The 144179-nt window shown below is 42.6% G+C and overlaps 4 protein-coding genes, 1 non-coding gene and 4 pseudogenes across 7 annotated transcripts; 7 read left to right on the forward strand and 2 right to left on the reverse strand.

The window, feature by feature from the left end:
- Positions 1-457: 457 nt before the first annotated feature.
- On the forward strand, positions 458-53247 carry EEF1AKMT1 (EEF1A lysine methyltransferase 1). Of its 2 annotated transcripts, none has more exons than XM_064373542.1 (5): positions 458-511; positions 30859-31020; positions 48558-48640; positions 49486-49766; positions 52243-53247. In XM_064373542.1, the coding sequence occupies exons 2-5, from the start codon at positions 30877-30879 to the stop codon at positions 52278-52280; spliced, it is 546 nt and encodes a 181-aa protein (XP_064229612.1). In that variant the 5' UTR covers positions 458-511; positions 30859-30876; the 3' UTR covers positions 52281-53247. The 2 variants fall into 2 exon arrangements, with proteins under 2 accessions (XP_064229612.1, XP_021520586.1); XM_021664911.2 differs by lacking the exon at positions 52243-53247 and adding an exon at positions 51945-52227.
- LOC105710025 (GTP-binding nuclear protein Ran-like) lies at positions 31027-48640 on the forward strand (annotated as a pseudogene).
- Positions 53248-60004: 6757 nt separating the features above from the next.
- Positions 60005-67781, reverse strand: IL17D (interleukin 17D). Its single transcript, XM_064373469.1, has 2 exons — positions 67601-67781; positions 60005-60421 (listed from the first exon to the last, which is right to left on the reverse strand). The coding sequence occupies exons 1-2, from the start codon at positions 67624-67626 to the stop codon at positions 60106-60108; spliced, it is 342 nt and encodes a 113-aa protein (XP_064229539.1). The 5' UTR covers positions 67627-67781; the 3' UTR covers positions 60005-60105.
- A 5375-nt stretch (positions 67782-73156) lies between these two features.
- LOC135273839 (uncharacterized) lies at positions 73157-74266 on the reverse strand (annotated as a pseudogene).
- Positions 74267-76341: 2075 nt separating this feature from the next.
- On the forward strand, positions 76342-77723 carry LOC105710271 (tubulin beta-3 chain-like; annotated as a pseudogene).
- A 23416-nt stretch (positions 77724-101139) lies between these two features.
- On the forward strand, positions 101140-102472 carry LOC105710038 (Krueppel-like factor 5; annotated as a pseudogene).
- Positions 102473-108753: 6281 nt separating this feature from the next.
- LOC105710047 (transmembrane protein 250-like) lies at positions 108754-109252 on the forward strand. The gene has a single exon (XM_012442284.2). The coding sequence runs from the start codon at positions 108754-108756 to the stop codon at positions 109171-109173; it is 420 nt and encodes a 139-aa protein (XP_012297707.2). The 3' UTR covers positions 109174-109252.
- Positions 109253-113758: 4506 nt separating this feature from the next.
- On the forward strand, positions 113759-120767 carry LOC135273850 (uncharacterized). Of its 2 annotated transcripts, none has more exons than XM_064373543.1 (2): positions 113759-114192; positions 115489-120767. In XM_064373543.1, exon 2 carries the CDS (start codon positions 117149-117151, stop codon positions 118166-118168), a length of 1020 nt encoding a protein of 339 aa, XP_064229613.1. In that variant the 5' UTR covers positions 113759-114192; positions 115489-117148; the 3' UTR covers positions 118169-120767. The 2 variants fall into 2 exon arrangements, with proteins under 2 accessions (XP_064229613.1, XP_064229614.1); XM_064373544.1 differs by lacking the exon at positions 113759-114192 and adding an exon at positions 114343-114581.
- A 2843-nt stretch (positions 120768-123610) lies between these two features.
- Positions 123611-123717, forward strand: LOC135273877 (U6 spliceosomal RNA). Its single transcript, XR_010341666.1, has one exon. It is a non-coding gene; the product is annotated as a U6 spliceosomal RNA (small nuclear RNA).
- Positions 123718-144179: the final 20462 nt, after the last annotated feature.

The raw sequence follows: 144179 nt of genomic DNA on the forward strand, positions 1-144179 counted from the left end.
GTGGAGTTTAGTGGCCCGATGTCGGCTCACTGCACCCTCCGCCTCCCGGATTCTCCTTCCTCAGCCCCCTGAGTAGTTGGGATTACAGGCACACGCCACTACACCCGGCTAATTTTTGTATTTTTAGTACGGACGAGGTTTCACCATGTTGGCCAGGCTGGTCTCGAACTTCCTGACCTCAGGTGATTTCCGCCCCCGACCTCGACCTCCCAAAGTGCGGGGATTACAGGTGTGAGCCACCGCGCCCGGCCAGGACTTTAAATTTTTATTACCACCATTCTTGGAGGCAACTGATGAGACACGTGAGGGAACGACTCCGGGCTGGACACAACGCCCAGGCTTGTAAGCGCGGGATTGAGACGCTGCCAGCATACTGTCTGGCTTGCCCAAGCACCCAGACGTGTGCGCCTGCGCCTGTGTCGGCGCCGGCGCCTGCGCCTGCGCGAGCGCGACTGTGGCCAGCCCCTCCCACTGCTCAGGGCTGGTCAGAGTGACTGCGGACGCGTGGCTGGTGAGTGGCGGGTTCGGGCGCGGACGTGGGGTTGACTGCGCGCCGCCGAGGGGTTTTAGACTCGTTTAGTTTCCTTTTGCGTGTTAGTTTCTCACCTTTTCCAGCACTGTAGTGGTGGAAAGCTTTAATTAGCAGTGGCTGGCGGATGCCTGAGGGAAGGAGCTGGCGCCGGCCTGAGAGGGGACCCTGGTTGCTGATTGGGCGCGGCCGGGCCTCGTGTCCTGGTTGCCGGAACGGGCCGCGTCCTGTGCCGCGCACGTCGGCGCCCGGGCCTTAGGCAGCCTTGATGCTGAGGGGGAAATTAACCCCCAGACTATGGCAGCGCGTGGAGGCCTCCTTTCCGAGCAGAAACTGGGCTGGGCTTCTGTCCTTTCCATCTTTGCCCTCAGAAGTTTGCTGATAAGAGTTTTCAAAATACCCGGCCAGGCTTTACTGTCCGCTCCTGGAGGGCGGGTATCCGCAGCGCCGGTCGCTGGGGCTTCTGAGGCGGGTCCCCTGCCGGGTTCCGGGGCTTGGGAGGTGGAATAGACTAGGACTCGGGCAGCTTTACTGGAAAAAGGGCAGTAGCTGCGGAGGTGCGGGAGAAATGCTGGGATGTTCTTGGGTCTCTACCCCGAGGAAGCCACATGTCAGACAGGAAGGTCTTCCTGATAGGGGTTGTGATGGGGTGTACGTTACAACGTCGCACTGCACACCTACGACCTGCATTTAACTGTAAGCATTACCTCCTTTTAAAAGTTAATTTTGAAACAACAGAAATAAATAGAATTTCGAAAAGCAAGAGAGAACTGTTTGAGGCAGGGGGATTGAAACATGCAAAGAGAATGAAAAACTTTGGCCCTTTTCTAGACGTAAATTGGATTAAGGGTACAATCATGCAGCAATCTACAAAAAGTATTTGGAGAATATCTAGGCCTTCCCCATTCCTAGAGGGAGCGTTGCTCTCCTGCGGTTTCCTGGAGTCTGGAGTGGCTCCTAGGTTAATCCTCTCTCTGCTAGATCACACTGTCTTAACCTAATTTCACACGAGAATGATTGTGGAAATTACAGTATGGTGGTTTTGCCTTAAGTAAATTTGATAACATGGAAATTGAGTAATTGTATACAAAAAGAGACTAATAGCCCATCAGAAGCTGGCTCATCCCTGCTTATGCTGCAATCCAACATGTCTGCCCCTTTGCTCATGCTGTTCCATCTTCTGGAATTCTCACTCTTCATCCTTACTTTTTCCTCAGGCCGAGTTGAAGCTCCACCTGCTCTTTCACGCCTCTCCCCACTCGCCCTCTACTCTGATCCCATGGTGTGAATGGTGCTGCCCTGTAGAGGGCCTCCACCTTACCGCTGGTGTTCGCCATGTGTCTGCCTAACCTAGAGTTTCTCAACCTTAGCTTGTAGGGCAGGATACTTCTTTGATGTGGAGAGCTGTCCTGTGAATTTTAAGTTCAGCAGCCTCTATGCCAGTAGCAACCTCCTTTCCATTTATGGCAACCAAAACTGTCTCCAGGCATTGCCAGATGTCAAAAGGGCTCCTGGTTCTGTGAGAACTGCTGATCTAGAGTGTGAGCCATGTAAGGTCCAGGATCAGTTTAATAATAATAAAATTACAATATAATCCATAGGTAAAAATTTTTAAAGAAAAAAAAAATTTTTTTAAACTGCCACTTGTGGTGCAGGGCTACCCCATAGACAGTATGCCCAGAGTAGCCATAAAAAATTTTAAAAATAATAGTAATATAACAGAACTTTACAGCACTTTTGGATTTGAAAAAATCTTGCAACCCCCCTTAGAAATTCTAAAAATAATAAAGATGATAAAAATAGTAACTTAAAACATAGCTAAAAATAGGTTCATTTCATTTAAGTTTTTTTTTTTTTTGAGATGGACTCTCACTCTTGTGGCTCAGGCTGGAGTGCAATGGTAAGATCTCTGTTCACTGGAACCTCCACCTCCCCAGTTCAAGTGATTCTCCTGCCTCAGCCTCCCGAATAGCTGGCACTACGGGCATCCGCCACCATGCCTGGCTAATTTTTGTATTTTTAGTAGAGACGGGGTTTCACTATGTTGGCCAGGCTGATCCCAAACTCCTGACCTCAGGTCAGCTGCCCCCCTCGGCCTCCCAAAGTGCTGAGATTACAGATGTGAGCCACCACTCTCGGCCATTTCATTTAATCTTTAATGTTTATTTTGCTAACAGATTTCATTTACTTCATTAGAAGAAGTGATGCACTTTTGAACTCACTTTAACAATGTAGGAAACATTCTATGATTCCTAAAATTGCCACCTATGCTGTCCATGTGTTCTTCCATTAATCTTATTGTCATTTAACATTTATTTCATATGTATTGTTTTAGTCTATCTCTGCCTCTCTAGAATGTAAGCTCCAATAGAATAAGGACTTGGAGACTCAGCACCAAAAACAGTGCTTCCTACATGGTAGAAAATGATTATCAAAGGAATGGATTTGATACACTTTAAACTTTTATTTTGGGATCAAATTCTTATATAGGTTGGAACTTAATCGCCTTTTACAGCTGTGAAGGTAGACAATTTTAGGCCAGGCACGGTAGCTCATGCCTGTAATCCCAGCACTTTGGGAGGCCGAGGCAGGCAGATCACAAGGTCAGGAGGTCAAGACCATTCTGGCTAACACGGTGAAACCCCATCTCTACTAAAAATACAAAAAATTGGCCCGGCATGGTGGCTCATGCCTGTAATCTCAGCACTTTGGGAAGCTGAGGTGGGCGGATCACGAGGTCAGGAGATCAAGACCATCCTGGGCAACATGGTGAAACCCCATCTCTACTAAAAATACAAAAATTAGCTGGGCGTGGTGTTGCGAGCCTGTATTCCCAGCTACTCGGGGGGCGAGACAGGAGAATCGCTTGAACCAGGCAGTCGGAGATTGTGGTGAGCCAAGATCATGCCACTGCACTCCAGCCTTGTGACAGAGTGCACACACCTGTAGTCCAGCTACCTGGGAGGCTGAGGCAGGATAATCACTTGAACCTGGGAGGCGGAGGTTGCAGTGAGCTAAGATCATGCCACTGCACTCCAGCCTGGGTGACAGCGAGACTCGGTCTCAAAAAAAAAAAAAAAAAGACAATTTTATTAAATTGCTCTTTGGAATTCCTTGTTTGAAGTCAACTGGTTCTTTGCTGGTTTTCATGTTTTATTTCTAAGTGACGAGCTAACAAGTTACAGGCTGTTACTTAAAAACCCTTCTTCAGAGATGCAGCTGTAGAAAGTACTAATAAAAATGAAATTGGCTGAGCATGATGGCTCATGCTTGTAATCCTGGCACTTTGGGAGAACAAGGTGGGTGGATCACTTGAGTCCAGGAGTTTGGGACCAGCCTGGGCAACGTGACGAGACCTCCATCTCTACAAAAATTAGCTGGGCATTGTTGGGTGCACCTGCTACTCAGGAGGCTGAGGTGGGAGAATCGCTTGAGCCAGGGAATTTGAAGCTGCAGTGAGCCACGATCGCACCACTGCACTCCAGCCTGGGCAACAGAGTGAAACCTTCTCTCAAAAAAAGAGTTACTTCTATGTCAAGGATAAATACATATGCATATGTGTGCATGTATTATGTGTCTGCGTATGTATATGGACACACTCATGTATATACACACAAACACACTTTAATTTTTCTGTCCGTTCTAGACAGTATTGTAGTGCAGCCTTTATTAGGAACTTGTACTCTTTGATTTTGCTAGGCAACATTGATTTTTAATAGTTTCCTGATTTTTTTCCGGAATGAAAAGAACTCACAATTCTGGAATACCAAAGTGAAACCTTTCAGTTGTTTGCAGATCATATTGCCATGTTTTCCCAGTTCAGCATGCAGACAAACTAATCTTTGGAATTTCTACTTGGAAATTTTCCATCCTGTTAGGTCCTGGTATGCTTTCCTGAAAATGTGTTCTTTGTGCTTATTGCGGTAAACTAGAACTATTCATTTCAAGCATTCATACCATTTTTTGGTGGGACTTCTATAGTCAACCCCTGTGTTGACTGAAATTATTTTTAATTCTAAGTATATAACCTTGAAAGTAGATAATCCATCACTTTTCATCTTATAAAACTAAATAATATACCTATTAAGCAACTCCCTATTCTTCCCTCCCTCCAGCCCCTAGCAACCACAGTTCTACTTTCTGTCTTATTTTCACTACTCTAGGTACCTCATATAAATGGAGTTATGCAGTTGTTTTTTTAAATGACTGGCTTATTTCACTTAGCATAATGTCCTCAAGTTTATCCACATTGTAGCATATATCAGCATTTCCTCCTTTTTCAAGGGACTTATATTCCTTTTTCCTGTATTCATGCTTGCTGATTCTTTCTTTTGCCTGCTCAAAACTGCTTTTAATTCCTCTAGTGAGTTTTTCATTTCATTATATTTTTCAGCTTCAGTATTTCTACTTAGTTTCCTTTTGTTTTCTGTCTCTATGTTTTCATTTTGTTCATTCATCATTTTTCTCACTTATTCTACACTTTAGTTATCCGAGAATCTTTAAGTTAGTTATTTTAAAGTCTTTGTCTATGAGGCCCACCATCTAGCCTTTCTCAGGGATGGTTTCTGTTGATTTATTTTTTTCCTTTGAATGGGCCGTACTTTCCTGTTTGTGTGCCTTGTAATTTTTATGTTGAAAATTAGATATTTGAATCTAATAATGTGATAACTCTGGAAGCCATATTGTCCCCGTCACCAGATTTTGCTGGGTTTTTGTTATTTGTGAGGGGTGGTGGTTATAAACTGTCTTTTGCTGGGGATCAGCATGAGTTGTAAACTTAAGATCTTCTTAGGTCTTTTCTGAGCCCCTGCCTTTCCCTGTGTGATGACTTTCTAAATTCCCCTATATATGCAGTTCTGTTTGAATGTCTCAGTCCTTAGATATCTGAGTTCCCAAAGGGGTAAATGAGAAAAGTGAAAGCACTGGAGAAAGGTGCTGGCCCTTTAAGTCTGCTGGAAGTCACTCTAGCCAGAGGGAGAGGGGCTTTCAACAACGACTGCCACCTGTGTCTTTGGCTGTCTTATAACAGCAGCAAAGGCAGTCAGAACAGATATTCCAATATTTGAGATAGGTGGCTCCTATAAGTTTTATGCAAGGTGTTTCTAGAATGTATGGATAGCCAAGCTGCTCCTGGAACTATTCTCTGTTTACTTAGATTTTGTATTTGCCTATTTGACATACATTAATTACAGGGACAAACTAAAGGCCAAAGTTGTTTGCATCATCTTTTTAAGCCCTCTCTTGTGGGTGCACAAAACACATATCATAGATTTCTCATTAACAACGGTAGAATGTCTGTTTTTGCTTTATGCCCAATAGGGGGATGTCCCCACCTATATTTTTCCCACTGACTTAGCAATAAAGGCACGGTCTCAGGTCCTCTGTCTGCTTTTTGGTCTCTGCTTGTGACAGAGGTTCATGTGACCCCCTGTGGCATACCATGTCCCTCATTTCTGGGGAGAATTGTAACATTAAACTTTCTTTTCAATGGCATTGATCTTTCCATTCTCTCTGTCACCTTTATAAATAAATAACACAAAACAAGAATGCATGCATAGCTGCATGTCATGGGGCTGGAGAGTACCTGCTGCTGAGCAGAGAGCTGAAATTCATTGAAATTAACCGTTATTTACCATCCAAGCCTTCCAATAGACTAGAGCAGGGGTGTCCAATCTTTTGGCTTCCCTGGGCCATATTGGAAGAAGAATTGTCTTGAGCCACACATAAAATACACTAACACTAACAATAGCTGAGAATCTGGCCAAGATGGCTACAGTGCAAGCCTGAGTACCAGAGAAAATAGAGAAAGAACTCTGGGTATCTGCAGAGGGACCTCCTTGATAAACTACTGGAAAAAAGGGAAAGAAACATCTGAAAAGATTTGAAGGAACAGTACCTGACTCATTCAAAATCAAGAATAGTGTCTTTTTCTACCAGCTGGACTGGAAAACCTCAATTTAGGGGACATTGAGTAGAGTACTTCAAAGGGTTTTGCCTCAGTAGTGTGTAATCAGTATAGACTAAGTGCTCTGCTCTTACCTAACAGTAGATGAGACTTGAAAGAATCAAATGTTTCTAAGTAAATAAACTGCATCCCAGTGCAAATCTCAAGAATACTTATATAGGAATGCAGAAATATACAGTATACAAGTTGAAATTCACAATGTCTGGCATTCAACAAAATTATCAGACATGTAAAGAAGCAAGAAAATAGAACCCATAATGGGAAAAATCGGTACACTGAAACTGATGCAGAGTAGATATATGTTAGAAGTAGCAGACAAGGACACTAAAATAAATTTATATCCTGTGCTTTCAAAAAGCTAGAGGAAAGATTGAACATGTTAACTAGAAATATGCAAATAAAGATGCATGTAACTTTCGGTGATGTCTGAGATGAAATGTCTGTGGTAAAAATTACACTGTATGGGATTAATTAGATACCAAAAAAGAGAAGATTGGTAAACTTGAAGACTAGAAATAGGAGCTATCACAAATGAAAGACAAAGAAAAAAGTTTAAAATGAAGAAAACATCAGAGAGTTGTGGTACAATATTAAGCTACTACATACATGTATAATTGGAGTCCCTGAAAGGGAAGGGAGGCAGAAGATTACTTGGGATATAATGGTTAGAGTTTTTCCATATTTGTTGAAAAACTATAAACCCACAGATCCAAGAAGCTCAATAAACACAAAGGACAAGAAACATGTAAAAAAAACCACACCAAGGCACATCATAGTCAAATACCCAAAACCAGTAATAAAGAGAAAAATCTAAAAAGCCATCAGAAAAGAAAGACTTGACAAAAAATAAGAATTACAGCAGATTTTATGTGTGGAAACAATGCAGTGAATAGACAGTGGAGGACTATATTTAAAATACCAAAAGAAAACTTGTCAACCTCAAATTCTATACCTATAGTTAAACAGACATTCTCAGAAAGAAAGCTGAGCAGTGCATCATCAGCAGAAATGTACTGCAAGGACTGTTCAAGGAAGTCTTTCAAGCAGAAGGAAAATGATACCAGCTGGAAATATCTCTACAACTGAATAAGAAGCTAAATATATGAGTTTTTAATTTAACAATGTAGTCTGGCATTTATAACAAATGTAAAAGTAAGATGTATGATATAACAATAACAAAGGTTTGGAGAAAAGAAATGGATTTATATATACTATTATAAGTTTTGTTTTGTGGGTTTTTTTTTTTTTTTTTTTTTGGCCTCCTGGGTTCAAGCAATTCTCTTGTCTCAGCCTCCTGGGTAGCTGGGACTACAGTCTCCTGCTGTCACACCCGGTTAATTTTTGTACTTTTAGTAGAGATAGGGCTTCACCATATTGGTCAGGCTGGTCTCACACTCCTGACCTCAGGTGATCCACCTGCCTCAGCCTCCCAAAGTGCTGGGATTACATACATGAGCCACCACACCCAACCGTATACCATAATTCTTAAGCAACCTCTTAAATAACAAAGAATCACAGCTAGTAAGCCAACAATGGAGAAAGAAAGAAGAGTCATAAAATGTTTTCACTACTGTGTAGTGAATATATATACACACACACACACATACACACTAACTATAGGAATATACAGCATTATATACTATCTAATGATTGGACATTTCAGTTGAGTTTATTTTTGTTCTATTACATATTTCTACTTTTAGCATCTTTTCATATATTTACATGCCTACTTGATGTTAGACTTCTTAATTGTGGTCAGTCTGGAAGGTGTATAGTGGTATCTTATTATGATTATAGTGTGCATTCCGTGATGTCAAGATTGAACACCTTTTCATATGATTTTTGATTATTTGTATGTCATCTTTTATAAAGTGCCAATTGACATATTTTGCCTGTTTGTCTTTTGGTATAAAATAATTCTAAAAAAAAAAAATTCAAGAAACATATGTGAAAGCTAGAAAATGAAACAAGATTGAAAACCAAGGGAAGAAACAGCGAATAATGAAATAGCAGGGTTAAGCACAATATATCAAAAATAACATTGTGTAAAAGGTCCAAATGCACCAATAAAAGATTTTTTTTTTTTTGGAAGAACATTTTATTTTCTTTTGGACATATACTCAGTAATAGGATTGCTGGGTCAAATGATAGTTCTAAGTTCTTTGAGAAGTCTCCAAACTGCTTTCCATGGGGGCTGCAATTTTTTTTTTTTAATTTTTTTTTTAAATATCTTTTTTTTTTTTTAATTGCATTTTAGGTTTTGGGGTACATGTGAAGAACATTCAAGATTGTTGCGTAGGTGCATACGTAGCAGTGTGATTTGCTGCCTTCCTCCCCTTCACCTATATGTGGCATTTCTCCCCCTGCTATCTCTCCCCAGCTCCCCACCTCCTGCTGTCCCTCCCCTATTTCCCCCGAACAGACCCCAGTGTGTAGTACTCCCCTCCCTGTGTCCATGTGTTCTCATTGTTCAACACCCGCCTATGAGTGAGAACATGCAATGTTTGATTTTGTGTTCTTGTGTCTTTTTGCTGAGAATGGTGGTTTCCAGGTTCATCCATGTCCCTACAAAGGATGCGAACTCATCGTTTTTGATGGCTGCATAATATTCCATGGTGTATGTGTGCCACATTTTCCCTGTCCAGTCTGTCATCGATGGGCATTTGGGTTGGTTCCAGGTCTTAGCTATTGTAAACAGTGCTGCAATGGACATTCGTGTGCATGTGTCCTTATAGTAGCATGATTTATAATCCTTTGGATATATACCCAGTAATGGGATTGCTGGGTCAAATGGAATTTCTATTTCTAGGTCCTTGAATCATCACACTGTCTTCCACAATGGTTGAACTAATTTACACTCCTACCAACAGTGTAAAAGTGTTCCTATTTCTCCACATCCTCTCCAGCATCTGTTGTCTCCAGATTTTTTAATGATCGCCATTCTAACTGGCGTGAGATGGTATCTCAATGTAGTTTTGATTTGCATTTCTCGAATGACCAGTGATGATGAGCATTTTTTCATATGTTTGTTGGCCTCCTGTATGTCTTCTTTTGTAAAGTATCTGTTCATATTCTTTGCCCACTTTTGAATGGGCTTGTTTGTTTTTTTCTTGTAAATCTGTTTTAGTTCTAATAAAAGATCTTATCTGTAAAGATCTCTTTAAAAGAAAACTGCTATCCACAAGAAAGTCACTTCAAAATTAGGTGTGTGTGTATTGAAAGTGAAAGGAAAGGAAAATACATACCATAGAAATTTTGTTTTAAAAGACATGAGTACTTTTATTGATACCAGGTAAAGTAGACATAAGAGTAAAGAAATCACCAGGAACAACAACAGAATTACATAATATAAAAAGAGTGAATTCATCAAGAACAAATAACAATTCTAAACATGTATGCACCAAATGAGAACAATTTATAATTACATGAAGCATGAAGTAAAAACTGATAGAACTGAAAGGAAATAGACAAATCCACAATTACAGCTGGGTACTTAATTCCCTCTCAGCAATTGATAGATAGATGGGAAACCAGCAAGGATATGGGGGACTTAATAACACCATTAACCAAAGGATATATTCACATTTATATAACCCTTCACCCAATAACATCAAAATACACATTATTTTCAAGTATTCATGGAACATTCACCAACATAGACCATATCCTGGGACATTACACTAGCTTCAGCATTTTTAAAAAGTGTTGAAATTATACATGCTAGAAAACCTAACAGAAAAATCTCTAAACACTTGGAAATTAAACAGTGTACTTTTAAGTAATATATGAGCCAGAGATAAATTTAAAAGTACACTGAACTGAATGAAAATGAGTGAAAAAGTATAAAAATTTGCTGGGATGTTGTTATAAGGGAATTTAAAGCACTGAACACTTAAATTAGAAGAAAGGTCTCAAAACAGTATGCTAAACTCCCAGATCAAAAAGTTAGTTAAAGAAAAGCAAAATAAATGCAAAGAAAGAAGGAAGGAAATAAAAAGCAGGCATCAATAAAATTGAAAATAATGATGCAAAAACTTATTTTTTAAAAGAGATTAATAACATTGATGTACCTTTAGTAAGAAAAAAGAGAAGATAGAGATTACATTAGGAAAGAAATGGGGATATTAGTACAGATCCTAAAGACATTAGAAACAACTGGGGACTGGTACAAACATCTCTATATAGTTAAATTTAAAAACTTAGAAGAAGTGGACGAATTCATTGAAACTAGAAACTACCAGAATGTACCCAATATGAAATTGATAATGGCAGTGGCTCACACCTGTAATCCCAGCACTTTGGGAGGCTGAGGCAGGCCGATCACTGGAGGTTAGGAGTTTGAGACCAGCCTGGCCAACACGGTGATACTGTCTCTACTAAAAATATTACAAAATCTACAAAAACTCTGTCTCCACTAAAAAGATTATTACAAAAATTATCCAGGTCAGTTGGCGGACACGTAATCCCAGCTACTTGGGGGTTGAGGCTGGAGAATCACTTGAACCCAGATGGCGGAGGTTGCAGTGAACCAAGATTGAGCCATTGCACTCCAGCCTGGGTGACGATAGTGAAACTCAGTTTCAAAAAAAATTCAGGTCTTAAATGTTAGGGCTACTATAACAAAATACCATAGACTAGGTGGCTTAAAAATAAAAGTGATGGCAGAAACCACAATTACCTTTGCACCAACCTAATATCTCCAGATACAATTACAATGAGGGTTACCGCTTTAACATATAAATGGGCTGGGGGGTGAATTGAGTCCATAGCATATGATTTCACTGAAAAATTTTACCAAATGTTTATTGAATTGCACTGATTATATATTCTCTTCCAGAACATAGAAGAGACATTTCTAGTTCATTTGATGAGACCAAAGATAATACAAAGAGAACTATAGACCAGTATACCTCATGAAGATAAGTGTCAAAATAATGAGCAAAATATTATTAAATATGATCCAGCAATACATAAGAAGAATTATGTACCACAGTTAAGTGGGACTTATTCCAGGAATGTGAGACTGGTTTAATAGAAAATCAATCAGTTTAGTTTACATCAAGAGATTCAAGAAAAATCATGTGATCATATAAATTGATGTCAAAAAGTTATACGAAAATTCAACACCAATTAATGACCAAACTCAGCAAACTACTAATAAAGGGAACTTCCTCATCTTGACATTCAACATCTACTGGCTGGGTGCAGTGGCTCATGCCTGTAATCCCAGCACTTTTGAAGGCTGAGGCAGGAGGATTGCTTGAGCTCAGGAGTTTGAGACCAGCCTGGACACCAAAGTGGAACCCCATCTCTACAAAAAATAAAAATATTAGCTGGGCATGGTGGCACATGACTGTAGTCTCAGCTGCTTGGGAGGTTGAGGTGGAAAGATCACTTGAGCCCCGGGGGTTGAGGCTGCGTCATACTTAATGGTGAAAGATTGAATGGTTTCCCACTTAAAATATGGGACAAGTGTAGGATATCTGCTCTTATCACTCTTAGTCAACTTATTTGAAGTCCTGGACAGGTGCGGTGGCTCATGCCTGTAATCCCAGCACTTTGGTAGGCTGAAGCAGGCAGATCACCTGAGGTCAGGAGTTCGAGACCAGCCTGGCCAACATGGCGAAACCCCATCTTCACTAAAAATAAAAAAATTGAAAATTAAATTGGGAGGGAGCGCCAAGAGGCGCCAAGAGGAGGCAACACCAGAATGCAGCTCCCAGTGAATGAGATGCAGAGGGCTAGAGGACTTCACGATTCCAAATGAGGTGCCAGGTTCATTTCGGGGGGACTGGAAGGACTCTGAAAATAGCCCGGGTAAGGAGACAAAGCAGGGTGAGATCTGCCCCAGGAGAACGAACCAAGACAGGATGAGGCACATCCCCACTTGGAACATGCAGCTGGTTGGAGGGTCAGGGGACTTCACCCCCTCAGTGCTCCGATTCAGATCCTGTGCTTACCTCATCCCTCCTGCAACCCATGATCCACGAGAGCCCCATTAGACAGGCACTGTGGGTTGTTGATGCAAATCTGAGCAACAGCTCCCACCTGGTGCTGTAAGTTGTTGGCCAGACCTGGGCGTAAGTTTGGACTGATGCCAGCATGATGGAACAACCCGTCCCACAGAAAGAGGCAGAGTTGAAAGCAGGGAAACAGGTAATAAGGCCTGGCAGGCCCCACCCCCACAACAAAACTCAAACTGAAGCCTGCATGCCAGAGAGCTTGGCAGTGAATACACCAGTTTGGCCCCAACCAGGAAGACTGAGCTCAGGGTAGGAGAGGTGCCATTGGGAAGGCGGGGCTAATTTCACCTGCAAACAAACCCCAGGGGAAGAATACCCACCCAGCAACCTGACTGAATCTGAGGCAGCCCAGCAGCGCCTCTACAGGCCAAAAAAGATGTAGCTCCAACCGCAACAGAAAGGATGTCCACTCAGAGATTTCTCCCAAAATCACCAACTTCAAAGATCAAAGGGAGATAAATCCACAAAGATGGGGGAAAAAAACATCGCAAAAAGGATGAGACCTTCAAAGACCAGAACACCTCTTCCCTCCCAGGGATCACAACTCCTCAGCATCAGGGAACAAAACAAGACAGAAAATGAGTTTGACGAATTGACAGAAGCAGGCTTCAGAAGGTGGATAATAACAAACTTCTCTGAGTTAAAAGACCATGTTCTAATCCAATGCAAAAAAACTAAGAACCTTGAAAAAAGGTTAGACAAAATGCTAACTAGAATAACCAGCTTAGAGAAGAACATAAATGACTTGATGGAGCTGAAAAACACAGCACAAGAACTTCACGAGGCATGCACAAGTTTCAACAGCCGAATCAATCAAGCAGAAGAAAGGATATCAGAAATAGAAGATCAAATAAATGAAATAAAATGAGAAGGCAAGATTGGAAAAAAAAAGAGTGAAAAGAAACAAACAAAGCCTCTAAGGGTTATGTGAAAAGACCTAATCCACACTTGATCAGCATACCTGAATGTGACAAGGAAAATGAATCCAAGTTGGACAACACTCTTCATGATATTATCCAGGAGAACTTCCTCAACCTAACAAGGCAGGCCAACATTCAAATCCAGGAAATACAGAGAACACCACAAAGATATTCCTCAAGAAGAGCAACCCCAAGGCACATAATCATCAGATTCACCAGGGTTGAAATGAAGGAAAAATCCTAAGGGCAGCCAGAGAAAAAGGTCGAGTCACCCACAAAGGGAAGACCATCAGACTCACAGCGGATCTCTTGGCAGAAACTCTACAAGCTAGAAGGGAGTGGGGGCCAATATTTAACATCCTTAAAGAAAAGAACTTTCAACCCAGAATTTCATATCCAGCCAAACTAAGCTTCATAAGTGAAGGATAAATAAAATCCTTTACAGACAAGCAATTGCTGAGAGATTTCATTGCTACAAGACCTGACTTAACAAGAATTCCTGAAGGAAATACTAAACATAGAAAGGAACAACTAGTACCAGCCACTGCAAAAATGTACGAAATGGTAAAGGACAATGATGCAATGAAGAAACCACATCAACTAATGGGCAAAGCAACCAGCCAGTAACAAAATGGCAGGATCAAATTCAAAATAACAGTATTCACATTGAATATAAATGGCCTAAATGCCCCAATCAAAAGACACAAACTGGCAAACTGGATAAAAAGTCAAGACCCAACAGTGTGCTATATTCAGGAGACCCATCTCACATGCAAAGACTCACATAGACTCAAAATAAAGTGATGGAAGAAGATCTGCCAAGCAGGAGTAGCAATCCTAGTCTCTGATAAAACGACTTTAAACCAACAAAGATCAAAAGAGACAAAGAAGGGCATTACATAATGGTAAAAGGATCAATGCAACAAGAAGAGCTAACTATCCTAAATATTTATGCACCCAATGCAGGAGCACCCAGATACATAAAGCAAGTTCTTAATGACCTACAAAGAGACTTGGACTCCCACACATTAATAGTGGGAGACGTTAACACTCCACTGACAATATTGGATAGATCGAGACAGTCAACAAGGATATCCAGGATTTAAACACAGATCTGGACCAAGCAGACCCAATAGACATTTACAGAACACTCCACCTGAGATCCACAGAATACACATTCTTCTCAGCACGACATCACACTCTAAAATTGATCACATAATTGAAAGTAAATCACTCCTCGGCAAATGCAAAAGAATGGAAATCATAACAAACAGTCTGTCAGACCACAGTGCAATCAAATCAGAACTCAGGATTAAGAAAAGCACTCAAAACTGCACAATCACATGAAAACTGAACAACTTGCTCCTGAATGATGAATGTATAAACAATGCAGAAGACAGGAAATAACTAAGATCAGAGCAAAACTGAAGGAGATAGAGACACAAAAAAACCCTTCAAAAAAATCAATAAATCCAGGAGCTAGATTTTTGAAAAGATCAATAAAATAGACCACTAGCTAGACTAATAAAAAACAAAAGAGAGAAGAATTGAATAGATGCAATAAAAAATAATAAAGGGGAGATCACCGCCAATTCCTCAGAAACACAAACTACCATCAGAGATTACTACAAACAGCCCTATGCACATAAACCAGTAAATCTGGAAGAAATGAATAAATTCCTGGACACTCGCACACTCCCAAGACTAAGCCGGGAAGAAGTTGAAACAATGAATAGACCAATAACAAGGTCTGAAGTTGAGGCAGTAATTAATAGCTTACCGACCAAAAAAGTCCAGGTCCAGGCGGGTTGACAGCTGAATTCTACCAGATGTACAAAGAGGAGCTGGTACCATTCCTGTTGAAACTCTTCCAAACAATACAAAAAGAGCGAATCCTCCCTAACTCTTTCTATGAGACCAATATCATCCTGATACCAAAACCTGGCAGAGACACAACTGAAAAAGAAAACTACAGGCCAATATCCATGATGAACATTGATGCAAAAATCTTGAATAAAATACTGGCAAACCGAATCCAACAGCACATCAAAAAGCTTATCCACCATGATCAAGTAGGCTTCATCTCGGGGATGAAGGCTGGTTCAACATATGCAAATCTATAAACGTAATCCATCACATAAACCACATGATTATCTCAGTAGATGCAGAGAAGGCCTTCAACAAAATTCAACAGCGCCTTTATGCTAAAAACTGTCAATAAACTAGACATAGGTGAAATGTATCTCAAAATAATAAAAGCTGTTTATGACAAACCCACAGCCAATATCATACTAAATGGGCAAAAACTAGAAGCATTCCCTTTAAAAACTGGCACTAGACAAGGATGCCCTCTCTCACCACTCCTATTCAACATAGTATTAGAAGTTCTAGCCAGAGCAATTAGGCAAGCAAAATAAATAAAGGGCATTCAATTAGGAAAAGAAGTCAAATTGTCCTTGTTTGTAGACGACATGATCGTATATTTAGAAGACCCCATCATCTCAGCCCAAAACCTTAAGCTGATAAGCAACTTTGGTGAAGTCTCAGGATACAAAATCAACATGCAGAAATCACAAGCTTTCCTATACACCAACAACAGAGAAACAGCCAAATCATGAGCAAACTCCCATTTACAATTGCTACAAAGAGAATAAAATTCCTAGGAATACAGCTAACAAAGGATGTAAAAGATCTCTTCAAGGAGAACTACAAACCACTGCTCAAGGAAATAGGAGAGGACATAATCAGATGGAAAAACATTCCATGTTCATGGTTAGGGAGGATCAATATTGTGAAACTGGCCATACTGCCCAAAGTAATTTAGAGATTCAATGCTATCCCCATCAAGCTACAATTGACCTTCTTTACAGAACTGGAAAAAAACACCTTAAACTTCATATGGAACCAAAAGAGAGCCTGCATAGCCAAGACAATCCTAAGCAAAAAGAACAAAGCTGGAGGCATGATGCTGTCTGACTTCAAACTATGCTACAAGGTCACAGTAATCAAAACAGCTTGGTACTGGTACCAAAACAGAGATATAGACCAATGGAACAGAACAGAGGCCTTGGAAATAATGCCACACATCTACAACCATCTGATCTTTGACAAACCAAAGAAAAACAAGCCTTGGGAAAAGGATTTCCTGTTTAATAAATGGTATTGGGAAAACTGGTTAGCCATATGCAGGAAGGTGAAACTGGACCCTTTCCTTACACCTTATACAAAAATTTACTCCAGATGGATTAAAGATTTAAACATAAGACCTAACACCATAAAAACCCTAGAAGAAAACCTAGGCAACACCATCTAGGACATAGGCACAGGCAAGGACTTCATGACTAAAACAACAAAAGCAATGGCAACAAAAGCCAAAATAGACAAATGAGATCTAATTAAACTTAAGAGCTTCTGCACAGCAAAAGAAACAATCATTAGAGTGAACCGGCAACCAACAGAATGGGAAAGTTTTTTTTGTAATCTACCCATCTGACAAAGGGCTAATATCCAGAATCTACAAAGAACTAAAGCAGATTTACAAGAAAAAAACAAACCCATTCAAAAGTGGGCGAAGGATATGAACAGACACTTGTCAAAAAAAGGCATATATGCAGCCAACAAACATGAAAAAATGCTCATTATCATTGGTCATTAGAGAAATGCAAATCTAAACCACATTGAGATACCATCTCACACTGGTTAGAATGGCAATCATTAAAAATCTGGAGACAACACATGCTAGAGAGGATGTGGAGAAAAGGGAACACTTTTACATTGTTGCTGGGAGTGTAAATTAGTTCAGCCATTGTGGAAGACAGTGTGGTGATTCCTCAAGGATCTAGAAATAGAAATTCCATTTGACACAGCAATCCCATTACTGGGTATGTACCCAAAGGCTTATAAATTGCTCTATTATAAAGACACATGCACACATATGTTCGTTGCGATGCTGTTTATGATAGCAAAGGCCTGAAACCAACCCAAATGCCCATCAATGATAGACTGGACAAAGAAAATGTGGCACATATACACCATGGAATACTGTGCAGCCATAAAGGATGCGTTCATATCCTTTGTAAATACATGGATGAATCTAGAAACCATCAATCTCAGCAAACTGACACAAGAACAGAAAACCAAACACCACATGTTTTCACTCATAGGCGGGTGATGAACAATGAGAACACTTGGGCACGGGAAAAGGACAACATTCACTGGGCTAGGTGGGGGGTTGGAGGCGAGGGACAGTGGCAGGGCGGTGAGGATGGGGAGGGATAACACCGGGAGAAATGCCTGAAGTAGGCAACGGCAGGGGTCGGGGGTCAGGGGGATGAAGACAGCAAACCACCATGGCATGTATGTACCTATGCAACAATCCTGCAGGATACAGGATGTGCACATGTACACCAGAGCCCAAATGCAATTAAAAAGAAAAAAATTAGCCAGGCATGGTGGTGGGTGCCTGCAATCCCAGCTGGTCAAGAGACTGATGCAGGGAAAATCACTTGAACCTGGGAGATGGAGGTTGCAGTGAGCTGAGATTGTGCCATTGCACTCCAGCCTGAGTGACAGAGTGAGTCTCCGTCTCAAAAAAGAAAAAAAAGTCCAACCCAGTTCAATAAGGCAAGAAAAGGAAATAAATGGAATCTAAATTGGAAAGGAATAAATAAAATGGTTTGTTTATAGAGATGATTTTCTAAGTATAAAATTCCAAGGAATCTCTAAGGGATCTACTGGAAATAACGTAAGAGTTCATCATGATTACAGGATACATCAAAACACAAAAATCAGCATTTTTATATATAAACATTTAAAACACTGGATCAAATTTGAAACAATTCATTTACAATTGCCACCTCCCCCTGATCCCTTAAACTAAGTAGGAGTAAGTTTTAACAAATCATGTGTAGGACCTATGTGTTGAAAATTATAAAAGACTGATGAAATAAATCAAAGATGAACTAAATAAATGGAGAGATGTGTCATGTTTTATGGATTGGAAGACTCAAAACAATAAAGATGTCAATTCTCTCTAAATTGATATACAGGTTTAACACAGTGTTTATCAAATTCCCAGGAATTTTTTTTTGTAGCTCTACACAAGTTTATATTCTAAACTTTATACAGAAAGGCAAAGGAACTAGATTAAAACATTTTTTGAATAAGAGTAAAATATGAAGAATCATGCCATCTGATTTTAAGACTCAATATTCGACTTCAGTCATCAAGAATGGTATGTTCAGAGTAGACACAGATTAATGGGACAGAATAGAGAACCCAGAAATAGACCTCTGCAAATGTGCCTAACTGATTTTTGGCAAAGGTGAAATGCAATTTCAAAAATAGCCTTCTCCACAAATGTTGGAGCAATTGCACATCTGCACACAATAACAACAAAAAAGAACTTGACCTAAAACTTTTATCTTATGTGAACAGTAATTAATTCAAAATGAATCATAGGTTAAAATATAAAGTTCTATACATAATAGAAAAAGTCTTACATAAAACTTCTTTAGGGCCAAATGCAGTGGTTCATGCTTGTAATCCCAGCACTTTGGAAGGCCAAGGCAGGCAGATCACCTGAGGACAGGAGTTTGAGACCAGCCTGGCCAACATGGCGAAACCCTGTCTCTACCAAAAGTATAAAAATAAGGTGGGTGTCATGGCACACACCTGTAATCCCAGCTACTTGGGAGGCTGAAGCAATCACTTGAACCCAGGAGGCAGAGGTTGCAGTGAGCCAAGATTGCTCCAGCCTGGGTGACAGTGAGACTCTGTCTCAAACAAAAAAACTTCTTTGGCACCCAGTGGTTGACAAATCCTTCTTAGCACCAAATGCAGGGTCTGTAAAAGAAAATGATATATTGTGCTATATAGCAAGAGACGAGCAGAAATTTCACAAGAGATAAAAACAGTTGGCAAATATGAATATGAAAACATGTTCAACATTACGTACTCAGAAAATGCGAATTAACACTGCCATGAGATAGCACTACACACATAGTGAGACAGCGAAAATAAATACCAAATCTTAGTGAGGATGCAAAGGAACTGGATCTCAGGTACTGCTGGAGGGAATGTAAAATGGTACATTCAAAAAAAAAAGTTTGGTAATTGCTTACAGAACTAAACAGAACCATTTAAAGAAAGACTACATATTATATGATTCCATTTGTAGATGCGATTTTGTTATGTCCAGAATAACCAAATACACAGAGACAAAGTAGGGTAGTGGTTACCTAGGGCTAAATGTGGATGGGAAGATAGGGATGTACTGCTAATAGGCATGGGATGTCTTTTGGGAGTTTTGAAAATGTTCTAAAATGTGATTATAGTGATGGTTGCACAACTCTGAATATACTAAAAATCATTGAATTATACAATTTTTTTAATCTTTATTTTTTTGAGATGGCGTCTCGTACTGTTGCCCAGGCTGGAGTGCAGTGGTATGATCTTGGCTCACTGCAACTTATGCCTCCAGACTGAAGCAGTCCTCCCACCTCAGCCTCCCATGTAAGCTGGGTCTACAGACACATGCCATTACATTCAGCTAATTTTTAAAAACATTTTTGTAGAAAGATGGTCTTACTGAATTTCCCAGGCTGGTCTTGAGTTCCTAGGGTCAAGTGATCCTCCTGCTTCAGCCTCCCAAAGTTTTAAGATTACAAGCATGAGCCACCATATTACACCTGAATGGTATCTTTAAATAGATGAATTGTATGATATGTGAAAATATCTCAATAGAGATGTTTTAAAATTTGCACATTTCGCTTCAAGAGGCATTTCAGGCCGGGCGCGGTGGCTCAAGCCTGTAATCCCAGCACTTTGGGAGGCCGAGGCGGGTGGATCACGAGGTCAAGAGATCGAGACCATCCTGGTCAACATGGTGAAACCCCGTCTCTACTAAAAATACAAAGAATTAGCTGGGCATGGTGGCGCCTGCCTGTAATCCCAGCTACTCAGGAGGCTGAGGCAGGAGAATTGCCTGAACCCAGGAGGCAGAGGTTGCGGTGAGCCAAGATCGCACCATTGCACTCCAGCCTGGGTAACAAGAGTGAAATTCCGTCTCAAAAAAAAAAAAGGGGGGCATTTCAGAAACAAGCTACATGATTGCAGAGAGAATCCTGGCTTCTCTGGCCACAGTAAACTTCATAGTACAGGGATTCAGTTTTTCATTTGATGAAATCCTCTTTTATAATCTATCATAATGAAATAAGTTTTTTGATGTTCTCAAAATAAACACATTCTAACCATAAAATCCAACATCATACTCGTGAGCATTTATCCAGAGAAATGCAAATTCCTATACAATGTATAGGAATGTTCACAGCAGCTCTGTTTGTAATAGCTTAACGTTAGAAACAACCCAAATGTTTTAGTAGGTGAATGGTTAAGTAAAGTGTGGCTATACTATGGATTACTACTTACCAATAAAAAGGAAGGAACCATTGATACAACAACCTAGGTAAATTTTAAACCATGCTGAGTGAAAAATGACAATCTCAAATTATGTAATGTGTGATTCCATTTATCTAAAATTCTTGAAGTGACAAAATTATTGAAATGGAGAACAGATCCGTGCTTTGCAGGGGTTAAGAATGGAGGGTGAGGTGGGAGGGGATGGGAATGACTTTAAAAAGATAGTACAACTAATCTCTGTGGTCCTGAAATATTCTCTCTCTTATCCATGGAAGTGATTCATGAATCTACACATGTGATAGAATATAGAACTGTACACATGTGCACACACATGTGCAAATGAATGTGTGTAAAACTGGTGAACTGAATGAGCTCTGTGGATTGTACTCTTAATTTCCTGGTTTGACATTGCATTATAGTTATATAAGTTATCATTGTGGAAAAATAGGTGGAAAGATACATGAGATCTCCATTATTTTTGCAACTTCCTGTGAATCTAATTATTTCAGAGTAGAAAGTTTAGGAATGAGAATTGGGGTAGAAAGTAGAGATATTTATGTCCAAATTATCAGATTCCTTTCCAAAAGATTATGCCAATTTATATTGTTCTCTAAATTAGAGAGTATACCAATATCATTACATTCTCATCAGCATTAAGTATTTCCATTATTTTGATTTGTTTTGTCTTTGTATTCTTTTTAACTTTTATTTTTTAGAATATGTATTTTTTTAATTTTAAAAAATTTAATTTTTAATTTTAGATTCAGGGCATACATTGTTCAGGTTTTTTACATGGATATATTGGGTGATGCTGGTGTTTGGGTTTCTAGTGAACCCATCACCCAGTATTGAACATAGTATCTGATAGGTAGTTTTTCAGTCCTTACCCTACTCTTTCCCTCTCTTCTTCTGGAGTCCCCAGTATCTATTATTTCTGTCTTTATGTCTGCTTATACCCATTGTTTAGCTCCCATTTACAAGTGAGAGCATGTGGTATTTGGTTTTCCATTTCTCTTTTAATTCACATAGGAAAATGGTCTCTAGCTGCATCCATGTTGCTGCAAAGGATATGATTTCACTCCTTTTTATGGCTGTGTACTATTCCATGTTGTATATGTGCCACATTTTCTTTATCCAGCCCATCATTGATAAGACACTTAGGTCGATTTTATGGCTTTACTATTGTGACTAGTCCTGCAATAAACAAAGTACAGGTGTCTTTTTGTTTTCCATAGGATTGATCTAATTTACATTCATACCAACAATGTGTAAGCATTCCCCTTTCTCCATATCTTTGCAAACATATGTTATTTTTTTGACTTTTTAGTGATAGCCATTCTGACTGGTGTGAGATAGCATCCCATTGTGATTTTAACTTGCACTTCTCTGATAATTAGTGATGCTGAGCATATTTTCATGTTTCTTGGCCACTTGTATGTCTTCTTTTGATCGTGTCCTTTGCCCACTTTTTAATAGGAGTCTTTTTTTTTCTTGTTGATTTAATTAAGTTTCTTGTAGATTCTGTATTTTAGTCCTTTGTTGGATGCATTGTTTGCAAATATTTTTTTCCCATTTTGTAGATTGTCTGTTTACTCTGTTGATTGTTGCTTTTGCTGTGCAGAGCTCTTTAATTAAGTCTCATTGTCAATATTTGGTTTTGTTGCAATTACTTTTGAGGTCATAGTCATAAATTCTTTTCCTAAGCTGGTGTCCAAAACAGTTTTTCTTAGGTTTTCTTCTAGAGTTTTAATAGTTTGAGTTCTTACATTTCAGTCTTTAATACATCTTGAGTTAATTTTTGTATGTGGTGAGAGGTAGGTGTCCAGTTTTACTTTTCTGCAAATGGCTAGCTAGTTTTCCCAGCACCATTTATTGAATAGAATATCCTTTCCCCATTGTGTATTTTTGTTGACTTGGTTGAAGACCAGTTGATTGGATGTGTGTGGCTTTATTTCTAGGTTCTCTCTTCTATTTCATTGATTATGTATCTGTTTTTTTACCTGTACCATGCTGTTTTGGTTATTATAGCTGTTATAAGTAAAATTTTGATGCCGCAAAAGAAATACCACTCGAAGATAAATCCTCTGAGCAAGGCAGTTTACTTCTATAGTAGGGTGTGGCTCACAGATGGAGCAATGGTGAGTGCATACTTGGATAAGGGCAGAAAAGGGGTACTTATTCCTGATGGGAGTCACCTCTACTCCTGTATCATTCGTTTACTGGCTAGGGTTAGACTGCACAGGCTAGACTAATCCTGATTGGCTATTTTAAAGAGAGCAGGGGTACTAGCTGGAGTGGCAGGGTGGGTGGTTTGGCAGGGAGGATGGTTACCGGCAGGTCAGAGCAGGTTGCCAGCGGTGACCTAGGTCAAAGCAGGTGACTGGAGCAAGGTGACCAGGATGAGTCAGGATGGAGCTGGGGGCCGGGGGAACAATGTGAACTACTGATCAGAACTGGTGGAGAAGGTTGTTTATTGAAACTACAAGGAAGCTAAACTTTAAAATGGAGGACAAATAACTGAACATACTGACACACTGATTCTTTGAAGAGAAATTTAGAGCTCATTGTATCTAATAATTCCCTCCTCTTGAATTCTCCTTACAGCTCTTTCTCTTCAAACTTCCTTAAGGTGTCTTGGCTTAGTTGTTCTGCTTGATTTTCTAAAGGAAGAAGCTTCTCTGAATAAGGTGGGGGATAGTTAAGGGAGGTTTTGGTAAGTGTTGCTTTTATGAGTCTCTGCACCAACCCACGTATGCATGGTATGACACAACACCCAACAAGGATGAGTACACCCACTGCAGCTGTGAGAGAAGTAAGAATTGAGGCTATGATTCCTTTCCATTTACTGAACCATTTTTCTAGCCACCCTCTGAAGGGGTCATTTACCCTCAAGTTGTTGGCTAACTCACTGCACAGAGCAGTCAGAACTTGCAATGCCTTTGTTATACTTCCATCAGGGACAGTATTGTTTGTGATGAAGGTACAACACTGAGTTTTAATCATGACGCAAACTCCTCCTCTTTCTGCCAATATTGTGTCTAAGGCTATTCTGTTTTCCCAAGCCATCTGGCTAGTAGCCCCTAATTGTTCAGCTATTCCTTTAACAGCATCTCTAGTGCAGCTAATAAACCACTGTTGGTTGTGATAAATGTAATTTATCCAATCAACATTTTTATTAATTGCCACCCACCAAAATACTGACTAAAATCTTGCAGCTATTTGATCTCAGGCTTTAAATTTATCTTATACTCCTCGTGGGACTCCAATTATATCAAAATAGACATGAGATTTGAAAGACCCATGAGGGGTTCCTCTTGCTTCACGATGTATTTTTCCTTCCTCTGGTTGATGAAATGCCAGGGTGAAAGGCATAGCCAGTTGGACTAGAGCGCAAGTGTCACTCCAGTTACTTAGCAGAGTGTCCAGTAAAGATCCACCGCAATACTACCACATGTCTGCTCATGGATGAAAAGGGCTGATTGATTGGTAAGCTCTTGAAAAGTCTTAAGCTCACTGCATCCTAGGTCTCCAAGGAATGCTAAGTTTCCTCCTGGTCGTGAGAGACATGAAGTGAACTTAGTGTCTGAAGACAGAAGCTGGATGGCCCTTGGGGGCTGACCTGCAGGGTATTGAACTTTGGGATATAGCAGAGAGAGAGAGTGAGCTTGGCACAACTTGTTGCCCCAGGCTGTAGAATCCTGGAAAAGAGCTACCTTACAGCCCATGCCTAGTTGGCTGGAGGACCATTCTAGTGGAAAATGGACAATCTGGGCCTCTGGCCTGCCCTACGCACAAGCATAATGATTGCTTTTGTTTAACATGCAGATGGAATATTTGATCCATTCCAACCAGGCATTTGCATCTTGATGTCCTGTCTTGATTGCCAAAGTTTGTTTTAAGTCTTTAACTTCTACAATAGCTGCCTTGGCCTTGTCATTAAATAGAGGAGGAACAATTGTTTCATTTTGAGAGGTTTTGGAAGAAGGCTTAGGAGAAGGTGTAGGCAGTGAGGGATCAATGAAAGTATCTTAAAAGATCTGATAGGGTCTTTTCCTGAAACCTCAGTCCCCATACCATAAAACCAGCTTAGTGAAGAGAACCAGCTTAGAGAAGAGAAAGAACTTTGAGTGTTTGAGGTAATAGGACTGCACTGGTTTAGCTGACAGTTAAGGGAAGCTGTTCCTTTAGTAAAGTGAATGTATGGTTCTAGGAAATTACAACTGCTGGTTGGAGCAGTCCATCCTTGCTCTTTAATGGTCCACAGAATGTTGGACCAACTGTGGCATAAAAGCTCTGTATCGAGAGAGCAAGACTTGTGGTTGACCCTGGAGTATTCATCGAAATCTTCCCAGACTAAAGGTTCTCAATTCACTAATGCCTAGTCTGAGGACAGCCAGGAAGGATAGAGGTATTTTTCTGAAGTGGAGAGCTGTCTTTGACTCGGCAAGTCCCCACAGGGTATAATAAGGCAAGCATCAAATGTAATAGCTTGAGGTGAAATTGACTGGGTTACATTAATAACCAGATGGTCAGCAATAGAGCAAGGAAAGAAGAGAGAGTAATAGAATAGATGAAAGAGAGTTAAATTTTTCTTAGCTTTAGTTTGATAGGTTTTCCCCTGGGACTGTGGCCCAGGACGCCAAAGGGGGTGGTACTTTCTTGACTCAGGTGTGATGCATCCATCCTCTCTCTGCTGACTGGACTGCGGTTTCAGTAGTTAGGAGCACTAAGTAAAGGTCCTTCCCAGGCCAGCTTGAGCTTCTCTTCTTTCCTTCCCCAGGCTGACGTTGATGCACTGGGAACTCTAGGAGCAGCGCCTGTGTTGCCTTTAGTTTTAAGAGAAGAGAAAGTAGAAGATAGACCAAGTATATAATTGTTTAAGAAATTGATTTTTTTGTTTCGAAGGTAGGAATGTCAGCAGTGGAGTGTAAATAAGGTGATCTGTAGAGCATCTCATAAGGAGAAAGACCAGTATCTTACCACCGGGCAATTTGGATTCTCAGCAGGGCAATAGGAAAGCACTTGGTCCATAGTAACTGAGTCTCTAAGACTAATTTGGTTAAGTGGCTCTTTAAAGTCTGATTCATTCTTTCTGCTCTCCCTGATAAGGGTGGGTGCCAGGGAATACAGTATTCTCATCTAATGTCTAATGTTTGGGATAACTTTTTAATGATGTCTGCAGTGAAATGAATTCCATTGTCAGAGTCAATATTTTCTATTAGTCCAAACCTGGGTACTTTATTTTCAGTTAGAGCCTTGACTACGTTATTGGCTGTTGCATTTGAAAAGGGGATAGCTTCAACCCAGTGAGTGTGGTGATCTACTATCACTAGTAAATATTTTAGATGGCCTATTGGAGGCATTTCTGTGTAATCAACTTGAATACTTTGGAATGGCCTTAAGCCTAGATTCCTTCCCCCACAAGAGGTAATCTTTTTATAGTTTGTTTATTAGTTTTCTTACATACTAAGCAACTATCTGTGACCTGTTTGGCCAGGGTATAAATTTCTATACAACCATAAACTTTGAGAATTGCATCACACATGGGCTGGAGCCCCCAGTGTGTCCCTTGATGTAGTTGAGATAGGATTTTCCTCATAAGATAGCATTTCTCTCTGGTCTGGCAATATCCATTTTCCTTCTGAATTCTCTTTAGTGCCTATTCTTATTAAATTTTCTTTTTCGGTGGAAGAGAAAATGGGGATTATGGTAGGAGGAGGGAGGTAGGGAGTTAAGTGAAAAATATGCATTTCCAAAGAAACAGCAGCCAGCTTAGCCGTCTGATCTGCCAGGTTATTTCCTGGACTTTCAAAAGAAAGGCTTTTCTGGTGTCCAGGAACATGGACAATAGCTATTTCTTCTGGCAACTGAAGATTATTCAGTGCTTGGGTGATTAGCTTCTTGTGAAAAAGGTCTTGACCTTTACTATTAATGAGACCTTGTTCAGTCCAAATTTTTCCAAATGTGTGGGCCACTCCAAAGGCACACTTGGAATCCATATAAATGCTTCCTTTCTGGTTCTGTAAATACTTTAAGGCTTGGCTGAGTGCAAACAGCTCACACGTTTGAGCAGACCAACTGTTAGGCAGTCTTCCTGACTCTCTTTCTACAAGATTTTCTCTGTCAGTTACTGAATACCCATTGTGTCTTTTTCCCTCAGTCACCTGGGAGGAGCCACCTATGCATAAGTGCTGTCCAGTCCTCAAGGGAGTTTCTCCTAGGTCTGGTATGATACCATACCTTTGTATGGTCATCAATTAAATCCAAACGTGTGCTCTCTCCTTAGATTTGAATTCCCTATTAGGAAACCTGCTGGGTTGAGTGAATTATCAGTGGTTAATGTTAAATCATCTTTTCTAACAGAATGGCCTCATACTTTAAGATTCTTGAGTCAGTAAGCCATCTTCCTGTTTTCTGGTTTAAGATAGTTCTAACTTGGTGAGAGGTGTTTACTGTCAATTTTCCTCCAAAGGTTGACTTTCTGCTTTGACTAATATTGCCATAGTTGCAATGGATTGGATGTATTGAGACCATCCACAAGTGACTGGATCTAAGACCTTTGATAGGAAGGCCACGGGCTCCCAGCAGCCTCCATGTTCTTGAGTAAGCACTCCTAAAGCTAATCCACTGTCCACATTGACAAAAAGATGGGATGGCTTTTTTAGGGAGGGTAAGGCTAAAACAGGGGCAGTTATGAGCCTTTCAGCCTTTCAACTTGATCATCTTCCTCAGAAGTCCATAGGCGATGGTCAGGCTTCTCCTGGGCAAGTTTTTGATATAACAATTTACTGTGTAGTGCATATGAGTCAATCCATAAGTGGCAGTATCCAACTAACCCTAAAAGTTTCCTGAGTTCTTGTTTAGTTTGAGGCAAGGGTAGGGACATGATTCCCTCAACTTGTTCAGGCCCTGTTCTTCACCTGCCTGCACTTATTAAGTGGCCTAAATATTTAACTTTGGGCTCCACATACTGAAGCTTTCTTTTTGAGACTCATAGCCCCTCAAACTGCAGATGGTTAAGAATCTGTGTAGAGAAGTTAGTTACCTTCTCTATGTCTTCACTAGATATAAGATCATCCATGTATTTTTGCTCTGGGGTATTTGCTCTGGGATGACAACTTTTTCTAATTCTTGTTCTAAGATTTGGCCAAAAAAATTAGGGGAATCTGTGACCCCTTGGGGCAAGACTGTCCATTGATATTGTTGTTTCCACCCTGAATGGGATCCTCTCACTCAAAAGCAAATATATCTCAGCTATCTTCAGCTAGGGGATGTGCCCAAAAAGCATTCTTCAAATCTATTACAGTAAACCATTGATGATTATATGGAATCTTGCTGAGAATGGTGTAAGGATTGGGGACAATGGGGTGGGTAGTCTGGACAATTTGGTTGATAGCTCTAAGGTACCTAATCCAGCCAGTATGATCCGTCTGATTTCTTGACTGGCAGTATTGGGGTGTTATAAGGGGACATACAAGGCTCGAGAAGCCCATCTTTAATAAAGCCTTCAATTATAGGTTTCAACCCTATCCTGCCCTCTAGGGGAATGGGGTATTGCTTCCTTCTTACTACTTCTCCTGGGGTCTTTAGCTTGATGTGGATTGGAAAGACTCAGAGTTTCCCTTGGTTCCCTTCTTTAGGCTAGACATTAGGATTAATATATTTTTCATCTGCAGTGGTGAGTAGATTTAATGAGGTGAGAAAACCTCTTGGGCTAATTTGTAGACCTATGCCTAAGTTTAACATTGAATTCCTCCCCGATAAAATTAGTCCCTGCTTCAGGGATTAACAAGAACTGAACATGTGCTGAGTGATCCTGGTATTTGGCTTCCGTGCTTTCTAAAAATTTTTTTTAAATCCTTCCCCTTTTACCCCAGAGACTAAAAGTTCAGAGGAGCAGACAACACCCCCCAATCCCCACAGCTTTCTTGCCTTGGTATATTCTGACCAAGGAATAATTTACGTCCCCCACCCCCCAGGGGTTTTCTTACCTTGGTCCCAACCACCAAGGAAATACTTTACTGGAGCATCTTTTTCTTGGTCTGTGCATGGAGTTTCTTAGTTGCTGTGGTATTTGTAGGCTTTTTTTTTTTTTTTTTTTTTTAATCTCACATTGCTGAGAGCCTGGGCTTGTTTGTCACATTGGGTAGGTTTCAATTCCTTACCCCTGAGGCCACTGCAATGAAGTGGTGGGATGTGTCTCCTCATGCCTGAGACCACCCGGCGGAGAACGGTTTGTCCCCATACAGGCCACCAGAATTGTTAAAGGTAAAATTTTGATGCCTCAAAAGAAATAGCACTCAAAGATAAATTCTCTCAGCAAGGCAGTTTACTTCTGTAGAAGGGTGCAGCTCACAGATGGAGCAATGGTGAACCCACACTTGGACAAGGGAGGAAAAGGGGTACTTATTTCTGACAGGGGTCACGCCTACTGCTGTGTCCTTCCCCTATTAATTAGGATTAGACCACACAGGCTAGGCTAATCCCAATTGGCTGTTTTCAAGAGAGCAGGGATATGGGCTGGAGTGGCAAGGTGGGTGGTTTGGTGGGAAGGACGATTACAGGCAGGTCACAGCAGGTAGCCAGCGGTGACCTAGGTCAGAGCAGGTGACTGGAGCAGGTGACCAAAGCAGGTGACCAGGATGAGTCAGGACAGAGCTGGGGGCCAGGGGAACGATGTGAACTACTGATTAGAACTGGTGGAGAAGGTTGTTTACTGAAACTACAAGGAAGTAGTTAAAAGGAAGAACTTTAAAATGGTGGACAAATAACTGAACATACTGACATTCTGATTCTTTGAAGAGAAATTTCGAACTCATTGTATCCAATATAGCCTTGTAGTACAGTTTGAAGTCAGGTAATGGGATGCTTTTGGCTTTGTTCTTTTTTGCTTAGGATTGCTTTGGCTATTCATTCTCTTTTTTGGTTCCATATGAATTTTAGAATTTTTCTTTTTTAATTCTGTGAGAAATGGTGTTTGTAATTTGTTAGGAATTGCATCAAATCTATAGATTGCTTTGGACAGCATTGTTTGCTCTTATGTTGACCATCTGTTTCTCATTCTGAGGATATATAAGCTAGCTAAAATACTGATATATGATTTGTATGCCATAATTTCTTTGATGTATATATAAATAAAACTATTTGGAAGAAATTGGCTTTATACGTTTTAGGGAGACATAAGACATCAATCAGTATGTGTAAGGTACATACATGTATGATCCAGAAAGGTAGGACAACTAGAAGTGGAGGGCTTCCTGCTCATAGTTAGATTAAAAATTTGTTTTGATTGGCAGTTGGTTGAAAGAGTTAAGTTACTATCTTGGAATCAATGGAAAGGAGTGTCTGGATTAAGATAAGGGGTTTTGAGGACCAAGGTTATTATTTATGTAGATGAAGGCTGCAAGCAGGCTTCAGAGAGACTAGATGCTACATGCCTCTATCAGATCAAAAAAGATGACACACTCTTAATTAATCTCTCCTGGATCAGGAAAAGACCTGGGAAGGAAAGTGGATTCTCTGTAGTATGCAGATATTCCCCACAGGAGACAGCTTTGCAGGGCCATTTCAAAATAGGTCAATAAATATATTTTGGGATAAAATCTTCAACTTCTGTCAGGGCCTGTTATCTGTCATGTGTACTATACTAGAAACAGGTTGGAATTTGTTATCTTATTGCTATAAAGAGCCTGTTTTGTCACTCTTAAGATCTCTGTTTTAATGTTTATACTAATCAGTTGTGCCTGAATTCCAAAGGAGGAAGAGTATAACAAGGCATGTCCTTCCCCTGGTGGCCAGAACTGGTTTTTCAGGTTTACTTGGGCCCAGAAGAGGGATTTATTCAGTCGGCTGGGGCGCTTAGAATTTTATTTTTGGTTTACACTTGTATAAAACTCACTTTCAGTTTGGATCCTTGCTGTTAAATAAAAATTTTTTAAAAATTATTACTGGATGGGAAGGGGAAACAAAATCTGCACAGAACATGTATTCCTTGATCTGCAGGTTATAAACAACTGTGAAATGAGTGATTTGGAAGATGATGAGATACCCCAGCTTTCTGCCCACGCCTTAGCAGCTCTCCAGGAATTTTATGCTGAGCAAAAGCAACAAATTGACCCAGGCAAGGATGATATATATAACATTGGGATAATAGAAGAGAATTGGGTAAGTAAATACATTTCACAGCCATCAGGAAGAATTGATGTGGAACCTACTCTGTGCCTTAGTCCAATGTTTGTTTGTCTCACTTTTAACCAGAATCTCTGCCACCTGTCATTTGGGATCTGAACTTCTCTATGGGAGCTAAGACAGAAAGCAGTCAGTGAACATTTTAGAACAGTATAAATGCAGCTTTTCTTGATTCTATCAGGCTGGTTGGTGATCAGAAGATGGGGTTTTTCAGATAAGGAGATAATGATGCAGGATTTTTCTTCTTGGACACTTTGCAAGCCAGGGACCCTCAGCTAGCAACACCTGGCCAGGCCTTGCTCAGCCATGCTGGTGTGCCCCAGCTTGCCTGTGTTATAGCTCATGTTCGGCAGGTCCCAGGGCTCTTGTACTGCGTCCAAGAAGAATGAGGATATGGTGGACATTGGAGGATGAGGAAGGCAGGGAAGAAGTCTAATGAGCAATGAAAACTGCTTTCAGCAGAGAGGGGATGCAGGGTTGGGGGATGGTTACCCCATGTGGCTGGGTCTGGGGCCCTTTATGGACTCAGAATGGGGAGTGTGTGCTGACTGGTTTGTGAGTGTGCAAAAAAGGTTAAGGTGAAGGCACCACTCAAAGGTGGGCATAACAGTGTGGAAAAAACAAGTAGGAAAGGGTAGGTATATGTAAAATAGGTAAAGGGCAGAGAACAATCAGAGGAAAGTGTGCAAACAGGAAGGCAAGTTCTCAGTCTGGTCCAAGGATTTTTTTTTTTTTTTTTTTTTTGAGACAGAGTCTTGCTCTGTCACCAGGCTGGAGTGCAGTGGCGCAATCTCGGCTCACTGCAACCTCCACCTCCTGGGTTCAAGCGATTCTTCCGCCTCAGCTTCCTGAGTAGCTGGGACTACAGGTGTGTGCCACCACACCTGGCTAATTTTTGCAGTTGTAGTAGAGACTGGGTTTCATCATGGCGAGGATGATCTCGATCTCTTGACCTCGTGATCTGCCCACTTCAACCTCCCAAAGTGCTGGGATTACAGGCGTGAGCCACCGCGCCCAGCCCTGGTCCAAGGATTTAACTTGTAGCTTGGCTTTCAGGCTTTAAACTGTCTTTGCCTTGGAGGTGGGGTTTTACTGGGGATCCACCCCATCTGCATAGGCATTTGTCTGCCTCTGTCAATAATACCTTATTATGTCCAACACAAACTTCTGCTTCATTCTTGGATGCAGATAGACCCTACTGGTTTTTATGGAGCCCAGAAATCCTGGTGAAAGAGAAAATATTATCATTGCCCAAAAATGGGGGAACTAAAACATGTATTGAAGAATTGATGAGAAGAGATTTAAAGAAGATATTAATAGCTTCTGGTATATAATATATATTTCAATTATATTTTTATAGTCTGAATTACAATACGGATTCGAAAAAAAAATGAGTTGAAGGAGACTTATAACATGACCTGGAACCTATAAATTTTTGTTTTATTTTATTTATTTTTATCTTTTTGAGATGGAGTCTCACTCTGTCGCCCAGGCTGGAGTGCAGTGGCACAATCTCAGCTCATTGCAACTTCCAACTCCCTGGTTCAAGCGATTCTCCCACCTCAGCTTCCCCAGTAGCTAGGATTACAGGCACCAGCCACCACGCCTGGCTAATTTTTATATTTTCAGTAGAGACAAGGTTTCACCATGTTGGTCAGGCTGGTCTCAAACTCCTGACCTAGTGATCTGCTCACCTTGGCCTCTCAAAGTGCTGGGAATACAGGCGTGAGCCACTGCGTCCTGCCTAAATTTATTTATTTATTTTTAAAGGAAATAGTTGAGAAACAGACAAGGTTTGAAGTTTGTCTGTGCCTACTCCTTGATGATAGGTGTATCTTCAACACTTTGCAACTGAAAGGAAGCTTCTACATGCTTATCTTTTTTTTAATAGTCTTTTACATTTTGTGTCCAATTTGGATCTCCAAGTTATATAAACTTTTCCTATTTACCCTGTTTGAAACTAACTGTGATAAACATGTTTCTTTCCATTTACTCCACATGTTCCACTTATTTTAAGGCCTCTTTCTCACTATTTCTCTTCTTTATGTCTGTTTACTTTCTATCTTGATGCTTCTGTAAATAACAAATATAAGAAATTTGAAGTACTGCATTATTCTTGAGGTGGTCTTTTTCTTTTTTTCTTCTGTTTAATTTTTAAAATACTATGTGCTTTTTTTCTAATTGTAAAAACTAGTCCTAATCCCACTGCTTAGAATGAACACTTTTTCTAACTTTGAAACTTTGGTTTGGTTTGATTATAAAATTGAGAAAATGTAGAAAGCATAAAAACTGACAGACGAAATTTAGCCATGATGTCTGACTAGAGGTATTGAATACTCGCGTCCTCAACAAAAAAGAACCAAAATAGTGAGACAATATTCTCACTTCAAATAGATTACCTTAGACAGAATGCTGGAATTCAACAGAGAAGTGACAGGAAACACCTAAGGTGAGGAAGGAGAGGAAGCGAGGCAGTCTGCTTGACAGGGATCAGTTAGGATCCTGGAGAGGCTACCCAGTGTGGGGAAAGGCTAAGTGAGTGACTTCTAGCAGTTTATATTCCCACCATGGATTTTTCAATCCTATCCACAGAGAGCCCTTTTGACCCATACAGGCCCTGAGACAAACATAGGGAGCTGCCTAGAGACCATGTGATGGCATTGCTCCAGAAAGGGAGCACATGCCAGGTCCCACACAAGGCACCATTTTGAGAACCCAGCGCCGACAAGACTGCATCCTGCCATGACACCCAACAGCCCCTGCATCTACACATCTCTGGAGCCCCATTGACTTCCCCCAGACTCAGTTGGGGCTGCTGTGGTCTGCTGCCACTAGAGCTGAAGTGTGAGCCATTGGCGGCAAGCAACCCCACTGCCTTCAGTAGCAGGAGCACTGCACAATTAAACATACCCTTAGGAAAGGCTACCCTGCTTATAGATGTGACTAGGGCTAAAGTGTTCACTTCCCAACCTCCTGTTTATGGCTGCTGCCACTAAAAGCCACATCACCCTCCCTAAGAACAGCACAGCTACTGCTGTTCCAACCTGAACATTTTTCCAGGGAACTGGGGATTACTCTGACCCTGCCAACCAGAGCCAGCACCTGCATCCACCACTAGGAGTCCTGAGTACAGGCCTGCTCAGCTTGGCTCCATCTTCCCCTGCATAATGTAAGGGACACCATAAGTGGCCAATTTTTTTTGTAATTTTCTTTTTTTTTCTGAGGTGGAATCTCACTCTGTCACCCAGGCTGGATGGAGTGCAGTGATGCAATTTCAGCTCACTGAAATCTCTGCTTCCTGGGTTCAAGCAATTCTTGTGCTTCAGCTTCTTGGCCTACAGGCACCATGCCTGGGTAATTTTTTTGCATTTTTGATAGAGACAGGGTTTTACCATGTTGGCCAGCCTGGTCTCGAAGTAATCTGCCTGCCTTGGCCTCCCGAAGTGCTGGGATTACAGGCATCAGCCACCATGTCCAGCTTTTTAAAAATGTTCAGTGTCCCAGAAGGCAAAGAGAAGACAAAAGGGATAGAAAACCTATTTAATGAAATAATAGCTGAAAACTTCCCCAAGTCTAACAAGAGATTTAGACATCCACATACAGGAAGATTAGAGATTCCCAAACAGATTAAATTCAAAAAAGTCTTCTTCATGACATGTTATTGTCAAACTGTCAGGAGTCAAAAGGCAAAGAGAGAATTGTAAAAACAGCAAGACAATTTTATCATGAATCCAAGATGAAATGATTAAAAAAAAAAAAAAAAACAAGACAAAAGTGTCTATTCACTTATAAGGGAACCCTCATCAGACTAACAGCATATTCTCTGCAGAAATCTTACATGCCAGGAAAGAATGGGGTGATATATTCAAAGTGCTGAAAGAAAAAAAAAAGCCAGCAAAAGATTGTTTACTCAGCAAAATTGTTCTTCATAAATGAAAGAGAAATCAAGACTCCCAGACAAGTAAAAGCTGAGGAAATTCATCACCTCTAGACCAGCCCTATAAGAAATACTTAAAGGAGTCCTATGCATTGAACCAAAAGGATGAAATCTACCATCATGGAAAACATGCTAAAGTATAAAACCCACTGGTAAAGCAAACACAGAAAACCACCAAACCGTAATGATAAACAGTAAGGGAGAAAGAAAGGAACAAAGGATATACAAGACAACCAGAAAAAAATAAATAAAATGATAATAATAAGCCCTCACATATCAATGACAACCTTGAATGTAAATGGATTACACTTTCCCCTTAGAAGATAGAGACTGCCTGAACAGATTTAAAGAAAAAAACCTTGCAACCTCATGAGAGAACATGAACCAGAAGAAAACAACAAAAGAAAAAAAAAAAAACACTTGATCCACATACATGCTGCCTACAAGAAACTCATCTCACCTGTAAAGACATACAGACTGAAAGTAAAGGGATGGAAAAACATATTCCATGCACAAGGAAATAAAAAACAGGCAGCACTAGCTATGCTGATATCAGATAAAGCAGATTTTAAGTCAAAAACAGTACAAAGAAACTAGGTTATTATATAATGATAAAGGGATGAATTCAGCTAGAGTATATAATGATTCTAAACATGTATGGACCCAACACTGGAGCACCTGATATATAAAGCAGATCTTATTACATCTACAAGGAGAGATAGACATCAATACAGTGATAACTGGATACTCCAACATTAGAGAGATCATCTACATAGAAGATTAACCAAGAAACATTGTACTTAAACTGCACTTTAGACCAAATAGACTTTAAGAGATGTTTACAGAACATATCATCCAACAGCTACAGAATGTGCCTTCTTCTCATCATCACATGGAACATACTCCAGGATGGATATGTTAGGACAGAAAACAAGTCTCAACAATTTTTGAAAAATTTAAATGTCAGGTATCTTCTCAGGTCATAACAGAATAAAACTAGAAATCAATAACAGGAGGAACTTCAGAAACTAAAAATACAGGAAATTCAAATATGCTCCTGAATGATCATTAGGTCAGGTATGAAATTAAAGAGGAAATCAAAAAATTTTTTGAAACAATGGAAAGTCAAAGTATAACATAACAAAACCTATGGAATACAGCAAAAACAGTGCTAAGAGTGAAGTTTATAGCAATAAACATCTATATCTAGGAAGTAGGAAGGTTTCAAATAAATAATCTAACAATGTACCTTTGGAAACTAGAAAAGCAAGAACAAACCAGTCCCAAAATGAGTAGAAGGAAAGAAATAATAAAGAGCAGATAGAATGAAACAAAATGGAGATAAAAAAAAAATTCAAAGGATCAGTGAAAAGTTGGCTTTTTAAAAACAGACAAAACTAGTAAACTACTAGATAGTCTAACCAAGAAAAAAGACAAAAATAAATAAAATCAGAAATAAAGGTGACATTACAACTGAAATCCTGGACCAGGTGGCTTTACTGCTGAATTCTACCAAACTTACAAAGAATTATCAATACCAATTATCTTTAAATTATTCCAGAAGTTTGAAGTGGAGAGAATTCTCCCTAACTCATTCTGTGAAGCCAGCATTATCCTGACACCAAAACCAGTATGTAAGAAATAAAGAAAATTATAGGCCAGTATTCCAGATGTAGACACAAAAATCCTCAACAAAATACTAGTAAATAGAATCCAATAGTATATCAAGAAAAAATTACACCATGATCATGTGGGATTTATCCTAGAGATGCAAGGAAGGTTTAACACCTGCAAATCAATAAACATAATACTCACATCAATAAACTGAAGAATAAATATTATATGATCATCTCAATAGCTGCAGAAAAAGCATTTTAAAAAATTCATCCCTTCATGATAAAAAACTCTCAACAAACTAGGCAGAAAGGAACATACCTCATCGTAATAAAGGCTATATATGATAAACCCACAGCTAACATCATACTGAATGGGAAAAGCTGAAATTCGTTTCTCTGAGATCAGGAACAAGATTAGCATGCCCACTTCCACCACTGCTATGTAACATAGTACTGGAAATCCTTACTAGGACAATCAGGAAAAAAAAAATAAAAAGCATCTAAATTGGAAAATAGGAGGTCAAATTGTCCCTCTTTATAGATGACATGATCTTACACCAAGAGAAACCTAAAGACTCCGGGAAAAAACTTTTAGATCTTATAAAGTCAGTAAAGTTGCAGGATACAAAATCAACACAAAAATCAGTAGCATTTCCATACACCATTAATGAACTAGCTGAGAAAGAAATCAAGACAGCAATCCCATTTACAATAGCTACAAAAAAAGAAATACCTAGTAATAAATTTAACCAAGGAGGTGAAAGGTGTCTACAAGGAAAACTGCAAAACTCTGAGGAAATAAATTGAAGATAGCAACAAATGGAAAGACATCCCATGTTCATGGATTGAAAGAATAATCATAGTTAAAATGATCATTATACCCAAAACAATGTATATATTCACTACAGTCCCTGTCAATACTAATGTCATTTTTCACAGAAATAGAAAAAAAGTTTTGAAATGGCTATGGAACTGAAAAACAGCCTGAATGGCCAAAGTAATCCTAAGCAAATAGAACAAGGGTGGAGGCATCACACTACCTGAGTTCAAATTATGTTACAAGGCTATAGTAACCAAAACAGCATGATATCGGTATTAAAACAGACACATAGACCAATGGAACAGAATAGAGATCCCAGAAATTAATTCACATAACTATAGCCAACTGATTTTTGACAAAGATGCCAAGAACATACAGTGGGGAAAGGATACCCTCTTCAATAAATGGTGCTATAAATATTAGATATCTATATGCAGAAGAATGAAACAGGACCCCTAGCTCTTACCATATGCAAAAATGATCTCAAGATGGATTACACTTAAGCATATGGCCTAAAACTATAAGACTTCTAGAAAAAAACATAGGGGACACACTTCAGAACATTAGTCTAGGCAAATATTTTATGGCTAAGACTTCAAAAGTGTACAAGAAACAAAAATAGACAAATGGGACTATATGAAATTTAAATGCTTCTACACAGCAAAGAAAACAGCAGAATGGAGAGGCAACCCATTGAGTAGTATACAATATTTGAAAATTATTAATCTGACAAGGGACTAATATCTAGAATATATAAGAAACTCAAGCAAAATTTAAAAACCAAATAATCCCATTAATATAGGCAAAGGATCTGAATAGACATTTCTCAAAAGAAGGCATACAAATGGCAAACTGGTATATGAGGAAAGGCTCAACATTACTAATCATTAGGGAAATGCAAGTCAAAACCACACTGAGATGTAACATTACCCCAGAATGGCTATTATTAAAAGATTAAAAATAGCAGATACTAGTAAACGTGTGGAGAAAATGGAACTCTTTACACTTGTTGGTGGGAATGTAAATTAGTATAGCCTCTATGGAAAACAGTATGATGATTTCTCAAAAAACTAAAACCAGAACTACCATATGATCTCGCAATGTCACTACTGAATATTTATTCAAAGGAAAAGAAATTAGTTTATCAAAAAGGTACCTGCTCTCTCATGTTTCTTGCAGCATTATTCACAATAACAAAGATAGGAATCTACCTGTCCATCAACAAATTAATAGATAATGAAAATGTGGTATATATACACAATGGAATGCTGTTTAGCCATAAAAAAAAAAATAGTGAAATCATGTCATTTGCAGCAACATGGATGGAACTGGGAGGTCACTATGTTAAGTGAAATAAGCCAGGCACAGAAAAACAAGTATTGCATGTTTTTATATATGAAGGCTAAAAATGTTGATGTCATCAAGTTAGAGAATAGAATGATAGATACCACAGACTGGGAAGGTTGTGTGGGTTGTGGGGATGTGGATGATTAAAAGAGATTGGTAAGTGAGTACAAACATATAGTTAAATAGAATGAATAAGATCTAATGTTCTGGAGCAGAGCAGGGTGACTATAGTTCATAACAGTGTATTGTATATTGCAATATTGCTAGCAGAGAGGACTTGAAATGTTCCCAACACATGATAAATACTCAAGGTAATAGATACCCTAAATACTCTGACTTGATTATTATACATTCTGTGCATGTAACAAAATATCACATGTACCCTATAAATATGTGCAATTAGGAAAGAAGACATTGGAAAACTAGCAGATAAATCCAGGAGGCTCAATGTTCAGCAAATAAGATTCCAGAAAAATGGAACAAAAAATGAAGAAGGAAGGAAAGCTTTAAAGAATATTAGAAGTTTCCAAGAAATAAAGACCCTCACTAAGACACATGATTATGATGATTGTGAAAATTATGGATACAGATGACAAACAAGATCCTAGAACCTTCCAGAAGAAAAACAGGTTTTCTACAAAGTCTCAGGACTATGAATTACATTGCACTTCTCAATAGCTTTATTAGAAATGTTAAAAAATAGAATGATGGCTTCCATATTTTGAGTGAAAACTTTGTTCAGCCTAGAATTTTCTTTTCTTTTTTTTTTTTTTTGAAATGGAATCTCACTATGTTGCCCAGGCTAGTCTCAAACTCCTGGAATCAAGCAGTCCTCCCACTCAGCTTCCTGAGTAGCTGGGATTACACACATACAACCATACCAAGCTATAGTCTAGAATTCTATATGTAGCTAACCTATTACTCATGTAAGGATAAAATAAAAACATTTTAGATTTTACAAGTCTCGTTACATTTACCTCCTATGCACTTCTCATGAGCTGCAGGAGGGTTTGCTGCAAGTGAGAAGAAACAATACATGAGCTCCAAGGAATAGGAAATCTGATGCATATAGTAGGAGAGGGAATTCCCAGGATGATGGTGACACAGAATGTCCCAGTGTAACAGTTGTGCTGCAAGTCTGGAGAGAAGTTGATCCAGATTGTAGTAGGAGGATGGCATGTTCCAGGATAGAGATCATCAGGGGAAAAAATGAAAGTGATAGGATATCCGATATGTAGAAAATTATATTGAAAGGCCAATAGAGGACATTAGGAGATTTAGGGATAAATACAAACTAACCAAGCAAATGAAACAGTCATGCATTTACTTACTCTAGGAAAAACAAAAAGAAATTCTACTGAAAGGAAATACAATTATAGTATACCACTTGGCTTAGTAATGAACACTGACACTTAATTCTAACCAAACAAAACTTGCTTTAAAACTACATTGGGGCTAGGCACAGTGGCTCATGCCTGTTATTCCAGCACTTTGGGAGCCCTATGGGGGTGCAGATCTCCTGAGGTCAGGAGTTCGAGACCAGCCTGGCCAACATGGCAAAACCCCATGTCTACTCAAAATACAAAAATTAGCCAGGTATGGTGGTACATGCCTGTAATCCCAGCTACTTGGGGGGCTGAGGTGGGAGGATCACTTGAGCCTGGGAGGCAGAGGTTGCAGTGAGCAAGATCGTGCCACTGCACTCCAGCCTGGGTGACAGAGTGAGATTCTGTCTCAATAAATAAATAAATAATAAACCCAAAAAACTATATTGGGAGGGTGAAGGAAAGGTAAATGATGTGTATAAGAGCAAAATCCTCATCTGTCACAATAAGTACATCATATATATAAGATGGATTATCAAGGAATAGCATTTAAAACATAGTATTTAGAGATGTGGGGATAAATGATCAGAGGAAGAGCCGAGAGTTGAAAATGCTTGCTTCTGAGGAGTGAGCGTCAATGGCAAGGAGTCATGGGATAGAAGACTATTGTTTTCCTTTATAAGCTTAGTAGTGCTGTTAATTTTTAAAGCCATGTTCCTGTAACATATTAAGAGCAGGATTCTCCTCAGTTGGACAGGCACAAAGATGCTTCTGGAATGAACATCATGATGACTGACCAAGGAGAGTCTCAAGTCCAGTTCAAACTTGTATTGGTTGGTGATGGTGGTACTGGAAAAACTACATTTATGAAATGTCAGTTGACTGGTGAATTTGAGGAGTATGTGGTTACCTTGGGTACTGAGGTTCATTGCCTTGCGTTGCACACCAGAGGACCCATTCATCGTATGGGATGCACCCAGGCAGAAGAAATTGGGTGGAGTGAGAGATGGCTATTATATCCAGGCCCAGCATGCCATTATAATGTTTGATGTGACATCAAGAGTTACTTAAAAGAATGTGCCTAACTGGCACAGAGATCTGGTATGTCTATGCGAAAATATCCCCATTGTGTTGAGGGCAACCAAGTGGGTGTTACGGACAGGAAAGTGAAGGCAAAATCTGTTGTTTTCCACCGAAAGAAGAATCTTCAGTACTATGACATTTCTGCCTAAAGTTACAACAACTTTGAAAAGCTCTTCCTCTGGCTTTCTAGGAAGCTCATTAGAGACCCTAACTTGGAGTTTGTTGGCATACCTGCCCTTGCCTCACTAGAGGCTGTCATGGACCCAGCTTTGGCTGTGCAGTATGAGCACGATTTGGATAGAGGTTGCTCAGACATCATCATCTCCCTGATGAGGATGATGACCTGTAAGAATGAAGCTGGAGCTCAGCATCAGAAGCCTAGTTTTATTTGTCCTGTGATATCAGCAGTGCAGCATGTGTGCCCATTTATTATCTAGGTAAGTAGAACATGTGCTTCATCTGTGGGCTGCTGAAGGAGATGAATGGGCTTCAGAGTGAATGTCACAGTTTTAAAAATATCTTAATTGTTTGAATTTGCAAATTTAGCTGTTTTGGAATGCAGGTGATTCCTTGAGTTTCAAATACAAGACGGCTGCAATCACATCACAGTGCTCAGTGGTGAAATCTTGTTACTCTGGTTCTTATTCCTTTTCCTTTAGAATCAGAATAAGGTTGTATTTCAAATACCTTTAAAAAGGAGTGAGACTCTTTATCTTTATGGAGTAATACGAGGAGAGCCAAAATCTATCATTGTGCCCTGATGGTGTTGGAGTGAGGGAAGAAGGGCAGTTCAGTAGTCAATCAGCAGACAACTCTTACCACTTATGGTGCATGTATCTGACAGTATCTGCTACCTCCCAAATCAACTCAAAAGCCCTTCCATTCTCTATATGCTAGGAGCTTTCTTCCAGCTGTCCTTTGCAGAGGTAGAGGTCAGAGCTAGGCATTTTTCCTGTAGATAAGAATGGATAGACAGACATAGATGTGAATTAATAAATACATATATCCACATGTATATGTACATTTTATCTTTGGAAACATTTTAAAACTGGGCTTATAAGTAAATATTCAGTAAATAGCATGCAGACATCCAGATGGGAAATATTTGAAGCAATTCTGTTTTTCATTATATTCAGTAAATGTTTATTGGTTTAAAGGTGTGCTATATATGTTTCATTCATACCACTTGCCATTTTGAATTGTACCTTGTTTTAATTGTTATAGTTGTTTTGGAATGCCACCTTTTTTTTTTTTTTTTTTTGAGACAGAGTCTCACTCTGTCATCCAGGCTGGAGTGCAGTGGTCCAGTCTAGGCTCACTGCAACCTCCCAGGTTCAAACGATTCTCTGCCTCAGCCTCCTGAGTAGCTGGGATTACAGGCACCCACCACCATATCCAGATAATTTTTGTATTTTTAGTAGAGACAGGGTTTCACTATCTTGGCCAGGCTAGTCTTGAACTCCCGACCTTGTGATCCACCTGTCTCGGCCTCCCAAAGTGCTAGTATTATAGGTGTGACCCACCGTGTCTGGCCTGCCATCTTGTTTTGAGTGATGTAGAATCATTCCATATTAGTAAGATCATCCAGATAAACCTTTTAAAAGGTCCAATAATAGACAAGCAGAGAGCCAAATCATGAGTGAACTCCCATTCACAGTTGCTACAAAGAGAATAAAATACCTAGGAATACAACTTACAAGGGATGTGAAGGACCTCTTTAAGGAGAACTACAAACCACTGCTCAAGGAAATAAGAGAGGACATAAACAAATGGAAAAAAAAATCCATGCTCTTGGACAGGAAGAATCAATATTGTGAAAATGGCCATACTACCCAAAGTAATTTATAGATTCAATGCTGTTCCTATCAAGCTACCATTGACTTTCTTTGTAGAATTAGAAAAACCTACTTTAAATTTCATGTGTAACCAAAAAGGAGCTCATATAGCCAAGACAATTCTAAGCAAAAAGAACAAAGCTGGAGGCATCATGCTACCTGACTTCAAACTATACTGCAAGGCTATGGAACTAAAACAGCATGGCACTGGTGCCAAAACAGATATATAAACCAATGAAACACAACAGAAACCTCAGATATAACACTACACATCTACAACCATCTGATCTTTGACAAACCTTACAAAAACAAGCAATGGGGAAAGGTTTCACTATTTAATAATGGTGCTGGGAAAACTGGTTAGCTATATGTAGAAAAGAGAAACTGTACCCCTTCCTTACACCTTATACAAAAATTAACTCAAGATGATTAAAGACTTAAACGTAAAACCCAAAACTGTAAAAACCCTAGAAGAAAACCTAGGCAATACCATTCAGGACATAGGTATGGGCAAAGATTTCATGACTAAAACACCAAAAGCAATTGCAAGAAAAGCCAAAATTGACAAAATGGGATCTAATTAAACTAAAGAGCTTCTGCACAGCAAAAGAAACTATCATCAGAGTGAACAGGCAGCCTACAGAATGAGATAAAATTTTTGCAATCGGCTCATCTGACAAAGGTCAAATATCCAGAATTTACAAGGAACTTAAATTTACAAGGAAAAAAAACATCAAAGAGTGGGTGAAGGATATGAACAGAGACTTCTCAAAAGAAGGAAAGACATTTATGTAGCCAAGAAACATGAACAAAAGCTCATCATCACTGGTCATTAGAGAAATGCAAATCAAAACCACAATGAGATATCATCTTACGCCAGTTAGAATGGTAATTATTAAAAACTCAGGGAACAACATGCTAGCATGGCTGTGGAGAAATAGGAACGCTTTTACAGTGTTGGTGGGAGTGTAAATTAGTTCAACCATTGTGGAAGACAGTGTGGCAATTCGTCAAGGATCTAGAACCAGAAATACCATTTGACCCATTACTGAGTGTATACTCGAAAGATTGTAAACCATTCTACTATAAAGACACATGCACATGTATGTTTATTACAGCATGATTTACAATAGCAAAGACTTGGAACCAACCCAAATGCCCATCACTGATAGACTAGAAAAAGAAAATGTGGCACATACACACCATGAAATACTATGTAGCCGTAAAAAAGAATGGGTTCATCTCCTTTGCAGGAATGTGGATGAAGCTGGAAGCCATCATTCTCAGCAAACTAACAAGGAACAGAAAACCAAACACTGCATGTTCTCACTCATAAGTGAGAGTTGAGAATGAGAACACCTGGACAAAGAGAGGAGAACATCACACACCGGGGCCTGTAAGGGGTGGGAGACAAGGGAAGGGAGAGCATTAGGACGAACACCTAATGCATGCGGGGCTTAAAACCTACATGATGGGTTGATCGGTGCACCAAACCACCATGGTACATGTATACCTATGCAACAAACCTGCACATTCTGCACATGTATCCTAGAACGTAAAATTAAAATAAGAATACAAAAAAAAGCCGGGCATAGTGGCTCACGCCTGTAATCCCAGCACTTTGGGAGGCCGAGGCAGACGGATCATGAGGTCAGGAGATCGAGACCATCCTGGCTAACACAGTGAAACCCCATCTCTACTAAAAAAAAAAAAAAAAATTAGCCGGATGTGGTGGCACGTGCCTGTAGTCCCAGGTACTCGGGAGGCTGAGGCAGGAGAATGGCTTGAACTCAGGAGGCAGAGGTTGCAGTGAGCCGAGATCGAGTCATTGCACTCCAGCCTGGGTGACAGAGTGAGACTCCATCTCAAAAACAAAACAAAACAAAAAAGGTCAGGTGTAGTAGAACAATAAATAAAACACTGCCCTTGCTCTCAAGCAAACTGTTCTGAGACAAAAGTGATGATTGGAGCAAAATGGGGAGCAAAATGCAAGGACACCTCCTGAGACTTTTGAGGTGGAGGGGAAGTCAAGAAAACCCACCTAGAGAAAGTGACAGGTGTGAATTGAATCCTGATGTATCCTAGGTTTGGGGGAAAAAAAAATCATCATAATCCATGCACAAAATTAAAGTCAAGGTAGAGTAAAGAGCTAGACAAAAATAATAAAAGTATTAGGCCAGGCGTGGTGGCTCATGCTTGTAATCCCAGTGCTTTAGGAGGCCAAGGCAGGCAGATCACTTGAGGTCAGGAGTTTGAGACCAGCCTGATTAACATGGTGAAACCCCGTCTCTACTAAAAATACAAAAACTAGCCAGACCTGGTGGTGGGTGCCTGTAATCCCAGCTACTTGGGAGGCTGACGCAGGAGAATCGCTTGAACTTCGGAGGTGGAGGTTGCAGTGAGACCAGATTGCACCACTGCACTCCAGCCTGGGCAACAGAGTGAAACTCTGTCTCAAAAATAAATAAATAAATAAATAAGTAGATAAACAAATAAATAAATAAATAAAATATTAAAAGAAAATATAGGATAATATTTTTATGGTTTAAGGTAGAAAAACAAGTCAAAACTAAGAAGTCATAAAGGAGAAGATTGATAAAGTTGACAATATAAAATTAGAAACTTATTGATAACAGAAGATACCATAAACAAGTTTAAGAGACAGGAGAAAGATGAGGAGAAAATATTTGTGTCATGCTTGAGAGCAAAGGGTTAGTATCCACATGTCCGTGTCCACCAGCGAAAGATACCAGGAAACACACCTGTAGGCAAACTCGTTGGAACAAGAGAGGCTGTGCACCATGGGCAGCCTGTGGGATGTTTTAGTAGGAGGCTGCTAAGAGGAGATTATTTTGTGATGTTGGCTTGCATTAGGTGTTGGAGCAAGTTTGTCAAAAAGCCAGAATAATTATTATCTAGGAGGTGGGAGGAATCAAATGAAGTTAAAGGTGTAATTGGTAAGTATCAGCAGGCACTCATGCTAGCTGGTAAAGAGGCATTCATCATCATTTTTGTGATTTGCACAGTGTTCTTCTTTTATCTGCACTCAGATATGATTACAGAATGGTCATTTTTTTAAAATTTTTATTTTTTAGAATGGTCATATTTTTGTCTTGCTCCATCACAGGAATAACTCAGTCTGATGTTGATGTTCTTTGAAATAGTTTCTGTTAAGTAGGGAATACCTGGACCTAGGTACTAGTTGCAAGCTAGTTCTATTTGACACCTGTCATTTTTTTTCTCACAGACTATCTAAAGAGCTTCTATAAATCAGAATTAAAACAGTAAACCCTGTGAAAAATTAGGGAAGGCTAGAACCAGTTGACAAAAGAAAAATAAAAATGAATTATTAAATACAGGAGAAGATGTTCAACTGTACAATAGAGAAGTGCAAATTAAAAGAGTAAAATACTGTTGGTAGTTTTTTTTAATTGGCCCAACCTTTTTGGAGTGCAATTTGGCAATATTTACCAAAATATAGACTGTGCATGCCCTGCAACTAGGAATTCCATTTCTAAAAATCTCTACAAAGGGTTATATGCACATGTATACAAGAGGGATATTTAGAATAGTCATTGTGGCATGTATGTAACAGTGAAAACGGGAGTAATTAAATCACTGTCAAAGGGGAAATAATAAACTCTAGAACACTGAAAAAGGGTCAAGTATAGAGTTTCTTAGTTTTATTTAAGAAACGCAGCTATGATGCCTTACAATGTTAGGTTACAAAGTCAAGTTTGAAGAGGTAAAATTTGGGTTTGTATCTACTAAGTATAATTATTACTTTCCGACTCAAGATGGTGGACTAGTCACCTCAATGATCACTTTTCTTTTCCATTAAATGAAGAGTAAAGATGTTTTAAAAAAATAATTCCAGTGTTAAAAAAAACAACAAAGAAACGAAGGATGCTATTGACAGGAATTTCAGTAAATTTCTGGAAGAAAGAAAATGGATGTAAGATGGTCTGTGGAACAGCAGAGAAAACTACCAGCCTCTCTGAGAACTGCAGCACAGATGAGAGTCCTTCCAGAAAAGAACCAGAGACTCTGGGTTCCAAACTCAGAGCCTGTGAACATAAGTGGTAAAAGTAGCTCATGGGCCGATTTCTGCGTGATTAATTCAAGGATGGCCTGCTGATATCTTTGGGCCACTTGGTCTCTTTTATTTCTTCTGATCGTATCCTGAAGGCATACATAGCATCAGAGGTACTTGCCTCCAGACTGAATCCCAGAGGAGTTTTCACCAAGAATCTGCTTTGGGATGCCCTAATTTGATAGGAAAGCCAGAAAGAGATATAGAATATAATCTAAGATAACTTCAGAGCTTCACCATAGGAAAAAGGTACCTCCTTTCAGGAAGGAAGTACACAAAAGTCCTCCATACTCTGAGTAAAGCTCTCTTTATTTCAGTAGATCTCAGTTTTGTTGAGATAGAATTCACATACCATAAATTCATCTTTTAAAAGTATATAAGTGAATGGTTTTTAGTAAATTCACAGGTGGGTCCAACTGTCACCACAGTCAATTTTAGAATATTTTCATTCCCTCTAAAAGAAACCTTATGTCCTTCAGCTGTTACCTCCTAATTTCCCAATCCTCCCAATGCCTGCCAACCACTAATCTACTTTCTGTCTCTGTAGACTTGCTACTTTGGACATTTCATCTAAATGGAGTCACACAATATGTGGCCTTTTGTGTCTGATTTCTTTTGTTCAGTGTAATGTTTCCAAGGCTGATCCATATAGCATATATCAGTACCTTGTTCCTTTTTATGGCCAAATAATATTCCATTGTATGGATGTACCACATTTTGTGGGTCCATCCATCAGTTGATAGGCATTTGAGTTGTTCCCACACAGGGCAGATTTTTAAAGCGGAGAACCCCCAGTTGGCATGCCCCATGCAAATGGCTGCCCCCAGCCCTGCCATTCAGGGTCATTCAGGGCCATTCAGGGAAGAGAGAGGCCTGTTGGAGAAATGGGTTTGTATGATTACAGAGGAAAACCACACTACCTTTTTCATTAAACTCCTGCTTAATTTATAAATATGAATAGATAATTAAAGATCACTAGAAAGTTTTTTAAAATCATCAATCAGGATGAAACAGAAGGAGCAAAATGAAAAACTTGCCCCCAAGGGAAAAGCAAGCAATTTAGGAAACACGTATAAGGTGAAATGAGGCTGTGGACAAGGGGCACGGTCTTTGCTGATTGCATCCTCTGGTGTTAATGAACTCATTCTTCCATCCTCTGTGTTTGTAATTCTGTTCATTGCTAGTTGAACCTAGAAGCTTAAGCAGATTCAAGTTCTTTTTTTTTTTTTGGCAAAACTCATACAAAGGTGTGGGTATGTTCTATCAGGAAAAACACTGGTGGTCTTCTTTTGTGATTGATACTCAATGCTTAGATTCCACTAATTTATTAGGGGCTTGTATTAAGTTTCAAAACAATTTTTTAAAAATATATGACCACTGGTATAGTAGATGTGAATTCAAAGAACAAAGTGTGTACGCCAGTTCTAAAATGCTATCAACCCATTTCTCTGTTACAGCAATTGAGTCAGTTCTGGTATAGTCAGGAAACTGCTCTGCAACTTGCACAGGAGGCAATTGCAGCTGTAGGAGAAGGTGGCAGGTGAGATTCAGATTTCTCTTGTTGGCTTATAATCTCATGTAATATTTTGAATGTCCTTCCTGGATGACAGATGGTTTGTAAAGAAGTCTGAACTGTAATCTGCAAAAATTGTAGGTCATGGTTTGCAGCATATAACAAATTAAGACCCACTTCAACACTGAGTTTAGAGACCCACTCAGAACTCTATTCATTGTGGAATATCTTATCTCTGTTCCTTTTAACATTTTCTAACCTGTTTCTTGTCTTTATATTTCTAAGTTACAGGCTGGGCACGGTGGCTTACACCTGTAATCTCAGCACTTTGGGAGGCTGAGGCGGGCAGATCACTTGAGGTCAGGAGTTCAAGGCCAGCCTGGCCAACATGATGAAAACCCATTTTTTACTAAAAATACAAAAAAAATTACCCAGGTGCAGTGTCATGTGCCTGTAATCCCAGCTATTCGGGAGGAGTAGCAGGAGAATCACTTGAACCCAGGAGGCAGAGGTTGCAGTGAGCCAAGATCATGCCACTGCCCTCCAGCCTTGGTAACAGAGTGAGACTCCATCTCAAAAAAAAAAAAAAAAAAAAAAAAAAAAAAAAAAAAGGGATACAGATTTTTTTTTTTTGCTTTTTCTTCTCTTTATCATCTATGTAGAAGAAGATGCAGACTTTTAAGTACCAAATTCCTTAAAAGGGAGATACTATAAAGTTTTTTCTCAACATTGACTATTACACTAGTTTCCATTATTATTTCCTGTAAGAAAATCTGAGCATTCAGACCTATGTATTTTTTAGTGAAGTAGTTGTTAACACTGTAATCTCTCTATTAAAGATGTTTCATGAGTGTGTTCATTGTGTCTTCTAGAATCGCATGTGTGAGTGCTCCCAGTGTTTACCAGAAACTCAGAGAGATGTGCAGAGAAGACTTTTCTGTATACATCTTTGAATATGACAAAAGATTTGCCATGTATGGAGAGGAGTTTATTTTCTATGATTACAATCACCCATTGGACTTACCCCAAAGAATCCCTGCACATAGTTTTGACATCGTAATAGCAGATCCTCCCTATCTTTCCGAGGAATGTCTCAGAAAAACATCAGAAACCATCAAGTACCTGACTCAGGGCAAGATTCTGCTGTGCACAGGTAGGCGCTGCATTTCATGCCTCACGAAAGTCACTGACGGTGGCTATTCAGGTCTTAGGGGTCAAGAAGAAATCCTGAGTCCACCACTTCCTGTGTGACTTGTGAACAAATTATTTAACTCTTTGTGCCCTTGTTTCCTCATCTGTAAACTAGGACTGATAATATTCTCTGCCATTAAGGGTCCTAAAGAATTAAGTGACACATAAAGTACCCAACACTGAGTCTGGTGCATGGTGACTGCTTGATGAATGTCAGCTGTTACTTTTATGTACCATCATCATCAGTAGTAGTGGTATTTGATCCAACCTCTACACTTTTATCAAAAAGAAATTGGGAATCTATAGAGTTCAAAGAGTAGACTAGGTTCATTAAAGTAGACGAGTTTTCTTACTGGTGAGATTGATACGCTTTTTTTGTTTTTCTCTGTAACCTCATACCACTGGGCTAAGCAACCTCCCACCTCTGCCTCCCAAGGTAACTGGGACTTACAGGTATGCACCACCAGTCTGGGTTTGATATACTTTCTTAAGGCAGGTGTGGCAAAATTCAATAGAGTAAATCTGAGAACTTTAAGGTGGGAGGATTGCATGAGGCCAGGAGTTCTAGACCAGCCTAGGCAACATAGCAAGACCCCTTGCTATTTTTAAAAACAAAAGTTTTAAAATCAGCCAGGCATGGTTGTGTGGGCCTATAGTCCCAGCCATTTGGGAGGTAGAGGTGGCATGATTGCTTAATCCCAGGAGGTGGAGACTACAGTGAGCTGTGATGGTGCCACTGCACTCCAGCCTGGGTGCAGAGCAAGACTGTCTCAAATAAAAAAGAAAAATCTGAGAACTAAAGTGTTGCCAACTGGCCGGTCTCTTTACTTCTGGGCACTCATGGTGTCCACACCCTTGAGTACTGTTCCGGGCGCTATACCCCAGTCTGTCGGGGCCTTGCGTGTCCCCTGGGCACCCTGCTGGGAGCAGGGCTGGACCAGGAGTGGAGCCCCGGGGGGCCTGTTCTGGTGCCACGGAGCTGCGTATGTGGGGAGGGCCGCTCTGTTTGCACACATGCCGCGGTTCCCTGCACGCTCGTTCACTCCGCTGCTTCCTTTGCTCTGTGTTCCGGCAGGCAGCGCTCCGGCCTCAGGGAGTGTACATTTTAGTTTTAGGGGATTCTTTAAAAAAAAAAATAGTAAAATAGACCAAAGACAGGAAGCACTAACTCTGAGAAGAGTAACAGAGACCCAGGCACCTGCACTCTGCCCCACAGACCTGAAGGTCAGGAGCCACGGTTGCAGCCGCCCACGAGGACAGTCTGGAGGCGGGAAGCCCCCAGTGCCTAACAGGGGGGGCGGTGGGCGTTGGAGCTTTCTTTGGAAGCCCAAGACGGCAGAACGCAACTTATCTGAAGACATAAGACATTCGCTTTAGCTTGACAGAAAAGGTTTTGGGGAGTGTGGGCCTGGGCACCGCAGGCTGTTGCTGAGAACTAAAATGTTACCAACTGATCGATCTCTTTACTTCTCAGCACCCGTGGTGTCCACCACCCCAGGGAGGACGGTGGCCTGCAAGGAGGGCAGGGCAGGGCCATCAAAGAGTTGGTTTGAAGATGAAGTTGGGAGAGCTCACTATGCTCGAGTGTGGAGGGGAAGAGAGGGCAGGAATCAGGGCTATGAATGCCACTTCTTACCGGATGTCTCAGGGGAGCTGGCTGTGCATGGAGGGCCCGGGGCGGGGAGAAATTGGGAGGAGATGGCAAAAGGCAGTGGGAATGAATTCGCACCTGTTTGCAAGATTGGATATTATTGAAAAAGGTTCTTGGCTCAACGTTGGGAAATGCTAGTTTTTAGTAATTATTTTTGTTTTCCATACACACACACACAATATATATATATATTGTGTGTGTGTGTGTGTGTGTGTGTATAATCTGCTTCTAAATTTCTACGTGTCCTGGCTCTGCAGAGGTAGGAAAATCATTCATTCAATAAAAAAGACATGGAAAAAAGTTGGTAAATTGCAAAACTGTTGGAGAAGGTGAAAGGGAATGTAAAGAAGACTTGCTCCCCTCCACCAGCTTGTGAATTGTCACCTAATTGCTCCCGGTGGTCCTGCTAGGGCCCCTCTCACAGCTCAGAATGCACTGAGCTCCAGCTGGGCTGTCACTCTCTGGATTCACTTGCTTTGTTCTCTTCAGGGGCCGTCATGGAAGAACAGGCTGCAGAACTCCTTGGAGTGAAGATGTGCACGTTTATTCCAAAACACACCCGGAACTTGGCAAATGAGTTTCGCTGTTATGTGAATTATGATTCTGGGCTGGACTGTCTGATCTAATTACAGATGATGACATAACACAGGAGGGAACCCTCTCACATTTCCCTTTATTTTCCTAGTAGATTGAAAAGTTATAATCTCTTCCCCTTCCCCCAAAACTGGAGCTGTCCCTTGCCTGATTTCCAAAATAAAGTACATGACCTTCATTATTGTTTCCTTAGGGAGGGCCTCCCTAGAGCTCAGTCTTCTGCCAACCTGAATCCATGGAATTCAAGCTGGAAGAAACCATAGAACCTGTTTGATCTACTCTCCTCATTTAACAGAACAGTTGTGTGGCTTGCCCAGGGGCTTCTGAATGAGACAGGACCTTGGCCTCTGCCTTGAGCCAGAGAAGTCTGGTAGCATCCTAGGACTTGTGAGGACTGTCACCCCCATGTCCCACCCCCACCCTCCAAGGAGACAGACTTACCTCCATGAAATAAGGTAATAATCCAGTAACTAGTGTCTGACTGCTTCTTGGGGCTCTCCTCCTCCTCCAGGTTCTAGGGGGACTGCGAGGGATGACAGGTGCCCAGGTGCCCTCCCCACGTGGCTCAGCCTCAGCACCTTCCCTCTGAACTGCCCGAGAAAATGAAAGTGCCATGTGTAAATCAAACACCAGGACCAAAAAATGGAGCTGGGGAGTATGCTAGATTCTATTTAGAAAATATTCCTCTGTGCATACCCCAGAGGACATCTCAGCAATCAGAAGTGCACACACAGCACGGCTGAGTCTCCAGGGCATCATGCTGAGTGAAAGCCACTCTGCAAAGGTCACACACTGGATGTTTCTAGGTGTGACATTCTCAAGGAGGAGAGACTTGTGGGTGCAGGGGGAATATCAAGATGGGGCAAAGGGGATGGGCAGACCACAAAGGGAGTTCTCCTTGGTGCAGCCATGTTCTTTGTCTTGTCTGTGGTGGTGGCTTCATGAATCTGCATATGTGGCAGCATTGGGTAGAAACACACACACACACACACAGATGAGCTCATGTGAAACTGCTGAACATAGAATGGGGTCTGTGGGTTGAGCCAGTGTCCATTTTCTGATTGAGACATTGCACTGTAATTGCATAAGATGTTACCATTAGGTAAACTGGGTGAAGGGCATAAGACCTATCAGTATATTTTTGCAATTTCCTGGGAATCTACAATCATTTCAAAATAAAAACTTTCTGAAAAATTAACACCCTCTTTCTGGGAAAGGATTTTACTTCCTTACCTCATATGACTTGCTTTGGCCAACAAAATGTGAAAGGAGGCAGGGTGTGGTGGCTCACACCCATAATCACAGCACTTTGGGAGGCCAAGGCAGGCAGATCACTTGAGTCCAGGAGTTTGAGACCAGCCTGAGAAGCATGGTGAAACCTTGTCTCTACAAAAAATACAAAAAAAGAGAAAGTATTAGCCACGCATGGTGGCACACCCCTGTGGTCCCAGCTACTTGGGAGGCTGAAGTGGGAGGATCACCTGAGCCCAAGAGGCCAAGCTGCCATGAACCCGTGATTGTGCCACCACACTCCAGCCTGAGTGACAGAGCCAGACCCTGTCTCAAAAACAAGAACAGAAAAAACACAAAATGTGAAAGGAAGTGACGTGTCATTTCCAAACTCTGGCTGTGAGTGGAGCAGGACCACAGCCTCTACCTGCCAGGGATGTGAGGAGAGCTAGGAATGAGCCTGTGTTATTGAACCAGGGGCTCATTACCCCCGGAGCAAAACCCAGTCTGTTCTGACTGAGCCAGAAAGGAGGCCCAGGTCGGAGAAGCTTGGGGGACAGGCCTGGTCTTTCTTGCTGTTTCTAAACCTTCAGCTGCCCAACTTCTGGACAACTTTTAATTTAATTTAAAAATCACTCTTTGTTGTCCAGACGTGGTGGCTCACGCCTGTAATTCCAGCACTTTGGGAGGCCGACGTAGGTGTATCACCTGAGGTCAAGAGTTCGAGACTGGTCTGACCAACATGGTGAAACCCCGTTTCTACTAAATACAAAAAGAAAAAAAAAAATTAGCCAGGCATGGTGGCACATGCCTGTAATCTCAGCTACTTGGGAGGCTGAGGCAGGAGAATTGCTTGAACCCAGGAGGCGGAGGTTGCGGCGAGCCAAGATTGCACCATTGCACTCCAGCCTGGGCAACAAGAACAAAACTCTATCTCCAAAACAACAACAACAAACAAATAAATCACTCTTTTTGGTTGGGTGCATTGGCTCACGCCTATAATCCCAGCACTTTGGGAGGCCAAGACGGGCAGATCACCTGAGGTCAGGAGTTTGAGACCAACCTGGCCAACATGGTGAAACCCTGTCACTACTAAAAACACAAAAATCAGCTGGGTGTGGTGGCGGGCGACTGCATTCCCAGTATTCCCAGCTATTCAGAGGCTGAGGCAAGAGAATCGCTTGAACCTGGGAGGCAGAGGTTACAGTGAGCTGAGATCGCAGCATTGCACTCCAGCCTGGGTGACAAGAACGAAACAACATCTCAAAAAAAACCCAAAAAGTCACTGTTTTTATGAGACATTGGTATTTTTATCAGTGTACAAGCACCTGGCCTCTGTATTCAGTAAGTGTTCTTTAAAAAATAACCCCTACCTTATTATTTCCATATGTATTTGCTCTATATGTAGTATGTAACAAATTACATACAGAGCAAACTACATATGGAAATAATAAGGGGTTATTTTGTTTGTTACATTTTGTTAATAATAATAAGGCAGTCAGGGGTTATTTAGTTTGTTACTATAATTTGTTACATTATAGTAACAAATTACATAGAGAAATGCAATGTTTAACTTCAGAACTGTGGGAGAATAGTAGTCTAGAAATAATAGAATTGCAGTTGTGCTATAAATCCAGCATTTAGTTGAAGAGAAACCTTATTTCTTCACAGGAGGTGAGGGAGAGAAGGAACAAAGTTGGATTTCTATGAAAAAATGTATAAACATTGTAACTTAGGAGGCTTATGAAGTGAGGTAATGACATTTTTTTGTTTAATAAGCAGCCAACATGTTTCATGGCTTTGGACCCCAGTGTGATTTTGATTTTAGGAAATCTGTGTTTATATATGATCCACTTCTAGGTTTCATAAAAGGCCATCTGTACCTCTGCAACCTTATATTAAAAAAGAAATAAAACTCATTAGGCCTAGAGTGTTCCTTGGGCCAGTTAATCAGGTGGGAGGCATCAGGCTGGGCAATGCTCACAGTCAGTCATGCCATCTGGAACTCCCAAGGCACCCTCACCTCCTGTACCTTAGCAAGCCCTGCAAAGGTTAAAAGGAATGTTTTTTTGTTTGATTCATTGATTTTTGAGACGGAGGCTTGCTCTGTCGCCCAGGCTGGAGTTCAGTGGCATGATCTTGGCTCACTGCAACCTCTGTCTCCCAGGTTCAAGCAGTCCTCCTGCCTCAGCCTCCTGATTTTTTACCAAAAATTTTTTTGTAATTTTTTATTTACAAAAAATAAAATTTTTGTGTTTTTAGTAGAGACACGGTTTCACTATGTTAGCCAGGCTGGTCTTGAACTCCTGATCTCAGGTGATCTGCCTGTCTCAGCCTCCCAAAGTTTCTGGGATTACAGGGGTGAGCCACTGTGCCCATCCAAAAAGAGTGATTTTTAAAGCTGGGACTACAGGTCACCACGCCCAGCTAATTCTTTGTATTTTTAGTAGAGATGGGGTTTCACCGTGTTAGCCAGGATGACCTCGTGATCTCCTGACCTCGTGATCCACCTGCCTCATCCTCCTAAAGTGCTGGGATTATAGGCGTGAGCTACCTTGCTCGGCCTAAAAGAAATGTTTCAATCCACGTCTTTGTAAGTCCTTCCTGATGAGTGGTGAGGGGCAGAATAATAATTTCTGTTTTGCTAACAAAATTCCAGTACTTCGCAGAAACTCGTCAGATGTGTGTCTGGGGTGACGAGGACCTGAACAGCAAGAACAGATGAAAGGCAGGGGGAAATTTAAGACCCCATTTCAGATGGGGTACCATACCCTTTCCCCTTCTATTCCGTCCTAAAATCAAAGCTAGCACCAGTTACTAAAAGTGACGATTTCCCTGCTGAAAAAGATGCAGTAAGACATAACGAGATAACTGGTCCCTGACTGTGGAACTGTTGGTATTTGCAGAGTGTTTTTGGGTTGCTGTACCCAAATAATTCCATTTTTTATAGAACAACCATGTAATTGAAATATTATCATTTGGGGGCTGGTGCAGTGGCTCACGACTGTATTCCCACCACTTTGGGAGTTTGAGGTGGGTGGATCATTTGGGGTCAGAAGTTCAAGACCAGCCTGGCCAACATGGTGAAACCCCATCTCTACTAGAAATACAAAAAATTAGCCAGGCGTGGTGGTGGGCACTTGTAATCCCAGCTACTCAGGAAGCTGAGGCAGGAGAAGTGCTTGAATCCAGGAGGCAGAGGTTGCAGTGAGCTGAGATCGTGCCATTTGCACTCCAGCCTGGGCGACAGAGCAATACTCCATCTCAAAAAAAAAAGATATTCAGTAACCAGCAAAGCATCTCCATTCCAAGGGTTTCCACAGAATCCTCCAGGTAGAATTCATGTGAAGGAAACAGCTTTTCTGGAAGGTGGGGAAGAAGCTCTGAAATGTACAGTATCATGTGTTGCTCCTCTACAAAGCCTGAGCATGGAGGGAGATGTGTGAGATAAGCCAAGTGGATCTGGGAGTGGGGAGATGTCTTTGAACTTTGGCTGGCACAATTTCTCTAGCCAGTAAACCTCCTTATTTGTTTGATAAAACACAATACCTACCTCCCATCTCTGCACCGCCCCCCCCAAAAAAACCTTCAGTTTTAACAAGAGAACAAAATTCTGTCCCAGGAAGATCTTGTTATTCATTAAAACAGTACCTTCCCAAACTTAGCCACCACCTGTAATTTTAAGATATTCTATTTAAATACTGCTGCTCAGTGAAAGTTCTAGATTTTGTTTTCTTTTTTGTCAGTGATTTTTTTCTTTTCTTTTCTTTTCTTTTCTTTTCTTTTCTTTTCCCAAGAAGGAGTTTCACTCTTGTTTTCCAGGCTGGAGTGCAATGGCGCGATCTTGGCTCACTGCACCTCCACCTCCTGGGTTCAAGTGATTCTCCTGCCTCAGCCTCCCAAGTAGTTGGGATTATAGTCACACACCATAATGCCCAGCTAATTTTTTTGTATCTGTAGTAGAGATGGGGTTTCACTATGTTGGTCAGGCTGGTCTTAAACTCCTGACCTCAGGTGATCCGCCTGCCAAAGTGCTGGGATTACAGGCCTAAGCCACTGCACCCAGCCCAGAGATTTCATTTTAAACTTATCTTTTATACAAAAAAAGTCACTTGTAAGTGACAGATGCCTCCTAAAGCAACATGACATGCAGAAGGCTTAGCTTGATGTTTGTTTTCAGTGTGGCTTATAAATGATTGGGGTGATGTGTTCATGCCCACTGTGTTCCAGGCACTGTGCCAGGTGCTTTATCAACAGTGCTGAATCCTCACAGGGACTCTAAGCGGGGGGTGCTGTGACCTCATTTCACACAGAAGGAAAATGAAGCTTAGTGAGGTGAAGGGAGCGGATTCATAGATCAGCACCCAGGTGCGAGGTGCTGGAGCACCTTTGCCTTTTCATCGTTTTAGTGGAGGAGGGAGATCGTCTTGCTCACCTCGGCCTTGCAGGAGCTGGGTGACTGGATCCAGGCAGGTGCCCAGTAGATCATCACTAAGTGGATGAATGTACGGTACAGAGAAAAAGCAGAGACTGTCTTTCTGGATCTTAGGACAGAAAGCTCCTTTCTTGTGTTGGGAATATGCTACCTTTTAGGAAGCTGAGGTTAGTTAAAATAATCATTAATGCAGTGAATAAAATCATGACATTTTCCCCATGCAGATAATTTCCTCTTTTTGTGTGCCCTTCCTCCAACGCTTGCGCTGTTTATATTTGAGGAGTGACCTGGAAAAGGTTAGACAACAGCAGCGATGACGGAAACAGCACCCAAGTCGCTGCTTTAAAAGGCAGTTCTTTTTAATGTATGGATTTGTGTTGTTGCTCTGGACCTTCTGGTTCCTGGACAGGAATGTGTTCTAGACATACCACCACCAGAGGATCCCCCGCTTTTCCCCCAGAGTTTGAATGGGGAAGTAAAATTTCCCAGAGTCTGTGGAGCTATCCATAGCTACTGCTTTCCATTTTGAATTTTTTATTCAGACAATGTGGATTTTGCTCAGTGATGTGTTTTGCATGCACAGTTTCTGTCAGTTTTAGTGGGAGCCGAAAGTCTCTGAGTGACCCATTCATCTGGATCAAATGAAGGCTGCCAGTTGGTCTTTCTGCAGTAGCTGAAGCTTGGGAGCAAAATGCGTGTGAGTAAAAGACATCTCCTGGTCTTGAGGGTGTCACAGAAGATCCACGACATTGACCTTACCTGACTAGTTGATCTTTCTAAGACCAAATCAAAGCTTGATGAATTTAAACCTCAAGATAAAGTGAAGACCTTAGGTCACACACGATTTCCTTTAACAATCAGTCTGGCCCATCAAGGAGATTTGAGAGAAATACACACAGCCAGTGTATCTTTCAGGAAGACTGTTTTAATGATTTAAAAAGAACTTTAACTTTTACAAATAATTGTGTTCAGAGACAGATTTTCAATCTAAACGAAAGAGCAAGGACCTAGCTCTCATGGCGGAATGTAGAAACAGAAGCCTCCAGACTGATCTCTGCAGATTCTAATGTGGCCCACTTTCTCCTCATATTTGGCCTGCTCCCAAAGCCCTTACGACTAAGCCAGTACCTGCTTGGATTCTTCCTGACAACTGGCAAAGATGTCATGTTCCACTTCTTATCTCACCACTTCTTAACCACAGATTGGCCCCAGTGGCTATCAAAAGGGGAAAAATATTGTACAAGTTTGAGACTCAGTTTATGTACTCATGACTAAAGCCAAGTTTGAGACCTTTGGAAGCCTTAGCAGGCCCTGGGGCATGCCTGTGCATCCCTTTGGCCCACGTGGAGGCCAGTGAAGACCTTCAGGGGAAGGAAGAGTGGGTCAAATCTGATCTGACGTGTCTATTTCATCACTGTCAGCCGTCAGTGACAGGCTGAATTCAGAGACCCAGGCCACAGTGTGCCAGATAAAAAATTTATCCAAGGATTCCAATTATGCTTAAAAAACTTCCAGAAGAAGTAAAAACAACGTTTATATGTCAAGTAAGAAATGTAATAGAGTAACTCTAATTTGTTAATATAAAATAGCTCTGCCTCTATTCAAAACAGTTGATTTAAAAAGTAGGTATAGGGCCGGGCGCGGTGGCTCACGCCTGCAATCCCAGCACTTTGGGAGGTCGAGGCGGGTGGATCACGAGGTCAAGGGATCGAGACCATCCTGGTCAACATGGTGAAACCCCGTCTCTACTAAAAATACAAAAAATTAGCTGGGCATGGTGGCGCGTGCCTGTAATCCCAGCTACTCAGGAAGCTGAGGCAGGAGAATTGCCTGAACCCAGGAGGCGGAGGTTGCGGTGAGCCGAGATGGCGCCATTGCACTCCAGCCTGGGTAACAAGAGCGAGACTCCGTCTCAAAAAAAAAAAAAAAAAAAAAAAAAAGTAGGTATATAGTCGCTCTACTTAAAATTATTTTTAGATTCCTTTAAAAAGCATATGCGTCCGAAAAACAAAAATAAAAAAATAAAAATAAAAAAAGCATATGCGTCCCTATCTCTTTGGCAAGCAAGCAGCGGTGTGTCACGCCCTGCACCCGCAGCAGCCGGCCTGGGAGGTTCCTCCAGAAGCCTCCGTGAACTTTTCCAAACACTCCATGTGGGGCACACACAGAATGCCCATGCCGGATCGTTTCCCATCAGCTTCCAGCCACCCTGCTCGCTTGTAGCTAAAAGCAAGCCAGGGATGCCCATGTCAGATGAAGATATTGAGTCTCCATGGAAAGGCGGCGCCGGTGCTCAGGCGCTTGGTGCGCACTCTGCAGAAGTCGCTGACCAAGCCCTCTAGGCGGCTCCAGCGTAGCGCTTCGGGAAATCTCCTGGGGCAGGACCGGGGCTCAGGGGCCAGCGGGCGCGTCATTGGGGCCCAGCAGGAGCTTGGCGCCCTGTTTGTCGATGGAGTTGATGCTGTCTACGTCCTTCTCCGGCTCGGGGACGCAGGTGCAGCCCACGGGGATGGTGACGTAGGCCTCGGTGTAGACCGAACGGCCGCCGGCGCAGGCGGAGGTGCGGCGCAGGTCGACGGTGGGCATGTAGACCTGGGCGCTGCGGAAGCGCACGTCCTCCTCGCCGAACAGCCCGGTCAGGCAGCCCCGGCACAGGCAGTAAGCTTCGGGCAGGTACCTGGGGTACCTTGCCGGGTCGTAGGAGATTCTGCAGGGAGAGAGCACGGCTGAGGTCACGCCTGGGGACAGCCCGGCGCCGCGCGCTGAGATCCCTGGTTAGAGGCACCGGGGAGGGGCTGCGGGGACGGTCCTGTCCTCCCTCAGCCTGCGGGCACGTGTGCGTGCGAGGTCCCGCAGACAGCAGATCCGCTGCGCGCTTCCTTGCGCTTCTTGCCGACCCTGACCCGGACCGGAAAACTACTTCCAGAGTCTGGGCTAATGGGCTCAGAAAAATCTATGCCACCTGCATGGGTGCCCATAGGTGCCACCAGAACAGAATGAGGTGCCCTGTCTGCCCAGAGCCCCAGAGCCACCGCCTCCCCTCTGCAAGGCTGTGCAGCCCCCAACGGACGCGTCCACTTGGGGCCTAGGCTGGGGACAGGTATGGTGGGTTTCAAGGACAGGCTTGGGGCGGACAGTGCTGACTGGGCCAGGAGCCAGAGGCCTGCAGGGATCTCACAGGAGTGAAGGAGATTCGGTGCCGAGTGCCAGCTCTCAGCGGCCTGTGAAGAGGGGGGCTCAGGAAGGCACAGGATTCTCCTCCATTTGTGTCTGAGGGGCTAGAGCATGCCTGGGAGGTGAAGAGGCTAGAAGCAGTGTGTTCTTGCCACTGGAAATGGATCCAGTGGCGCCTACTCCTAAGGAGGAGGCCTGGCGGGGAGCCTCGTGTGGGAAGAGCCTGAGGCCGTCCTGGGTCCAGGCAGCCCACCAGGCTGCCTCAGAGGAAACTGGTGACACAGGGCCACACCCAGTCACCCCTTGTGCTCCCTGAACCCCAGAGGGGCATTTCCAAGCACCAGGCCACTGTTTGAATATGGGGGATGAGGTCGGAGGGAAAGTCAGCAATGACTGCAAGGCTTCCAGTCGGGGTGGCTGGAGGATGGGCAGTGCAGAGATCAGGAGCTTGGCCAGGTGGCCCTGCTGGCAGTGAAGCCCCCGCGGTGGGAGTCCAGGGTGAAGGCATTGGAGAGGGCAGTGGGGACCGCCTGCAAAGCGCACAAGTTGTCTCTGAAGCAAAAACACAAAAAAGCAAAATCTGACTTCATTTATTCATGCTTTCCTGCAACATACACAAAAATAGTTGTAGAATTTTTTTATTTTTTACAGTTCTCGTGCCGCTGCACTCCAGCCTGGGTGACAGAGTGAGACCTGTCACCCAGGCTGGAGTGCAGTGCCACCGTCATGGCTCACTGCAGCCTTGACCTCCCTGGCTCAAGTGATCCTCCCACCTCAGCCTCTCGAGCAGCTGCGACTACAGGTGTGCACCACCATGTCCAGCTAAATTTTTTTTTTCTATTTTTTGTAGAGAGAGTGCCTCACTGTGTTCCCCAGGCTGGAAAAAAATTCTTTTTCAGCTCCTTGTGGCTGCTATTTCCTCAGTTCTGCAGCTGGGGGCCTCTGAGGCACAATAGCTTTATCCACACCAGGACGGATGAAGCCATCCTCTCCCTCTGGCATCCCATGCTCCAGGCACTTCCAAATGGAAGGCCCCTTGCAGGCCCCATGGCCAGGATGCCCCCTTCCCCAAGCCACTGTCAACTCCATGAAGTCTGGCCATATTTTAAGGTCCAATTCATTATCTTAAGAGTTTTCAGATGCCCTCAAGTTGAGCTTCTTCCTTCCCCATGTGCTCATAACCTGTGAACACACATGATCCTAGTCTGCCCTGCTTGGGAAGGGCAGGGACTGAGCTGTGATTGCTCCTGGTGCCCTGATATGCCTGTCACAGCGCCCTCTAGAGGAGGAGCTCTGGAGCCGGGAAGCAGGTGAAGCTGATCCTGGGCTGTACCAGCTTCCTGTTCCTATACCCTGAGGTCAGTATAAGACCCTGACTTAATGTTAGAAGGAAAAGGAAATCCTAAATACCTAGGATTTGTAATATCTCCAATCGCTTTCAACATTTATCCCACAAATACCTGAGTGCCATTTCAGGCAATGGTGCTACAGACGAAACACATGTACCCATGCACTCATTCTCTGGGGATAAAGGCGCTGGTGAACAGTGTGTGCTCACTCTGCCCGTGGCCTCCGGGTAGCTCCTGGGGAATTTATCCAGGTGAAGCAGAGAGAAGGGCACTTCGGTCTGAGGTCAAAGCAGAGGGTCAAAGGACTGTCACCACTAGGAAGTACAAGGAGAAAGAGTCCCCCTCAGATGGAATTTTAGAAAAATCCCTCAGACTATGGGGTGGAAGATGGTCTGGAGCCCCAGAAGGAGCTCTTGGTTGAAGGCAGAGTTTTAAGTTGTCTGCTGATAGATGGTGGTTAAATAAGATGATCCAGGAGTGGGCACCTGCGGGAGAACAAATAGAGGCAGAGGAGAGCAGGGTGCACCGACTTCCCAGGGAGAAGGCTGATGGTGGTAACTGGGTGCATCCTCGGTCCACGAAAGGCACAGGCTTGAGGGAGCTGGGTCAAACCTGAACTTGAACTTGATGGAGCCAGGCTACCAGAAATAGGGAGAAATGGCACTATGAGGATGTGACCAGCAAAAGACAGAATGTAGGAAACTTGACATATCCTGTGTGGTTTCGGGAGAAAAACAAGAGGGAGGGAACCTACACCTGAGAGCCCCAAGTAGAGGAACACAAACCGGGGTGTCCTGGCTGGGCCCACACCTGCCGTCCTGGCTCAGTGACATGAAGCCAGCCCTTCCACTCCCAGTGTCACCACCTGCACGATCACTTACCAAACACAGCCCACCCAGACTCAGGGACATTCCACAAAAGCAGTGTCCACTAGAGGTCGGATCCTAGGGCAGAAAGGGGTGTTTGTGGGACCCCCTACAGAAGGCCTGCGGGGCAGATGACAGTGTCATGTCAGCGTTCATGCCCTGATCTTGAGCACTGCGCCGAGTGATGCTGCTGATGTTTGGGGAATCCAGGCAAACGGTATATGGGAATTCGTCCTAATTTCACAACTGTTGTGTTAGTTTGAAGTTATTTAAAATGAAGTGTTAAAAAGAAAATACAGAGAGAACTTTAAGTTTTAAAAATCATTTATGGAGGCCGGGCATGGTGGCTCATGCCTATAATCCCAGCACTTTAGAAGGCAGAGGCAGGCGGATCACGAGGTCAGGCGTTCTGACTGTCAGCCAGGCCAACATGGTGAAACCCTGTCTCTACTAAAAATACAAAAAAAAAAAAAAAAAAAAAAAAAAATTAGCCAGGTGTGGTGGCGCGCGCCTCTAATCCCAGCTACTCAGGAGGCTAAGGCAGGAGAGTTGCAGTGAGCCAAGATTGCGCCACTGCACTCCAGCCTGGGCGACAGAGCGAGACTCTGTCTCAAAAAAAAAAAAAAATCATTTATGGGACAATCACAGAAATTTGTGAGTGTGAACGTGTGTGAGCATGTGTGTGAGTGTGGGCAGCTGTGTGTGAGCGTGGGCAGGTGTGTGTGAGCGCAGGCATGTGTGTGAGTGCAGGGATGTGTGTGAGCATGGGCAGGTGTGTAGAGTGTGGGTATCTGTGTGGCTGTGAACACAGGCATGTGAGATATGTGTGAGTGTGGGCAGGTGTGCATGAGTGTGGGCATCTGTGGGTGTGAGTGCGGGCATCTGTGTATGAGGTGTGAGTGTGGGCAGGCATCTGTGTGAGCGTGGGTGTGTGTGTGAGTGTGGGCATGTGTGAGCGTGGGTGGGTGTATGCGTGCAGACGTTTATGTGAGCATGGGCAGGTGTGTGTGCGGGCATCTGTGAGCGTGGGCAGGTGTGTAGGCATCTGTGTGAGCGTGGGCAGGTGTGCATGGGTGTCTGAGTGTGGGCAGGTGTGAGTGTGGTCATCTGTGAGCATGGGCAGGTGTGTAGGCATCTGTGTGAGCGTGGGCAGGTGTATGTGGGTATCTGTGAGCGTGGGCAGGTGTGTGCGAGTGCAGACATCTATGTGAGCGTGGGCAGGTGTGTGTGGGTATCTGGGCATGGGCAGGTGTGTGTGAGTGCGAGCATCTGTGTGAGCGTGGGCGGGTGTGTGTGAGTGCAGGCATCTGTGTGAGCGTGGGCAGGTGTGTGTGAGTGCGGGCATCTGTGTGAGCATGGGTGTGTATGAGTGTGAGCATCTGTGAGCGTGGGCGGGTGTGGGTGCGGGCATCTGTGAGCGTGGGTGGGTGTGTGTGAGTGCAGGCATCTGTGTGAGCGTGGGCGGGTGTGTGTGAGTGCGGGCATCTGTGTCAGTGTAGGCGGGTGTATGTGTTGGCATCTGTGTGAGCATGGGCAGGTGTGCGCGAGTGCAGACATCTATGTGAGCGTGGGCAGGTGTGTGTGGGTATCTGTGAGCATGGGCAGGTGTGTGTGAGTGCGGGCATCTGTGTGAGCGTGGGTGGGTGTGAGTGTGGGCATCTGTGTGAGCGTGGGCGGGTGTGGGTGCGGGCATCTGTGAGTGTGGGTGGGTGAGTGCGGGCATCTGTGTGAGCGTGGGCAGGTGTGTGGGCATCTGTGTGAGCGTGGGCAGGTGTGTGAGTGCGGGCATCTGTGTGAGCGTGGGCGGGTGTGTGAGTGCGGGCATCTGTGTGAGCGTTGGCGGGTGTGTGTGAGTCCGGGCATCTGTGTGAGTGTGGACAGGTGGGTGTGTGCTCACACACACGTGGTATGCGCCAGGCTGAAACCGTGGTAAGCTATTTCAGAGGCGCACAGGAGCCCTGGAGACTACAGCAGTTAGTCTGGATGTGATCTTGCTTCTGGGAACTCATGAAGGGCACCAGGCAGCTGCACACATGTGAGATGTGGGTTTGGAAAGACCCCGTCAGAACGGCATAGAGGATGTGCGGCAGGAAGACCAAAGGCGGGCGGGTGAGCGGGTCAGGCATCCCTCCGTGGACTCAGTCTCCTCACGGGTGGGATGAGTTTGACCTAAGGGGATCGCCGGGCCCTCTGAGTTCTCGTCACCTGGGACTGGTCTTTCCATGCCCTCGGTATGTAGGTGACTGCTCATGTCTCACCATCCTGTGAGTTCTTCGTGAAACAACTGTCACTCAGGCGTCACCCCTGGTAGTTTTGTAGGTGACAGTGGCTTGGATGTAGTGAGGGTCAGAGTTTCACTGGCCAAAAAATCATCTGCAGCCCTCTAGAGGGCTTGGGACTGACATCGCCCCACCGCTGGGAGGCCTCCGGGCTGAGGCCTCTGAGAAGACACCTCCTCCCATGGCTCCCTGGGCCTCTAGAGGGCTTGGGACTGACATCGCCCCACCGCTGGGAGGCCTCCGGGCTGAGGCCTCTGACAAGACACCTCCTCCCATGGCTCCCTGGGCCGCGGGAGGTCAGAGGCATGAACAGGGGCAGCTTTCAGGCTGTTCTCCCGCAATGGAAGGTGCCGCCAAGTGGGGGGCCATGCGTCTACCATGCGGTGCTGCTGAGGGTGCAGCGGCATGAGGCCTGCAGCCCCAGAGAAGCAGAAAGACAAGGCCTGAGGCTTCAGAAGGACCCAGCGGGGACACAGGAAAGAGGTCACAAGAGAAGCCCTGGGCCCTTGCTGGCATAGACACAGATCTGAAGTCCCTCACCCTAGCCTCCTGCCTGGAGTCTGCGGACATCGACAGCTAGGTGTGCTTTATGGTTAAGGAAAGCTGCTGCAAAAAAAAAAAAAAAAAAGAAAAAAGAAAGAAAAGGAAAGAAAGAAAACCCAGCAAGAAACTACAACAGGAGCCTTTTCTCTTAGCAAATAGGGACAAGCAACCAAACGGCGTTCTGCCCTGCACCGCGCCTCCTGCAGCCATTCTTTTGTCTTCACGCTTTCTGCATGCTGCTCTGCGGAAGCTTGGCACGGGGGCATGCTTGAAACACATCAAGTTTTCCCCTCTCATGGGATCTCAGAAGTGTCCCTGGCCATGTGGGAAGCTTGGCTTGAGCGAGTGACAGGTGGCCGGCTTAATCCAGGAACAAAGGACGAGTCCTCCAGGGATGATTAGAGGTGATGGAAACTGAGCTGGGAGAGGAATGTAAGTGACAGCAGAGACAGAAAAAGAGCCCTGCCCCTGGGGCCAGACATGGTAGGAAACAATTTGAAGCGGCTCCGGAGCTCAGAAAACAATGAACGCATTCCGAGGGAGGATTGGGCCACCTGATGTGTCCTCTAACTGATGCCCAAGGATAGCAGGGGCACTGGTTGGCACATGCGCCTTGATGTGACTCACCCTCCCACCTTGCAAAACATGAAATTATTTCAGAGCAGCAGGGGCTCAGGATGACTGTTTCTCTCACAGCAGTGGAAAGACCCCAGCCCAGGAACAATGTGGGGGAAATGCCTTCTCCAACTCTGGCTAGCAGCGAAATGTGTCCATGGACACAGGCTGCCTCGGTAGTGTGGCTCGCCAGGTCTGAAGGTCAATGAGTTCAACCCAGCAGACTCTCTTAAAAAGGGAGGATGGAGGCCAGGTGCAGTGGCCTATGCCTGTAATCCCAGCACTTTGGGAGGCAGAGGCAGTGGATCATGAGGTCAGGAGTTCAAGACCAGCCTGAGCAATATGGTGAAACTCCCCCCATCTCTACTAAAAATACGAAAATTAGCTGGGCATGGTGGCATGCACCTGTAGTCCCAGCTACTCGGGAGGCTGAGGCAGCAGAATCACTTGAACCCGGGAGGCAGAGGTTGCAGTGAGCCAATATTGTGCCACTGCACTCCAGCCTGGGCAACAGAGCAAGACTCCATCTCAGAAAAAAAGAAAAAAAAAAGGGAGGGTGGAGTCATTAAGAGTCTGGGACCTAAAACTGTGGCCCAACTTAGTCAGCACCCAGTAACCTTGGGCAGAGAACTCCACCTTGTCTGGTTCTCTGCAAAGTGAAGGAGATGGATTTGATGAGCACTTTCCCCAATGTCCTGATGGCAGGACTGATAACATGACATTTTCACCAATGTTTTATGCTTAGAAAAGACACGGCAACACATTCAGTCTCTAAGGTCTTGGAAAATTCCAATTAATCTATAAAGTCAGTGCAATTCTAACCAAATCCCAGAAAGATTTATCTGTTGGCGAGCTAATCCTAAAATTCATAGAGAGACGAGAAAAAGGCCAAGAATACTCAAGACAATTTTGAAAAAGAATGAGGGGGCAGACTCACTCCAGCAGATCTCAAGATGTTATATAACCATGGTAATACCAAGACATCCGCTGTCCTCTGGGGACACTGAGGGACATGCAGCATCCCTCTCCAAGAGCTGAGAGTACTCTGAAAAACACTAACCTTTGCAGGAGATAAGAAGGCAGCATAAACAAGATTTCCAAAATGTGGTTTTCAGACCACCTGCAGGAAGCCTATATGGGACTCTTGTTAAAAATGTAGCTTCTGGCAGGGCATGGTGGCTCGTGCCTGTAATACCAGCCCTTTGGGAGCCACTTGAGCTCAGGAGTTCAAGACCACTCTGGGCAACAGTGAGACCCCATCTCTACAAAAAATATTTGAAAGAATAAAATTTAGCCAGGTGTAGTGGTGCATGCCTGTAGTCTTAGCTCCTTAGGCTGAGGTGGGAGGATCGCTTGAACCTGGGAGGCGGAGGTTGCAGTGAGCCAAGATCGTGCCACAGTGAGCCATGATCACACCACTGCACTCTAGGTGACAGAATGTAACTGTCTCAAAAAAATAAAAACAGAGAGATCCAAGATGGCTGACCACTAGCAGCTCGGGATAGTGGTTCCTAGTGAAAGCTCAGAGAACGAGAGGACACCACACTTTCAGACGAATTTTTGTTGCTCACAGACCAGATTCCCAGCGGAGGAGCCTCACGGGTCACCAGTGTGACTCTTGTGGCCGGCGCGGCAGTTCTTGGTGCAGAGTGAGCGGGACTGGGTCCCCTTTTGGCCGATTCCTGGGCAGAAAAGCACCATCAATCTTAACACCGCTGTTTTGGCTGGCGCAGTGGATTGCTCCGATTTCGGCGCTGGGAATCAACAAGTTGGACGTCCACTCAGAAACCTAATTTGAAAATCGGAAATCACAAAGATGACAGGTGGATAAATTTACAATGATGGGAAGAAACCAGCGTAAAAAGGCTGAGAATACCCAAAATCAGAATGCCTCTCCCTCTACAGGGGATCACAGTTCCTCATCAGCAATGGAACAAGCCCTGATGGAGAACGAGAGCATTCCATTAACAGAAGTAGACTTCAGAAGGTGGATGATAAGAAACTTCTGTGAATTAAAAGAACTTGTTCTAACCCAATACAAAGAAACTAAGAACTTTGAAAAAAGGTTTGACGAAATGCTAACAAGAATAGACAATTTGGAGAGGAGTATAGGTGAATTAATGGAGCTGAAAAACACAACATGCGAACTTTGCGAAGAATGCACAAGTTTTAACAGTCGAATTGATCAAGCAGAAAAAAGGATATCAGAGTTCAAAGACCAACTTAACGAAATAAAATGAGAAGTCAAGATTAGAGAAAAAAGGATAAAAAAGAATGAGCAAAGTCTCCAAGAAATATGGGACTATGTGAAAAGACCTAATCTATGTTTGATAGGTGTACCTGAATGTGATGAAGAGAATGAATACAAGTTGGAAAATACTCTTCAGGAGATTATTCAGGAAAACTTTCCCAACCTAGTAAGACAGGACAATATTCAACTCCAGGTAATACAGAGAACACCACAAAGATATTCCTCAAGAAGACCAACCCCAAGGCACATAATCGTCAGATTCACTAGGGTCAAAATGAAGGAGAAAATACTAAGAGCAGCTAGAGAGAAAGGTCAGGTTACCCACAAAGGGAAGCCTATCAGACTTACAGCAGATCTCTCAGCAGAAACCCTACAAGCCAGAAAAGAGTGGGGGCCAATATTCAACATCCTTAAAGAAAAGAACCTTCAACCCACAATTTCATATCCAGCCAAACTGAGCTTCAAAAGCGAAGGAAAAATAAAATCTTTTGCAAACAAGCAAGTACTTAGAGATTTTACCATCACCAGGCCTGCTTTGCAGAAGCTTCTGAAAGAAGCACTACACATATTCCAAAAATATATCCAGCTAGCAAAAAATGGCAGTATTAAACTCATATATATTATTAACTGGATAAAAAGCCAAAACCCATCGGTACGCTGTATCCAGACCCATCTCACATGCAACGATACACAAAGACTCAAAGGGACAGAGGAAGATTTACCAACCAAACGGAGAGCAAACATAAATAAATAAATAAAAAGCAGGAGTTGCAATTCTCACCTCTGATAAAATAGACCTTAAAGCAACAAAGATCAAAAGAGGCAAAGAAGGACATTACATAATGGTAAAAGGATCAATGCAACAAGAAGAGCTAACGATCCTATATATACACGTATCCAATACAGGAGCACCCAGATACATAAGACAAGTTCTTAGTGACTTATAAAGAGACTTAGCCTCCCACACAATAATAGTGGGAGACTGTAACATCACTTTGTCAATATTAGACTGATCAACGAGATAGAAAATTAACAAGGACATCCAGGACTTGAATTCAGACCCGGAACAAGTAAACTTGATAAACATTTATAGAACTCTCCACTTCAAATACACAAAACATACATTCTTATCAGTACCATATCACACCTATTCCAAAAGTGACTACATAATTGGAAGTAAATCACTCCTCAATAATTGCATAGCATTTCATAGGTTTAAATGAAATATTGGTTGGCTGCTTGTTTGTTATTTTCTTTCCTTATTCCTTCCTGTCTCCATTGTTAAGCACAATTATTGGCATAAAAGAGGTTTTCAATTCCCATTTTTAGACTGCATTCTAGCCTGGGCAATAAAGCAGTATTCCCGTTCTCTCTCCCTCTTTCTCTTCCTTTTTCTTCCTCTTCTTCATTCTTTTTTTCTTTTCTTTCTTTTTTTCTTCCTTTTTCTTTAAAAAAATAAAATAAAATAAAATAGTACTCTCTCTGTTGCACCCACAGAAAAAAAATAAATAAATAAAAATAAAAACAAAAAAAGATATATAGATATATCTATAGCTCAAAACAAGTTAAAAAAAAGTAAAAAAAAAAAAAAAAAAATTTAGGCTGGGTGCGGTGACTTATGCCTGTAATCCCAGCACTTTGGGAGGCCAAGGTGGGTGGATCATGAGGTCAAGAAATCAAGACCATCCTGGCCAAGATAGTGAAACCCTGTCTCTACTAAAAATACAAAAATTAGCTGCACATGGTGGCGTGCGCCTGTAGTCCCAGCTACTCTGGAGGCTGAGGCACAAGATTTGCTTGAACCCGGGAGGTGGCGGTTGCAGTGAGCCAAGATCATTCCACTGCACTACAGCCTGGTGACAGAGCAAGACTCTGTCTCAAAAAAGAAAAAAATTTAAATGCAAATTCTCAGACTTAACACCACACCCAAGGAGTTGGAAGCTCTCCATGCTGTCCAAGTGATCTGTTTTACTCATTTAAGCTGGGGAGTCACTGATTCAAATGAATCAGCAGAAACCCATTTCTGGCCGCACGGTCAACAACAGAAGCGCTATCCCTAAAGGCTAGCTAGCCATTGGCTAACCATGGATCTATCGATTTGCAGCTGATAGCAAACAATTGGACAATGGCATTTTCCCAAGTGGGTGTGAATTTCATGACTGTACCAGCCCAGGACTTTTTCTGCATTTCCTCCAATGAGTACAGAAAGTCATTAACCCAGTAAGCAACCAGTATTGCCAATGGGATGGCTTCCCTGGAGGCACATAAATGAGCTTATAAAAAATAGTTATCAGGGTCCCCCCACCCCCAGAGATTCTGAATCAGTTGCTCTAGAGTGGAGCTGGGGATTGGTAGTTTTTAAAAGCTCCCCAGATAATTCTAATAGGCAGCCCAGGTATACCAGTTGGTCTAAATGTTTAAGAGAAGTAACGAGTCACGAAGACGGGTTTGTGTTTGCCTTCCGATCTCTCATTTTCCATTTGGAACAAGCCCAGCAGCTGGGAGAAGGAACCGTTATAAGACCACAGGGGAAGGAAGGGGCAGGGCCACCACGTTGGAAGCACTGTGCGTGCGCAGCCAGGCCGGCTGTGAGGCCAGGGCTGGGTATAGTAGGGCTCTGTTGGCCAGCCAGGGAGTAACTGGAGACCACAAACAGCTCCCCTGTTGCCAAGCTATGGCCAGCAGACCCATCAGCTCCACCCTCCTTCCATGCGCTAAGGTCCCAGGGAGCCAAAGATCTTCAATATGTGCTGCCAAGAAACTCTGAAAAATGCTTTTCTGGCCCCTACAAGAAAATATCAGTTGTGCATTTCTCATGAAAGAGGACATGGAAAAATCAGCCTGGGATAGCAGTGAGGTCTGCCCAAGGCACTGATCCCCACTGGCTTCCCCAGGCCAAGGAGAACTAGCGGTCAGTCCTGCCCTATCTGGGAACTGAGGTTGACTTTGGTGCGATCCTGAATTTAACATCAAGGTCAGTGCTCCAGAATGAACCCTGCTCCTCTACCAGCTGAGCTGGCTCAGGGCTATTGGGAGCAAGAAAGCTTAGCCTGCCCACCCTCTCTTCTCACGCATGGGGAAACTGAGGCACCGACAGAGCAGAGGGCTTGTCCAGTCTTGCAGCTCTCCTGGGTTAGCCTAGCGGCTGGCAGTGCCCACACAGCCGAGCTGCCTAAGCCGCACGGTAGTAACAGATGCAGTGCTGTGGTTGGAGGCTATTTAGCAACCAGTCAGGTACTTGGTTAAGCGGTGAAGCTACAACCAGGAAATCCATTTATTCCGGGGAAAGTCCTTCATCTGGGAGGTAGGGGAAGAGGACAGAAAGATGAATGCTTTGGAAAAGACTTTGGAAGATAATTCAGGAAAAAGAAAAGTTTTACAGAGGTAAAGAGAGAAAAAGAAATGAGAATGAGAACCCAGATTTCTTGAAGGGTTTCATTCTTCTGTCATGGCAAATGCCACACATTCAGTGCAGCTGGGAAGCATCTCTTCAAAGGAAAAACACGACTCATGCCCAGGAGGTGGCTTAACTTTCCCCCCAGGGGAAGCTGCAGAATCTGGGTTCAGAGCCATCTTTGAAGTGTCCGTCCTTGGGGCATGCGCCTGTGTACACCAAGCAGGGAGTCCCCCCACCAGGACCCCCAGTAAGTCAGTTGTCACAACAACCCTGGTTATGAGGAATAATCACTATCACAACATTAGCCTGGACTCTTTAATTCCGGAGGAGCTCTGGGAGATTCTTTTCTCTTTGGCCTCTTACAAATTTAGCGAGCGGCGTGCTCATTGCCAGTTTTTCATGTGTCGCCTCTGGAAGACAGATACCATCAGGAATTTCACTGCACAGCATGTGCAGAACTTCCTGAACTTGCCCAAATCATTCTGTTGGCATTAGGGCACATGCATTTTATTCAGGTGAGGATCACTGCAAGAGGTGCTGATGGAATGAAACATTATCATCATCCCTGGTTACTCTAAGAATGCTAAAGTAAAACCCAGGCAGTAAGGGGAAAATAGCTATCAAAGCAATACGAACATACCTATTTTCAGACCGAGAGACTTTAATCCCATGACAATGTCCCTGACAATGCTTTTATTTTTACCCTGTGAAACAGTGATAAGTGCAGTAGAGCCTGCTGTATTTTAAGAAACTGGGGCAAGGGGGGAGGAGCGAGGTCTGTGCCACACCTTGGCCAATTCAAGGTCATTTATCCATACAAACATTTGAAGGGGAAAATACCAACCTTTCTTAAATAAGCTGCTTTAAACAACGAGTGTCTCTTTCTCCGAGAATGGATGAGGAGGAACAGTGCTCCACCAGCCCTCTCACAGGCTGTGACTGACGCCTTCCCAGCCAGGCAGCCGACCCCTGTCTCCTTTTTTCTGCCTTTCTCTAACACCCCTGTTTTGTCAACAAAGCGTTATCATTAGAGGACTGCGTGAAAGGTCACTGCACCTGTGCTCATGTGCTGTGTACAGATCCTCCCTGAAGACGAGGCTTAGTTTGCTTTAAGACATTAGAAAATAACCCATAGTTTGGAAGCAGAGACCCAAGAAAAATGTTATAAAAAAAAAAGAAGGAAAAAGGCAGGCAAGGAAGGAGAAAGAAAGAAAAAATAAAGAGAAGAAAAGCACCTCCAGTCCCCAAATTCCAAAGAGAAAGAGATGAAAGAAAGAGAAAGAGAAAGAGAAGAGAGGGAGAGAGAGAAAGAGATGGGGGGAGAGAGAGAAATAAAAGAAGAAGAAAAAGAAAAGAAAAGGGAAGAAAGAAAACCAACCCCATCCCCAAATTCCAGAGACCATGCCGGGGGCCGGCCCAGGGCTGCCTGGCGAGGACACTGGCGCCGTGCTGCCCTGTCAGCCACGGCAGGGGGCGCGGTCTCAGCCTGCAGGTGGGGTTTGTTTTTAGCATTGGCACACACATTTGAAAGTGCATAAAAGAGAGATGTGCATTTGTTAAAGGAGTAGAAGATAAATGGGATTCTTAAAAAGAAAGATAGCTGTAGTGAGGATAACTTTCTCTAACATTATACTCCTTAACTCTCTAGCTTTCTCTGTTATAACCCCTTTGATAAATTTTTAAAAAAGATTTGATGGAGAGAAAGTGATGCCAACAGTACCTTGTGACTGCAGGAAAAGTGTCAGGGTCTGTGAGTCCCAGCTGTATTCCAGGGGGCCTGCCCACCAGCCCCCAGTCAATATTTGAGGAATGAATGTGACCCTGGGTTTCAATATCGGTCAAATGGATTAATGGACAGCCCACACGGAAACAGGATGCTTGGGTCAGCTACATGTAAGGGTTAGAGGAGGGTTAAGTAAAAATATCCTTTTTATAAATCCAGCCTTTCCTGATGACAACATTGCTAAAATACAGCACTGCCCAATACCAGATGATGGACTTACCAAAGCGTGAGGGTCGCAGTGAATGGGCCATCGCTCAACTGCCCCCAGGTAACTGGAAGCCGAACTAGGGCACATTCAGTAAGTAGGGGATGTCCTTAGGTCCACAGGGAGCCACCCATCTTCACAGCTGTTTAGTATTTCATCTGACTAGCTGCCTATCAGCAGGCGTTCAGGTGACTTCCAGTCCCTGGCTTTACACATCTGTATCCCAAGGTGGCGCTTTTCAAATGAAATCCCTGAAGGGAATTTATTTTCTTCTGATTTCCCCTCTTCTCAAATGTCATCTGCTGAAAGTTCTGGTAACTTGGATTCTCCACAGGAAAATATCAGCTGCCTTCATGCCGGGGTGCCTGCATTGTACCTGCACTGGGCTGCTGGGGAGGGTCTCTTCAAATGCCATTAGTGACCTACTATGTCTATTTGAAAGTCACTTGACCTCCCATCCCCTGTTCTCCCTACTCTCCTTTACTCCCTGCTGCAGTCTGACTGTGTCCCCCCAACAGTTCATGTGTGAAGAATTCAATTTTCATGGTAACACTGTGGGAGGTGGGGAGTTGAAGAAGTGATTGGTCAGGAGGGCTCTGCCATCCTGGGAGGGGTTCCTGGTAAAAGGATGAGTTCTCTTACCAGATGCCAGCACCACACTCTTGGGCTTTCCAGCCTCCAGGCCACGAGCAGAATAAATTTGTACTCTTTTTTTTTTTTTCTTTTTGAGTTAGAATTTTGCTCTTGTTGCCCAGGCTGGAGTGCAATAGGGTGATCTTGGCTCACTGCAATCTCCACCTCTTGGGGTCAAGCCATTCTCCTGCCTCAGCCTCCTGAGTAGCTGAGATTACTGACATGCGCCACCAAGCCCGGCTAATTTTGAACTTTTAGTAGAGATGAGGTTTCACCATGTTGGTCAGGCCGGTCTTGAACTCCTGACCTCAGGTGATCCACCCACCTCGGCCTCCCAAAGTGCTGGGATTACAGGTGTGAGCCACCGGGCCTGGCCAACTTGTACTCTATAATTACCCCATCTGTGGTATCTGTGATAGCAACAGAAAACAGGCTAGGACAATCCTGGTTGTGTTTCTCTGTGTTCCTCCTGACTACAGCTATCCACAGAGTTGTTTACTATAAAATAAATTTAGATGTAGTCTCTTAAATTGTCTAGAGGAAAATAGTTAAAGAAAAAAGTAACAAATAAAGCCTAAAAATAAATTATTGTGCTTACACATAACATAGAGAAAAGTTATCTTTAGATGACTACCAAAAATTGGAAAACATAACCCGTTAAAAAATATTTAGAGTACTGTACTGGTAGGTGTTTATTTTTGGGGTTTCATCATAAATGAGTGATGTATATCTTAAAGTCTAATGAACCCCAGTGTTTTTTTTTTAACCTCAGTGTTCTTACAACGTATTTCTTAATATATCAATTTGACTTTTAAAAACTTACTGAGCAATCCAGTTGACTTTATTTTTGGCATTTTCATTTTTTAAAACTAAAGAGAAACAAACATTATGCCACAAAGTAAATGAAAAAATATTTGTGTATTCTGAAAACTGAATGCTCTTTTCTAACAGCCAGGTGAGGCGTGGGCTAGACGGAACCAGACCGGTCCAGGATGAGCTCCTGGCTCTACTATTTCCTGTCTGTTACCTGGGGCCAATGCCCTCATCTCTCCAGGCCTGGCTCCAAACCAGGAGCACAAACCAGCTGTGGAGTGGCAGGGGCTCTGAAAAGCCATCCGGATGTCTGTGGTGCCTCTTCAGGAAGCCCCAGAGCCTTTATGAGCAAATGGTGGCTGGGAACGGTGGCTCACACCTATAATCCCAGCACATTGGGAGGCCGAGGCGGGTGGATCACGAGCTCGAGAGATCGAGACCATCCTGGTCAACATGGTGAAACCCCGTCTCTACTAAACATACAAAAATTAGCTGGGCATGGTGGTGCGTGCCTGTAGTCCCAGCTACTCGGGAGGCTGAGGCAGGAGAATTGCTTCAACCCAGGAGGTGGAGGTTGCCGTGAGCCGAGATCGCGCCATTGCACTCCGGCCTCCGTAACAAGAGCGAAACTCCGTCTCAAAAAAAAAAAAAAAAAAAAAAAGAGCAGCCAGCCCGGCCCGCCCGCACCAGTCCGCAGCCACCCGCCAGACGCGCCCAGCATGAGGGAGATCGTGCACATCCAGGCCGGCCAGTGCGGCAACCAGATCGGGGCCAAGTTCTGGGAAGTCATCAGTGATGAGCATGGCATAGACCCCAGTGGCAACTACGTGGGCGACGCTGACTTGCAGCTGGAGCGGATCAGCATCTACTACAATGAGGCATCTTCTCACAAGTATGTGCCTCGGGCCATCCTGGTGGACCCGGAGCCCGGGACCATGGACAGCGTCCGCTCTGGGGCCTTCGGACATCTTTTCAGGCCTGACAAGTTCATCTTTGGTCAGAGTGGGGCCGGCAACAACTGGGCCAAAGGCCACTACACGGAGGGTGCGGAGCTGGTGGATTCGATCCTGGACGTCGTGCGGAAGGAGTGAAAACTGCGACTGCCTGCAGGGCTTCCAGTTGACCCACTCGCTGGGCAGGGGCACGGGCTCCGGCATGGGCACGCTGCTCATCAGCAAGGCGCGCGAGGAGTACCCCGACCGCATCATGAACACCTTCAGCGTGGTGCCCTCGCCCAAAGTGTCCGACACGGTGGTGGAGCCCTACAACGCCACGCTGTCCATCCACCAGCTGGTGGAGAACACGGACGAGACCTACTGCATCAACAACGAGGCGCTCTACGACATCTGCTTCCGCACCCTCAAGCCGGCCACGCCCACATACGGGGACCTCAAACACCTGGTGTCGGCCACCATGAGCGGGGTCACCACCTCGCTGCGCTTCCCAGGCCGGCTCAACGCCGACCTGCACAAGCTGCCAGCGAACATGGTGCCCTTCCCCCACCTGCACTTCTTCATGCCCGGCTTCACGCCCCTCACGGCCCAGGGCGGCCAGCAGTACCGGGCCCTGACCGTGCCCGAGCTCAGCCAGCAGATGTTTGACGCCAAGAACATGATGGCCGCCTGCGACCCACGCCACGGCCGCTACCTGACCGTGGCCACCGTGTTCCAGGGCCGCATGTCCATGAATGAGGTGGACGAGCAGATGCTGGCCATCCAGAGCAAGAACAGCAGCTACTTCGTGGGGTAGATCCCCAACAACGTGGAGGTGGCCGTGTGCGACATCCCTCCCCGCGGCCTCAAGATGTCCTCCACTTTCGTCGGCAACAGCACTGCCATCCAGGAGCTGTTCAAGCGCATCTCTGAGCAGTTCACGGCCATGTTCCGGCGCAAGGCCTTCCTGCACTGGTACACGGGCGAGGGCATGGACGAGATGGAGTTCACTGAGGCCGAGAGCAACATGAACGACCTGGTGTCCGAGTACCAGCAGTACCAGGACGCCACGGCCGAGGAGGAGGGGGAGCTGAATGAAGACGACGAGGAGTTGGAGGCCCAGGGCCCGAGGTGAAGCTGCTTTCAGCTGGCGTGAGGGGCAGGTGGCGGCCGGGGCCGAGGCCAGCAGTGCCTGACCCCCAGAGCCATCTTGCTACCACCACCGTCCCCTGATATCCCCCCACCCTCGGGCTCCCGTGCCACCTCCTGCAGTATTTACGGCCTCCTCCTCCCTACCCAGGCCACCTGTGTGCTGCTCCTGTCTGTGTCTCATTGCAGCTCCCAGCCTGATGTTTTATGGTTTTGATTTTTACTGGTTTGCGTTTATATCTTTGGGGATACTTAATAAATCTATTGCTGTCAGATAAAAAAAAAAAAAAAAGAGCAAATGGTGCCCTTCAACCAATGCCCTTAGTATGTCCCAGGCTGTCTTTTGTGGTGAAGCTTCATTTCTCAGTATCTGTTTTTTCCTCATTGTTGGAGAATTTCCCTTTCTGCTCTCAACTTAAAATTAACATGTCTAGCCGGGAGTGGTGGGTCACACCTGTAATCCCAGCACTTTGGGAGGCTGAGGTGGGCGGATCACAAGGTCAGGAGATCAAGACCATCCTGGCTAACTTGGCGAAACCCCGTCTCTACTAAAATACAAAAATTAGCTGGGCGTGGTGGCGGGCACCTGTAGTCCCAGCTACTCAGGAGTCGGAGGTTGCAGTGAGCCAAGATCACACCACTGCACTCTAGCTTGGCTCCTGGTAACAGAGCGAGACTGTCTCAAAAAAAAAACACATTGAGATACCATCTCACGCCAGTTAGAATGGCGATCATTAAAAAATCTGGAGACAACAGATGCTGGAGAGGATGTGGAGAAATAGGAACACTTTTACACTGTTGGTGGGAGTGTAAATTAGTTCAACCATTGTGGAAGACAGTGTGGCGATTCCTCAAGGACCCAGAAATAGAAATTCCATTTGACCCAGCAATCCCATTACTGGGTATATATCCAAAGGATTATAAATCGTTCTACTATAAGGACACATGCACACGAATGTTCATTGCAGCACAGTTTACAATAGCAAAGACCTGGAACCAACCCAAATGCCCATCGATGACAGACTGGACAGGGAAAATGTGGCACATATACACCATGGAATATTATGCAGCCATCAAAAACGATGAGTTTGCGTCCTTTGTAGGGACATGGATGAACCTGGAAATCATCATTCTCAGCAAACTGACACAAGAACACAAAATCAAACACCGCATGTTCTCACTCATAGATGGGTATTGAACAATGGGAACACATGGACACAGGGAGGGGAGCACTATACACTGGGGTCTGTTGGGAGGGAGTGGGGGGGACAGTGCGGGGTGGGGAGTTGAGGGGAGATAGCATGGGGAGAAATGCCAGATATGGGTGAAAGGGAGGAAGGCAGCAAATCACACTGCCACGTATGCACCTATGCAACAACGTTGCATGTTTTTCACATGTACCCCAAAACCTAAAATGCAATTAAGAAAAAAAAAAAATTAACATGCCTTTGAAATAAGGAATAGGTGCAGATGGCAGAAAGTTTAAAAAATACAATAGTAAAAAGTAGGTCACCTCCAGAGCCCCTCATAAAAGGCACCACAATACCCACGTTTTAAGGATGCCTGTGTGTGTACATACATGTAGGCATTTAAAACAGAATTTATCTTGTATACACGTTATGTCCTATTTTCCCTTTTAACATAGAAATGGCAGCATGTGGCCGGGCGTGGTGGCTCACACCTGTAATCCCAGCACTTTGGGAGGCCGAGGCAGGTGGATCACCTGAGGTCAGGGGTTCAAGACCAACCTGATCAACATGGAGAAACCCCGTCGCTACTAAAAATACAAAATTAGCCAGATATGGTAGCAAGTGTCTGTAATCCCAGCTACTCGGGAGGCTGACACAGGAGAATTACTTGAACCCAGGAGGCGGAGGCCACAGTGAGCCGAGATCTCACCATTACACTCCAGCCTGGGCAACAAGAGTGAAACTCCGACTCAAAAAAAAAAAAAAAAGAAAGAAAGAAAAAGAAAAAGGAAACAGCAGCATGCTACACACACCTTTCCCCACTTTGTACTGGCGATTGATTGCTCCAGTTATGACTTTTAGAGCTGCCTCATTCTTCCTTGTAGTATATAACATCTGACTCAGTGCTTATTTGTGGGTGTTTAGGTAGCTTCCAATCTCTTGCTAGTACAGCAATGAACGCATATCCTTGTACACATATCATTTGGCACATGGGCAAGTGTTTCTAAAGGGGAAATACTAAGTCAAAGGTGTATGAATTTAAAATCTCAATATTTAACACCAAATTGCCCTCCATAAAAGTTGTGCCGATTCATACCCCTGGACTTGGATGAGAATGCCTTTCCTTCACCACCTTGCCAATGTAGCCTGCTGGGTGCCAGGGGAAAAAAAAGGGCTTCTTAGTATAGTTTCCACATGCACTTCACTGATGCCTGAAGCCAGCGCTGCTTCCTGTGTCAAGCGTTTGAGTCATCTGACCTTCCTTTCCTGGGAACAGTCCAATCTTTGCTCATCTTTCCATGACGTCACTGGTCCTTTTCTTCCTGATTTGTGGGAGCTCTTTAGGAATGAGCTCTTTGTGACTTGGGTTGCAAACATCCTTTCTCAGCTTGCCCTTTGTATTTTCTCATTTTGCTTTGCCAAGAAGAAACGGTGCATAATTATGTAACTTCATTTCTCAATCTTGTCTTTTATGACTTTTGCGGACTGTGCACAGCTAAATAGGGCCTCCTCCACTCCATGATTATAAATGTAATTGCTTGTGTTTTCCTCTGCTTTTGTAGTTTTATTTTTTACATTTAAATCTTTGATTCATCTGGAATTTATTTTCACAGAGGAGCAAAGAAGGCCCAGGCTGTCCCAACACCATCTACTGAATGACCGTGTCTCCATTCCATCTGTATGGAACGCCACCTTCCACATGCCTGGTTTAAGACTGATCCTCCTAAAGTGATCCTTGCTGTGCCTGTCAGTACTCCTGACGTTCAGTCCATCTCCCCATCTGTCTTTGTCGGCATTCTCTCTGACTGCTGTGCCTTTAGAAACACCACCCTGAGGCTGAGTGCAGCAGCTCAGGCCTGTCATCCCAGCAATTCAGGAGGCCAAGGCAGGCTGATCACTTGAGGCCAGGAGTATGAGACCAGCCTCGCCAACATGGTGAAACCCTGTCTCTACTAAAAATACAAAAATTAGCCAGGTGTGGTGGCATGCCTTTATAATCCTAGCTACTCTGGAGGCTGAGACAGGAGAATCACTTGAACCCAGGAGGTGGAGGTTGCAGTGAGCCGAGATCATGCCACTGCACTCCAGTCTTGGTGACAAAGTAAGACCTTGTCTCAAAAGAAGGGAAAGAAGGGAAAGAGGGAAGAAGAAAGGAAAGAAGAAAGAAAAGGAAAAAGAAAGGAAGGAAGGAAAGAAAGAAAGGAAGGAAGGAAGGAAGGAAGTAGGAAGGGAGGGAGGGAGGGGAAGGGGAAGGGAAGGAAGGAAAAGAAAAGAAGGAAGGGAGGGAGGGAACAAAAGAATGAAAGAAGGAAGGAAAGGGAGGAAAAGGAGGCAGGAAGGCAGGAAGGCAGGAAGGAAGGAAGGAAGGAGGGAGGGAGGGATGGGAAGGGGAAGGAAGGAAAAGAAAAGAAGGAAGGAAGGGAGGGAACAAAAGAATGAAGGAAGGAAAGGAAGGACAGGGAGGAAAAGGAGGCAGGAAGGCAGGAAGGAAGGAAAGAAGGGAGGGAGGAAGGGAGGGAAAGAAAGCCCACCTGACCCTGTGCCAAGCCTGCAGGTGGGAACTCCTATCCCCAGGCCCCACCCTCAGACACTCCACCAAGGAACAAGGCCTGGCCTGGTACTGTGGCTCATGCCTGTAATTCCAGCGTCCCAGCACTATGAGAGGCTGGGGCAGGAGGGTCACTTGAGCCCAGGAGGTCAAGGCTGCATGCAGTGAGCTGTGTTTGTGTCGCTGCACTCCAGCCTGGGTGGCACAGCAAGATTCTGTCTCATAAAGGAGAAAAAAAGCGTGTCCTTCCACACACCTTTTAGTAGAGACTCTCACTTGCATGGGCTCACTTTTCCTTTTCTCAGGCTGTTGCCTAGGCCGGAGTGCAGTGGCACAGTCCTCACTACAGCGTCCCCGGCTCACACTTCCCAAGTAGCTGGGACCACAGGCAAATACAACCACACTTGGCTAATTATTTTTATTTTTATTAGTCTTTGCCTAAGCCAATGTGTAGAAGGGTTTCCCTGATGTCATCTTCTAGAATTTTCATGGCTACAGGTCTTAGATTTATGTCTTTAATCCACCTTGAGTTGATTTTTGCATAAGGTGAGAGATGAGGATTTAATATCATTCTTCTACATGTGGCTTGCCAATTATCCCAGCACCATCTGTTGAACAGGGTGTCCTTCCCTCACTTTACGTTTTTATTTGCTTTGTCAAAGATCAGTTGGCTGTATTTGGCTTTATTTCTGAGTTCTCTATTCTGTTTTATTGGTCTGTGTGCCTATTTTGATAGGAGTACCGTGCTATTTTGGTAAGTATGGCCTTATAGTATAGCATGAAATCAGGTAGCGTGATGCCTCCAGATTCGTTCTTTTTGCTTAATCTTGCTTTGGCCTTGCATGCTCTTTTTTGGTTCCATATGAATTTTAGGATTGCTTTTTCTAGTTCTGTGAAGAATGATGGAGATATTTTCATGGAAATTGCATTGGATTCATAGATTGCTTTTGGAAGTATGGTCATTTTCACAAAATTGATTCTACCTATCTTTGAGCAGGAGATGTGTTTCCATTTGTTTGTGTCATCTATAATTTTTTTCAGTAGGGATTTGTAGTTTTCCTCCTAGATGTGTTTCACCTCCTTGGTTAGGTATATTCCTGAGTATTTTACTTTTTGCAGCTATTATAAAAGGCATTGAGTTCTTGATTTGATTCTCAGCTTGGTTGCTGGTGGTGTATAGCAGAGCTACTGATTTGTGTACGTTAATTTTGTATCCTGAAACTTTGCTGAATTCATTTATCAGTTCTAGGAGCTTTCTGGATGAGTCGTTAGAGTTTTGTGGTTTACAGTCATATCACCAACAAACGGTGAAGGCTGACTTCCTCTTTACCACTGTGGATGCCCTTTAATATTGAATTTAAAAATAATATAAATTAGAATAAAAAGAGAAATGACCTTAATGGTGTCTTATAATAATTTACAAACTATTCCTAGCAAAGAATATAATATATAACTCTAAGTTACAGCCAGTCATAAGTAAAAGTTAAAGAATATAATGTGTCCCTGGGTTTTATAAACGCAGCAGGAAAGCTGGCTGCACACATTCTATACTTAGTCCACATAATGAAGATATATTCTTGAGTTTCTCTTCAAAAATTTCCAGTAAATTAGAACCTAGAGGCCTGTCTTTTTGATAGAAAAAGAGAATAAAAAATCAGTAGATAAAGGAGGTAGACTCTTTAGAATCACAGCTAGCAGGTTGTCACAGTGAAAACGTCTGCTAAAATGAACTGACCAGTTATAGAAATAGATCTCATTCAATCCACCCCTTCATCACTCTAGCTTAACACAATTGTCTATAATTGCACAGTTAGCCTTTCAGTCTGAGATATATTTTTGTGTTTAGAGAATATCTAACATAAAATGCAAATGTATATCAAAGTGAAATTTTAAACTCCTGAAATGCTGGGATTACAGGCGTGATCCACAGCGCCCAGCTGAAATATTAAACTTTTACAGGAACTGTGTTTTATGAAGTTGACAATATTGATGTTAAAACCCTTAGTATCAATTAAACATAAGGAAGAGTTAAAACAGGTTATAACTAAAGAAGAAACGTCAACAAAGATTAAAAGATGGAATATGGACGCACTTCATTTTCAAGACCAAGATAAAATGTTTCAAATGGCAAAGGAGTAGTGGCCCTAAATTGATAAAATCCTAGGATATTTATAAAAAGTTCTCTTTTTGATGATCATGGCATAGTGGTTAAGAACACTCATTACAAAGCCTGAGTTCAAATCACATGTCTACTACTTTCCAAGTAGTATGGCAATTTACTTAAAGCTTCTGTGTCTTAGTTTCTCTCTATATAAATAGCCATGATAGTAGCACCCAGTGCAAAATTTTCATGTGACACTGTTATCATTTGGAACGTGTAAGCTTATTGAAAACATCACCAACACATAGAAGCATGATGTACTTGTTAGTTATAATTATACTTTCATACCTTTTGTGAAGATGTGGTAGATTATAATAAAGATAAAGGGAAAATATATGCTTGAAATAGTGGATGAGTGATAGATAAATATTTTTTAATGCTTACAGTTGGAAAATGGGTAAGAACAAATCAAATATTGTAAGCAGCCATTATGACCCAGAAATCTGTATGCACAACTTTATGCTACTAAAAACTTTAACACTGATTTTTATAATAAAATAATTGTCCTGCCATAGAAGAGGAATATTTTTCTTATTTCAAGAAATCAGAAAAATAAATGATAGCATGATATTTGTTTTGTTCACATGGTGGTAGCCAGGTAGTGCTTGCTGTGGGCCTGGGACAGTGGTGGTCATGGAGAGGGATTCATCTGCTTGAGAAATGGAGAAGGAAGAGTGAGAAGGACTTTGTCTTAAGACTTGGGTGCCAGCCCAGCTGTAGTAGAATAAAACACCAGGTAGATCCATAAGGTTCTTGACTCCAGGTCCTGCCTCCTGGATGACATCTCTGGACCACACCCATCACGGGCCAAGGAGAACTCACTGCTTTGAAGGGAAGGACATGAGTTTGGCTGGATTTGCCCCCTGCTGGGTATACAGCCCTTAGGTCTTGATGAACATAGGTGATAGCCAAGCAGCGGTAACTGCGGGCCTTGGGTTAGACACCAGTGCTGGCTTTGGGCCTGACTCAGCACATTCCCAGTTGTGGTGGCCACAGGAGTGCTTCTGTCATTCTTCCCCTAGCTTTAGGCAGAGAGAGAGAGAGAGAGAGGGAGGGAGGGAGGGAGGGAGGGAGGGAGGGAGGGTGACTGACAGACTCTGTTTGTTTTGGAGAAAGTCAGGGAAGAAAACAAGGAAAACAAGGGTCTCTGGAGGATAATCCAGAGAATTCCCTCAGGTCTCACTCAAGACATCAAGGAAGTACCTCTACAAGCCTGCAAGAGCCACGGCATTATTGGGCCCAGGGTGCCCGTAATGCACATGCAGTGACCAAAGACTTAGATCACAGTGCCCAAATCCCTTTGAAAAGGGACTCGGAAAACCTTCCCAAGAAGGATGAGCACAAACAAGCTCAGACTGAGGAGACTATAATAAATACCTAACTCTTCAACACCCAGACACTGACAAACCTCTACAAGCATCGGGACTACCCAGAACATGGCTTCACCAAATGAATGAAATAAGTATCAGCGACCAGCAGCAAAAAGACAGAGATATGTGACCTTTCAGAGAACTCAAAATAGCTGTTTTGAGGAAGCTAAACAAAATTTGAGATAACACAGAGAAATAATTCAGAATTCTAACAGATGAAATTAATGAAGAGATTGAAATCATTAAAAAAAAGAATAAAGCAGAAATTCTGGAGCTGAAAAATACAATTGGCATACTAAAGAACACACCTGAGCCTCCTTACAGCAGAATTAATCAAGCAGAAGAATCAGTGAGCTTGAAAACAGGCTCACTAATACACAGCCAGAGGAGTCAAAAGAAAAAAAGAATAAAAAAGAATGAAGCATAAATACAAGATCTAGAAAAGAGCCTCAAAAGGGCAAACCTAAAGTTTATTGGCCATAAAAAGGAAGAAGAGAGAGAGAGAGAGATGGGGGGAGGGGAGAAGGAGAGAGAGAGAAAGAGAGAGAGAGAGAGAGATTGGGGTGGAAAGTATATTTAAAGAGAAAATAACAGAGAACTTCCCAAACCTAGGGGAAAATACCAGTATTTTAGTACAAGAAGGTGATAGAGCACCAAGCAGATATAATCCAAATGAGACTACCTCAAGACATTTATTAATCAAACTCCCAAAGGTCAATGATAAAGAAAGCAGTAAAAGAAAAGAAATAACATTCAAAGGAACTTCAGTACGTCTAGTAGCAAACTTTTCACTGGAAACCTTACAGGCCAGGAGAAACCGGCATGACATACTTAAAGTGCTTAAGGAAAAAAAAAAACAACCCTTTTATCCTAGCATAGCATACCCTGTGAAAATGTCCTTCAAACATGAAGGGAAAATACTTTCCCAGACAAATAAAAGCCGAAGGATTTCATCAATACTAGACCTATCCTATACGAAATGCTAAAAGCCAGTTCTTCAGTTTGAAAGGAAAGGACATTAATGAGCATTAGGAAATCATCTGAAGGTACAAAACTTACTGCTAATAGTGGGTACACAGAAAGACACAGAATATTATGACACTATAATTGCGGTGTGTAAACTCATATTTTGAGTACAAAGACTCTAAAAGATGAACCTATCAAAAATAGTAACTACAATAATTTTTCAAAACATAGACAATATAATAAGATATAAATAGCCACAACAAAAAGTTAAAAAGTGGGGGATGAATCTGAAGTGTAGAGTTCGTATTAGTTTTCTCTTTGCTTCCTTGTTAGTTTGTTTATGCAATCAGTGTTACGTGGTCCTTAGTCTAAAATAAGGAGTTGTAAGATATTATTTGCAAGCTTCATGGTAACCTTGAATCAAAAAACATAAAACAAAAAGCAAGAAATTGACATACTACCAGAGAAAATCACCTTCACTAAAATGAAGACAGGAAGGAAGGAAGAGAAGACCACCAACAATCAGGATACAAATTTTAAAATGGCAGGAGTAAGTCTTTACTTATCAATAATAATATTGCATGTAAATGGAGTAAACTCTCCAACCAAAAGACATAAAGTGACTAATTCATAAAAAACAAACAAAACCAAACAAAAAAACAAGATACAATGATCTATTGCCTATAAGAAACACTCATCACCTATAAAGTGACATAGACTGAACATAAAGGGATGGATGATCATATTCCATGCAAATGGAAATGAAATGCACAGGAATAGCCATACTTATATCAGACAAAATAGATTTCAAGACAAAAACTGTAAGAATAGATAAAGAAGGTCACTAGTGACAGAGGGATCAATTCAGCAAGAGGATATATAAGAATTTTAAATGTGTATGCACCCAACACAAGGACACACAAACACACACACACACATATATATATATATCAAATATTATTAGAGCTAAAGAGAGAGAGATAGACCCCAATACAATAATAGCCAGAGACTTCAACATCCCACTTTCAGCACTGGACTTATCTCCCAGACAGAAAATCAGCAAAGGAACATCTGACTTTATCTGCACTATAGACCAAGTACACCTAATCAATATTTACAGAACATTTCATCCAGTGGCTGCAGAATATACATTCTTTTACTCAGCATATGGATTATTTTCAAGGATAGGCCATGTGTTATGCCATAAAATGTCTTAAAATTTTAAAAACAATTGAAATAATATCAAGTTATCTTCTCTGACCACAATGGAATAAAACCAGAAGTCAAAAACAGGAGGAATGTTGGCAACTGTACAAACACCTGTAAACAATATGCTCCTGAATGACCAGTGAGGCAATGAAGAAATTAATAAGGAAATTGAAAAATTTCTTGAAACAAATGATAATGGAAACACAACATAAAACTTTTGGGATGTAACAAAAGCAGTACTAAGAGAAAAGGATATAGCAAGAAGCACCTTCATCAAAAAAGTAGAAAACTTCAAATAAACAACATGATTATACATCTTAAAGATCTGGAGAAACAAGAGCAAATCAAATTCAAAATTAGCATAAGAAAAGAAGTAATAAAAATCATAACAGAAACTAATGAAATAAAATACACAAAAATATCAATGAAATGAAAAGTTTATTTTGTTTGAAAAGATAAACAAAAACAAGAAACTTTTAGCCAGACTAAAGAAAAAAGAGAAGACCCAAATAAAAAAAAATCTGAGATGAAAAAAGGACACATTACAGCCAATACCACAGAAATTCAAAGGATAATTAGAGGCTACCATGAGTAACTTTATGCCAATAAATTGGGAAAACTAGAAGAAATGGGTAAACTCTTAGATACATACAACCTACCAAAATTGAATCATGAAGAAATTCAAACCCTGAACAGACCAATAACAAGTAACAAGATGGAAGCTGTAATCAAAAGTCTTTCAGCAAAGAAAAGTCCTGGACCTGATGGCATCATTGCTGAATTCTATCAAGCATTTAAAGAACTAAAACTCATTCTACTCAAACTACTCTGAAAAATTGAGGAGGTGAGAATACTTCCAAACTCATTCTATAAGACCAGTATTACCCTGATACCAAAGTCAAAGACACATCAAAAAAAAAAAAAAAAAAAGAAAGAAAAAGAAAACTACAGGCCAATATCCCTGATGAACAATGATGTAAAAATCTTCAACAAAATACTAGCAAACCAAATTCAATAACACATTAGACAGATCATTCATTATGACCAATGGGATTTGTCCAAGGGATGCAAAGATGGTTCAACATATACAAATCAATCAGCATGATACATCATATCAAGAGAATGAAGAACAAAATCATGATCATTTCAATTGATGCTGAAAAAGCATTTGATAAAATTCAACATCCCTTTATGAAAAAACCCTTAAAAACCTGGGTCTAGAAGAAACACATCTCAGCACAATAAAAGCCATATATGATAGATCCACAGCCAGTATAATACTGAATGGGGAAAAACTGAAATCTTTCCTCTAAGACCTGGAACATGACAAGGATGCCAGCTTTCGCTGTTGTTATTCAACATGGTACTGGAAGTCCTAGATATAAACTTAACCAAAGAAGTGAAAGATCTTGATAATGAAAACTATACAACACTGATTAAAGAAATTGAAGAGGACACAAAAAGATGGAGAGTTATTCCATATTCATGGATTGGAAGAATCAATATTGTTAAGATGTCCATACCACCTAAAGCACTCTACAGATTCAGTGCAATCTCTATCAAAATACCAGTGCCATTCACCACAGAAATAGAAAAAGTAATCCTAAAATCTTTGGAACTGCAAAAGAACCAGAATGGTCAAAACCATCCTGAGCAAAAAGAATGAAACTGGAGGAATCCCACTACTTGATTGCAAATTTTACTTCAGAGCTATAGTAACCAAAACTGTGTGACATTAGCATAAAAAGGGACACACACAGAGCAATGGAACAAAGCAAATAGAGAATCCAGAAATATATCCATACCTCTACAGCGAACTCATTTTTGAAAAGGTGCCAAGAACATACATGGGGGAAAAGACAGTCTTTTCATAAATGGTGTTGGGAAAACTGGATATCCATATGCAGAAGACTAAAACTAGATCCCTATCTTTTGCTATATACACAAATCAAACCAAAATGGATTAAAGTCTTAAATCTAAAAGCTCAAACTATGAAACTACTAAAAGAAAACAGGGGAACTCTCCAGGACATTGGTCTGGGTGAAAATTTTTTGAGTTATATCCTGCAAGCACATGCAACCAAAGCAAAAGTGAACAAATGGGATCACATCAAGTTAAAAAGATTCTATCTACAGAGCAAAGGAAAAACTCATTGAATTGAAGAGACCACCCATGGAATGGGGAAAAACATTTGCAAACTACTCATCTGACAAGCAATTAATAGTTGGAATATATAAGGAGCTCAAACAACTCTATAGGAAAAAAATTTAATAATCTGATTAAAAATGGGCAAAATATCTGAATAAATATTTCCCAAAAGAAGGCATACAAGTAGCAAACAGGCATATGAAAAGATACTCAACATCACTGATCACCAGAGAACTGCAAATCAAAACTACAATGAAATACAATCTCTCCCCAGTTATCCAAATGACAATGACAAATGGTGGCGATGATGTGGAGAAAAGGGAACCCTTGTACACTGTTGGTGGGATGTAAATTAGTACATCCACTATGGGGAACAGTTTGGAAGTTTCTCAAAACGCTAACAATAGAACTACCATATGCCCCAGTAATCCTACTGCTAGGTATATACCCAAAAGAAAAGGAATGAGTATATTAAAGAAATATCTGCACTCTCGTGTTTATTGCGACACTGTTCACAATAGCGAAGTTTTGGAAGCAGCCTGAGTGTCCATCCACAGACAGACTGATAAAGAAATTGTGATACATACACACAATAGAGTACTATTCAGCCATAAAAAAAGAATGAGATCCTGTCATTTGCAACGACATGGATGGAACTGGAGGACATTAAGTGAAATAAGCCAAGCAGAGAAAGACAAATGACATTTTCTCTTATTTGGGGTGTTAAAAATTAAAACAATTGAACTTATGGGAAAAACCTTTCTACTTTTTAAAAGAAGCCCTAAATCTGGGCTTTAAATGATGTTTTCAGAATTTATGATATTTGCAACAACTACACATTAAAAAAAACCACGGTGTGAGCTGTGGTGAATGCATCTGTAAATTTGTCTGAACTTGTGAACCATTGCTTTTGTGTCTGATCTGTGACAAATACAAAAGTCCTTTCAAACTCTTTCTTGCTTATCTCCCAAATCATTTTTCTACCAGAACTTATGACTGTCAAACTGTTTGTTCTTTGCTGACATTTAGTTCTCCTACATGCCATCTCCTCTCACTCTACCTCTCTGTTATTCTAAGGATAAATGAGCCAATCTAATGAACTTATTCATCCTAACGGGAATATTTTTCCTTCAGCCTTTTCTTCCTTCTCAGTTAGAATGTGTATTTTAAAATAGAAGTTATAGAAATAATATTCTTAGCAGCTAATCTAAAGTTGGAGGGTTTAATCATATAAAAGGGTCAAAAGTACATGGCAGGCCAGAGGGGGATGTTTGGGTGTCACGGTAAGCGGTGCCTTGTGCTAGTTCCCAAATCACAGGTGTCATCAAGCTGCCAGTGTCCAGGGCCAGGTCTGAAGACATTTTGGACCCATATCACTGCTCATGGTTTATCATTGTTATTAGCATCAGGATCAGGTAGGGGCTGACTTAGAGAGAGCTATTAAAGAGCTTTCGTTGCTTCTCCCTTTCTAAAGTTGAGAGTGCTTTTCGATTTTGACAGGTACCATGTTTTTAAAAATTATTTGTTTATACACCTGGTAATTGGTTCCATTTGGCATCTTCATGTTACCTTAGCACTATTTGGGATGCTTAACAAGAGTATCCTGAGCTTTTAAAACATTTAAGTGAAAGATTTAAATTCTATAAAAAGAAGAGGCAGCTGGTGAAACTTGGTCATTAGACAGGTGGAGAGCATATTTTTGTGTTGAGAAGCCTCAAACAGACTTCCTAGTTTTCTTTACCCATTAGCCTGGAAGCCACCTATGTTGAATTCACCTCTTTTTTTCAGTGACCTCAGTGAAATGTCTGGTGCTCCCATTTTTTCATTACTGCTGGTTGACTAGCACTCCCCTACACACTCCCAAGTCACTCAGTTCCCTCTAAGGCATAGTGAGGGTCTGTGCCAAGATTGCACATATCCAAAGCCCAGCATGAATCACTCTTATGCCCCAGGGTTGCTAAAATGATTGAATCAGTGAGTTGAAAAGAACAGTGATTTTGTTCTTTTTTATCTCCCCGGGAAGTGGGGTGGGGAAGGGGATTAGGAAGAACCCATCTATTTTAGGTGCTTATTTGCAGAATTAACGTCCCCCTAGATAAGTGATGGCTTGGCTACAGTATACAGCTTTGCCATTAATGAGAGGAAAGTGAAACTGTTTTCATTTTTCTTGGAAGACTGAGAAGGGCATTTTTTTTTTGAGGCTAGCACCATCGTGTGGATAAAGTGAATACAGTTTATTTTTTCTTTTTTTTCTGGAAGGTGGTGGCAGGAATTGCATAACAGGCCAGTATAATAAACCTCTGGAAATGCAACTTTGATATCTTCTCATCTATTTCTTATATCTTTTCTGAGTCATCACAGAGCAGCCTAGAGATAAAAATAATTTTTACAGCAGTGCCATATACTGCTGGGATCCCAAGGCTCATATGCTTCTACCAAATGACAGAGTGAACTGCAGGAAGATGGCAGTGGGAGACTCACAGAGCAGTTTTGGATCAGACAGAGCATAAATTAGAGAGCCCATTTAGGATTAGCCATTGGGCTCTTCAGTGGAAGTTACCAGTTTGGACTTTGTGAGAAATGCCAAGGCCTGTTACTGAGGCAACTTTCTAATCATTATTTTCCAAGAAATGCAAGCTAAATCAGAGGAAAAGATGAGAAATAAAAATCTGATTGCAGGATGCAAAATAATTTTAACAAACCACATGGCTACTCTGTGGAGTGAGAAAGTGAGGTGGAGCTTTTCTGATTATTTTGGAATCTGAATGAAAAGGGAAAAAGAACAATGTGGAGAAATTTTGACTTCTGCCTTTAAGTCTTGAGAGCATGATGGGGAAGTGGGTGGCAAAGATGGGAGAACGATTTTTTTTTTAACCTCTGTAGAGGCCTTTCCTGTGTAGCTGGCACGAAGGTCCCTAGAGAGGGGCTGAGTCTGCCTCTCCTCTTTCGTAGCGTTTACCAGACTGGCTGCTGGTATGTGGCTGTTGGGAGGGCACGAATAGGTGGAGGTAGGGAGAGCTGCTGCCTCTCAGGATTTAGCACCATTTAACATCTAACAGACTACTCTTCCAGTATTATTCTTTCCTTTGCACAGTTCCCTAGCCTCAAGGGAAAAGGTTTCACCAGCATTTAAAACAAAGATCTGTAATTGTAGAAATTTGAGGGAGTCAAAACCAAATCAAGAGATGAGGACATTTGCTGTCTTTGATGAGCTACTAAAGCGATAGGAGCATGTACAGAACGGTCCTCCCCACCCATCACTCACTCTTGTCTTCACACATGCCCTCCCTCCCTCCCTCTCTCCCTCCCTCCCTCCCTCCCTCCCTTCCCTCCTTCCTTCCCAGAACCAGGCTGGCTCATACAGCTGTAGATATTAATATATCTGGAATTTCAGATTGAAAGAACTTCTTGTGGTTGAATACAGGCTGGTGATGATCTGGAGGGAGTTTTTAGGCACATGCGAAGCTTTCCTCTGTAGGCAGTCCTTTATGGAACTGAAGTGTGACGGGTAGCTGAGTGGACCGACTGATGTGGTAAGTACAGATATAGGATCCAAGAGATTATCAAGCAGCTGGAATGAGAGGCTGAATCAGAAGTGCAACTAATTACAATGACTATCAAGTTGAATATTTAGTATTCTTTTAGCATAATCTTTTTTAAGTCTTTCCTTACATGCCTATCTGAGGGTAGGGGCGCTTGGTAAAAAGCCATGAGAACAGTGAGACTCCAGCTCAGGGAATATCTGAGTCTTGTTTCCTAATAGCCACAGGAAAGTCTTGTAATGCTTCTCTTCCTCTAGCTCCTGACTCTCTTTGCTGGATCTTGCATTGTCCCTTTACTACACACTGTTTTAATTTGGAAGCCTGCTAATGGAGGCCTGGGAGCCTCTTGGGCCCTACTCTCTGGGATCACTACTCTTTCACTGTAGGCTTCTCCCTCTGTCACTGTGTTACTTCCCTCACCTTCCAGCTGGGCCACAGGGACACCAATAGTGGATCCTCTGCTCTGCAGAGGAAGACTGGAAGGAGGAGGGGTCTAAATTCTTTTTTTTGAGTTACGGTTGGTTCCCCAATTTCATAAAACTGGATTATGTTGAGGATTCTGGGAGGATGGTAGAGCCGGAAGCCAGGAATCTGTCTTCCTACCTAGACCACAACTGCACTCGCAAAACTTCTCTGCTCTAACTGTTGAAACTTTAGACTCGGTATGAAGGCTTACAACTTCCAGGGGAAGGTTTGGATGATAGACTGTGGGTAAGTTTAGCTCTTAGCAGAATAGCAGCTACCCATCTCCCAGGCCCTACCCCAAGGGCAGGCAGCATTGTGGGAGCCAGGTGAGTCTCAAAATCCTGTACTTCATAAACTGGGGATCTGTGATCTGATCCATGATTGCTGTTTCCAGTCTTGGAGATGCAGACACACAGGTAGGCAGCCATTGTTGCACCCCTCCCCACGCCATTGCAAGGCCCTTCCCCAAGGCAGAATCAACTTCCAGAGGATTTAAAGGGTTGGCACTCTTTATATTCTGCCCCTTATCTCCTGTCCCTTCGTTTTAATCTGTTTTTGGGGGCCAGATATTTAAAATCTAAGACATTCAAAAGTAACCACATATACAGAGAAATTCAGAGTTACTGTGCATGCCGAGGGGAAGATGCAGCCTCAGGACACGTGAGAAGACGTTAACACCTGAGGCTCATTCCTGGTACACAGTCTCTAACAATTAAAAAACAAACCCCCAAATTACCAAACCCTGGGGAAAAAGGAGAAACTTCTTTTCAGAATACTTCATTATATTCCAGATGTTCAATTTTTAACAAGAAACGTCACAAGGCATATGAAAAAATGGGAAAATGTGTCTCTCATTAAAACAAACAACCAGAAACCCTAAAAAAATCCAGATGGTGAATTTGCTAGACAAATACTTTAAAACAGTTCTCATAAAGATGCTCAAGGACCTAAAAGAAGATCTTGAAAAAGTAAACACAACAATGTATGACCAGAACGAAAATATTGGTAAATAGAAAATGTAAAAAAAAAACTAAAAAGACATTTTGGAGCTAAAAAGTATAACATAAATTAAAATATTTTTAATTTTTAAAAAACTTTTAGGTTCAGAGGTTCATGTGCAAGTTTGTTATATAGGTTGTCTGATGGAGGTTTGTTGTACAGATTACTTCATAACCCAGGTATTAAACCTATTACACAAGAGTTATTTTTTCTGCTCCTCTCCCTCTTTCCATCCTCCACTCTCAGGTAGTCCCCAGTGTCTGAATTTTTTTTTTTTTTTTTTTTAGATAGGGTCTTGCTCTGTGGCCCAGGCTGGAGTGCAGTGGCACAATCTCAGCTCACTGCAACCTCCACCTCCTGGGTTCAAGCGATTCTCCTGCCTCAGCCTCCTGAGTAGCTAAGACTACAGGCACGTGCCACCATGACAGGCTAATTTTTTGTGTTTTTAGTAGAAACGGAGTTTCACCCTGTTAGCCAGGATGGTCTTGATCTCCTGACCTCGTGATCCACCCATGTAGGCCTCCCAAAGTGCTGGAATTACAGGCATGAGCCACTGTGGCCAGTCTATTTCCTTATTTTGTGTCCATGTGTTCTCATAGTTCAGCTCCAACTTGTAAGTGAGAACATTCACTATTTGAGTTTCTGTTCTTACGTTAGTTTGCTAAGGATAATGGCCTCTAACTCCATCCATGTCCTTCCAAAGAACATGACCTAGTTCTTTTTTATGGCTGCATAATATTCCACAGTGTATATATACCATATCTTAAAAATCTAATCTACCATTGATAGGCATTTAGATTGATTCCATGTCTTTGCTATTGTGAATAGTACTGCAGTGAACATACATGTGCATGTGTCCTTATGATAGGATGATCTGTATTCCTTTGGGATATAGATTTCTGAGTCAAATGGTAGTTCTGTTTTTAGCTCTTTGAGGAATTGCCACTCTGCTTTCCACAATGGTTGAACTAATTTACACTCCCACCAAGAGTGCATCAGTGTTCCTTTTCCTTCGCAACCACTCTAGCATCTGTTTTTTTTTTTTTTTTTTACTTTTAATAATAACCATTCTGACTGGTGTGCGATGGTATCTCACTGTGGTTTTGATTTGCATTTCTCTAATGATCAGTGATATTGAGCTTTTTAAAAATATGCTTTTTGGCCACATGTATGTCTTCTATAGAAAAGTGCTTGCCCACTTTTTAATGAGGTTGTTTTTTTCTTGTAAATTTGTTTTAAGTTCCTCATAGATGCTGGATGTTTGATCTTTGTCAGATGCATAGTTTGCAAATAATTTCTCCCATTCTGTAGGCTGTTTACTGTGCTGATAGTTTCTTTTGATGTGCAGAAGCTCTTTAGTTTAATTAGATCCCATTTGTCAAGTTTTGCTTTTGCTGCAATTGCTTTTGGAGTCTTCATCATGAAATCTTTGCTAGTTCCTATGTCCTGAATGTTATTGCCTAGGTTGTTTTCCAGGGTTTTTATAGATTTGGGTTTTACATTTAAGTCTTTAATCTACCTTGAGTTGTTTTTTGTACATGGTGTAAGGAAGGGGTTCAGTTTCAATATTCTGCATATGGCAAGCCAGTTATCCCAGCACCATTTATTGAATAGGGAGTCCTTTCCCCATTGCTTATTTTTGTCAGGTTTGTCAAAGATTGAATAAAATAAAAAATTTATTGAAAAGATTCATAAACAGATTTGAGCAAGCCTAATTAACAATTGAGGAACTTGAGATAAGACTATTGAAAAGAAGTTAAAAGGTCCTAAGGGATTGGTGGGACAACATCAAGTAGACCAGCATACATGTTGTGGAAGTCCCAGAAGAAGAGAAAGAGAAGCAGAGAATACTCAGAGAAAGATAAGCTGAAAACTTTCCAAATTTGATAAAAGACATAAATGTTAACATCTATCAAGCTAAAAATAGTTCCTAGTAGGAACTCAAAGAGACCTACTGAGACATGTTATAATCAAACTGTGAGAAGCCAAAGTCCTTCAGAAACATTTAAAACTGTTCTTTGAAAGTGAGAGAGAAATGAAGATGTTTCCAGATAAACAAAAGCTGAGAGAATTCATTACCACTAGACATGTCCCACAAGAAATACTAAAAGGAGTCCTGCAGGTTGAAATGAAATGTTCCATATGCACTTGAGAATATTCAAGACAGTAACCAGAAGCTGTATGGAGAAATAAAGATCTCAGTAAAGGAACTTGTCTAGGCAATTATAAAAGCTGGTATTATCTAAACTGTGGTTTGTAATTCTACTTTTTGTTTTCTACATGATTTATGAGACAAACGTTTTAAAAAATTACTAGTCTAAAAGCTAGTATTATGGTAACTTTGATTTGTAATTCTGCATTTTGTTTTTCATATAGTTTATAAAATTGATGCATAAAACAATTATTTATGTGTTTTTAAACACACAATGTATAAAGATGTAATTTTGTGTGTCAGTAACTGAAAGATATGAGGATGGAGCTGTATAGGAGCAGAGGTTTTGTATGTTAGTAAAGTTAGTAAAGTTATATAAATTCAAAGGAGAGCATTATAAGTTTAGGATGTTAAATGTAATCCCCATAGTAACCATAAAAATGGCTATAGAATATATACAAAAGGAAAATAGAAGGAAATTACAATGTTTGATTACAAAAATCAACTAAACACAAAAGAAGTCAGTAATGCAGAAAGTGAGAGTTAAAAAAGCTATAAGGTATAGAGAAAAATATAGCAAAATGACTAAAATCAGTTTTTCCTTATCAGTAAGTGCTTTAAATATAAATGGATTAAACTCTCAAATCAAAAGTTTTGGTAGAATAAATTTAAAAACACACATACACATGATCCAACTATATGCTATCATCAAAAGTTCACTTTACATCCAGAGATATGACTAGGTTAATACTAAAATAATGGAAAAAGATATTCCATGCAACTTGTAACCACAAGACAGCAGGAGTGTCTATACTAATATCAGGCAAAATTGACTTCAGATTAAAACAGTTACAAGGAACAAAAAAGGGACTATAGATATATATAGATATATATATCTATATATATTTGTTTTTTGTGTTTTTTTTTGAGACGGAGTTTCGCTCTTGTTACCCAGGCTGGAGTGCAATGGCGCGATCTCGGCTCACCGCAACCTCCGCCTCCTGGGTTCAGGCAATTCTCCTGCCTCAGCCTCCTGAGTAGCTGGGATTACAGGCACGCGCCACCATGCCCAGCTAATTTTTTGTATTTTTAGTAGAGATGGGGTTTGACCATGTTGACCAGGATGGTCTCGATCTCTTGACCTCGTGATCCGCCCACCTCAGCCTCCCAAAGTGCTGGGATTACAAGCGTGAGCCACCGCACCCGGCAACATTATATTTCAATAGAAGTTTCTATACAGCAGTAAAACATAACAATTTTACACCTGCCAACAGACCATCAAATTATATGAAAGAAAAACACAATTGAAGGGAGAAGTAGATTTCCAATAATGTTGAAGACTTTAATAGCTCACTGTCAATAATGGACAGAAAAATAGAAGATGGGAACAACACAATGAGCCAATTAGATCTAACAGACAAATACAGAACATTTTATTCAACAACAGCAGAATTTACATTCTTCTCAGGTTCATATGGAACATTCTTCAGGACAGACCTATGACAGATCAGAAATTAAGTCTCAATAGATTTAAAAAGATACATATAATATGAAGTATCTGCTATGGTCTCAATATGTTCTCCAGATACATGTGCTAGGAACTTGTGGCAGTATCCAGAAGTGGTGCTTTTGGGAGAACTCTGCCCTCATGAATGGATTAATGCTGTTACAAAATGGCATGCAGGAGTGGGTTTTCTTCTGCTCCTATCCTGTGTGAGGACAGTGTTCATCCACGTTTTGTGCTTCCCTATTCCACCATGTTAGAATGTAGTAAGAAGGCATTCATAAGATTCTGGCACCTTGATCTTGGACTTCCCACCTTCCAGAACTGTTCTTTGTAAATTACCCAGTCTGTGGTATTCTGTTATACCAGCACAAATGTATTAATAGAGCCTCTTCCCTAACTATAGTAGGATGAAGGAAGAAGTTGATGACAGATAAAATTGGAAAATTCATGAATTCGTGGAAAAATGCACTTAAACAATCAATGCATCTAAGAAGAAATTACAAGGGAACTTAGGAAATACATTGAGACAAATGAAAATGAAAATACAACATATCAAAGCTTACTGAATGCAGCAAAAACAGTGCTGAGGGGGTAATTTGTAGATGTAAACACATCTGAGAAAAATCTCAAATAACCCAAATTTATAATAATTTAAGAAAGTAAAAAAATAATGCACTGAACCCAAAGTTAGCAGGAAGAAGCAAATAATAAAGATTAGAGCAGAGTTAAGTTAATTTTTTTAAATAATAGAGAAAATTAGCATAACCTAAACTTGGTTGTTCAAAATTATCAACAAATTGACAAACCTTTGGCTAGATAGACTAAGAAGAAGAAAAGACTCAAATTACTAAAATCACAAATTAAAGGATTATTATTGAAGCTACAGAAATTAAAAGAATTTTAAGAGAGTACTATAAATAATTTTACCACATTGAGTAATCTCAAAGAAATTCATTAATTCCTAGAAACATGAAACCTACCAAGACTGAATCATAAAAAATTAGAAAGCCTGAATATACCTATAAGTAGTAAAAAGAAGGAATTAGCAATTAAAAAATCCCAATAAAGAAAACACTGGGCCTGATGGCATCGCTGGAGAAATGTACCAAACATTTAGAGAAGAACTAATACAAATTCTCAAACTTTTGATAAATATCATACAGGAGGAATTGCATCCTAATGAATTCTCTGAGGCTAGCATTGCCCTGATACAAAAGCCAGACAAAAACACAGCGAGAAAAGAAAACTACAAAACAATATCCCTTATAAACATCGAAGAAAAATCTTTAACAAAGTACTAGGAAACTAAGTTTAACAGCATATTAAAGAGATTATACACCAGGACCAAGTGGAATTTATTTCTGGGATGCAAGCATGGTCCAACATATGAAAATTGATCAATGTAATACACCACATCAACAGAATAAAAGAAAAATTACACAGTTGTCTTAATTGATGCAGAAAGAGCCTTTAACAAAATTTAACACCATTTTGTGATTTTAAAAACACTCAACAAACTAGGAATATAAGAACACTACCTCAACACAATAAAAGCCTTATATGAAAAAACACACAGTAAGCATCATACTCAATGGTGAAAGACTAAAAGCTTTTCTCCTCTTAGATCAGAAACAAGGAAAGGATGCCCCTGTTTGCTGTTTCTATTCAACACAGTATTGGAAGTTCTAGCTAGAGCAATAAGGCAAGAAAAAGAAATAAAAAGGCATTTAAATTGTAAGTGTCTCTGTTTACAGATGGCATAATTTTATACATGGAAAAGTCTAAAGATTCCACCTAATAAAACTGTTAAAATAATAAATGAATTCAGTAAAGTAGCAGAAAACAAAAATTTTAAAAATCAGTTGTATTTCTACACACAAATAATAAAAATCTGAAGAGGAAATTAATAAAATTTCATTTACAATAGCTTCAAAAATTATAAAATGCTTAGGTATTAACCTAGGAAGTGAAAGACAAAGAAAATTATAAAATATTGCTAAAATAAACTAAATAATAAATAAATAGACATCCTACACATATGTATTGGGAGATTTAAAATTGCTAAGATGTCAATGTTACCCAAAGTGATATACAAATTCAATGCAATCCCCATCAAAATCCCACTGACTTTTTGTTATGGGCAGAAATAGAACATTTATCCTAAAATTTACATGGAATCTTAAGAGATGATAAATAGCTAAATTAATCTTTAAAAAGAAGGTGGGAGGCTTATACTTCCTGATTTCGAAACTTACTAAAAAGCCATAGTAATCAAACTAGTGTGGTGCTGGTGTAAAGACAGACATATAGGCCAGTGGAACAGACTGGAGAGCCCAGAAATAAATCCTCACATATATGGTCAAATAATTTTTAACAAGGGTGTCAAGACAATTCAGTGGGGGAAAAGTCAGTATTTTCAGCATACAGTCCTGGGAAAAGTATATGAACACATTGCAAAAGAATGAATTTTGCCCTTTACCTAACACCATATGCAAAAATTAACTCAAAAATTCACTGTAGAAAGCAGAGTAGGATTGTGGTCAGACTTAATTTGAGGCGTCTAGGGAGTACACATAGAAATCCACCAAGGAAGAAGATTTCAAAAGCAAAATAAAGGTGGGAAATAAAACAGACCCAAGAATAATGAAGTCAAAGTGGTGTTGCACAAAATGCAGAGAAATCAAGAAGGGGGAGGGTTAATGTATTAAATGTGCTATTAAGAACTTAATTTTATTAAAAGTACTGTTCTTTAAAATAAAAGATGACACAGGACAAAGTCTTTATAACATTGAATTTGGCAATTTTTTAGATATAACACCAAAGGCGTAAGAGGAAAACAACAACAAATTGATCGTCACAAAAATTAAAAACTTTTGGCATCAAAAGACTTAATTAACGGAGTAAAAAGGCAACCCGCAAAATGAGAGAAAATATTTGCAAAGTATATGTCTGATAAAGGATTAACATCCAGAATATAGAGAGAACTTAACAAGAAACAACTTGATTAAAAATATGCAAATGAATATTTTTATTTCATTCGAACCCGGCGCGGCTTCCCCAGCAGGAGCTGAAGCACCCGCACCACCGACCGCAGGCGCAGCCCCCGCCCCCGCAGGCCCCACAGCCGCCCGCGCAGGCCCCACAGCCGGTCCGCGGCTGCCTCCCAAGGAAGCTGGTCCGGACAAGATGTGAAATGGAGAAGTATCTGACACCTCAGCTTCTTCCAGTTCCTATAATTCCAGAGCATAAAAAGTATAGACGAGACAGTGCCTCAGTCGTAGACCAGTTCTTCACTGACACTGAAAGGTTACCTTACAGTATCAACATGAACGTGTTCCTCCCTGACATCACTCACCTGAGAACTGGCCTCTACAAATCCCAGAGACCCTGCGTCACACACATCAAGACAGAACCTGTTGCCATTTTCAGTCACCAGAGTGAAACGACTGCCCCTCCTCCGGCCCCGACCCAGGCCCTCCCTGAGTTCACCAGTATATTCAGCTCACACCAGACCGCAGCTCCAGAAGTGAACAGTATTTTCATCAAACAAGAACTTCCTACACCAGATCTTCATCTTTCTGTCCCTCCCCAGCAGGGCCACCTGTACCAGCTACTGAATACACTGGATCTAGATATGCCCAGTTCTACAAACCAGACAGCAGCAATGGACACTCTTAATGTTTCTATGTCAGCTGCCATGGCAGGCCTTAACACACACACCTCTGCTGTTCCGCAGACTGCAGTGAAACAGTTCCAGGCCATGCCCCCTTGCACATACACAATGCCAGGCCACTCACTTTCCCCCATCACCACCAAGCTCAGAACCTGGAAGTCCAGATAGACAAGCAGAGATGCTCCAGAATTTAACCCCACCTCCATCCTATGCTGCTACAATTGCTTCTAAACTGGCAATTCACGATCCAAATTTACCCACCACCCTGCCAGTTAACTCACCAAAACATCCAACCTGTCAGATACAATAGAAGGAGTAACCCCGATTTGGAGAAACGACGCATTCACTACTGAGATTACCCTGGTTGCACAAAAGTTTATGCAAAGTCTTCTCATTTAAAAGCTCACCTGAGGACTCACACTGGTGAAAAGCCATACAAGTGCACCTGGGAAGGCTGCGACTGGAGGTTCGCGCGATCCGATGAGCTGATCCGCCACTACCGGAAGCACACAGGCGCCAAGCCCTTCCAGTGCGGGGTGTGCAACCGCAGCTTCTCATGCTCCGACCACCTGGCCCTGCACATGAAGAGGCACCAGAACTGAGCACTGCCTGTGCCACCCGTCCCAGGTCCACTGGGTTCCCTTTCAAACGACAAACCTAACTGTTCCTATAAGAAAAAAAGAGAGAAAACAACAAAAACTGGAAATGTATATTTTGTATATTTGAGAAAACAGGGAATACATTGTATTAATACCAAAGTGTTTGGTCATTTTCAGAATCTGGAATGCTTGCTGTAATGTATATGGCTTTACTCAAGCAGATCTCATCTCATGACAGGCAGCCACATCTCAACATGGGTAAGGCGTGGGGGTGGAGGGGAGTGTGTGCAGCGTTTTTACCTAGGCACCATCATTTAACGTGACAGTGTTCAGTAAACAAATCAGTTGGCAGGCACCGAAAGAAGGATGGATTGTATGTCAAGATTTTACTTGGCATTGAGTAGGTTTTTTTCAATATTCAATAATTCCTTGGAGGTACTGCCAGGTATACCTGGCAATTCACAAATAACCATTGAACAAATGTGTGGTTTAAAAAAAAAAAATATATATATATATATATATATATATATGAGTTGCCTATATTTGCTATTCAAAATTTTGTAAATATGCAATTCAGCTTTATAGGTTTATTACGAGTTTTTTAGGATTCTTTTGGGGAAAAGTCGTAATTGTTTCAAAAATAACCATGAATACGCTTACAGTTAGAATTTGTGGTAAGATACCTCTCAACATTACCAAATTCATTTCTTTAGAGGGAAGGAATAATCATTCAAATGAACTTTAATAAAGCAAATTTCATGCACTGATTAAAATAGGATTATTTTAAATACAAAAGGCATTTTATATGAATTATAAACTGAAGAGCTTAAAGATAGTTACAAAATACGAAAGTTCAACCTCCTACAATAAGCTAAATGCAGTGTCATTTTTAAAAAGGACTTATGATGAAGTTTTCACATATGACAATGTTGCATTTATGATGCAGTTTCATGTACCGAAATGTTGAATTTATGATGCAGTTTTCACATATCGAGATGTTCGCTCGTGCAGTACTGTTGGTTAAATGACAATTTATGTGATTTTGCATGTAATATACAGTGAGACACCGTAATTTTATCTAAATTACAGTGCAGTTCAGCTAATCTATTGTTAATACTGACTCAGTGTCTGCCTTTAAATATAAATGATATGCTGAAAACTTAAGGAAGCAAGTGCTACATATATGCAATATAAAATAGCAATGTGATGCTGATGCTGTTAACCAAAGCGCGGAATAAATAAGCAAAATGCCAAAAGGGGTCTTAACTGAAATGAAAATTTAATTTTGTTTTTAAAATATTGCTTATCTTTATTTATTTTGTGGTAATATAGGAAGTTGTTTTAGAAGACAATTTTCATAACTTGATAAATTATAGTTTTGTTTGTTAGAAAAGTTGCTCTTAAAACATGTAAGTAGATGACAAATGATGTAAATAATTTTGTAAAAGGCTTCAAAATGTTTATACGTGGAAACAAACCTACATGAAAAGCATAAATCGGTTGCTGTTTTGCTTCTTTTTCCCTCTTATTTTTGTATTGTGGTCATTTCCTATGCAAATAATAGAGCAAACAGCCGTATAATTGTAGAATTTTTTGAGAGAATGAGATGTTTATATATTAACGACAATTTTTTTTGGAAAATAAAAAGTGCCTAAAAAAATATGCAAATGACTTGAATAGACGTTTCTCCAAAGACAATACAAAAATGGTAAGTAAGCACATGAAAGGATGTTCAGCATCACTAATTATTAGAAAAATAAAAATAAAAAACATAATGATATATCACCTTACACTCATTAGGATGACTGCTATCAAAAACACAAAAGCTGTATGTTGATGAAGGTGTGGAGACATTGACTCTTGTGCACTCTTGGTCAAAATGTAAAGTGGGGCAGCTACTGTGGAAAACAGTATCGTGGTTCCTTAAAAAATAGAAAATAGAATTGCCATGTGATTCAGCAATTCTCCTTCTGGATATATAGCCATAATTGAAAGCAAAATCTTGAAGAGATATCTTTTCCCCCATGTTCATAGCAGCATTATTTACAATAGCTAAAATGTGGAAGCAACATAAGTGTTCATTAACAGATGAATTTTTTCAGTAGTAAAAAGAAAGGGAATCTTGTTGTATGTTGCAACATGAATGAAACCTGAAGACGTATAAAGTGGAATAAGCCAGTCATTAAAAGACAAATACTGTGTAATTCCATGTATATGAGGTACCTAAAGTAGTCAAATTCATAGACAGAAAGTAAATTGGTGTTTTCCAGGGACTGGGAGAAAGGGAAATGGGGAGTTATTATTTATTGGGTACAGAGCTTCAGTTTTGCAAGATAAAAAGAGTTCTTGAGATGGATGGCAGTGATGGTTGCACAAAAGTGTGAATGTCCTTAATGCTGCTGAATTGTACACTTAAAAATGATTAACATGAAAAATTTTATATGTGTTTTTTACCACAATAAAAAAGGTTTGATTTAAACAACACACACACACACACACACACACACACACACAGAGCCTCTACCTCACCCACCCTTGGTTCTTTTTTCCCTTCCATCAGAAAGATTTTTATTCCATTATATTTCATATTTAGAAAATGCTTTTATTGGGGGTTTTCCTTATGGTTTCTAACCAGAAACTGAGTAATAACTAGGTTGGTCAGTATGTACATTTCTACATTCATTTAATTTCTATTTGTTGAATGTTCACCATGTGTAAACCTCTCTTTAAAAACATATTTGAGAGATTGAACTAACCACCCTTCAAACTCTTATAAACCAAGTTTCTGTGATTCTATGTGCTCTGCCTTCTAGTACTAATTATCTATGTAACCCAAGGTCAGTCACTTAACTTCTCTAGAACTCAGTCGTCTTGGTTGTTTTTTCTAGTTCCAAAATTCTACAGATTTTTAAAGCATAAGGATAATAATGGCATTCATTTTCTTCACTAGACAATTTCTTGAGTGGAAAAGGTTCCAACCAAGATATGAACTCTATAGAGAATACAGTGCAAGTTAGATTAATTTTCAAAAGCTAATATGAATTTGTGGAAATTGAGTTTCTGAATTTTTTTTAAATAAATACAATCTCTAGAACATAACTTGATTTTAGAAAAGATAACAGAATGTTTTCAATTAGCAGATAGGAATGACCAAGGCAAAACTTCTGTCTACTTGCATCAGAGTGAAAACAGATAATAAATTAAAGGGACCCAAGGAAGGTCACTATTTCACCTTGAATTTGCTTTCATAATTCTCTGAGAAGTGTCTAGAGGTAAGAAAGTCAGTTTAACTGATATTTTCTAAAAATAGAATAAACAAATTTTTTTTAAAAAAGTGTTTTCTTAGAATAGTGAAGTGAAGTACATTTTCTATAGTTATCCACAGTACTTTAAGAAATTTACAGTGTACTGCTAGAACTTTGAGTGAAACGTAGGAATTTTATGTGGTTTGGATGAAGGATGGCAGCAAAAAATTATACAATTTTAGTTCATTTGCATTAAAATATTCTTACAACAGAGCATGGAATCCAATAATAAAACCCAAGGAAAATCATTTTAATTTTAAGAGAAAAATTAACACCTACATACCGTACAACCTCACAATTAAAATCTGGTGGAATTCTAGAACCTTTCACCTGGCTTGCCTTTCGTGTGGTGGGAAGGTGAGAGGGAGCTGTTATTGACTCCTTTGAGAGAATGAAGAGGAAAGAACACAACACTGTCGAAGAATCTTCTATAATCTAGATGTCAGCAGAAACCACCCACTCTTTGATTCTAGCTAAGATTGCTTTGCCCCATCCCCCATTTCATGTTCTGTTCTGTTTTTTTTTTTCTGAAAATTTCTACAAATACTTTCTCCTAGTATTCGCAGAATACTTCATTCTATAACTGATGGCTTTTTTTTTTTTTTTAAATTTCTGATCCAGTATTGACCTAAAGCTGAGACATGAAGCCTTCTTTCCTCCAAAATTCACTTGTAAGAGTATCTTAGTCCATTTCTCCTGCTATAACATAATGCCATAGACAGCATGAGTTACAAACAACAGAAATGTCTCACAGTTCTGGAGGGTGGGAAATCCAAGATCAAGGTGCTGGCAGATTTGATGTCTGCTGAGAGCTGCTCTCTCTTCCAAGAGGGCAGCTTCTTGCTGTGATCTCACAAGGTGGAAGAGTAGAAGGACAAAAAAAGGACAAATGCTCCCTGCAGCCTCTTTTTAAAGGACATTAATCACCTCCCAAAGGCCCTGCCTTCTGATTCCATTGCTTTGGTGATAGGTTTCAACATCTGAATTTTGAAGGTACACGTGCATTCAAACCATAACAACCAGACAAGAAGCAGCAACTTGCACAAGCAAATATCTACAACTATGTGTGGCAGATTTTACTGGATATTGAAGTACTCATGTACTTATGTTGCAGTGCTGTTTAGAAAATATTTCAACATTCAATGCTAGCTTTTCTGGTCCTCTGAAAGTCCCCTCTCCATTTCCACCAACTTGGATTTCACAGTCTCATGACATTGTTCAGCTTTCTCTCCTGCTGCTTCTCTGTCTCCCAGTTGTGATTAAAAAAAAAAAAATCCTTACATTATTATGAAGACCATTTTAGCTCTAGCACGTACCACCTCCTCCCTCATTCACACTTTGCACAGCTTAAGATTTATTAATGTGCTCTGCTAAAAAAAAGCTTAATGTATTTCAAGTGTTACGCTTCTCTACCCTGCCCGCTTTACTTTCTACAGAAGCAAGGAGAGGAATCTGAAGGTTTATTTCCCCAAAGGCAACACTTAAACTATATAAGACTTACTTACAAGACTTAGATAAGCAACATGTGTCCTCTCATGCCCTCAGAAGACATAAGTATAGTTGATTTTGGTTTTAAATAACAATTGCAATAAAATCTCTCTTAGCAACCCCCCTGTAAAGAGTTGGGGAATGCTAGTTTAATAGAAGGTCCATTGAAAAAGGACTCACAAAACTGGGCACAGTGATTGATGCCTGTAATCCCAGCACTTTGGTCGACTGAAGTGGGTGGATCACGAGGTCGGGAGTTTGAGATCAGCCTGGCCAACATGGTGAAACCCAGTCTCTACTAAAAATATAAAAATTAGCCAGGCGTGGTGGTGGGCGCCTGCAATCCCAGCTACTTGGGAGGGTGAGGCAGGAGAATCACTTGAACCTGGTGAGGCAGGAGAATCACTTGAACCTGGGAGGCGGGGGTTGCAGTGAGCTGAGATCGTACCATTCTACTCTAGCCTGGGCAACAAGAGCAAAACTCCGTCTCAATGTCTCAAAAAAAAAAAAAAAAAAAAAAAAAATGGACTCACGAGACTGGGTTCTGACTCTAGTTCTGTCACTAATTAATTTTGTGATCTTGGGAAAGTATCTCACTGTATCTGACAATCTCTAAATTTCTTGCCAATTCTATGAGTCTGTGATTTGCTTGAGAGTCCCTCTGGTGCCTAGTTCTTCTATAAATGTAGTCAAGGTTGGAATTTTTTCCTTCACAGGTAGGTGAACTTTCTCCTACCCTCAGCTGTGCCCCAGGGTCTCCCCAGCCAGCCATCTGGCCAATGCCTGCTGTAAGAAGCAATAGAGGTTTTACAGACAGGCCAAACTCTGGGGCCAGATACAGGCATATATCCTGAGATTTTCAAGTCAGAACCTAGGTTGCGCTGTTTACTCTTAGAACCTGCTTATTTGTAAACTGAAACTGAGCATAATGATATCTACCTTAGAAGACTGTGTAAACGATGATGGACATTAGGCACTAAAGTGAAGTGGCAGCACATCGTAAGTGCCCATAAATGGATCATTATCATGTCCATGCAAGAGGGAAAGGTCGGTGTCATGGCAAGTACATGGCATGCTCTTTCTAGGTCTGCTGAGACACTTTCTTGTACATGGTAGAATTGACTCAGCTTACTGTACAGATGGCTCCCAAACTTTAGTTTTACTGCGTAGAAAATATAAGTGAAGAAAGAGAGCTAAATGGTTCTACACAGCAATATTTTTTTAGGCTATGCTGAGAAAGAGAAAGATAGATTGATTAAAGATGTGGGAAGAGAAAGGACTATGAACAGAAAAAATAGGGGACGGGAGGAGTGGCTCGGTCCGCGCGTGTGGAGGGGGCGTGAGGCCGGCCTACGGTGGCCGTCGAGGGAAGGCGCTACGGCTCCCACGCTGGGCCAAACGCCTCCGGCGGCTGCGCCCAAGCGCCCCTTCCTCTGCCGGGCGACCCCAGCCCTGGACGCGTGAGCCGCCCCCGCAGCCGCCCCGCCGGCCACCCAGCTGCGCGCCCCGGCACCATGCGGCCGCTCTGCGCACGGAGCCCCGAGGGACAGGGGCGCCCGCAGGCCTGGCCCCCAGCACCGCCGGCCGGCCCCGAAGTCCGGGACGCTGGCGTCGCCGCGGAGAGGGCACCGGGCCGACGCCTCCCCTGAGGCTCAGCTGCGGGCTCCCAGGCCTAGGCGCCCATGACCCCTACGCTGACCGCACCTGGGCGCCACCGCCGGGGCCCAATGCCGGTCATGCCCATCCCGCGGCGGGTGCGCTCCTTCCACGGCCCGCACACCACCTGCCTGCATGCGGCCTGCCGGCCCGTGCGCGCCTCTCACCTGGCCCGCACCAAGTACAACAACTTCGACGTGTACATCAAGACGCGCTGGCTGTACGGCTTCATCCGCTTCCTGCTCTACTTCAGCTGCAGTCTGTTCGCCGCGGCGCTCTGGGGCGCGCTGGCCGCCTTCTTCTGCCTGCAGTGCCTGGGCGTGCGCGTCCTGCTGCGCTTCCAGCGCAAGCCGTCGGTGCTGCTGTTGCTGCTGGGCCGCCGGCGTGTGGACTTCCGCCTGGTGAACGAGCTGCTCGTCTACGGCATCCACGTCACCATGCTGCTGGTGGGGGGCCTCGGCTGGTGCTTCATGGTCTTCGTGGACATGTGAGGGCCGTGGACGCGAGCTGGATTCATTGTCCTGGCCTGTGGCTGTGTTCTCTCCACGGGTGGGGTTGGCCAGCGCCTTCCCTTCTGACCACCCCGCAGGCAGGCGCCGCTGCCTCGGTGCCCACGGAGAGAAAAGAAAGGGCTGAGACTTACGTGGTGGGGGTGCGGGTGCCGCCCCTAGGCTGGCTTCCTGCGCCCATCCTCCTCTTGTGCACTCTCGGGGCGGCGCCCACCTGCCTGCCCGTGGCTCCTACTCACACGTCTTCAGGTTGTACTGCAGGGTGGGACTCTCTCCAGGGCCACACCTGCCAGGGACTTTAGACATCACTCTGGGAGACCCCTGGACACAGAGGGCTGTGTGCCCAGGAGCAAATCCCGAGGGCTCCCCTCACTGACACACCACGCTGCCACAAAGCTGCTCACTCTGCCAGGGGCCGCCTGAGGCCTGGCACTGCCCTCTGTCACCCTGAAGGGCTGTGGGTCCTGAGTCCCAGGCCAGCCTTCAGGGTCTCCTTGGTTGTGTAGATGCAGTCTAGCGGGGGGGCCCCAGGGGCTCAGGTAGGAGGAGCCTCAGCAGGTTCCCAGCTTAGGGGCTGGCCTGGGGGAACCCCAGGAGCCAGGGGACTGACTCCAGCAACACTTTGCCTGTCTGCCTGTTCCGAGAGGGCTGTCAAAATGTCCTGTAGAATCTGCGGATTTCTGGGGAGGCATCTCCATTCCTTTCTGGCTTTTCTTGCGGGGGTGGAGGATTGGGCCTCTTTATTTGAGGGAACACCCTCAAAGAAAGCCTGGGAGATGGAGGCTGTAGTGAGCTGGGATGGAGACTTGTGTGTCCCGAGTGTCTGGAGCAGGAAGCAGAGGCCTCAGTGCGGCGACCACTACCTGGAGCCTCTGTGGCACCAGCAGCCTCTTGCAGCCCCGGGTGTATGCCAAGGTTCTGCCCACACTGTCCTCCAGTGACTGGGGGTTCTGGATGACAGCACAGGGGCAGGGGGCTGGAGGGGCGCAGGTGCCTGTGTTCAGGGAGGGCGGCCACCGTGGGCCAGGCTCTTACCTAGGACCCCGTGCTCTGTTCCTCTCAGCCTTGCAGTCACTGCATCACTATGGCGACTGCCCACAGCTGTGGGACTTTAGGGGCAGATGGGAGGGCGCTCTGAATGATGATTGCAGGGACAACGACAGAGGCCGCCCTGGAGCAGGACTCAGGTTGCGGCGCTGAGATGGTGACCCTAGCTTCACCCAAGTCCATGTCCCCACATCTGGGTGTGGGTGGACCCTGCCAGGCGAACCAGTGGCCCACGAGTCGTGAGGACAGTTGTGTGCCACTGGAAGAAAAACTTTTTGAGAAACCCTAAATCAGGTAGAGAAAGCAAAAAATTCTTGGCCATAAACTGTGCTCTCTGATTTGTTGGCAGCTTCTGTGACTGACCTTCGAGGAGCACTGCTGCATCCAGGCCCCGGGCAGGTGGGCGGGGAGCTTCCTTGCGGGGGTCTCATTTCTTGCTGCAGAGAATCTTTTGCACTAAGTCACGCTGTTTCTTCAAAGAAGCTTTGTTTTTTGTTAACGTATTACTCAGAGTCGCCCAAGCCCCTTGGCAGAGGGAAAAGGAGTGGCGGGAGGGGCTGGCGGTGCCGCTCGATGGGTGTCAGCACCACAGGGAGGAGCGGCCCCGTGGTGCGCTCTGAGCACCTGGCTGCCTGCTGTCCCTAGTGCCTGTGAATTCGTCATGAGATGAACCACCTGCATTAAACCTATTTTTTTTTAATGTGTTGATGGAGTGATTGCTTAAAGCTCAACTTTTTTATTCCTTTTTTAAGGACATAGTAATCAGCTAGAGCACCATAGAAACCATATTGTCCCACAAGGTGGAAAAGTTTTCACAAACATCTGTGATGCCCGGGAAGGAGCCCTTGAGGCCAGGGTTCCCTTTGTGGGAAGCTGCCCTGGGGAGGTGGCCTAGCTGATGGGCAAGGATTTGTCAGCAGGGCAGTCCCCAGGACACTGCTGTGCAGGCCGGTGGAAATTGCATTCAGCTGACTGGGCAGTTGAGAGTCTTTTGGAGTTTTGCTCTTGTTGCCCATGCTGGAGTGCAGTGACATGATCTTGGCTCACCACAACCTCCACCTCCTGGGTTCAAGCAATCCTCATACCCCAGCCTCCTGAGTAGTTGGAATTATAGGCCCCTGCCAACAAGCCCAGCTAGTTTTTCTATTTTTATTAGAGACGGAGTTTCACCATGTTGCCCAGGCTGGTCTCAAACTCCTGACCTCAGGTGATCTACCTGCCAAGGCCTCCCAAAGTGCTGGGATTCCAGGCATGAGTCACCCCGCCCAGCCTACCTAGTTCAGTCTTGGAGCAAAGCTGGGGTGGTGTTTCCAATGCTGCTGAAAGGAAAGAGGCCTCAGGGCTGTGAGCAAGCCCTTCCTCAGGGGAAGGTGAACATGCATTAAAAAAAGTTAGAAGAAAAAGAAAACCAAAGTTCTTACTTATCTAAAAACCCATTTGAGGCCAGGTGCAGTGGCTCACACCTGTAATCCCTGCACTTTGGGAAGCCAAGGCAGGAGGATCACTTGAGCCCAGGAGTTCAAGACCAGCCTGAACAACATAGTGAGACCCCATCTCTGCAAAAAATTAAAAAATTAGCTGGCTGTGGTGGTGGGTGCCTAGGAGGTCGAGGCTGTGGGGAGCCGTGATTGCACCACTGCACTGGGTGACAGAGTGATACTCTGTCTCAAAAAAAAAAAAAAAACAAAAACCATAGTTTGAAGATTGAGAGACATCCTCTTCTTTAGAATCTTTGCTTTATAAAGGCTTCCTTAGCTTCAGTGAAAGGAGGAAGTTCACGTTTCTCCTTTTTTCACCAACAGAGGCTTCTAACAACATGAAGATGACAACAGTTTCCTCCCAGGCAGTCATTATGGCCAGAAAGTGCCACTTAAGGGGAAACTAGCTGGCTGCAGTGGCTCACACCTGTAATTCCAACACTGGGAGGCCAAGGTGGGAGGATCACTTGAGCCCAGGAGTTCCAGATCAGCCTGGGCAACAGAGAGGGGGACTCCATCTCTACAAAAAATATTTTAAAGTTAGGTGTAGTGGTGTTCACCTCTAGTTCCATCTACTTGCTTGGGAGGCTGAGGTGGGAGGCGGTTGAGGCTACAGTGAGCCATGATTTTGACACTGCTCTCCAGCCTGGGCGACAGCGAGACCCCATCTCAAGAAAATAAAGGGAAACTATCCATACCCAAAAAAAAAAAAAAAAAAAAGATGAATGTGAGAAACAGAAAGCATGGTTATAGGGGATGCTGCAGGCAGACTGCCAAGTCCCATTTCTGGCAAGGCCCTTGCTGCCTTCATGAAAGGAAAGCGCCTTGCCCCCATCACACTCACCCTGAGCTCCGGTTCCCTCCACCAAAACCAACCCCTTGAAGAGGGAGGGAATGGCAGCCCACATGCAATGGATGGCCTAGGCTTGTGTATGAAGGCTTGGCCATCTTGCCTGAATTTGGGGCAATTCTGAAGGGCAATGTTAGTTTCCCCACTGCCCTTAGGATCTTCCCAGTACCCTGCTGGAGTATAACTTCCCCTTCTGCCCAGTCCTCCCTTCCTCACTGCTCACAGTGTTATTCCTGGAGCACTGTACAAGAAAGCCCTGACACACATATCTCAGAGTGAACTCTCCAAGTAATCTAAGCTAAAACAGTAACAATAAACATGTATGTAAAGAGGTGTCACTTAAATACCAGTCCTCTTGCCTTATAAGCTAGGCATCTAAGAGTACGTATGGCCTAGAGAATGAGGTGCCTGAAATGAGGCCTGCAGAACACGAGATTAAAAGCCCCGAGAAAAGGAACTCAGCTAGAGCTTAGTCACGCCCTTATGCCATTTGTGGCCCATTTCCTGACATAACATTTAGATGAAAACCAGAAACCCTAACAACCATATGTGTAGGCTGAGGAAGCTACAGTGAGAAAAAATCCTTAGAAGAAGTGAATAACTAAGCTTTATAAAGCTGGGCAGTTCTTTTTAATCTGGGATTTCAAATACAATTTGACATCCATATACATGTAGATTAATTCCCTGAGCAATCAGAAGAATTAGTAAGTTACCATTACCTAACATCATTATTATAAAATCTGGTAAGACAATAACTGCACAAAACTTGACTTTCAAGAAATAACATCTTTTATATTACCTAGTCTAGTGAATATTTTCTAAGTAGAAAATAATTTCATGTCCTACACGCTATTTTTCATGAGAAAAAAGGTATTCTAAATTAGTTGATATCAACTCTGGACAACCCTTTAAAAACCTTCCCTGAGCTCTCCAAAATACTCCACAGAGAATACATGCAGCAGTAAAGTGACCTTTCTAGTACTGTCAGCCCTCCATACCGAGGGTCCCACATCCATGGGGTCGACCAATCACAGATGAAAAACATGTTGCAGGGGAAACTGTTGTGTCTATAAGGCCGGTGCCTCCTTGGGAGCCGAGTGGACACCTCCCCCCCTCCCCATGCCTAAAAACTACGTCATCATTCTGAGCGCATTGCTCAGCATTTGCCCTCTCCACGCGGACCCCCCCTTTCCCATTTCCGCATTCCAATCTCAGCCCTGCACCTGCCATAAATTTTGAAAAGGCCTGCCAAGAGCCTGCCCTATGGTAGCTCCCCCGTACATCCTCGGCCAGCCCCTCGTCCGTGCTCACTCCCTTCATACCCAATGGAAATGCCCCCGCTTTGTTCACCTAGCCCGTCTCCAGTTTTTAATAACCAATAGAACTACCTCGTCTTTGTTTCCCCCGTAGTCAATCAGCTACCTCTATTCCCTATAAAACCCCATGCCGCAAGAAGAGAAGCGCGACTTCTCTGGCCCCTTCCCGGACCATAGAACCTCGCCCGGGAGCCGAATAAATTGGCTTTTAATTTCCTCACTCCGGTCTCTGTTTCCTCATTGAACTCGGCGAGAAGTCTAACATTTGGTGCCGAAACCCTCTGCGAGACCAGGAGCCTTCCGCCCCGAGGTAAGGCTTCTATTACCCACAACTTTTCCCGCTGGCTGCTCCTCGGACTCCCTGCTCAAAAACGCGGCTGCGTCAGGGACTCCCCCTCCCCTCGTTTACCGCGGGCCCCCGTAGCCCCGGTCTCGTTTCGAAGACTTAAGTGTGGCGGAGACGTCTGTACACTTTTGTCTTTCTCCCCGTAAGGGGTCACCCAGGGTCAGGGTTCTTCGGGAGACGTCTCGTTGATCCTGCATCCTCTCGTGCTCGTAGGTGTTCGGTGGGACGGCTCGGGACGCTGATCCGCCCTACCGATCATCTCCGCAGCGGCGGCGGTTTGGGTAATTAGGAGCTCTTTAAACCTCTGGGTCTCAAACTTCAACTCGCTCTTTCGCGAGCCGGCTCCCGCTTGGGTACTTTTCCTTTCTCCTGCTCTTGAGTGAGTGTCTGTGTGACTGAGTTTATGTGTAGTCCCACAGCCTAACAGCTATGGGGCTTGTGTGGGCCTCCTCTTTCAAACTGCCCCCAACCCCCCTCCCCCTCCTCCTCTTTCAAGCTGCTCCTAACCCCCTCCTCCTCCTCCTCTTTCAACCTGCTCCCAACCCTCCCCCTCCTCCTCTTTCAAGCTGCTCCCAACCCCCTCACCTCCTCCTCCTCTGAGTCCTAACATAGCCTCTCCTGCTAGTGCTCACACTCACCTACACAGCGCTCCCACCAATGAGAACTCCCTCCTTTGTCCCCTCTGCAAACTGGCTACAACGAAAGGTGTCATCCAAGTACACGTTCCCTTCTCTCTCTCTAATTTAGCCACCATTAAAAACGCCTGGGGTCATTCTCCACCAATCCTACTGTTTACACTAAAAATTCCCCTATCTCACTCAGGCCTATAACTTAACCCAGCTACCTTCCTTAACCAATTAACCAACGCTATAGTCCTACATACCCAAGTAAACCCAAACTCCCATAGGAGACCTGGTAAACATGGCATTTAAAGTTTTAATAGCCGAGAGGAAAAGGCTGAGGCCATCCGCCAGGCCCATTTACAGCAACAGGTAAGCCTCCAAACCCAAGCCATTGTAGCACCCATAAGGCCAGCAGCTCACCCAGCGTCTAGTTTAAGGAACTCCTCCAAGTTCCTCCAAAAAGGTCCCCCAAGACCTGTCCAAACTGCTTCAAAAGTCACACCCGGGCCCTGCTTCAAATGCAGCCAGGAGGGGCACTAGGCCTAACTGTGCCCCCGTCCAGGTCCAGCCCCTAGACCCTGTCCTATCTGCAAACAGACTAAACACTAGAAAGTAAACTGCCCGTTCCGGACTACAGGCTCACTCCCTGCATCTCCATGTGAGGGGCAGGCCGGTCCAAAGAATGCAGTCCCTTCATTTAAACTCCTCGGCCTCATGGACAATTGATGCAGCCCAGACTCGAGGACCTCCATCACCCTTGCCAAGCCTAGGAAAATACTGCAAGTAGCGGGTAAGTCCATTTTCTTCTTAATGGACATGGGGGTTGCCTGTTCTGTATTGCCTTCCTACTCAGGGCCTAGTATACCTTCCCAGGTTTCAGTTATGGGAATTAACGGAGAGCCTTCCTACCCTAATCAAACTCATCCTTTAGCCTGTGTCCTCCAAAAACACCCCTTTTCTCAGTCTTTTCTAATCATACCCTCATGCTCAGTTCCCCTATTAGGATGAGATATTTTCCAAACTGTGGGGGCCACTCTCCAACTTACTGGCCCCCATACTCAAACCTATCAACCACTCGCCTCCTACTGCCCCTCCTAACCAACCCTATGCCTGGGCTCAACCCCTTGTCTCAACCCCCTATCCCTCCTAATGTGGTTAATCCCTTAATATGGAATACCTCTAAGCCTGTAATGGCCAGACATCACATGCCAGTTAAAATACTTCTTAAAAATCCTACCCACTTTCCCTCACATCCTCAGTTTCCCATCTCAAAAACCCACCACCAGGGCCTAAAGCCTATTATCACCTAACTCCTAGCACAGAGACTCTTTATTCCTACCAGTTCCCCCTTGCAACACTCCTATCTTGCCAGTCCAAAAGCCGTGCGGCTATCACCTAGTTCAGGACCTACGCCTTATCAATAAGGCAGTAATTCCCCTCCACCCAGTGGTTCCCAACCCTTACACCCTCTTATCCCATGTTCCCTCTAATACCTCTCATTTTACAGTCCTTGACCTCAAGGATGCCTTTTTTACCATCCCCCTACACCCGGATTCATATTTCCTCTTTGCCTTTACTTGGACTGATCCGGACACTAACCTCTCACAGCAGTTGACCTGGACAGTCCTGCCCCAGGGCTTTAGAGACAGCCCTCATATATTTGGACAAGCATTAGCGGCTGATCTAACCTCTTGCCCCCTGCAGCCTAGTCTCCTCTTGCAGTACGTGGATGACCTGCTGCTTTGCAGCTCTTCCCTCTCCATGTCACAGCAGCATACTGCCACTCTCCTTAATTTCCTTGGGTCTAGGGGATACCGGGTTTCCCCCTCCAAAGCACAGCTGTCGGTCACCTCGGTAATCTATTTAGGTATTCATCTAACTCCCCAAACTAAAGGCTTAACAACCGACCGTCGGAAGGCACTACTTGCACTGCAGCCCCCGGAAACGGCTGACGAAATCCTCTCCTTTCTAGGATTTGTGGGTTTTTTCCGTAGGCTGCCCTGTCCACGGCACCTCCTCTTCAATTGCCAGATCTTACACGTCCTTTCCACTTCTTCACTGATGAAAAACAGGGAACAGCAGTGGGGGTCTTAACCCAACCTCTAGGTCCCATCTATCGTCCTGTAGCCTATTTGTCTAAACAGCTCGATCCCACTGTCAGAGGATGGCAGCCATGCCTGCGAGCCCTAGGAGCGGCAACAGAGCTGACCAAAGAATCCCTAAAGCTTACTTTAGGCCAGCCCATCTCAGTGTTCTCTCCTCATCAACTTACTGACCTTCTCTCTCATAAATCCCTCATGCATCTAGGACCCTCCCGTTTACAGGAGTTTCATCTACTCTTCATTGAAAATCCTTCAGTAAGCCTCCATCACACCTTCCCCCTTAATCCGGCTACTTTGCTTCCTCTCCCATCTCACTCTCCCTCCCCAGCCCACTCCTGTCCTGAACTCATAAACACATTTGCCAAACCCAGAGAAGACCTAACCGACCTTCCTCTACCTAACCCAGACCTCACTCTATATGTAGATGGGAGTTCCATAACAACAGCTGAGGGACAGCGAAGAGCAGCTTACACAGTAGTTACAGATTCAGCTACTCTCGAGGCTGGCCGACTTCCTGATGGAACCACCTCGCAGAAAGCAGAACTCATTGCCTTAACCCGAGCTCTCACGCTTGCACAGGGAAAGCGAGTGAATATTTATACTGATTCAAAGTATGCTTTCCTTATTACCCATTGCCATTCTGCCCTCTGGAAAGAACGGGGATTCCTCACTACAAAGGGATCTCCCATAGTCAATGCTACACAAATCTCTAATCTCCTGAAGGCCCTACTGCTGCCCAAGGATGTTGCTGTCATTCATTGTCGAGGGCACCAGACCCAGCAAGATGCTGTTTCCCGGGGCAATGCAAGGGCAGATGCAGCAGCTAAATCCTTAACTAATATCAAACCAGCCCCAACTCCGGTTCTTTTCCTTGCCACAGCTACACCACCAGTTTACTCACCCTCAGAAAAACAGGCCCTCATATTAAAAGGGGGAAATGAGTCAGACCAGGGCTGGATTTTCCTGGATAACAAAATCGCCCTTCCCTGGGCACAGGCCTCAAAGATAATTGCTGAAATACATCAATCCTTGCATATAGGACCCAAGGCGTTATATCGCTTTGTACAGCCCCTTTTTTCCCTACTGGGCTTGCAACAGACAATAGAGCAAGTACACAAAGCATGTGCCACTTGCTCTAAAGTCTCCTCTCAAGGTGGCTTAAAGCCACAGTTCCCTACTCACCAGATGCGGGGCAAATTACCAGCCCAAGACTAGCAAATTAATTTTACCCATATGCCCTCTCATGGCAAGCCTTTTTTGGTTTCTCACAATCTCCCAGTACAACCACCTCCTCTGGCTTCCTACCTCCCCTACCTCTCTCTCCTCCGCCACTTAGGGAACACGCGGACCGCACTCTCCCCGTAGTTCCAGGACTGGAGGACTCCCATCTGGCAATACCTCTCCAGCCAGGTGACAGCATTCTCCTCCAGGAACTCAAACCAGGGTCTCTGCAGCCCAGGTGGTTGGGACCCCACATCGTTGTCCTGACCACCCCAACTGCCACCAAACTTTTAGGCCACACCCCTTGGTATCATGTGTCCTGCCTCAAATTGACCCCCAAAAATCACCAGTGGAGATCTAAACCCTTAGGCCCCACTCGCCTACGCCTCACACGGGGCCCTTGCTCGTTATCCTCTGACCCTCCAAACCTTTCTCATCACAGTCATTCTAGTCCTTCCCCTTAACACCAGTCCTTACTATGTCTGGTGGTTCTACCTTCAAGAGTCCTGGGCAGATGGCCCCACCACTAAAACTCATTACCTCGCCCAAGCAGACTGCCAACCCGCGGGGTGCCAGTCAGCTATAAAGTTCGAATTCCCGCAATCCAAGTCCAACACTATTAGGAGTTCTAAAGATGCCTTTGCCCTCTGTTTCCTATATCAGCAAACCCAGGACCACTGTCGTTTATGGAATCAAACCTATGGTGAGTGCCCGTACGCTAACTGTGTCATACACAAGCCCTTTCATACTGAAGGTGCCCCACCAAGTGATATGCTCCTTTTAGACAACCAAGGTAAAGTGTCTCTTATTATCCGTGACCCCTGGAACATCCGCTGGGAAAAGGGCACTACAGGCAAAATATACTCCTGGTTTCAAAATAGCCACCCCAGTGGTACGTGGCTAATATATCGAGTCTATACCCACACTCTGCCCATAGAAATAGACCGACTTAACTCATTGAGCAACACCATCCGACAAAATGAAGCCACCTTAACTGACCAAATCAAGCCCTCGAGTAACACTCCCCAGCCTTTCTCATGGATAACACTAGTACGGCAAGGTGCTAACATGTTAAGCTTAACTAAAGCCAAAAACTTCACAGATTGTTTTCTATCTGCATCCCTTAACCAACCCCCACTTAGCCGCAGTTCCCCTCTAAACCAAATTCAACCTGTCACAAAGGCCCACAGGACCTAACACCACCTTAACAGAAATCCCATTATTCAAAATACACTCCCCCCATCTATGTTATGGAACAGCTAACAACCCCAGCCTCAAGTGCAACACCACAGTGAATGTAAAATCTTCCCTTTATGTGCCCCCAGGAGAATACTTTTGGCATAATGAAACCCTAACCAAAGTTATCAAAACATCCTTCACGTTCCCCTGTGTGCCCGCCACCCTAGTCCCACAGTTAAAAGTGTATGGGCAAGCTGAGTTCCTATCCCTCATCGTACCCTCCCCTAATCACCAGAACAAACGAGCAGTCTTCCTCCCAATAGTAATAGGCCTCTCTTTAGCAACCTCTCTGGCAGCAGCTGGGATAGGAAGTGGAGCTATGGGTTACAGTGTCACTTCGGCCGCTCAGCTGGAGGACAAGCTCCGGGTGGCCATTGAAGAATCGGCCGCCTCTCTGGCATCTCTCCAGCGACAGATAACGTCACTGGCTCAGGTAACTCTCCAAAACCGGCGGGCCCTAGACCTGTTAACGGCAGAAAAAGGGGGTACCTGTCTGTTTCTCCAGGAACAGTGTTGCTATTACATCAACGAAACAGGCCTAGTAGAAGAAAATGTCAATACTCTCCACCGCCTCCAGGAAGACCTCCGAAGGAAACAGAATGTACAAGTCTCTTTCTTTAACTGGTGGCAATCTCCCATATTTACCTGGCTGGCTCCTGTTGTAATTCCCTTAATCATAGTTTGTCTTTTACTAATGTTAGCCCCGTTCTTTCTCAGGTTTCTACAAGCACTCATAAGGGAAATTTCTAGGGTAGCCGTAAACCAGATGTTACTTCACCCCTATGTCCGAATCCCGACTGAGGCACCAGCCAACTGACCCCCCCACATCGCCCCTGTTCAGCAGGAAGTAGCCAGAAAAGAAGCGACATCCTGTATCATCAAAAAGGTCGGAATGTAAGGCCGGTGCCTCCTTGGGAGCCGAATGGACATGCCCTTCTCTCTCCGTGCCTAAAAACTACATCATCATACTGAGCACATTGCTCAGCATTTGCCCTCTCCACGCAGGCTCCCCTTGCCCATGTCCGCATTCCAATCTCAGCCCTGCACCTGCCATAAATTTTGAAAAGGCCTGCCAAGAGCCTGCCCTATGGTAGCTCCCCCGTACATCCTCGGCCAGCCCCTCATCCGTGCTCACTCCCTTCATACCCAATGGAAATGCCCCCGCTTTGTTCACCTCGCCCGTCCCCAGTCTTTTAACACCCAATAGAACTACCTTGTCTTTGTTTCCCCCGTAGTCAATCAGCCACTTCTACTCCCTATAAAACCCCACGCCCCAAGAAGAGAAGCGCGACTTCTCTGGCCCCTCCTGGACCATAGAACCTCGCCCGGGAGCCGAATAAATTGGCTTTTAATTTCTTCACTCCGGTCTCTGTTTCCTCATTGAACTCGGAGAGAAGTCTAACAAGCCCCCGCACCCGGAAGATGTTTTTTTTCTTTTTTTGAGAAGGAGTTTCTCTTTTGTTACCCAGGCTACAGTGCAGTTGCGCGATCTCGGCTCACCGCAACCTCCGCCTCCTCGGTTCAGGCAATTTTTCTGCCTCAGTCTCCCTAATAGATGGGATTACAGGCACGCGCCACCATGCCCAGCTAATTTTTTGTATTCTTAGTGAAGACGGTGTTTCACCATGTTGACCAGGATGTTCTCGATCTCTTGAAGTCGTGATCCACCCGCCTTAGCCTAAAAAAGTGGTGAGATTACAGGCGTCAGCCACCGCGCCCGGAAGATTTTTTTTTTTTTTGAGACGCAGTTTCACTCTTGTTACCCAGACTGGAGTGCAATGGCGCGATCTCGGCTAACCGCAACATTCGCCTCCTGGGTTCAAGCAATTCTCCTGCCTAAACCTCCTGAGTAGCTGGAATTACAGGCGTGAGCCACCGCGCCCGGAAGATTATTTTTTTTCTTTTTTTGAGAAGGAGTTTCGCTCTTGTTACCCAGGCTGGAGTGCAATGGCACGATCTTGGCTCACCGCAACCTCCGCCTCCTGGGTTCAGGCAATTCTCCTGCCTCAGACTCTTGAGTAGTTGGGATTATAAGCACGCGCCACCATGCCCAGCTAATTTTTTGTGTTTTTAGTAGAGACGGGCTTTCACCACGTTGACCAGGATGGTCTCGATCTCTTCACCTCGTGATCCACCCGCCTCAGCCTCCCAAAGTGCTGGGATTACAGGCGTGAGCCGCCGCACCCGGCAGATTTTCTATTTTTTAAAAAGATGGGGTTTCACCATGACGGCCAGGCTGATCTTTAACTATTGACCTCAGGTGATCCACCCACTTCGGCCTCCCAAAGTGTTAGGATTACTGGCGTGAGCCACAGCGCCCAGCCCAATCTCTCTGATTTTTAAAAATAAAGTTGGCTGGGCATGGTGACTCATGCTTGTAATCCAAGCACTTTGGAGACCAAGGTGGGCGGATCACCTGAGGTTGTAGGTTCAAGACCAGCCTGACCAACACGATGAAACCTCGTCTTTTAAAAAAAATAATAAATTAATTAAAAAATAAATAAAGTTTAGGCTGGGTGTGAGGGCTCACTCCCATTATACATGCAGTTTGGGAGACTGAGGTGAGTGGAACACCTGAGGTCAGCAGTTCGAAAGCAGCCTGGCCAACATGATGAAATCCGGTCTCTTCTAAAAATACAAAAAATTAGCTGGGCATGGTGGCACGTGCCTGTAATCCCAGCTACTCAGGAGGCTGAGGCAGGAGAATTGCCTGAACCCAGGAGGCGGAGGTTGCGGTGAGCTGAGATCGTGCCATTGCACTCCAGCCTGGGTAACAAGAGCGAAACTCCGTCTCAAAAAAATAAATAAATAAATAAATAAAGTTAAGGCTGTGTGTGTATAATACAAGCACTTTGGGAGACTGAGGTTAGTGGAACACCTGAGGTCAGCAGTTTGAAAGCAGCCTGGCCAACATGATGAAATCCGGTCTCTTCTAAAAATAAAAAAATTAGTTGAGCGTGGTGGTGAGTACCTGTAATCTCAGCTACTCAGGAGGCTGAGGGAAGAGAATCACTTGAACCTGGGAGGCAGAGTTTGCAGTGAACCAAGATCCTGAAACCGTACTTCAGCCTAGGCAACAAGAACAAAACTCTGTCTCAAAAATCAATAAATAAGTGATAATTAAATAATAAAGTTTAGAGTGGTCACAGTGGCTCACCCCTGTAATCCCAGCATTTTGGGAGACTGAGAAAGGAAGATCGTTTGAGGCTAGGAGTTTGAAACCAGCCAGGGTGACAGAACAAGATCTTGTCCCTACAAAAATTTAGCTGGGCGTGGTGCTGTGCACCTGTAGTCCTAGCTACTCAGGAAGCTGAGGTGGGAGGATTTCTTAAGACCTAGAAGTGGGAGGCTGCAGTAAGCTACGATTGCACCACTGCACTCCAGCCTGAGGGACAGAGCAAGACCATTTCTGTAAAAAAAAAATATAAACAAATAGAAGCTTTTTTTTGAGACAGACTCTTGCTCTGTCACCCAGGCTGGAGTGCAGTGGTGCGATCTTGGCTCACTGCAACCTCCGCCATCTGGGTTCAAGTGATCCTCCTGCCTCACCCTCCTGAGTAGCTGGGATTACAGACGCACACCACCATATCTGGCTAATTTTTGTATTTTAGTAGAGACAGGCTTTCACCATGTTGGTCAGGCTGTCCTTGAACTGCTGACCTCGTGATCCACCCGTATCTGCCTCCCAAAGTGTTGGGATTACAGGCATGACCCACTGCGCCGGGCCATAATCTGAATTTTTCAAAAGGTTTTTAGATTAAAAGATTTACAGGGCTGGGCATGGAGGCTCTTGCCTATAATCCCAGCACTTTGTGAGGCACAGGTGGGTGGATCAGCTGGTTCAAGACCAGCTGGCCAATGTGGTGAAACCTGGTCTCTAATAAAAATACAAAATTCGCCAGGCTTAGTGACTCATGCCTGTAATCGAAGCCCTTTAAGGCCAAGGCAGGCGGATCACCTGAGGTCAGGAGTTCAAGACCAGCCTGACCAACATGGTGAAACCACGTCTTTAAAAAAAAAACAAAAAACACAAAAATTAAGTTGGACACAGTGGCCCATACCTGTAATCCTGGCACTTTGTAAGGCTGAGGTGGGCGGATCATGAGGCCAGAGGTTTGAAACTAGTCTGACCAACATAGTGAAACCCATTTTCTGTACAAAAAATAAAATAAAATAAATAAAAAATTACCTGGGCATGTGCTCGCTTTGGTAGCACATACACTAAGATTCGAATGATACAGAGAAGATTAGCATGGCCCCTGCACAAGGATGATGTGCAAATTCATGAAACGTTCCATATTTTTTTTGTTTTTACAAATCAATTAAAAATAAATTTAAATTTAAAGTTGAAAAAAAAGAAAATTAGCTGGGCACAGTGGTGGACACCTGTAAACCCAGCTACTTGGGAGCCTGAGGCAGGAGAATCACTTGAACCAAAGAGGCAGATGTTGCAATGAGCCAAGATCGCACCATTGCACTCTTTCTCTCTCACTTTCTTCTTTCATCTTTCTTTCTCTTTTTTTCTCCTTCCTTCCTCTTTCTTTCCTTCTTTCTCTCTCCTTCCTTCCTTCCTTCTTCCTCCCTTACCTCTCTCTCTCTTTCTTTATTTCCAGACAGAGTCTTGCTCTGTTGCCCAGGCTGGAGTGCAGTGGCATGATCTTGGCCCTCTGCAACCTCTGCCTCCTGGGTTCAAGCGATTCTCCTGCTTCAGCCTCCCAAGTAACTAGGATTCCAGGCTTGCACCACCATGCCCAGGTAATTTTTGTATTTTTAGTAGAGACGAGGTTTCACCATGGTAGCCAGGCTGGTCTTGAACTCTTGACCTCAACTTATCCACCTGCCTCGGGCTCTCAAACTGCTGGGAATACAGGTGTGAGCCACCACACCCAGCCTCTTCTTTATTTTTAAGATGCATTAGTGCTGATGTTGTCACTGCTCTTGATGTTCGCCTGTTCCCACCAGTGTGTTTAAAATCATGCTTCGATGGAGGACGGCACACAGAAAGCTCTGATAAATGGGACACTTTCTTCCAATAGCCCTCTCTTGATGGTTGATTCAATTTTAAGTAGATTGTGGAAGAGAAATACTGGCTGGAAAAAATTCTTTAACATATCTGCCACTTCCCAACAAAAGAGAAAGGAACTGTTTCTTTGCTTTAAACTAGATCACATTTTCTTTATCCAGTCCACTGCTGAGGAGCACCTTGGTTGATTCCATGTCTTTGCTATTGTGAACAGTGTTGCACTGAACATCTGAGTGCATGTGTCTTTTTGGCAGGACAATTTATTTTTCTCTGGGTGTATACGCAGCAATGGGATTGCTAGGTTGAATGGTAGTAGGACATAGGAATCTTTTGATTTCTATTTGGAAATGTGTTTCCTGATATAAAGAAACAAATTGAAGATAATGTAATTGGAATGGATAGGCCAGCCCTTTGATATCACTTGGGCTGCAGTCCAATTCTTTGGGGGATTACAAACAACTGCCCTTGTCTTAAAATTGAGACTTTACAAAAACAAAAATGTGACTCTGGAAGCAATTCAAAACTGATCCATCTTACTTACCAACACCCAAACCTCCTCTATTCACCTGGAGATGCATCAGGTACTATAAAGTCAGGACACTGGAAATGTAGCCATCCTGCATTTTTTTTTTTTTTTTTTTTTAAGACAGAGTGTCTCTCTGTTGCTCAGGCTGGAGTGCAGTGGTGCAAACTCAGCTCACTGCAACCTCTGTCTCCCAGGTTCAAGCGATTTTCCCGCCTCAACCTTTCAAGTAGCTGGGACTACAGGTGCATGCCACCACAGCCAGCTAATTTTTGTATTTTCAGTAGAGTCAGGGTTTCATGGTGTTAGCAAGGATGATCTCGATCTCCTGACCATGCAATTCGCCCTCTTTGGCCTCCCAAAGTGCTGGGATTACAAGCATGAGCCACCACACCTGGCCGCCATCCTGAATTTAAGAGAAGAGGGAAGTTTAAATAGTTATAACCTAAACCTCCACCATAGGCAAATGTGCTTCAGAACTCTTTCTTTTTGCCTTTTTTGTTGTTTGTTTCCCATAGGTTATTGGGGTACAGGAGGTGTTTGGTTACATGCATAAGTTCTTTAGTGGTGACTTGTGAGATTTTGGTGCAGCCATCACCTGAGCAGTATACACTGTACCCTACATGTCGTCTTTTATCTCTCGCTCCCTCCAGTCCTTCCTGCCAAGTCCCCAAAGTCTACTGTATCATTCTTATGCCTTTGTGTCCTCCTAGCTTAGCTCCCACGTCAGTGAGAACATATGGTGTTTGGTTTTCCATTCCTGCAGAACTCTTATTTTATTTTATTTTTGAGACAGAGTCTCACCCTGTTGCCCAGCCTGGAGTGCAGTGGCATGATTTCAGCTCACTGCAACCTCCACCTGCCAGGTTCAAGTGATTCTCCTGCCTCAGCCTCCTGAGTAGCTGGGACTACAGGTATGCACCACCATGCCCAACTAATTTTCATATTTTTAGGAGAGACTGGGTTTCACTATGTTGGCCAGGATGGTCTCCATCTTTTGACCTCATGATCTGCCTGCCTCAGCCTTCCAAAGTGTTAGGATTACAGGCATGAGCCACCGTGCCCAGTCTAGAACTCTTTGTTCAAGAAAGCTTCCATGTTTTCTCGGTGCCACTGAGGTGTAAATCTTCCACTTTGTTTTCTCTTGGACCCAATTACTGGCCAGTTATTTTGTAGAATGTCTTTCTGTTTGGGTCTGCATAAAGTTTCCTTATGGTTAGATAACTGTGTTTTCATAGCATCTTATTAGATGATACGTGATTTCAATTTGTTCAGTTACCGGTGATGTTTACTTTAATCATTTGATTATCTCTGCCAGGCTTGTCCACTTAAATTTACTCATTTTTAACTTTGTAATAAATATTTTATGGGTAGAGACTTTGAAAACATGTTAATAATGTGTTCCCCCTTGAACTTCTCCACCTCCTGTGTTCAAGTGATTCTCCTGCTTCAGTCTCCTGAGCAGCTGGGATTACAGGTGCCCACCACCATGCCTGGCTAATTTTTGTATTTTCAGTAGAGACGGGGTTTCACCATGTTGGCCAGGCTGGTCTCGAACTCCTGATATCAGGTGATCTGACCACCTCAGCCTCCTGAAGTGCTGAGATTACACGCATGAGCCACCGTATCCAGCTGTTTGTTCATTTTCATTGCTAAGTAGTACTCTGGTATGGATGTAAGACAGATTGTTTAATCATTCACCTATTGAAGGAAATTTTGGTTGTTTCCAGTTTTGAGCTATTACTAATAAAGTTGCTATGAACATTCGGATCTTGTGAGAACATTTTTTTCATTGTTTAAATAAGTGCTGAGAAATATGATTGCTGGATTATATAGTGAGTGCATGTTCAATTTTTATTTTTATTATTATTATTTTTGAGACAGGATCTCACTGTTGCCTAGGCTTGAGTGCAGTGGTGTGATTTCAGCTCACTGCAGCCTCAACTTCCTAGGCTCAAGCAATCATTCCACTGCAACCTCCTGAGTAGCTGGGACCATAGGCACATGCCACCACACCCAGTTAATTATTTTTATTTATATTTTTCATAGAGACAGGATTTTGCCATGTTGCTGAGGCTGGTCTTGAACTCCTGAGCTCAAGAGCTCTGCCCACCTTGATTAATGGCTCACACCTATAATCTCAGCCTCACAAAGTGCTGGGATTATAGGTGTAAGCCATTGCTCCTGGCCTGTATGTTCATTTTTTTTTTTTTTTTTTTTTTTTTTTTTGGGATGGAGTCTCACTCTGTTTCCCAAGCTGGAGTGCAGTGGCATGATCTCAGCTCACTGCAACCTTCATCTCCCAGTTCAAGTGATTCTCCTGCTTCAGTCTCCCAAGTATCTGGGATTATAGGCATGTGCTACAACACCCAGCTAATTTTTATATTTTTAGTAGAAACAGAGTTTCACCATGTTGGCCAGGATGGTCTTGAACTCCTGACCTCAAGTGATCCACTCGTCTTGGCCTTCCAAAGTGCTGGGATTCCAGGCATGAGCCACCATGCCTGGCCTGTATGTTCAATTTTTAAATTGAACTATTTCTGGAGTGGGCATACCATTTAGCCATCTCCCCAGCAATGTATGAGAAATCTAATTTAACTGCATGCTTGCTTCCATTTGGTGTTTACACTAAGTTTTATTTTAGTAGTTTTAAGACATGTGTAATGATATCCCAGCTTGGTTTTAATTTGCATTTCCTTGATGGCTAGTGATGCTGAACATGTTTTCATGGTCTTATTTGCTATTGTATATCTTCTTCACTGGTATGTCTCTTCATGTTTTACTTTTGATAAATTAAAATTATAATTTTTATCTTTCATGAATTATTCATTTTGTGTTGCATCACTGTATTCTATATATATATTTTCTGTGCTAATATCTTTCTCCTCTTGTTCAGGTTCATCATTGATCAGAATGTTAGAGTCTTTGGTATTGTTTCATACATTCCTGAGGTTATGCTTTTTTTAATCGACTTTTCCCCTCTGTTCTTCATATTAGATTACTTTTATTGCTCTATCTTCTAGTTTCCTGATTTTTCAATTTTCATATACATTCAGTTATTGAGCCTCTCCAGGGATTTTTTTATTTCTGTTATTTTAGATTTCATTTCTATAATTTTCCATTTGGTTCTTTTTTTATAGCCACTAATTCTTTGCCAAGAATTAGTGTAATTTTTTCAAGAGTCTTTGCTGTCACCTAATGGAGCATGGTTATAATAATTGCTTTAAAGTGTTTATCTAATAATTTCACATTATCTTGGGATTGCCATCTGTTGATTGCATTTTCCACTGAGAGCTTTAAAAAGGTTTTTCTGGCTCTTATGTATGTTGGATGATTGTGGATTCTCTCGGATAGTTTGAATATTATGTTACAAGATTTTGGATCCTTATAAAATCTGGGGGAAATTTTTACTTTTATTTTTGTGAGACAGGGTCTCACTCTGTAACCCAGGCTAAGGTGCAGTGGTGCTATCTCTGCTCACTGCAGCCTTGACCCCTGGGGCTCAGTTGATCCACCTCAGTGGCCCCCAAGTAGCTGGGACTTCAGGTGTGTGCCACCACGCCTTGCTATTTTTTTGGAATTTTTTTGTAGAGACAGGGTTTTACCATGTTCCACAGGTTGGTCTTGAACTCCTGAGCTCAAGCAATCCACCCACCTTGGCCTCCCAAAGTGCTGAAATTACAGGCGTCAGCCATGGTGCCCAGCCCATTTTGCTTTGTTTTATCAGGAAGTTAACTTAGTTGGGTTTGCTCTGCAAGTCTTGACCCATTTTCTGTAGGATGTGCATTCAACGTTAATTTGATTTCAAAGCTGTTGCAGTGCTGTTCTGTCTGCTTCATATCTGTGCCACCTAGAGGCCAGTCTGGGGAGTGTTCGATGTTGTAGTTCAGTTCTCAAAATCTTTGCTATGTTGATTCTTGTCTATTCTGTGCATGCATAGTTCAGGGATGATCCCAGGGCTTCATATATCGATCTAAAGGCTCTCTTCTTTAGCTCCCTCTACTCTGTGGTGTTCCTCACACACAGCAATTCTTAGGGTCACTCTTTCCTGGTGTCCTAGTTAGGAAGCTGGTACTTTATTGTTTCTGTGCTGCTGCACACTTCCTATAACAGCATCCACTTCAGGGCAAAGCAGCAAGAAATTGAGGCTGCGGGGCTGCTATCACCACTGTCACCACTTCAGGAGTCCAGATTTGTTACGGGGGTTCACCAGAACTAGGGTTGGGAGACTCAACAGAGTTCCATAGTATAGGGACTCTTGTAGGTTCTCTGTCTAGGGTAAGAGTATGTGTTTTTATTTTTTTCTCCCCCTTGGAGCCTTTGCCATATGTGTCTGTTCACAAGTTCAGGATTTTGGTTGTCCCAAATTCTATGTAAGGCAATATGAGAGGAACCAAATTTTAAGAAAAAACAAAAACAATTTACGGCCATCTGGGTTATTTTCTGAGTTTGATTTCTCTGTCTAGTCTCTCTGCTTCTATTTACTTCTCAGCATTCTTCAATAACCTTTTCTCTATACTATTTTAAGGGATGTTAGTTGCAGTAAGTGGGAGATAGGGTGGGATGGGGTTAATTCATCCTAACTGGAACCAGAACCTTAAATCTTGGTTTTTGAAGTATAAAGGTCATGGTCCAGATATAAGGCAGAATAATTGAGAATAACAGTTAATAATAATAGTTAATGGCTGGGCTCTGTGGCCTCCTAGCACTTTGGGAGGCCGAGGTGGGTGGATCACCTGAGGTCAGGAGTTCAAGACCAGCCTGGCCATCATGGTGAAACCCCATCTTTATTTAAAAAAAAAAAAAGAGAGAGAGAATAATAGTTATCAGATTTAAAAAAATTACTCACTAGGAGTCTAGATAAATTTGTCTAAAATACATATGGATGTGATTATTAGGAAAAACTGAATGGAAATAGTTTTAAGAGGGGACCCTGTACCCATCTCTTCTCCTCTACCATGTTATCTCCAAGGTGAGGCTGGGACAACACAGCCCCAAATAGCAATTGGGATCTGAGTAGAGGCTAGTGATCCACTTCCTTCTGAAGCCCTGGGTGATGAAAATCTTTCAGGGAATCTGTGCTATCATGGCATAAGAGTGGTAGAGTAGAGATGACAGGGAGTCATTGAGGCAGAGATAGTCTCACTGAGTTACAGTACTAGGGATGTCAGAGAACAGCTGAAGGTTCTCTGTGTCTCTGAGAAAAAGGGGAGGGATGTCTCATGGTCAGGATGAGAGGTCATAGCAACAAAGGGCCTGTAGCCCTGGGGACAAGAGCCCAAATTCAAATGTGTGCATTTCAGTAGAGTTCAGCAGTGAGGTGAGGTGATGTGGAAGATTGCTCAGGACCATACAACACTGTGAATGTCAGTGAGGGGAGGGATCAGACCTGTGTACAAATTTGGAAGCAGTGAGTGCATAAATGGTATTTAAGCCATGAGCTTGGCTGAGATGTGGGTGAGATGAGAAACTGGCAAAAACAGAGTCCAGGACACTCTGAAGTTCAGAGGATGGAAAGATGAGGAAGAAATGATAACAGAGACTGAGAAGGTTGGGCCTGAAAGGTGGAGAGGAGGCAAGACAAAGTAGTGAGGAAAGAATGAAGTACTGTGCCAAACACCACTGCTGGGGTCGGGCAGGAAGGGGTTTGCTTTGGTCTGGCTCTTAGATGTGGAAATGTGGAGCATGGAGGTCACAGAAGAAAAGTCAATGGAGTGGTGAGGACAGAGCCTGACTGCTGTGGATTTAAGGTGGGTGGAATGAAGAGTTGTGGACAGAAAGAATATACACTTGATCTTAGCCAAAGGCTGAGAAGCAATGACAGAAGACTGACAACAATTTTGAAGAATTCTGATGTTAATAAGCAAAGATACAGAGCAGTACTTGGAAGAATTGATTTTTATTGGGTGGTAGCGATCTTAGCATGTTTGCATGTTCATTAAAGGGTGGAAAACAGATAATCCTGCAAAGGGCACGAGATGCAGCCAGTGCAGCAGGAGGAAGCTGTCTTTTGGTAGGCACGATGTGGGTCGATCCGTTGTGTCAGGAGGGTAGGCAGATGATCTGAGTAAAGATGAGGCAAGCCAGTCCATTTGGTGGAGGGATTCTTTGAAAGTTTTATTCTAACTGCCTCTGTTTATTCAGTGAAGTATCAAGCCTTAGTTTTTGCATCTGTAAAATAAAACCTGTAATACCTACCTATTTTATTGGTTTGATGAGCATAACAGAGGATGCATTTAAACATATTTTGGAAATTCCAAGATATTGTACAAATATAATTGTTATGGGCCTCAGTAAAGTTGTTCCCTCTCTTTAGATATGAATGTTTTCTCCCTGAGGTCCTCAGGATTCTGGAATGTTGATTTAGGAGGCATCAGCTCCTCACTGCCCTAGCCTGGCAATGACTCCTTTAGGGCAAATTCTCTTCTCTTATTTTTATACCGAAGGAATGGTAATCCTTAAGTCCTATTGCTAAATGAATTTTGATTGTGCCATTCTATGTTTTCAAATTAGACCTACAGGCTCTGATACCAGAGTAAACAGATTTTGCATTTCATATTTTCACCTGGAGAAATATAATTTTACTCAATTGGAAGATGCAAGGAGCATGATTTAAATCTCAGATTGTATCAAAGAGATGAAAAGGAGAATTCTACCCAATGCCCTTAAAATCTGGGCAACTTTTCTTTCAATGGAGAAATGTAATTGTTAGTAGATGTTTGAGGATTTCTTTTAAATTTTCTTTGCTCAGTAGACACTAAATAGCGTTAAAAGTTGAAAACCACTTGTCCCTATCAATTTATTACCTTTTGAACATTCTTTAGACAGAAATTGAAATTATGTTTTTTATTAATGTTAAGAAGGGAAACTAATTCAGATTAATAAGAAATTACAGAAATTAGCAAGAGAGAATTTCAGTGTCAGGAAAAAGTAAGTTATTTAAATTACCTTTGAGGCAATTATTTTCAAGATGTATAAATTACAATCAAATATTTGGGTCATGAAGGTTCTTTAAACTATGGAACTTCGAACTGCTTATTGCCACTAATTTTAATAAAGCTTTTTAACAGAGACAAAGAGGAAATGTTACCTGAAAATGCCGAATACTTTTTACTTATAACTTTGAAGCCACATTACCATAACCTTTCAAAGGAATCAATCAAGTGTGTTCTTGATCATCTCATGCATTCAAGTCCATTGCGTACTCATCTGACAGTTTGCTAGGCTCTTTGGGAACTATTCAGCTCTGACCAACTCAATTTATGCTTGAAACTTACTCCATCCAAGCAGCACTAGACTTAAGTGTAACTGGGAAAGAGGTAAGATGGTGTTTTGGCCTGCGGGGTCTTTGTTCTTCATTCCTTTCTTAGTAGACCCTCCTTTCTTTCTTCCCTCCCTGGTCTGTGCCAGGCTTCACGTTCTCTTAACCCATCCACTTCTCTGAGGAGTCAGACCTCCATTTAAAATGTCAAGTAGACTGGCTTTGGGGTGAAAAGATCGGGGGTGGTGGAGGAGCAAAAAAGAGCAGAGACTGGGAGCAAGTTTTGTTATTAGTCATAAAGCCAAATGTTATTTTTATAAACTAATATGAGATGTCTTATGACAAAGTACCAGTAGGCATGGAATTCTGATTTGCAATGACTGATGTGTGAGGCACGCAGTCTGTCCTGCACAGATAATTCGTGATTCCGTAATGAATATAGAGGGACCAGTTCTCCTCAGAGGGAGATTCAGCTTTATACAAGATCTCCAAACATTTTATCCTCTGGACCCTCTTATATAAAGACTTTTCTGCTAACTCCATGATTTCCTCAGGGATCTTCAGGGTCAAAGGAATTCCCTGATCTAGGTAAGGTGTGAGCATCAACCTTAAATTCCTTAGCAAGATTCATCTTCAGGAACCCAAATGCAAGTTTAGGTTGCAGGTCCCCTTTTTATTTTATTTTTTATTTATTTTTTGAGACGGAGTTTCACTCTTGTTACCCAGGCTGGAGTGCAATGGTGTGATCTCGGCTCACCGCAACCTCCGCCTCCTGGGTTCAGGCAATTCTCCTGCCTCAGCCTCCTGAGTAGCTGGGATTACAGGCACGCACCACCATGCCCAGCTAATTTTTGTATTTTTAGTAGAGACGGGGTTTCACCTTGTTGACCAGGATGGTCTCGATCTCTTGACCTCGTGATCCACCCGCCTCGGCCTCCCAAAGTGCTGGGATTATAGGTGTGAGCCACCCCACCCGGCGCAGGTCCCCTTTTTAACCCCTTCATGTCAGTTCGCTAGGAATACTGCAGAGTGGGCAGTTTAAACAAGACAAAGCTATTTTCTCACAGTTCGGGAGGCCAGAAGCCCAAACTCAAGGTGCCATCAGGGTTGGTTTCTGGTGAGGCTTCTCCTCCTGGTTTGTAGCCGGCCACCTTCTAGCTATGTCCTCACATAGCCTTTCCTCTGTGTGTGTTCACTCCCGCTGTCTCTTCTCTTCCTGTAAGGACATCAGTCTTATAAAATTAGGTGAGACTAACCTTTATGACTTCATTTAACTTTACTGACCTCCCTAAAGGCTCTATCTGCAAATACAGTCACATTGGGGGTTAGGGCTTCAACATTAAATTTTGGGGGAAGGCAATTCAGTCCATAACACCCTCTTTTCCTTCTTGGACTCTTCTTGTGATACAGGTTTCATAGTAAATGTCTCACTTCCTAATCACTGTTGAACAAGCAAACGTTCACTTCCGTGCATTATAGTAGAAGAGAGACCGATGACCTTGCTTTCATGGCTCTCTCCTCTGATTGTCATGGCTGCATTTGGACTTTTAATGCTTTCCTCTTTGCACATCGTCCACTGAGTAGAGAGTTGTGGAAAAGGTGGTTGTTAAGGCAGGTGGCTGACATCGGGGAAGATGGCAAGAAGTGAGTCAATCTTGGGATGGAAGAATCTGGGAGCAGGCAGCATTAGGAGAATGAGGGTTGCATTAGGTGTTTGATCTCATTTCATCCACGGTGTTCCCTTCATGTTGTACTGATTGAAATAATAAGGCTGTGGATGGCCAAGGTCATGCTGGTCATTAACTACAGGTTGGACCTGGAACTCCCACCTGGATGATTCCAGTGCCAGAACCTGACTTTCCTTGGGACTCCAGCTACTTTCTGTGCCCCAAACCTCCCACCTCTACCTTTTCACTAGCCTTGGCTTTTCCTCCTTCTCTCCTTCTTTGAAAGATGTCATAATTCTTTCCTTTGTACTTTTTTTATGTCTTGGCCCCTGCCAAAGGCCCTTATTCCCTTCTCCTTGGACAGTTGTGATAGCCTTCTTCCTGCCCACCTTCCTGCCTCTGAGCTGTGTTAAAGGAGAGAGGGATATTTGAGATGATTATTTACAGAGAAAGGAAAGGACAGCAAGCAAGGTTCCCAGGATTCCTCATGGACAAATTTTGTTCTCTTTCAACCACTTGTATCAGTGAGGCATCTTAGTGAGATGGGAGAGAGAGAGGGAGAGAGAGAGAGGTGGAGATGCTCCTTCCTGATGAACATGGCAGGCTGGTCTCAGATCATGACACAGCCATTACCCTAGAAGCTGGTTTTTACAAACCATTTGGTGGACTATATATCAACCAGGATCAACGAGGAAAATACAAATGAATGTTGCATATTATAAAGAGATAAATTTTAATGTAGAATAACTTGTGTAGGTGATGGAAGAGCGAGAAGCCAGGCAGGCAATGTGAAGCGACTCAGGAATAGGCAGTTGGGGCAACAAATGGTCAACAGGGCCTCCAGGCTGGAGGAGTAAGGACAGGAGGTGGAACTGCTGAAACTCAGGGTCACTTATGCAGGCTGGACCCCTGACAGGGGAAGGAAGGGCAGGAGGAAGGATGGAGGGTGGAGGAGAGGAGGCTAGGAAGAGAATTTCCCTAGAGAACTCTGCCACACCGGCTGCTTTAACTCACTAACACTGCACACCACTGGCTCAGCTCAGGGCTGCTTGTTTCTGCTCACCAATGAGCCCATCACACACTCTTTGCTTGGGGGGCTTTGCCATGTGTGGGATTCCAGGGCCCAGGCTGCTTCCATCTTGTTCTGCCATCCCCTAGGGCCTCTACTGGAAAGAGAACATTACCTGACACTGAGGGTCTGGACTTGGAAGTGATAATGACACTCTCACCTTCAGTGACAAGAGTGAACCACTTGGCCAGGTGCAAGGGGACTGGGAAGTCCCTTGCTGAGCATCCCCCTGGACAGCAGGGCTCTGCACTGTGTGAGGGGAGTGCCATCCTAAGGGACATTGGCCATCTCTGCCTTATGGCTTAGATCCTTTTTGCTTGTGAAGGAAACCAAAATATTTCACCCCAAAATATTTATTTTTTTGGACAAATTTGGAGACAGCTATTCTGAAGGGCTGAAAATATAAGAGTAGCAGAAAAGCTGTCCTTCTCAGAGAGAGCTGTGTCTGTGGAGAAATTCTGCATCCCCCTTCTTGGGGTTAACAGAGCTTACAGTGGCTTTTATCCAGTCTGCCAGGCTGTCTGGCTGCTTCCTTGGGAATAACCTCCTATGTGTCTGGATCACATAAGCCTGTCTGCAATTGTTCAATGTTGAGATGTGGGTCCCTCATCAATCCAAATATGCTCTTCTACTCTGTAACATTTAAAACCAAAGATACTGCCCCTAAATTAGTCACTCTTATAATTCATTTTAGTAAAAGTGTCTCAGGAAAATGATAATACTGATGTACAAAATAGGACAATTCCTTCACACTATACCATTTGGTTTCAATGCTTAGTTGGTTTGCCCTTCCTTCATGTTGGTATTCATATTTTCTTGGTAGCCACAGGTCTTAGAGGTACTCTCTGTTGTCCCTGAGTAATTTTTTCCTTTGTCATTGACTTTGAGGCTAGAAGCCTGAGCTTAGATGGACCCACATCTGAGCTTGATCCAGCTTCAAGTTCTGACCCAGCACTCTCTTTTACTTTCATTTTGGCATTATACATAACAGCAACCAAAAGATTGAATATTTTGCTTTTTCCTTATTAGTCTGCATTTCCTTAAGTATCCGATGAACCAATTCCTGGGCAGTAGGCTCCATCTTGAAATTCCACTGGTAACTTTCACCTTTAGTAATTGATCTCAACATAGCTGTGGCTTTATAACATTGGTGACCACCTGGCTACTCAGGAATCAAATATTCCTCACCCCTCACCCTTTTATCCTTTCTGTTTCCATAAGTCAGGGCCATTCCAGCAAATTCCACTCACCACTTGTGTAGAGAAAAATTTTTCTCAAACTGCATGTTCCCTCCACTCTCACACCACAACAATGATCAACACAGAAGACTTCTGTGACCAAATGTGTGTTTTTTTTTCCCCTAAACTCCAAAGAGCAGATACCAGCTAAGTGTCTTTTAATTTAGTTCTGACACTGCCTACTCAGAGATAGTGTCAGATTCCACAGGTTGAGGGCTTAGTCCTCAAGACTGCCCCTCTATATACACCAGTTGCAAGTCCAGGCATCTGGAAATTCTGACTGACCAGCTTTAAGTTGGGCTTCCCTTAAATAACCCTTTCTTTGGCTTGGATTAATTTGCTGGAGTGGTTTACAGAATTCAGGGAAATCTTATGTTTACGCTTTCTTATAAAGAATATTTGAAAGGATACAGATTAAGAGACACAGGGCAAGGTATGGGGGAAGGGGCATGGAGCTTGCATGCCCTCCCTGAGTGCCACCCTCCAGGAACCTCCACTGTTCAACTGTTCAGAAGCTTACAGAACCTTATCCTCTTGGGTTTTTATGGCAGCTTCATGACATCAGCATTCATTCCCCCAGGGCATAGGGTGGGATCTTCTCATGGGAGGATCTTGAGTCCCACAGTCAGAAAGGCAGGGAAACATTAGAGTAAAAGGAGGGCAGGAGAAGGTAAGAGGTCTATCCTTGAGGCTTAACACACCCAGCATTATAAGAAAAGATTGTAACAAGGGCTATTGGAGTTATGATCCAGGAATTGTGGACAAAAACCAATGTATATCGTAACACCCCACTGTCAAAGTAAGCTTAATAAGTGAAGGAGAAATAAAATCTTTTCCAGACAAGCAATTGCTAAGGAAATTTATTACCATTAGACCAGCCTTACCTGAGGTCCTTAAGGGAGTTCTAAACATAGAACTCAAATAATGATACCTAATACCACAGAAACACACTTAAGTACATAGCCCACAGACCCTATAAAGCAACTACACAGTCAAGACCACAAAGCAACCAGTGATCAACTTTACAATAGGATCAAAATCTCACATGTCAATATTAACTTTGAATGCAAATAGTCTCACACCCCACTTAAAAGGCACAGAGTGTCAACTTGGATAAAAAAACAAGACCCAACCATCTGCCACCTTTAAGACACTCATCTCATATGTAATGACACACATAGGTTTCAAGTAAAGGGTTGGAGAAAGGTCTATCACATTAACAGAAAACAAGAAATAGTAGGGGTTGCTATTCTTATATCAGATAAAACAAACTTTAAACCAACAACAGTAAAAAAGGACAATGAAGGGCATTACATTATGATAAAGGGTTGAATTTCATGTTAAGACTTACCTATCGGCCGGGTGTGGTGGCTCACGCCTGTAATCCCAGCACTTTGGAGGCCAAGGCGGGTGGATCACGAGGTCAAGAGATCAAGACCATCCTGGTCAACATGGTGAAACCCCGTCTCTACTAAAGATACAAAAAATTAGCTGGGCATGGTGGCGCGTGCCTGTAATCCCAGCTACTCAGGAGGCTGAGGCAGGAGAATTGCCTGAACCCAGGAGGCGGAGGTTGTGGTGAGCTGAGATGGCGCCATTGCACTCCAGCCTGGGTAACAAGAGTGAAACTCCGTCTCAAAAAAAAAAACAAAAAACAAACAAAAAAAACCAACTGAACATTCTTCCTAGAAAAACTAGAGAAACATAGTTCCTAGAGAAACTAGAAAAATGAAAGCAAACTTCAAAGTTAGCAGAAGAAAATAAATAACTGAAATCTGAGCAAAACCTATTGAAACTGAGACCCTAAAATCCACATTAACAATGAAATAAAAAGTTGATAATTTGAAAGGATAAACAAGATTGATAGACTGCTAGCTAGATTAACCAAGGAAAAAAGAGAGATCCAAATAAGCAGAATCAGAAATGACATTGCCACCAATCCCACGGAGATACAGAAGTCCTTCAGAGAATATTATGAACATGTCTATGCAAACAAACTAAAAATTCTAGGAAAAATGGATAAATTCCTGGGAACACATAACCTCTCAAGATTGAATCAGGAAGAAAATTGAAACCCTAGACAGACCAACAGCAAGAATGAATTCCAAAATTGAATTAGTAATAAAAAAAAACTACTAATCAAAACAAACAGCAAAACAAACAAACAAACAAACAAACAAAAACAAACAAACAAAAAACAAACAAACAAACCCTGGACCAGATAGATTCACAGCTGAATTCTATCAGACCTACAAAGAAGAGCTGATAGCAATTCTGCTGAATATTCCAAAAAATCACAGAGGAAGGACTCTTCCTTAACTAATTCTGCAAAGTCAGCATCATTCTGATACCAAAATCTGGAAAAGACACAATGAAAAAACTAAAGTACAGGTCAATATTCCTGATGGGTATAAATGCAAAAATCCTCAACAAAATAATAGCAAATCAAATCCAACAGGACAGGAAAAAGTTAATTCACCACAATCAAGTAGGCATTATTCCTGGGATGCAAGGTTAATTCAACATACGTAATTCAATAAATGCAATTCACCACATAAATAGGCTCAATATATATATATATATGATTATTTCAATAGATATGGAAAAAACTTTTGATGCAACTCAACATACCTTCATGATAAAAACTCTTAAAAAAACTGGGCATCAAATAAACATATCTCAAAATAAGAGCCATCTACTACAAACCCACAGCCAACATACTGGATGAGCAAAAACTGGAGGCATTCCTCTTAAAAAGTGGAATAAGACAAGGATGCCCACTCTCAGTAAACCTATTCACCATAGTACTGGAAGTCCTAGCCAGAGCAATTAGTAAAGAGAATGAAATAAAAAGCATTCAAATAGGAAAAAAAGAAACCAAATTTTCTCTCTTTGCTGATGATTTCTATGATTCTATACCTAGAAAACTCCGAAGACTACTTGTACTGATAGCTTCAATAAAGTTTCAGGATACAAAATCCATGTAAAAAAATCAGTAGTGGGGCCGGGCGCAGTGGCTCACGCCTGTAATCCCAGCACTTTGGGAGGCCGAGGCAGGTGGATCACGAGGTCAAGAGATCGAGACCATCCTGGTCAACATGGTGAAACCCCGTCTCTACTAAAAATACAAAAAATTAGCTGGGCATGGTGGCGCGTGCCTGTAATCCCAGCTACTCAGGAGGCTGAGGCAGGAGAATTGCCTGAACCCAGGAGGCAGAGGTTGTGGTGAGCCGAGATGGCGCCATTGCACTCCAGTCTGGGTAACAAGAGCGAAACTCCGTCTCAAAAAAAAAAAATCAGTAGCATTTCCATACACAAATAACATTCAAGCTAATATCCAAATCAAGTTTGCAATCTCATTTACGATAGCCACAAAACCCAAAATACCTAGATATACTCCCAACTTAAGAGGTGAAAGATCTCTACAAGAAGAGCTACAAAACACTGTAAAAAGAAATTATAGATGACACAAACAAATGAAAAAATATTCTATGCTTATGGATTAGAAGAGTCAATATTGTTAAAATGGCCATACTGCCCAAAGCAATCTGTAGATTCAATGCTATGCCTATCAAACTACTAATGTCATTTTTTACTGAATTAGAAGAAAAACTATTATAAAATTCATATGGAATCAAAGAAGAGCCTGAATAGCCTAAGCAATCTTAAGCAAAACAAAGCTGGAGGCATCAAATCGCCCACTTTACACGATACAGCATGTTTGTACTAACCAAACAGCATGGTACTGGTACAAAAACAGACATACAGACCAATGGAACAAAATAGAGAACCCAGAAATAAAGCTGCACAGCTACAGCTGTCTGATCTGTGACAAAGTCAACAAAAATAAGCAATGAGGAAAGATCTCCCTACTCAATAAATTATGCTGGAACACACCTGCAATACCTGACTAGCCATACACAGAAGAAAATAACTGGATCCCCACATTTCACCATATACAAAGACCAACTCAAGATAGATTAAAGATTTAAATGTAAGACCTCAAAATATAAGAATCCTAGAAGAAAACCTAGAAAACACAATTCTGGACATTGGCCTTCAGAAACAATTTATGACTAAGTCCTCAAAAGAGACTGTGACAAAAAAAATTGACAAGTGGGACTTAAACAAAAAAGATTTTGCACGGCAAAAGAAAAGTCAACAGAATAAACAGGCACCCAACAGAATGGGAGAAAATATTTGTAAGCTATGCATCTGATAAAGGTCTAATATGCAGAATCTATTAGGAACTTAAACAACTGAACAAGCCAAAAAAAAAAATTGTAAAGTGGGCAAAAGATATGAACAAACACTGCTCAAAAGGAGACATACACATGGCCAAAAAACAACAGATGCTGGCCAGATTGTGGAGAAAAGGGAATACTTAATAGACTGTCTGTGGGAATGTAAATTGGTTCAGCCACTGTGGAAGGCAGTTTGGAGACTTCTCAAATAACTTAAAACAGAAATAACATTCATTCCAGCAATCTTATTAGTAGGTATCCATCCAAAAGCAAACAAATTTTTCTATCAAAAAGACACACACTCGTATGTTCATTGCAGCACTGTTCACAATAGCAAGACATGGGGTCAACCAAGATGCCCATCAACGGTGAACCAGATAAAGAAAATGTAGTACACATAAACCATGGAATAGTACATAGCCATAAAAAAGAATAAAATCATGTCCTTCACAGACACATGGATAGAGCTGAAGGCTATTATCCTAAACAAATTAATGCAAGAAGAGGAAACCAAGTACTGCATATTCTCACTTATAAGTGGGAGCTAAACATTGGGTACGTATAGGCATAAAGATGGCAACAGTAGAAACTGGGGCTACTAGAGGGGGAGGGAGAGAGGCAAAGGTTGGAAAACTTAACTATTGTGTACTATGCACAGTGCCTGGTTGATGAGATCTCAGCATCATGTAGTACACTCAGATAGCAACCCTGCACGTGTAACTCCTGAATCTAAAATAAAAGTGGACATTACTAAAAAAAAAATCAGGAAAGAAAAAGAAAACAAACCAGAAATGCTGTCTTTTTCCTACAACTAATACACAAACTAGAATTAAAGAAAATGTAAATACTAAACTCATAGCATTTCTTTTTTTTTTTTTTTTTTTTTTTTTTTTGAGACGGAGTTTCGCTCGTTACCCAGGCTGGAGTGCAATGGCGCGATCTCGGCTCACCGCAACCTCCGCCTCCTGGGTTCAGGCAATTCTCCTGCCTCAGCCTCCTGAAACTCATAGTATTTCTGATGGTGAATTTTATGAGTCAACTTGACTGGACCATGGGATTTCTAAATATATGGTCAAATATTATTCTGGGTGTGTCTGTTAATGTGTTTTGGATGAGATTAACATTTGAATGTGTAGACTGAATATAGCAGACTGCCCCCACTAATGTAGGTCAGCATCACTGAATCAGTTGAAGGCTTGAATAGAACAAAAAGGCTGATCCTCCCGAGTAAGAGAATTCTGCCTGCCCAATGGCCTTTAAATTGAGACTTCAAGCCAAGAAAGTCCTAAGCAAAAAACAAACAAACAAGCAAACAAAAAACAAAGCTGGAGGTATCACACTACCTGACTTCAAACTGTACTACAAGGCTACAGTGATCAAAACAGCATGGTACTGGTACCAAAACAGAGATATAGATCAGTGCAACAGAAAAGAGGCCTCAGAAGTAATGCCACACATCTGCAACCATCTCATTTTGACAAACCTGACAAAAACAAGCAACGGGGAAAGGATTCCCTATTTAATAAATGGTGTTGGGAAAACTGGCTAGCCATGTGCAGAAAGCTGAAACTGGACCCCTTTCTTACACCTTATACAAAAATTAACTCCAGATGGATTGAAGATTGCAAAATAAGACCTAAAACCATAAAAACCCGAGAAGAAAACCTAGGCAACACCATTCAGGACATAGGCGTAGGCAAGGACTTCATGACTAAAACACCAAAAGCAATGGCAACCAAAGCCAAAATAGATGAATGGGATCTAATTAAACTTAAGAGCTTCTGCCCAGCAAAATAAACTATAATTAGAGTGAACCAGCAAACAACAGAATGGGAAAAAATTTTTGCAATCTATCCATCTACAAAGGGCTAATATCCAGAATCTATAAAGACAAACAAATTTATAAGAGAAAAACAACCCCATCAAAAAGTGGGTGAAAGATATGAACAGACACTTTTTAAAAGAAGATATTTATGCAGCCAACAAATATATAAAGAAAATCTCATCATCATTGGTCATTAGAGAAATGCAAATCAAAACCACATTGAGATACCATGTCACAGCAGTTAGAATGGCAATTATTAAGAAATCTGGAGACAATAGATGCTGGAGAGGATGTGGAGAAATAGGAACACTTTTACACTGTTGGTGGGAGTGTAAATTAGTTCAACCATTGTGGAGGACAGTGTGACAATTCCTCAAGGATCTAGAAATAGAAATTCCATTTGACCCAGCGATCCCATAACTGGGTATACACCCAAAGGATTATAAATCATTCTATTATAAATACACATGCACAGCATGTTTATTGTGGCACTGTTTACCATAGTAAAGACTTGGAACCAACCCAAATGCCCATCAATGATAGACTGGATAAAGAAAATGTGGCACATATACACCATGGAATACTATGCAGCCATAAAAAAGGATGAATTCATGTATTTTACAGGGACATGGATTAAGCTAGAAACCATTTTCAGCAAACTGACACAAGAATAGAAAATCAAACACTGCATGTTCTCACTCATAAGTGGGTGTTGAACAATAACACATGGACACAGGGAGGGGAACATCACACACTGGGGCCTGTAGTGGGGAGGAGGGGCTGGGGGAGGGGTAGCAGAGGGTGGGAGTATAGGGGAGGGATAACAGTAGGAGAAATGCCTAATGTGAATGATGGGGGGATGGATGCAGTAAACCACCATGGCACATGTATACCTATGTAACAAATCTGCACATTCTGCACATGTACCCCAGAACTTAAAGTATAATAAAAAAAAATAAATATTTTATGCCTTAACTTTGACAATCTAAAGAAAAAAAATGAGACTTCAACTTTTTTTCTGGCTTCAGACTTGAACTGAAGCGTTGACTCTTTGTGGTTACTAAACATGCTGGCCTTTAGATGGCACCATTTGCTTTCTTGGTTCTCAGGCTTTTAGCCTGACTAGAGCTACACTATTGTCTTTAACTTGCTACACCATTATCTCCAAGTTGCTGACTCACTTGCTGATCTTGGGACTTACCCAGCTCCATAACTGCTTATGCCAATTCCTTATAGTAAATTTCTTTGTATATATAAATATACATATGATTCTGTTTCTCTGGAGAACCCTAATACAGATTTTGGTATTAAGAATAATTCTGGAAGAAGAGAATCTAAAGGATAAACTTAAATAGGTACTGAGGTTTCTGGAATTAATTCTCTAATCTGATTAGATTTAAAGACTACTGAATCTCTTTCTAGTAAAGAGAAAAATGGTGGCCATGACATAATGCAGCAATAAAGATGCATAAAATATCACATTAGATGCTCCTAATGAAATACTTAAGAAGAAGCAAGGGTCTGGATGATCTTGTATTTGATATTTTCTTTTTTTTGAGATGGAGTTTCACTCTTGTTACCCAGGCTGGAGTGCAATGGCACGATCTCGGCTCACCGCAACCTCCACCTCCTGGGTTCAGGCAATTCTCCTGCCTCAGCCTCCTGAGTAGCTGGGATTACAGGCAGGTGCCACCATGCCCAGCTAATTTTTTGTATTTTCAGTAGAGACGGGGTTTCACCATGTTGACCAGGATGGTCTCGATCTCTTGACTTCGTGATCCACCTGCCTCAGCCTCCCAAAGTGCTGGGATTACAGGTGTGAGCCACCGGGCCCAGCCCGTATTTGATATTTTCTAAGATTTTTTGTCAAACTCATAAGTAAAATGAGGTTGACTAGTTGCTTCTAATGTTGCTGG

The sequence above is a fragment of the Aotus nancymaae genome, unplaced genomic scaffold (assembly GCF_030222135.1).
Source record: "Aotus nancymaae isolate 86718 unplaced genomic scaffold, 86718_ANA_hifiasm-v0.15.2.pri h1tg000009l, whole genome shotgun sequence".
Classification (NCBI taxonomy): Eukaryota; Metazoa; Chordata; class Mammalia; order Primates; family Aotidae; genus Aotus; species Aotus nancymaae.

Bases quoted from the DNA above. Each gene is read 5' to 3' on its own strand.
- EEF1AKMT1 (XM_021664911.2), top strand. From the start codon at position 30,877: ATGAGTGATTTGGAAGATGATGAGATACCCCAGCTTTCTGCCCACGCC. The intron at 31,021-48,557 runs GTAAGTAAATAC...TCTCTGTTACAG, and splicing joins GGATAATAGAAGAGAATTGG to CAATTGAGTCAGTTCTGGTA. The intron at 49,767-51,944 runs GTAGGCGCTGCA...TGTTCTCTTCAG, and splicing joins CAAGATTCTGCTGTGCACAG to GGGCCGTCATGGAAGAACAG.
- IL17D (XM_064373469.1), bottom strand. From the start codon at position 67,626: ATGCTGCCTTCTTATCTCCTGCAAAG. The intron at 60,422-67,600 runs GTTAGTGTTTTT...CTCTCCCTGCAG, and splicing joins CCTTCTTATCTCCTGCAAAG to AATCTCCTACGACCCGGCAA.
- LOC105710047 (XM_012442284.2), top strand. From the start codon at position 108,754: ATGCCGGTCATGCCCATCCCGCGGCGGGTGCGCTCCTTCCACGGCCCG.
- LOC135273850 (XM_064373543.1), top strand. From the start codon at position 117,149: ATGCATCTAGGACCCTCCCGTTTACAGGAGTTTCATCTACTCTTCATT.